Raw genomic sequence first — 144179 nt, 5'->3', positions numbered from 1 at the left:
TGAAACTCGTAGCCCTTGCACAGCACCAGGCTCTCCAGGTCCCTGTCCTCGGCCCTCTCCTTCAGCCTCTGCTCCTCCAGTATGGAGACCAGCATGTCTCTTTTCTCCACCGTCCTCATGATCTCCGACAGGATCTCCTGCTCCTCCTGCAACTCGGAGGCGCTCTTCTTTGTGTCTGGAGTGAGATGGAAGAGAGCAGAGGAAGGTAGGAAGAATTTCATGTCATGTGTGTTTGTGTGCATGTTCCACCTTTACCTTCTATTGCCATTTTGTGTCGTAGCTCTTGTTGCAGTCGGCTCTGAGTGTCCTCCAGTTCAAGCTCCTGAGCGCTAAGAGAGAGGAGAAAATTGGGTGATCTCCACTGGTTAGGAACTTCAACAATATTAACATAACCTAAGCTTTCCAGCAAGTCTTTAGTCCATGTGTGATCTGATGCAGTCACTTACAAGATCATGAGTTCAGACTCATAGCGCGCCAATCTGTTCTTCTCCAGAACGAGCTGAAACCAGGACTGGTAGAGCTGGGCCTCGTCACTGTCGTCTGTCAGGGACGATTCTGGCAGAAGAGGAGTGAGGAAGCAAAGAGGGAACAAAGGAAGGAAGGTAGGAGAGAGGGGAGGGAGGAGGCAGGACGGAGAAGAAAGAGAAACATATTTCAGAGTTTTATACTAATTGTGTAAAGACATTAAAAGATAAAAGAAAACACGCTGGAATCAAACCTCAAACAAAGACACACACAAACACACACAGCCCATGTGCTTTGCTTCAACCTTATGAGACCTCACTATTCACTGGAGCACAAACAAAGCCCTGTGCTGTAAAAAGATGAAGCAACAATGAAGTCTTGCTGTCTATTGTGAGTGCAGCCGTTAACTGTATGTAGAGGCTTTTAACCAGGCAGGGATTACAAGGCAATGCTTTCTTCTAAATGGTCTGAGAAGTATGTGCACAGAAGAAGAAGAAGAATGATGCTTTCACAGTGGAATTCCACTGAGCTGTATTGTTGTCTTACATTGAAGCGAGGTGTTATGGTTTAGAGTTCTGTCATTAAAAGTAGCTTTGCAATGTCTGCAGGCTGAAGGACTTTTGTGTGCGTGAACCTGTACCTGTTTCTCCTCTTATGATCTTTTCTATAGCCACTCCTCTCTCCTCTAGAGCTCTTTGTTTCTCTGCAACCTCCTCCAGTTGTCTCTGGATGGCCTGCGCGATGCAAAAAGCAGGACATCACATGACACACACGACCGAAGGACATGATTATTTGTCCAGCTTTTGAGAAATGTTTCTCTTGAGATTTCTGCCTCCACCTCTGCGCAATGCAGATGAAAGGAATTTAGTTTATGTTGCTCACGACAAAAAATCCCCCGCAATATCTTTCTCTCCAGAAAGTGTCCCTGTTATTCTACATAACGCAGAGAACACACTGTCACGCGTTTTGTCGGTTTTCTTTACGAGGAAGTAGTTACAATGAATGAATCATTCAGAGTATACAGGACATCAGTTCTGGTCAGAGATGCCATTTGTAAATGGCCTTTTTGGATGCTGCGAGCACTGCAAATCATACTCCATTCACCTTCATTGTATTGGGGTCATGGCAGACATCTTGGAGACATGTATGTCAAAACCTGGACAACACAAAAAACTACCTGCATTCTACTAGAGTTAAAGGAATAGTTTGACATTTTGAAAAACAGTTCTTCACTTTCTTGCCAAGAGTTAGTCTAAGAGGAAAGAAGAGTACCTGAGCTCTGTGAAGCCTCTTCAGCTCTTCTCTTTTAGCCTGCTGGGCCACCGTCCTCTCCTGCCTCCTCCTCTGTCTCTCTGGACAAAGCTGGGACAGGAAGTACGGAATGTTTCAGAGAATGCACACACGTGTAAGTGCAGTACATGTAACGCTGCCTTTTAGAACATAGCGACGGTCTGCACAAACCTTCTGACTGGACGTCAGGTTTTCGTCTTCATTGTCACTGGAGGAAGACTCTTCCAGATTCTGTTGATGAGAGGCTGGATGAAAAGAAAAAGAAACTTACAGAATGAGAATAGCAAAGATTGAATGTGTGAACATTTTAAGTTTGCATGAAAGAAAATGTAAAACTTGTAAAACTGGTAATATTTCATCCATGACATTTGGTTCATCACAAAGACAGAAGCCATTCTCCTCTTTACTTCTGGCTTTTATACAATGAATTTTAAATAAATACAAGAGAAGGACCTTGAGCAAACTAGAATTACAGCCTGCTGTTTCAAAGATGGATGCTACTGCAAAAAAGATACAATGTGGATGCTGCACACACATCTTCAACCCGGCAGCACAGAAGATCTATGCAATCACCACAGTTTTAAGGTGGACACCCAAGATTAGTGTCACCGATTCAGTATCTGAGCAAATGTGAAATATGGTCACAGTCTCCCCGTCTGTTGCTGAGTTATGGTGTTGAATAATGGCCAGAAAAGAACATCATGATCAAACAGTGAAGTTGACCTTTGACCTTTTGGATATAAAATGTCATCACTTCATCATTTTATCCTATGAGACATTTGTGTGAAATTTTGTCAGAATTAGTGGATGAATGTAGTGTGTATGTATGCATGTAATGTAGTCATGGTCAAAAACGTGCTGTATGAAGTCCAAGTGAATGTAAAACTGACTGTACACTCCCCATATGAACTTACTAAGACAGAAATGTTAATGTTGTATTCAGCTCGACGCACTGCCCCCAAGTGGCTAAAAAAATAATGCAGGTGTAAGGATATGATTTTGTTTCCTAGCACCACAGAGGCCAGTGCATTTAGGAGAGAGGGAGAAGCAAACAAAACAATAGCGATTCAGACAGAAGGTGGGTCTTTCAATGCTCTAATCAGCATCGTTTCCAGCAGGCATCTAAAAGGTCAGTGAACCTTTTGTATACAACAGTTAGCAACTAGCTAGCAGGTAAAGAGCCAGATGTTTTCTTCAGTTGTTAGATTTATGTTCGTCAGATCACCTGAAACATGACTCCAAATGATTGTTTATGTTGCTCTGCGTCTCCTGGATGTGTTAATAAGCAAGTGTTGACTGCTAACAGCTTCACCATAACAACTTTACAAGGTGTCAGTAAGTCAGTGTTGTGCTCATAGTGTGCTGCAAAGATCATTGCATGCAGGCTTAAAACATCATGCGCCCAAATGTTTGGGAATCACTGCTCTGACCTTTGTTTCTGAGGTTGGTGAGTATCGTCCTGATTTCCTTTTGCACCTCCAGGTCTTGCCCCTCGCTCTCTGACTCCTGCCTCTTCCTCAGCCTCAGGGATGAGAACAAGTTGACCCTTCTGCGGGGTAAGGAGGTCGTGTCATCAGAGAACACCCCTCCAGAGTCTCTTCGACCCTTTAGGGACACCTGCTGCAACAGAGAGGGCAGGTCCTGCCCGGCCCCCCATGGATCGGCCCCCACAGACGCCCACCGAGCCTCACGCTCGCCATCTCTGGACGACTCCGGACCCGCGCTGCTGAAGAGGGAACTAAAGCTGAACGTTCCTTCTGACATGGGCCTCTGTTTGCGGGGGCCGTCTCGTTTGGTCCTCCTGGTGCAGAAAAAAATAAATGTGGGTACATTTAATTTGAACTTTTTTCTGCCTACAGCAGCATTAATGTGGTGCTTACAATAAAGCATGAGCAAAGTCTTTTATACAAACATTGTTATGGCAGTGTTGGAGCTGCTGGAGGGATTGCTCAAACTAAATGTCCTCCTGAAGGCGTTGGCCAGAAGCTGGAAGGCTGAGGTTTGGCTCTGGGATGGTTCCCTGTCCTGGCCTGAGCCTGTCTGAGGCTTATCTGCCTCTGTCTCTGCTTGTACCTGATAAAACATCAGAGGTCAGGAAAAACGTGGTCAACATAATGTGGAATGAACTGCATTATACCGTAGAAGGCAGGAGTAATGAGAGGTAAAGTAGAACATGTGCAGGCTTATTCTTCTCCAGAAAAATAAGTAACTCCACCTGGTCTTTATGCTGATGTGAGTTTTGGTTGTTTATTACAGTTTCCTCTGGTGTGACCAGCATGTCCCAGTTCAGAAGCTTCTCTTTCTCAGAGAGAGATAACTTCAAGCATTTCTTTGGGGTGGATGAGTTGCAGACCGTCTTTATATTAGCCGAGCGCTCTTCACTTTTCTCACTTCCCCCCGAGGGACTCTGGGTATCTGCCGATGTCTTGGAACTGCCTTCAGAGTTCTGAGAGAACAGGAGTCTTGTCAGTGCGCAAAGCAGGTTATTAAATATATCTAAGCATTGGTATCAATGGTAAGACTGTTCTAATAGTACATGTTCACTAAATGTGGTGTTAATACGACAAAGAAGAAATCTCATGTGACACACAGTTTGCTTTTCTGCTGAAGTGATCTCCTCAAAGTCAGAGTCCGCCTCAGGGACAGCCTCCGGTTCGTCTTTGTCCAGCGGCCAGCTCCTCTGGAAGTGCTTCATGAAGATCAGAGGGAAGGCTGCACGAGGGAAGAAAGCACACTTAGACTTAGAACATCTGATGACTTCCAGCTCTCGGCCCCATGGGGTCAGATGTACTTACCACACATGCATCTGAGAGATGAGTGTAATAAATGCTGCACATTTTCATCTTAGAGATTTTCATTTCATTCAGGCTCTTATTAAATAATAATCAATTATTAAAACTTCCCGAAGCTCTGTTGTTTATTGTAGTTTTCCAAACACTTAAAATACATTAAAATCACAAATGTGAATAATAAAACTAATTATGGCTGAATTGCATTTAGCTGCCTCTGTTTCAGGATGCTGGTATTGTGCATGCTGGCTTACTGTCACACTGTCATGCCTCGTTGGGATGCATGAATAAAACCGAGCCATCTTTAATGTTATCAGTAACACCTGTGCTACTTCTGTTCCAAGTCAAAATGTGTGCAACAGGTTTACACAGTTGTGTAGGGTGCATGTGTAACAAAACAGTCTTCATGGAACACAAGAAAAGCATAGAATAAGTGATGTAGGCTAAATGTGGAGCAAAGAAGAGACACTGAGCTTCAGATTTGCATTAAGGCAAAGGTGTTGTGGTGCATCCACTCAAATACAACCACTGTGAAGCATTAACCTTATATCACAGTGGCAAACCTCCACTGTGCACATGTGCAGTGTTATTGGAGAAAACAATCAATCTGATACACCTGCAACATTTGAAAAAACAGTCAAAGCAAAGGTGATTTTAAATGTTTGGCAATGACTGCGGTGTTTTACCTGTGAATCACACCAACTCAACAACTTCTCCATGACTTCAACAAAGCTCACCCCTCGCTATGTGTTTACAAGAGAACAATACTGACCTCTAATGTTCCAACTAGAGCATTACAACAGCGCTCAAACCTGTACTGACCTCAGACACACATGCGTACTGTACACTGCCTTTTCTTGTCTTTCTGTAAGGACAAAAGGAAGGAAAGAAGGAAAAAAATCTGTGGTACTCACTCGCTCTGATCTTCCGTTTCCATCGATTATTCTGTTTGGTGTTAGAGGGATCTACAGAGAGCGAAACAAACAGACAGGAGGTCAAATAACCTGTTACATGATAACAGCACAGACCAAATCCTCTGCAGTGCGCTTTCAAGAAACAACGTTTGCTCTGCTTCTCCACACTTCAGCGTGCAGCATTTCACGTCACATGATTTGTGATGATTGATGTGAAGAGGTATGAGGCAAAGTCAGGGACAGTCACACTGTATCAACTTGCATCCAATAGTTGTTGAGGACGCACCCTGATCGGCCAGGGGGAGGAACCTCAACACGCACTTACTGCAGGGCATCTTCTGTGTACGTGTGCAACTAGACACTACAAGAGCGTATCACAAGCCTGTCTGGATGAACACATGGAAGATTTTTATGTGTGTTAACTGAGAAACAGGCCAATCTATCAAGTATATTAAAAACTATCAAGATTTTCTTCTTTATAAACTGTAGAAGCAAACAGAAGAATCTGCTGCGACCACGTAAACCAGTGAGAACATGCAGAAATGTTCAAGTTGAAGTGTGGGAGAAAGCAGACAGTGCGTCAGCCGCACCCTGATCGGCCAGACATCAGCAGGGGGGAGGAACTCCAACACAAACACACACTTATGCAGCAGAGTCACCGCTAAAGTTCAAACCAGTTTAAGATTCTCCCTCAGGGAAGATCAGGTTTTCATGTAACAACAGAGGCTGAAAACCCATTAGTGCAGCACAGTACGTTTGTTAATAAAGAGAGAGGGAATAACTTTAGCTATCTCAGCCAGGCAGGGTGTTTACCCGGTGCTGCACACTCACCTTTGGAAGCGTCCTGGCTTTGGCCCTTGACCCCTGCAGCATCTTGTGCTTTGGGTTTGACTAGACAGGAAGCATCCAGAGCATCAACAGCCATCTCTGTGTCTTCAGGACCTCTTTTCTGACCTTTCTCCAGCTGCTCTGAATGCAAGCTGGATGCCCCGCCTGCAAATAAAGACAGTATGTGGGCATTAAGCTTTAACTAGATTTCAATTAATGCACAGCTAAGTTGCAGTAAAAAAGACTAGCCTGTAGCTCATTTCATGCATAACGCCTCACTGGGAGTCTACCTCAGAGCAACAGGTTAGCAGCTCTGCTGGACTATATCATCTGAATCAGTGCAGCTTATCAAAGAAGGTAGCAAACATCCTAACGTACTTTTCATACAGTAAAAGCACTTGGTGAAAATAATACTTGTGCTCCTTAATGTGACACATGCTGTTTTAAAGTGCACTCCACTTTTTTAACTCCACAGTAAAACGTTCGGTTCTATTTGCAACACAAGCGCTGATAAAACACAGTACATGACATGTTAATGACAGTACTCACAGAGTAATGAAGTCAACATTGTACAGAATGTTCCCAAAGGTGATTCCACTTGGTCACAGCAAAGAAATGAAACAAATCCTGACACAACCTTTGTGTGCAGTGCGCCTGTCAGCCATCAGATAACCAGAGCTTTCATCAGCGTGACTGTTTCAGCTGATGAGCTCACTTCGGTTTGGCTGAAGAGGATAAAACAGATGACCGAACCCAGAGGAAAGGACAGAGCAGACCCACCAGCAGAACCCACGAGGAAGCCGACAGGAGGAGCCGACAGCTGATTCACTTCAATTCTGTTCAGCTTGACTGGACTCGACTTCAATTAGGGTGAATTTAACTCAGCTCGACAGGATTTGATTATAGCGAGCCTTGTGCGATCAGCCTAATGTTTTTGGCCCTTTTTCATGTTGCATTAAAGTGAGCGTCGTCTCTCGTTGCAGCAGAAGCTTTTTAAAGCCACCTGCCCGAGCGCGCGGTGTTTGAGCCCACCTTCGAATCCGCAGCAGACCTAAAGGCTGTTCAGCTTTTCATCAGAGGTTACAAAGCACGTGTTATTTGTTAACAAAAGCTGTGATTGTGAACATGATTTGTGTGGCTGGTGTTACATCTACTCAGCACAGAGGTGGGGAAAGGATTTGCTTTTTCAGAGGCCTTTTGATGAAGTTGTTAATTCTGTGGTTAACAGATATGGAAATGCTTTGAAATGGAACATTACATTATGGGATTACCCCGAATGCCAACTGTTCAATCATGTTAAAGATTTTGTTTGGAATTATTTCACTAACTGGCAACAAACCACGAAGCAAATTATTTCTGTAATCAAACTGATTTATTTTTTTAATATATTTACAGCTTATAAATATCATAAATTAAGCAATTTTACAGTAATTATCAATGTGGACAACAAATAAAGCTTGCAGGCTGCTTCAAGACTTGTTATAAACAAAACTATGAAACATACAGAATACAGGCTGTATCTGGCAGTGTGCAAAAAGCTGCTATGGGGCTGCTGATCTCCTGAGCAAAGTCTAGGAGGAACATGAGAGAGATCTGGAGAGGGGCTCTGAGGGGGGGAGGCCTCCTTCTGAAACAGAGGGAACCACAGACAGACCACAGACACGTGGACACATTCGTTACCGTCAGACGGGCCCGACAAAGAAAGGAGGCTGCTGCTGAGAGATTCACGGGCATTCAGATGGATGTTCGGTGTTAGGGGGGTTAGGGAGGAACACAGCACAGCATGAGTGTTAGCGGGGTTAGCTCCGATTATATGACGCCAACCTATCGACTAAGAGACAAACAAAACCAACTGGAAGGTGCTATGTGTGCATCAATTAACTATTCCCACTCACTTCCAACAACGTTTACAGTGTTGAAGAACAGACTAACAAATTGTTGGTTTTGGTATTTTTATGGAATTTGTTCACAATTGCTAAACAGAATAATCCTTTAAAGGTCATCTGATTTTTTTTATCAGAATAAAAAGTAGGAGTAGGATCAATAATAACAGACTGTAACAATGTCATATGAAGCAATCCAAGGTATCATATTTAATTTGGAATTCTATTTAATATCTCGATGCTACACATAACACCTTCATCGACTCCTGCAGTGCAAAACTCAGAGGGCTCGTGCTGGTCTGTGATTGGTTAATCTGGGTTAGGTGGAAGGGTCGGAAAGACAGAGGCAGCAGAGCTTATGACTGAAGCTGGCCAATCGTCACCTTCCTCGCTGGCGGGAATCAGCCAATCAGAGGATGCAGCATTGGAAACTTGAAACAGACTGAACGAAATGAAGTGAAAAAAAATGAAGCAAACAAAAGAGAAAAAAATGAATTTGGAAAAAAAAAATAAAAAAGATGTGATTGAAAATGAATGAGATGTGGGAAAAAAGGAGGATGGAAGATGGAAAGAACAAAGAGCGCTCAGAATTACAAGTAAATGTACTGTTGGCATTAAAGTGATTACAATAAGACATTACATCGAAATGAACTGCCCAAAAACAGGTCAGTGCCCCAACAGTGCATTTACAGAACTGACCCCTAATTCTGCACAATTAAAGCAAACGATCGGAACTAAATTTGCATGATTTACAACAAAGAATATGCAACAAAAACAAGTGTCAAAAATTACAAAAGAATTGCAAAACTTAAAAATAACAAGGTGAAACATGTTCACTGAGTCAGGAATATACAGTCTTCTGTGGATTCTGCTTTTTTAAAGGGACACTATGCAGGATTTGTCGGTCGAGTGGTATAAAGAGTGAACGAAGGGAGGGATCGCTGAGAACAAAGCAGTAAATTAGAGAAATTATTACGTTTTTTTCTGATTGCTTCATCGTGGTTACGCTCTAAAGCACAAACAAACACGGCCAAACCTCCACACGACCCTGTGGGAAGGTGCCGCATTCCCGGATTTTCTGTGAATGCGTCGTCCTGCTGTTTACCTCTCTGCTCTGTGTGTGTGTGTGTGTCCTCGGTCAGACAGACACAGCAGACACACACACCTGCAGCTCTTTGTACATCCTTGACAGAGAGCATTGGAGAGAGACAAAGATAGTGTTGTAACCTGGTCAATCTGTTTTCATGGAGTCTGCACGACGCCCAGAAACGACCTGAACGCAGCAAAGTCACAAGACAATCAATAAGAACATAGAGGCAGAGGGGAGGCTCTCTACGGATAAATACACCACACACACTTCCAGTGTGTCCTACGTGATGACCGAGAGGGATTATTTTTGTATAAATCTGTGTACGTGTTTTTTAGGAAAATCCTGCATGGTATACCTTTAAGCACATATTTCCACCATTGAGGGGAACAAAAGAAAAAACAGCCTGGAATGATTACAGATAAGGGTAATTGTTCTGGGCTTGTACTGATTTTCTTATATATATATATAAAAAACTCAGATTGAATAAGAAAAAAAGTACAGTTTAGTCTAAACTGAATTTCTGATAGATTTGACAATCAAATGCAACCAAAACTTCTGGATTGTTCTGTATTTTAAACGTAAATACAGGTCCTCTAAGCAAAACTCAAAATCTCTCCAGGCAGTACAAAGTGAAGAGTCCAACTTTTCATCGTTTGATTTCCATCAAGACTTTCATCTGATTTGCTTCATTTTTGCTATTTTTAAATATCCAAAACAAATTTCCACTTGTGTTTATTTTTTAAATACCGAGCCCTGAATATAGAAAGTGAAATCAGTCTATTATCAAACAAACAAAATACACATCAAAGTGAAATACTCACACCTAGCACATAAGTGGAATTCAAATGAAATTGCTTAGAATAATAATACTGTTAGAATGCTTAGAATAATAATACTGTTTTGGCATTTCCATTGCACATCTCTATGGTGCAGAGTTAAGGTGCAGCAGGCAGTGTGCAGAGTCAGTGTACCATCAGAAACCATGTGGGTCACTCGTACTTCACATTATTCTAGTTCACTGAAGAGAAACCACGTTGCCCAAATGGCTTTCGAGGTTAGAGTCAGAGGGCATGTTCCAGGTTACTCTACTGCGATTAAATGTCTTTGGTATGTTATCAAAATCGATTCTTTCAGGCGCTTCATAGCCTGACTGGGAAGTGTTCAACATTTAGTGCCAATCAAATCGGTTGTTCTGAGCCAGACAAGATCGCTGGATCAGAGAACAGACGTCATGTGGAGAAATAGGAACTTCACAAACTGACCACCGAGATCTCAACATTCAACTGTCTGTTAGATGACATGAGGTGACAGCTGTGTGACACCAACGTGGTTACTAATACCTTCAGGTGTTTCCCACCGGTTTAGCGGTCTGGAACAAGCCCGTGTGAGTCAGAGATGCATTCAGCAGGGTACAACACCAGGAGACCCTGACAGTCAACAAACACGTACCAGGGGACCTGCGCTAATTACCAACAGTGAGGAATTCACAAGGGCTGCAGCATTTCATTCATGCATCACCCCTGAAGTCAGCTCAACATGTACCATTTAATACTTAAATACACAAAACAGTCTGAGTACATGTACGACAATCTGCTTAAGATGGCTTTTTGTTGTGCTGGTCACTGTTACTGCAGGCAAAATTCACACCAGGCACGGAATACAAGCTTCAAAAAGCACAAAACTAAAATGACCGTAAACACTTGGAATGTTGGAAACACAGATATTAATTGTTTTCAAAATGATGACATTTAGAAACCCCTGATTCATCCATTTTGGCAGTACAAGAGCACAAATTCAGATCCACCTGGGCTCCTAACAGGTCAACCTGTTACTCCCCGTCTTATGTGAGCTGGTGGCCGATGAGCTGCTGCCGGGCCAGCTGGGGCTCCTGGTAGATCTGTCCCAGCACCTCGTGCATCATGCAGAGCAGAGGGCAGCCCAGGCTCAGCAGCTCATACAGGAACAGATAGTCGTGCGAGTAGCTCCTGACGTGAGACCCCACAGCTGTGAAAGACTCACACACACTTCCAAACAGCCGTCGAGGCAACACACACACAGCCCAGCTGGCACGCCTCGGCCAGCTCAGGCCTCGCCTAAGCAAGGAAACCAGGGTACCTGGGGGTTGGATCTGGACGCCGGCCATCGCCGAGAAGCTCCCGCCGTCCAACGACGAGGGCGTGACGCGCTCCTCCTACGCAAAGCAAGACACAGGAGGAAAATGATGAAATCCATCATAACGCTCTGTTACACATCAAACAAATAACACAATGAATTTACTCCCAAACTAAAAGATAAATACATCAGAACTGGACAATTAAGCGTTCTTTAGCAAAGCTGCAAAAGTCCAACTATTTTAATCCTGCGTACTTATTTTTCCTCTTATGACACTTTTTGATGTACAGTTTTGGAGCAACATACACAAAAAGACCTGCACCATGATTCATGGTAGTGATCTGACATTTGGTTTGCATACAAATAGCTAACTGGAATTAGGAATTTAATAAAGGGCATTAAGTGAGTTAAATAATGGCCAGGAAAGTGTTTTTGTAGAACATCATGATGTCACAGTGAAGCTGACCTTTGACCTTTTGGAAAAGTCATCACTTCATCATTTCATCCGATGAGACATTTGAGTGAAACTTTGTCATTATTAGCGTATGAATTGTTGAGCTACGGTCAAAAACGTTCTTTATGAGGTCACAGTGACCTTTGACCAGTCCATCCTTGAGTCCAAGTGGACGTTTGTCCCAAGTTTGGTTTGATTTAGTTCCTGAGACGTTGCGCTCACAGGAATGCTACACACAGCCGGCCCTTCGAAAACACAAGCACGGCTCTTGCCGGTGGGGAGGCACCAAAATAAATATATAAGAATAATAATAAAAAAAAGATAATTAAAGATAATTGAATGTGTGGACACTGTTCACGTCTCAAACATGCTACATGCTACATGCTAAAGACATAATATTACTTGGTACACAGGTTCCTTATAATGTTGCTCTCCACATACAAAGGAGCTGCCAACAGTGGCACCAAATTGTTATAAAGCATTTGGAGTTTTTGGCCAATAACTAAAATGAAAAATCTTTTACTGTTGGATTGAAGCGTCTCCTATTTTCAGCAAACTACATTTTTCACCATTTTATAATTTGAACAGCACTTTTTCATGTCTGATTTTCCATATTTCATCCAATCGTCTTGTTACATATCATATTTGCTCCTTTTTACATTTGCTTTTGGAGGTGTGGACTATTGACCTAACATGCATTTAGGCCACAGCACAGCACTGGATTGCAAACAGTTTTGGTAGACATGTGTAGATAAAGCCATTGAACAATTGTTACTGTATATCACCTATAGGTGGTGCTACAGCCAAAGCATAAGCACTTTTTGGACTGGTGCTCATAATCCATGAAAATAAGAAGACATTGATTCACTCTGATTCCATAAATCAAAACTAACCTGTAGGTATGCTGCCTGATTAGGCTCCTGCCATTCTGAATTCAACCAAAACACAAATTTAAATAAGTAACTAACTTAATTCTGAGGTCATTCCAGAAAACTTCCCCATCATGTAGTCAGCTATGCAGCATGAGTAGATATTAATGTTTGTGGATTCTGTTTCTAGGATGGCAGCATCTATCTGTGTAAGCCATTCCTGTTTGCACCAGCTGATCACACAGGAGCAGAGCAACAGCGAGCCGGTAAAAGAGTGACGGCTCATTTTCTTTTAGATGCAAAACGATCAGTTGGCTCCAAACACACCTAAAAATTTTTCTTAGAAATGTTCCTTTTGCAAGCTTGTTTTGTTTCTTGTATGTAGCTGCAGTCTTACCATTCTCCTCCTGAACATGCGAGTGCTGGACTGGTGCTGGGCGTAATGCATCTTACAGAAGAACTTTGCTGTGAAGGAAGCACACAATAAAAAACAGTCCAGTACAATAAAAAAAAACCTCACTAAAATAGCACACTGTCACAAAACAACATTTCAAAAATTGCAATGATTCATCTAAACCTCTGAAAATCTAAAAACTAAAGTGAGACGTCGTCAACATTTTTGTGTAACACAAGGGGCTAAAACAAGGCTCAAAAGGAGAGAAGTTCAGATTTACAGTGTTTCATCTGACGAACTGATCAAACTACATCAACGACGGCCAACCGATATGTCTGAACACACTCGAGCTACAGCGACACGTACCCTCCTGTGAGTCGAAGGCGTGCGCTCCCAGGCGGAGGGTGCAGTTGCAGACGTCGCAGCGGAAACACTCGCGGTGGAAGAAGTGGCCGTCGGCACTCAGCCTCTCCATCACGTACACCCGCTTGGTGCAGAAGTGGCAGATGTCGCTGCCACCGAGCCCGGGAGGGAAGTCCTTACGTACCACACACTGAGAGGGAGAAGACCAGGACAAGTTTACACAGGTGTTACATGCTGCCTTCAGGATATTCAGTGCTGATTATTCCACAGGGACGGCTGAAATAAAGTACACAAGACAAATCAGTGATGTGTTGCAGCGGGGAGATGGTAAACTGTCAGGAGCAGCTGCACCGCTGCCATAAAAACAGTGTTCTATGAGTAGGTGCAATGTGGAAAAGGTGGCATTACCAGGTAAATGATGTCAAAAACAGGCTTGCAGCTGTATTATAAAGCATTATTTACAAGTTTTTTGAGATCTCATTTTACTGAATGTAAGTATGACAGAGCATTAATGTTCCAGTTACTCCCATTTTTGTACAGAGCTGAACTAGCCGTTTCCCCTTATTTCCACTCTTTATGCTAAGATAATATGTTGCTGGCTGTAACTTCATGCAGTATTAACCACACAAGCACGAGGGTGGCATCAAGCCTCTCGTCTAAGTCTCAGCAAGACAGCAAAAAGGCATGTTTCCCAAATGTCCAACTACTCATTTAAGGCTCGTCTCAAGTCAACTCCCAAAGCCTGAATGTAAAATTAACAAGCAGCAAAGCTGAAGGAAGTGTTCCTGTGAAATCTTGAAAATCAACTCATGCATCAGGTCAGAAAATCTAGCAACAGTTTATTATGCGTAATAAAGCTCAGCATCTAAAACGTGGAATTTTAATATGGCTGAAGTTGCTGCCTGTTTGCTTTTACTTTAATGAAATTCACTTTTCAAGTGAGCAACATCCAATGTCAAGTCTCAAGTCAAGTGCCAGTTCCTTCCCTTCACAGATCAAGTCAAATACTTAGAGTCGTGACAGGAGTTAGACTCAAGTTCAATTGATGTGATTAAAATCCACAACACAATCATCGGAGGCGTTGTTTGAGGACGGGGCTGATCATCATCAGTTTAGTCTCATGTTGTAGCTAACAAGCTTTTTCAAACGAGCTTTTGCTTTGCTCTCAAGAAGACAGAGCCCCTTCAACCCTCTGTGGCCCGGGAACTAGAGCCAGAAAAGGCAGATTATATGTTGTATAAGCCGGGAGCAGCATGGAAGACAAGAGCAATCTTTTTCTTCCTTTCTCTGTTTTGTCTTTAAATCAAGCTTTTGTGACGATGCTGCTTCGTGTAAGCTGTGTTAGACTTCCATTAAAAAAAAAAAAAAAAAAACAAAACAGGAAAAACCACAAACTGAGTTAGACTCGTCTCTGCAACATCCACATGCATCTTACCGGCGTGGCCTTGGGCCTGTGGTCTGTCTCATAGAGGATGGCCAGTATCTGAGCTTTAGCATCTATGGCTGATGATACCTTTCCGACTGTTCGCTACGGTTACCGCCAGGGAAACACAGACGAAGAGGGTTGGAGGGAAAGGAAGGAAGGAAGGAAGGGGAAACCAGACAGGAGTTAGGAAGAAGACAGGTGAAAAGGCAGAAAAAGCACGACTGACTGTGAATTTCTGGAGCTGCATTTCGACGGAGGCCTCCACTTGTACCTCTTTAATGTAACTGGGAGCTCCAGTCGGACAACTCTCAGAGCGAACAACTGACTTTTGAGGGATTCTTCTAGGGGTCTCAAGGGCGCAGCTCCCATCGCACTAGATTAGAACACCAGAATGAAGTTCATATACTGCGTGTCTCTCATATGAAAGCAAGAATTCCTAACAGCCCTTGAATGAATACAACAAAATATGAAATATGTGATGCTGCTTAATGGATAACGAATGCTGTGCTGATATTAATGAGCCATTAAGGCATCAAATTGAGTTGCAAGAGCCAAATGGATCTTAAATGCTAGCAACACTACGTACAAGAATATCAGCCTGTAAGATCAGTGATATCAGAAGTTCAGTGGTTTCACCAGGCTGTAGCAGTTCCTGTGTCTTTTGGCAAAGGAATAATACATACGAATAAAATAAGTTCAAGGTTGGCTCAACAAAACTCTAAAATGTTCTGGACGCTTCGGTTCCGTCTGAATTCATCCAACATGAACAATTTAGGGGGTAAATTCAGTGAAGAGAGTAACAATACAACACCACCTCAGTGCAGCTGCGGACCTTTAACGCAGCTGACATGGCTATTTGGTTATTCTGATGCATTAAAGTTAAATGCAACTCTTTGCTAACTCTTTTAGATTTTCACATTTTGCCACAGACGAAAAGGTCAAAGTTATTTGAAATATAACTCGCAATTTTGAATTATCATTTGAACATGTGTATGCAAAGTTCTGGATCTGGTTTATACTGTATTAATCTGCAGTGTCATTTGCAGTAAACGGGCACAATAATCAATCTTAAAATTGGTAAAAATCCCAGTGAAGACCGCATTAATGTGGGAAACTGTCAGTGGATACCTGCAGATTATTAGCACTGTCTAGCAGGCTGTCTCCAGGCAGGCTGTTGCTATGCACAAGGAAACTGTTACCTTCACGTGATCATTTCCAGCTAATTTCTCATCATCACATGTCTCCTGAGCGGCCTTGTGGTGCGTCTCCTGCTCACTTTCACGCAGCCTCTCATAGCTCTCCTTGTGCAGCAGAGACACTGGATGAGAGGACGAGCTGCTGTGTCCATTTTCACAGTTAGTATCAGAGATCTGCTGGCTCTCATCAGAGCCGGTTGGAGAAAGGGCGGCAGATGTTCTGTTGCCGCGTGCGGAGGAAGCGACACGAAGAGAAGACGTTCGGCGTGTTTTTTCAGAATCACTGGAAGATGAGGGAGCACAGGAGTCTATCTGTATCTTGTCCTTGCGTGCAGCAGCGTGCAGGGGGGCAGAGGAGAAACCGGCCTGGGCGGTGGGGTCGGGGACAGGGTGGACTACAGGGTAGATGGTGGAGCTCTCAGACACAGAGACAGAAGGAGAAGGATGAGGAGGAGGAGGAGGAGGATAGGTAGATAGTTCCACCTACAGAGGAAGAGTCAAACGAAAAGACTGAGTGGAATAGAAGGATGAAAACTGAGAGAAAATAATCAAATTAAAAGCCGAGGGAATTTCTCACAGACAAGTCAGTCACTGGTATCAGTTTGCTTTTGTTTCCAGGGAACTTTTAGTGAAGCAAATTTAAAAAAAGAACGTGTGTTTGGAACGCCGACAGAAACACAGAGAACGGTCTGGAAAACTGGAAGTGAAATTAAATATTTAATGTTGAAATTTAAATATCACTGAATTTGTCAGACTGAAATAAAAGCCTTAAAATTATCGATTCAAATTTATGTGGTCTGAATTCCCTTCATTAAAATTTTTAATAGTATTTCAAGTTGTGCAATTTCAGAAACTTAATTTCAGGTATACATATTGTTTAGGGCTCACAAATGCATATAGAAAATTTGAATACCAAAATTAAAAATAACTATATTTGAATCCCTCAAATTAATTAAGATAATAAAAAGTCAAAATATCCGGTTGCTGAAATTGGCTTCGTCAAATTCAGGCGCAAATTCAGATCTGAACATCCAGGATACCAGCTCGTAAAAGTCGTAAAAAAGACATTTGAAGAAATAATCTCATTTTTGGAAGAAAACTACACTAAATCAAGCTGAAGGTGTTAGTAAAAGCACACGCTGCCTCACGAGCATAAGACTGACTGACTTCACACGTGGAACCATGATGCATGCTGTTATCATGAACATGCAGCAGTCTCAAATATGACATCAGCCAAGCATTACGGTTGGTGCAATAAACAACCTGAGGTTCAGGAAGAGGAGGAAGAGGAACAGCAGGACGTTTGTTGGACCCAGGAAACATGGTGGAGAGGAGGACGGCTCTCTCCTTTATACTCCTCCCAGAAAACTCCTTAGAGGACAGTCTCTGCGTGGACGGCAGGCGGTGGTGAAAATCGAGGCGGAACACGTCAAAACTGAGTTGCTGCTAGTTTTTTTTAAATAAAGTTGTGATGAAAAACATGGCATGAAATTCACCTGCTGCACTGAGCCCTCCGACCTCTCAGAGGAATGATCAATATTGGAAGCACACAGAGAAGAGGCAGAGAAGTGACTGGTTTTCAGGGCAGGAGAGGTGCATTCTGGGTAGTGCTGTTCAGTAACGCGGGGGCTCGGTGAGCGGGGGGGGCTCTTTGAGAGCGAGGGTGAAGGAGAGCGACTGCAGCTGCTCTCACAGGGAGGGGATTTGGGGGAGTAGAGGAAACTGGTTTGCTGAGCCACAGCAGTGGGATTCTCCAGTAAGCGAAGGTAGATGGAAGGCTGGAAACAGGAAGAGGAGACGAGGAGCAGGAGGAAACCGGAGAGTATGGATTTAAAGTAATCAGATTACTGCTACACATTCATGTGGTAATTAGCTGTAATGCTTTAATGGAATGCAGCCAATCACATTCAACAGAAAGAGCTGAGAAGTGTTCAGACGGAGGCATACCTGCCACTTGGGGCGAGAGGGAGGAAGAGGAGAAGGGGGGGGGGCGTCCTTGGGCTTTGCAAAACGGGGGTTTTCTCCCTCGCCGGCCCCATCCTCCTCTTCCTCGTCCTCCTGCTCTGAGAGAGGAAGCGGTGTGGTGGAAGGGGACAGAGGAGGAGAAAAGGATGGATCGGAGGGTTCCTCGTCAGACTGGAGCGAGGGGGAAAGGAAAGGAAAAAATGAAAAAGGACAGCGAAGAAGATTCAAGGAAAGAGCGATCGCAAATACACACAGAAATCTTTTAGCAATCAGATACAGGAAACAAAGAAGCTGGCAACAGAACGGGTGATGAAGGGTAGCACACTATGGTGGAGGTGTCTCACTAACCCTCAACATACCGAGACTACATTAAGAAATGAGGCACTTTCTTGGTGTGAACAGTTAAATAAAGTTGGAGATGTTACAGAAGGTTCCATCATCATCATCATCATCATCAGCTTTAGCTGCTTGAACATTTACTAAAGCAGTCTACATCTACTACATACTGAAATGTATGTATGGGAGCCATGATTATTCTCATAAGCAACTTAATATCTCAGTGATGTTTGATCACTACTGATGTCGACCTTTAATAGTTACTGAATTTAAAGCACTGAAACACTGAACTTTGAAAACCATCCATCTGAATTCATGGTAGTCAGAAATCCCCTTTATGAAATGCCCTTTATTGATAAAAAATATGAAAATTAAACCCATATAAATGTTTAAATAGTCACAAAATGACATAGCTCAAATTGGATCGATGACATTCAGACACAAAAGCTTCAAACTACTGAGGACGAGCCGTCAAGCCTGAATAGAATCGATCAGATTGTCCTATCAGATGGAGCTCTGTCAGTCATGTGATGCACCCCCATAATCTCCTGAAAGTTAAATCTGGTCCCTGCTGGTGTGGGACTGTCTTCAGTCTGTCCCTCTCTCACCTTGCTGCGTGTCTTCGCTGTCGAGGAGTTCTCCTCAAACTTGGCCAGCAGCTGAGTTGCCATGGAGCGGACCTTGTTCTCCCGCAGCTCTCCATCCTCAGCAGCAGGGGGCGCACTGTGGCAAGACAACTGATGCCACGCCGGGCACATAGAGGGGATAATGGAGGTGAGAGGGGGGGTTACAGGAAGTGGGCAACTAAATACAACTTCACATTACATATACCTGGGCTTTTTTTTACTGTTACTAATGTTCTACATTTCAGATCTGGCGTTACCTCTGTGAGGTAGTGGTTGCCCTTTCGACGTCTCTTGTTAACAGAATCGTCTTCCAGTTTCTTTTCATCCTGTGGCAGGAAAACGTTACAATAAAGATCCATTCAAAGAGCCACTGAGTTGTACAAGTTTCAGAGATTACAATCAGTGTAAAGGTTGCTGCTGTGAGCTAATCATGTGATACACTGTCCTCGTGAGCAGACATCAACAGTCCCTTCAATCACCACGCAGATTGACGGCTAGTGTTCAGGATGAGATAACACGTATGTTACAAACAATGCTTTCATCTATGTGTTTGCTTTAGGCTACCTAATCAAGATTTCAGTGAGTGAATAGCGTGCTGGTGATGAATTAATAAGGCCTCGACGGGGACGGGTAGAGATCGACTCTGCAATGAAAGCATGAAATGTTTCTCAGTAAACGGACTGTATTTATTATTATTCAGTAGACATCTGTACCCTGGGTATCCTCTTCCTGGGCTGAGGCAGGTTCACCACTTTGAGGCTGGTTTTAGCTGGATATTCTTCACTATTCTCATCTGGTTCTCTTGAACCTGCAACATAAAACACAGTTAATTAAGTTTACATTTCTTATTTCTTCACACTCACACTCTATCATTAAATGAAAACCCCTTTACTATAGACAAGTTTCCCATTTCCATACAATTAAGGACGTGTTTGTAGCATGAAAACACACTCCCAAAATATCATGATAGCTTTATTATAGACTTTTTCTGTAATTAGAAATTAAGCAACTTGCTGGAAACCAGTGAAATGTTTAAAAAGTGAATTTATGTAGCACTTGTCCTCACATTTTCCAGTGAGAAATGGCAGCAGTGTAGTAGCAGTGATAATGCTAATCAAGACAACAGTGAGGTAGCAGGTAGTGAGAAATGAAGTGTGTGTGTCCCAGACCATCAAGACAAAGCTAAGAGCCCAGAAGCTCTGCCAACATGATGTGACTAATGTAAGCAGATATGAAACTCTCTGAAATATTGCAAGTGTGACCTGCATTTTCCCTACACAGCCATCGTGGATCGTTGATCGTGGATCCTGACAAACACTTGCAGAATTCATTTAAGAAACGTAAATACACAGCACGAGTGTGTTAAATTAAGTTAAATTGCATTAAATATTTGACACACGGGGGCTTTAAACTTCCAAATAACTGATTTGTTTGCACATAAAAAGCCAAGTCAACCCCAGATAGCATTTAAATTTAGCTGAGCTGGAGTCTGCATGAGAGCAGGGGGCGCAGATACATCAAGAGTCATAAAATCAGTATAATGTAAGGTGGGTTCAGCCTTGGACTCTAAGTATCAGATAAATTGAAAAAAATCTATTGATGTAACTTTATATAACAACTTCCATTACCCAGGACCATCACAGTACAATGGCACACAGTGTGCTTATCGCTGCTGACTCAACATAACCAAACCCTACACTTAAGCCCTGAAAATGTCTGCAAGTAAATTCCCACCAAATGGACTGTGAAAACGGCTCAGTGAGGATGAATTATTTTCCCAGCCTTTCAGAGGTGTGGATTGCTCCGTGGTGACCGCAGTGTGGGCGGCACACACATCTGCTGGACTGTAACACTGAAGCGCCACAAGTGAAACGTGGCTGGAGCTCACAGTGGCGGCGGGGCCGGAGCCGAGGGCCTCCAGAGTTACGCGGAGTGATTGGATATGGCTTCCACAGACATAGCACGCATACCAGTCGTGTCTCTGGCAGGGACCGACCTGACCGCGGTTGTGTAACGTGTAACTCGAGCTCACACAGTGGATAAAATAGTCCCCGAGCCTCACTTATTTCAAGTACAACTGGTCCTATACTTTAACAAACTGTACTGTATGCTGACTTTTGAACTGACAGAATTGGAAAAGACAACAAAAACACGGCCCAAAGCAGCAGTAATCAGCACCCACAGACTGTATAAAACATGGACGTAGTCTCCGTGACGTCACTATGGGTGACGTTTTGAAGAGACGTTGTTCAGCTAAGGGACGGATGCTCTGGCCGTCGCCCTCTTGGCAGCGCAGAGTGAATCCAAAAATGTGCAAAGAGGTGTACCAGGTTGCAAACCTGTTCGTTTCTGCTGTAAAATTGGGGATTTTATTCTGGGGGTCTATGGGGATTGACTCACTTTTGGAACCAAACACAAGCGGCCATTCGAGGAACTGCAGGTTTTGGCATTTTGGCTTCATTTTTCAGCCACCGAGGTTGCTGATTGGTAGCACCACAGTTTTTGAAGACCAGACTGTCTTACAGTGATTTATATGGATATCTTGTAGTAATGTTCTCTGACACAGAGGGCAAAAGTACTATTCTGGCTTTCCTGTTAGGAGAGGAAAGACAGGAGATCCTGTTTTCACAGCTTTTCTTAGTTGGGTTTGGTACTACAGATTTTTCGGTGGTTCGGGTGAAACCCCGCGTTCGCCCATGCACCGCAGAGCTGGCCATGGCACGTCCCCATCTGTTTGTTCTGTACGGCCAGATCCCTGTTTTGGATGCTGGAGTGTTAAATTATGTTTCCAGACATGACATTTAAGATTTAAGATCATTGTTTCTCCCTCTGAGCATTCACTGTCACTTCAACCTGAAAACATTAGCTTCCATGTAGCTTTAGACGTAACACTGGAATTCAGACTAGAATTGAATTCCTTCTTTTAATCCCTTGCTAACACTCAACATAAGAGCTTCACAGCAGCAAACACGGTAAGCCGATGGACCCGGTTTTGACTCTCTGCGACAGAACTGGGAAGGAGCCTGACCGTGGTTTCCCAGGGAGTTCCTGAAGGCCTCGTAGAATTTGGAGAGGTAGAGAACCATCAGCAGCTTGTCTGGTTCGGCCTCCGCAGCCATCTCCTTTCCCGTGGTCACCGGCTGGATGCCAAACTCGCGCTCAGCCAAGTCAAACGCCAACTGGTTGTTCCCCGCCACGTCCTCCTCGTTCAGAGAGTCATAGTCACTGAGGAGGAACAAAAGTCAGGGGAGGTTAGTGCGAGAGGTTAGATTTTTTTCATTAAATATCCTCCATATTCCCACCAAAGGTATACTGAGATGAGGCACCAGGAGGAGAGGAAAAGGCAGAAAGGGGCTGCTGCTTTGCTTTGATCTGTTTTTTTGTGTTTTTTCATTCAGTAAGTGATAACCATGTCCTATCTCGCTGTCTGTACGCAACTAGAATTACGGTCGTCTTGCAGCTGTCTGCCTCCACCAACCAGTCAACTTACAGTTTACATCCATGTCTGTCTAGACTCATATTATATCTGTAGTGAAGAACTGGAAGGGATTTAATAAAAAATATTAAGTGTATCTTTTGGTTAAATGGAAGTTATCACTATATTAACACGTATGATTCCAGGTAGAAACATGGTTTCTTCACTTAGAGACTGTTTTTCCAGGAGGAGGAGCACAGAGGACTGATGGAGAGCTTCATCACATCAACAACAATCACCTGAAGCTCAATATCAGCAGAACCAATGAGCTTGTGTTGGACTACAATGCTTCAGATATGGATGCTGCTGCAGAGAAGCTACAAACTGTAAAACGTGGATGTTTCACACACATCTTCAGCCCGGCAGCACAGAAGATCTTTACAATCAGCACAGTTTCAACATTCATGTTACCAATTCAGTATCTGAGCAGATGTGAACCTGAGTTATGGTGCTGAATAATGGCCAGAAAAGAACATCATGATATCACAGTGAAGTTGACCTTTGACCTTCTGGATATAAAATGTCATCACTTCGTCATTTTATCCTACAAGACATCTGTGTGAAATTCTGTCATAATTAGCATATGAATTCTTGAGTTATGTTTTGTATGATCACGGTGACCTTTGACCACGAGTTCATTCTTTAGTTAGACATTTCCGTCATTTTTTAAAAATAAGTAGCATATGAATTCTGGAGTTATGAACAAGAACATGTTTTGTGAGGTCACAGTGACCTTCACAGTAAACATTTGTGCCAAATTTGAAGACAATCCCTGCGAGGCGCTCCAGAGACACCACGTTCACAAGAGCGGGATGTCCGTACGTGCACGCGGCCAACCCAAAAACATCATGCCTCCAGCCTCGGCTGCTGCTGGTGAAACACCAAACATTAAAAGCATCATCTCTGTATGAATACAGCACATAGAGTCTGTGTGGAATCACAGCTACCTGCTGTGACCATCAGGATGATTAGGGTGACTTGTGCTCGAGTCTCCCGCGAGTCTTCCTCAAAGAAATGACGTCATTCCAACCGATCACTCTGACAGCTTTATTTGCTTTCTCAGCCGAGTGTGATCCGACCGGCTCAAGCAGCTCAGTGCGGACTGTATGACTGCCTGTTTTTAAATTAGATTCATCAGGGTTTAAATTCACCACAACCATTCAGCAAAATCACATGCTAATTAGAAGTGGAGCATCAGACAAGGAAATCGATCAGAATCAAATCAAAGAGAGGTGTTCATGTTTCATCAGTCAAATATCGGGACAGATGAGAAGAGTCAAAGCAAAGGACTGCACTCCCTATTAACCCTTAGCTGATTCCACTTTACCAGCAAGGTTCAACTAATCCTCATTCACGTTTAAGAATCACATGTTCTCCTTTTACTCCACATGGCAAAAATCATCTACAGCTTTAATAAACTTCAATTTTATGAGCTGATCAGATGCTTTTACACACTTACACCATGCTGTACTCTTCAGAGATCTGTCCAAGGCTTTCCATGCTGCTCATCACAATATTTGTTGTTGCTTTTTGTGGATTTTGATGATTCTGCTTACAGCTGGTTCAAGTCATTCTCTCTGGTAGAGTTTAAACTGTTGATAGTTGAAATTGGTTTCAGCCAAGGGTCAATATTTGGCCCGCTGCTATTCACTCTATAAATAAAAATTATTTTCAAACTCAGTTCTATAATGCCCATTTTTATCCTGATGATATCATCTTGTATGCCATCATCATAAAGCTGCAAACTGTGCCCTCTCCAGATTATCTTTTCATTGACCTACAGACCTCCCTGTTTCAATGAAAGCTTGGTCTGAACTCTATAACAACAACATGCGAGTGTTTCGCTTATGTAAATTGCGCTCAGTGCTCTCTTGCAAAAGCATCTTGATCTCAATTAGATTTCCTGATTAAATAAAACCTTAACAAACTCAATAACCAGTATTTCCGAGCTGTGAGCTGACTGTTTGCACACAACTTCAATAAAAAGGTTATTTTTAATCCTGCTCAGTTCAAAGAGGGCCAGTCTGGACAGATGACTCTTCACAAGCCAAAAAACAAACAAACATCAAGACCAGGATAGCTGTCAGCATTTCCACATTTTGTGTGTGTCATTACATGAGCTCCGGCCTCTGGCGGTGTATGAGAGCGCAGAGGGCCAGGCCATTCCTCCAGGAAGATGTGAGGTTGGTGACGTCAACTGCTCTGTAGCCACGAGTCTGCTTCTGACACCAGGACAGCAGCTGGCCAGGACGCACCTCCGACTCTGCAGGAGAGGAACAAAGCATCATCGGCGTCAGCAAAGTCCGATCAAGGCCGTGTACAGCGAGTTTGCCATTTGACATACACTCACAATACACACGACACAATAAAGCTCTCCATTTGAAACCAGTGATTTGTGGGCTTCATATTTTTTGGTAAATTTTTACCTTTCTTGACTTTAAAGGACTTGCTTTATTTTCTCTTACAGTGTTAATTGTTATGCACCAAAATAGCAAGGCAAATTCCCTCTGTGTGAAACCTCCTTGGCAATAAAAGTTATTCTGATTCTGATTCACTTGAACCTTGTGACTTGAAAGACTTGAATCTCCTCCCAAGCCTAAAGCAGAGCAAATTTGGCAGCAAATACAGAGACGGAGAAGACATTCAGGCCACTGCACAAACTGGCCTACTTTAAAGATCTGCAGCACTCGCTCTGATGTGCTTTAAAATGGAAAAGGCAGGATTTCTTCTATACTTCAGGGCTGTGCAGTGAAAAGGAGTGGGAAAGAGATGGCTTACTGAAAGCTTACCTTGATATCTTTTCTATTGAAAGATAAATTGTTACATAGAGAATAAGCTGCTGTAGTCTGCAGTGGGATATTGGGGGGTGTTCATGATTAGTCTACCATGACAGGTTTCCAAAATCCTTTCAATGCATTGCAATAACAACAGCACCACACAATGCAGTCTTCAAAATGAACATGAGGTTGAATCAACATCTTTCTAAAGCAACAAAATCTGAATATTATACCCTTCAGGAAGGCAGACTTAAGCAGAGGACCGTGCATTAGGCTGCATAAGTGCCCCGAATAAACTGTATGTGGAAATTAACTGACCTTTTAGGCCTTGAAAACCAAACACAGGATTCAGTTTAGATCTGTCAAAAATGTAAAGTTACACTAAGAAATATTCAACAATGGGTGAATGTGAAATTCAAAAAGAGGTCACTCATACTGATGAAGCAACAGCTAACTATCATCAACTCTGCAGTTCCCCTCAGCTCTACAAGCAGCGCATAAAAATAATGTTTTATTTTTATGAGCTGCAACTTAAATGTTTTGGTTCTGTTTCACCACTCTCATTAAATTCCTTTCTAGCAACAGGAAGCAGCTCTATTCTACCTGGCACCAAACAGCAGACACACAAAAATGGAATACTCTACCTCAGAATGAGTCCTATCTACAGAGGGAGCGGGTCTTCTTCCATGGAGACCGCCGTGTTACACCGCTATGTTTCTACAGTAGCCCAGAACGGACAAACCAAACACGGGCTCCACAAAGGGCCTTTCGCATTTTTCACTGCCACCGTAGGGGAGGGTGAGGTAGGGGTATTCAGGTGGCTGCAGTCGTCAACCTCACCACTAGATGCCACAAAATCCTGCAGAATGGACCTTTAATGACTAGCTGGAGCACTTACAGTAGCAGCTGAAGAGAACTCTATTTAGAAAAGTATATTTGTCAAGCCGTGGTAGAAAGTCAAACAGCTAAAAACAGCGATCATTCATCAGGTGGACAGATAATAAGCTGCCGTTTGCCATAAAACTGTAAAGTGACACCGTGTCATGGCTGTGTTTCCAGCTTGTTCTGTGAAAAAAAATCTACTCGTACCGCTTTAACTTGTGACCAAACAGTGACTTGTTCCTGTCAGGGAGAAACCTCCATCATAGAGGAGGACAACTGCATCAGCCTCATACTGTTACTGCGGAGTAGAGCAGGTCAGCACACGTCTGCGACAGGCATCATGTTTGACCCTCATGTGGGTGTAATGCTATCCAGCTGTATTGTCTGTGACGAGGCGTGTCGGCCTGTGACTGAGATAAGGCTACAGTTTCCCTTCAGTAGGGGCTGAGGAAGCTTTCACTATGATGCTAACCTCTGGTCTCCAGGAAGCCATATTCAGGAGTTCACTCTGACTTGTGAAATTGCCTAAACAGGCTGAGCATTTTCATTTAAAGAGGCTACATTATGCTTTTTGGTTGTTCCCTTTCCTTTAGTGTGTTAAATAGCCTTTTGGTATAGGTTACATCTGACCAGTAACAAAGCCCAAAGTCCACACCAAAGAGAGCTGTTCTCTCCCACAGAAAACACTGATCCTGAACTGCCTGAAACGCCTTGTCAGTAGTCCAGCCTTATCTTCTGCTACTTGTCTACATGCCTATGTAACACAGCGCCACCTCCAGCTCAATGATCATCCTCCACATAGTTGACCATCCCACCCACCTCGCTGTCTGCCGTTGCTATACAAAGGTGTGTAAGGTGTTATATAATTTTATGAGAAGCAGCCAATAAAAAATGCAAGAACCAACACAAGGCTTCATTTATTCCCTTCATCTGAGGATAAAACTGTGGATTAACAGCATTTTAGATGGAAATGTGATGGATACGTCCCCACGACAACTGGGAAACTGTGTGTGCATTTTAACGTTACTCTTCTGGAAAGCTTCTACTTCTCAAAGTGTTTTTCAATGTGCTTCGTCACAGTAGCTCTCTATGGTATAATGTACTTGAAGTACCAAATTAGCTCTTTGCATCATGGGTCTCAATCATACTGTGCATCAACAGGGTGATGCTATCAGAGTGGAGCTCATCACGCTGTGTGTCTGAACAAATTAACCAATAGATTAACCTATAGACTGAAGTGTGTAACTGGTCAGAAATATTGCTTACTGCTACATGTAAAAAAGAAATGCTCAAACTACAGGAATTCATTTGGTTGGCAACTTTGTGTAATTTTGATTTGCACCCAGCAGCTGGCTCGCTCAGACCATACAAAGACGATTATGAAGCTGTAATGTCAGTGGTCCAAAAGCTAATATGCACTGTCCTCTGCTAAGATTCATACTCCAACATGTGCGGTGGTGAAGTTTCTGTTTTCAAAGCAGTTATTGTGGTAATATTCAGTATAGAAGTGCAGCAGTCAGATCTGACAGGAAACAAGGTGAGTGGAACCTGCTTAGGCCTGTGTGAACTGACCACTCAGAGCAGAGGCTATCAGGAGGGGGGCCTTCAGAAGGACTTAAGATAAAACAGAGGGTTTCAAACAGAGAGAGAAGCAGTGTTTAGCAATTGACAGCATGAGATAAATAAAGTGTTTCTGAACATTAAAACCCTTCTAGTCGACACCTAAAATTTAAGTATAAAGCTGAAAATGAGCATAATATGGCTCTTTAACCTTTAAAGGCATACAGGAAAGCTTTCATGCAGCGCTAATGTTGCTGTGGATGCAGGTAATCCTAGTGGTGACTCATAGGATGATCAGATTACATTACAACATGACAGGGAGCTTTGAAAGCAGAACACAGTCCCATCTGAGTAGTTGGCAGTAATCCTTACTGTCACTACTTTGTCGAAAGATATTTGATGCGTCAGTAGTCTGTTTTTTATCACAGCAGCATGAACACACTGCGATTATCAACCCAAATATACATCATACAACCCCTATAATGATTTTAAACATGGTTTAAAACTGTTCAACACTCCGCTCAATAGTTAGACAATTTTCAGAGGCTGATGTCAGTGTACACACAGTATGTCTGTGTGTGTGTGTGTGTGACAGTGTGTGTGTGTGTGTGTGTGTGTGTGTGTGTGTGTGAGTGTGTGTGAGTGACAGTGTGTGCATTTACATATTGATTTAAAAGGGTGATATTATAAACTTTCATTTTCAGGCCTTATAATAATAATAATAATAATAATAATAATAATAATAATAATAATAATAATAATAAATCACAACAGAATTCTTTAACTAATCAATAACATGAAGTGGATGAATATAATGTAAAAAGAAAATCAGACTATTGACTGTCCTTTCAGGTTGCATTTTGGTTGCAGTTGGCAAAACTACTCACTGACTAACTGTCTGAGGGCTTTGTTCTCATCAACCACTATTTTCTCTATGCTTTCATGCACAATGACACTGAATGTGTAGCCATCAGGCTGAAATCATCAGTTTGTGTTGGAGGAGGGCAACTAACCTCTTCTGGACAAGTTCACTGATCTACGTGTGGGTCCTCCTCTTTCCAGATGACTCGTGTCTTGTTGGCCATCAATGAACAGGTGACGCACCTGGCAGGAGAAGATATAAATATGTAATCAGAATCACATGGACACTAAGTCATTGCAAACCCAAACAGTAGGATTTAGGGGATTTGCAGTTCACACATATTTCCTGGGAGCCTTAGCAGAGAACTGAAGGTGGACAAATACTGGCCAATCTATGATTGATGAAGATAACTGGTGTAACATGAACTGTATCTGGCTGCTGGGGATGTAGATGGGTGGCATCACATTTGCACATTTGTAGCAGAAGACCCATGTTTAAACGGTCTTCCTCAGAAAGTATTTTGTAACCTCAATGCAAATAAAGTTTCTTCTCATTATATAAGGGCTGGACTGACCTGGTGTGGGCGTACACAGCTGCTGTTGAGGTTGGGGTAGCGGGTGGCAGGGTCAATGGTGTACTGTTCAAAGTTTTTACTGATGTTCTCTGTGGTGGTCTGAGGCAGCAGCCTGTAGAGACTCTCCCTGAGGAACAACAGAACAGATATAACTTACAGATTCAAGATAATGCAGCTTCAAAGATCTGAGAACTGCACTGCAGCCACTTGATCTGTCCAAAGACAGATTTAAAGATATAGAAATAAAGGCCTGTAACATTGAATCTACAGAACTTAAAGTGTTTAGGAAGACAGGAATTTGCTTAGAGATTTTACACCAATCTGCCCATTAGATTATAAAATAGTTCTCAGATTTGATGGTCTGACAAAACTCAGGTTTCCAAAAATAAAAAAGGTCCATCCTCAGTGAAACATGAATGTGATGGTCAATTTGCCTTTCACATTTTCACATTTCTATTGCACAAGTGCAAAGTTTGGTCTGACACTGGAGACAGAGAAAAGGTCACAATAAAAATTAGCATTCTTCTTCATCTAAAAGAAATGTCACAGGAAGCTGCTCATTATACAAATTGTGTACAAATTAGAAGTGATGGAGGAGCTAGATGAAATCATCATCATGTATACGGTTCATCCTCTGTGGAACATGACAACCATGGTCAATGGACAATTACATTTATTGTGCAAAAGTTGTTTGACCTCACAGTAGAATAAGAATGAATGGTTAGGGCATCACTAAAAACCTTTCATCCAGTGGGGAATGTATGCACATACCAATAAGTTATTGCCTCGTTATCTTGCTTCAGACCAAAGTGTTGTACAGACAAACTGACTGTCCTTGACTGTCTGCATTGATGCTTGTTTTCATCTGTATAAACTCCAGAGAAATTAAACTCCAGAGCACAGACAGGTTTGTCTGGCTTATCTAAAGTAACAGGAAGTGGAAGATAAACCCACACACCTCTCAGCCAGTATCTCCAGAGGGCTCCTGCCCCGTGCCCAGCCCCTCACCATCCAAGTAGTGTCGAAGGCTGCCAGAAAACCCCGAGCACAGCCTGTACCCATTGGCCAGAAGGGCTGCAAACAGAAAACAGAACATCAGCATGAACACAAACAAGCTGAACTTTTGTCAGGGTGGTGGTCAGGACCACACCAAACACCCACTTTCACTGCCACCTCGTACCTCAAGCAGACTATCTCCCACCAGTGCGACCACGAGCTGATGTCCATGCTTCTCCCTGATCAAGGCGGCGTTCTCTGAGGCGTACATGCTGGTGAAGTCAAACATGGCTACATCCGGCAGTCCGTAGTGGTTGATGGCGTAGTCCAGGGACGGCAGCTGGTAGTTTGTGCCGAAGTCAGCTGCCTCGCGGGCGTAGGACAGCAGTGCTTCCTGGTTGACATTGTCAGGGCTCAGCAGTCGCTCCGTTTCTATGTAGTCCTGTATTGCGATGACAGGAGGAAAGTTTATGTCAAAAATCACTGATGTTAAACAAATTTAAATCTAAAGCAGCATATATCAATGTTTTCATATAAATGATGGATCAAATGACTAAGTGTAACATGAAAGGGGTTGCTTGCATTGAATGACAACCCACAGATAATGATCACCTTTTGATTTCAAAATAGCATTTATTCACTCAGTTCTCAGACATTCTGGCATTCAGCCAAACAACAATATTTAGTGGGACAACTTTCAAAATCGAGTTTGCAGATGATCAGCGGATCATCGTGTCAACTTCAGGCTTTTCGTAGGCTTGAATGAGTAGTGAGTGATCAGTCTCAACATGAATGAAGCCATTTCCCTTTGAGTCACTCAAGAAATAACTGCCATGTTGTTTTGACTTGTTACCCAACTGAGATGCATCATTAGCCCAGGTTTTTATCCAAAAAACATTTCCTAAGAACCAGCATGGAGAGTCTGAGAAAGCAGCAAGACGGGCACGGAATCACAAACAAGATTCACATTACTCATGAAATGAAATGAAAAATACATTTAGACGTGTGTGTTTCACCGCAAGAGCAACAAAACCAAGTTAGTCATTTTGTTGAATCAGTGAGCTATTATGAGTGGTGAGGCTGTCACACAGCTGACGTACTGAGCTATCACTCTGCACTAATGAACGATGTAAGCTGAGATGGAGACCACTGAGGGCACAGCGAGGCAGGGTTTCAATGCCTGCATGTGTGTGTGTGTTTGTGTGTATTTTCAGATGATTGTCCTAGCAGGCCCTGGGTGGGAGGGTTAACGGCGGTCCTCCTAATATGATCCAGTCTGCGCCTCGATGTCATAATGCCAGTGTCAATAATATCCTCATTTATACTGTCTAATCTCTGCAGAGGACAGCGCCCCTCAGTAAGAAAAAAGCTCTGACTCATGTCTGTGTGTGTGTGTGTGTGTGTGTGTGTGTGTGAATGTGTGTGAGGGAAATAGAAGAAAGGTGAGAGAACTCTAGCAGCATCTAATTAGAGCCCTATTTCATTATCATCCCCTATGGAGGCTCATTATTCAGTGCCAAAGCTAGCTGCTCACTGCCTGGCAAACACACAGATTCTGTCTATCCAAAAAACACTTTGATTGCTATAGGAGCTGTTATTTTTCATATCCCTGTGTGTGTGTGTGTGTGTGTGTGTGTGTGTGTGTGTGTGTGTGTGTGTACAAACAAAAAGTACTACAATTTTCATAAAAAAAAAACATAATGTGAATGACAGCCAAAACGACACTATTTACTGTCTTATACATGCATCTGTGGTTTCATACCACACAGTGCAAAGCACTTAAAACGTGGATGAGTGGTCCCTGAATGCAACACATACTCAGTGGCTGATATCATGTCAACAAAACTGAGCTACATGTGGAGTGTTGAACTTTTCAAAGAGAAACTGACAAATGATTATTATTTTGTTGCAGTAAAAGGCAAACCAGTGTGTCTAAGTTAGTTTGTGGGGACAGGTCTGCAATGATGAATTAAAAAAACTAATCTCAAAAGTCATTACAGCTACAAATATGCTAGTTAACACTCTTCAGCAGAGTTTTGGTGCCCAACAAGCAACTTTCTCCAGACCACACTCTGACAGAGACAGTGTTATGAAGGCAAGCTAAGAGCTAAGAAGCTGAAACCTCATTTAGAAGGAGCCTTGTTGCTGCTGTGGAGCTGGTAGCAGCAGATGAAGTGTCAGTTTGTCTGGAATAATTCACAGAGATGAAGGAAAACCTGTCGTGGAAACTCAGCGATAGCAAGTGTCTGTGTGATCTGACCTTCATGGAGGACATTAACAAGAACCTCTAAGAGCTGAACCTCCAGCTCCAGCAGCTTCTCAGCTCTCTGCTTTCAAATGTGAAATCATTGGAAGTGAAATCAAAGCTGGAGAGAGGAAACACTGCATCTTCCTACTCTGCAAGAACAAAAGCCTGTTATGACATTTGAACCTGCTGCTGAGTGTGAAAACCCCTTCAGGTGTTTGTGAGAGGCTTCAGGACAAGAACAGTAAACAAAAGGAAGTGAACATATTCACTCTGCTGTTAAATGAGGAACCAGCTGATGTATCTGACAGCCTACAACATGAAATCACTGAACTGCAAAGCAACGACCTACTAACAGGTCTTTTCAAAAGTGACTGCAAAGACTCAGTTCCACTAAAGTCTGACTGACCCAAACCCGGAAAACCAGCTGTGAGCAGCATCGTCTTCATCATCATCATCAACGGATCACAGCAACAATGGTGTATTTACATGCATGTGTGCGCGTGAGGAAACTCACATTTATGATGACCCCTTTGTCCAGTAGACTCTGCTTCTTCGCAGTCATGACAAAGTAGTGTGTGTTGTCTTTGTAGTATACGATGTTCTCCAAGTCAATTCCTGAAAACACGAGCAATTTCACTTAACAAAAGGTGATTAAAGTGCTGCAAGAAGAGGCAGTTAAAGTGGGAGAAGCAAAAAGACAGCAGTGTATGGTACACAACTCAAACAGAGCTTAACAAAAGGAGGTGTTAGAGTAGGGGCTGCTGGCGCCACATTTTTCCTCACTCACCTGTCTCATCCTTCAGCTCCAGAAAGAACTTCTGGTTAAAGATGAAGGCCACGCCACTGATCTCCTCCACTTTGGCCTCGGCTGTGGTGTTCCTGTTGACAAAGTTAGCTGTGATGGCGATGGCCAACTTCCCGCGAAACTCTTTGCGACTGAAACCTGCCGAGATGGGATGAAAAAACCTTAGACATGAACCATGCAGAGGGACACTTCTGGTGAAAACTAGTTCATTGATGTAATATAAATACAGTTAGACAGTCAAGCTTGGATTCAAACATCAAGAACAATATTTAAGGAGTAGCTTCCCTCCCCGCTAGCTACAGTAGGGCTACACGCCAGGGAGTTTCCCAGCAGGCACGGAGACGCAAATATCCGGTATCTGGAGTCGACCATTTATGGAGGAGAACGTTTACGATTTCTTTAATCAGTTACTTTATGTGTTTGCAAACATGCACAATGCACATACCACACACACACACACACACACAGATGAACACAAAACACACATAACATCAATTACACCTTGACAGAAAGCTAAGAAAGCTCTCAAGCAGTTCATAAACCAGCACACACGCACAGGCACACACACACACACACACAAACACACACACACCGCTGACCCCATACACACTAATAAGCTTCCAGTTAAAACTATGTCAACAGGAAATGCTTTACCCAGTGACTGAAAGCAGCTTTGCAAAACCTCACCTCTTTTCCAGTAAAAATAACAAATACTGCTTTGACTGCAGCATACATTTATGCTACAAATGTGGGTCAGGAACAAACCCTTTCTCAGGACTCGTTTTAAACCACATCCACCTCCATAGTTTACCCTACAGCAGTCAGATTTCCCTTCTTTCTCACCGTCTAATGTGTTTTTGCGTCCGTCAGCTCCAATCACCACATCGAAATCAAAGTCGGACACAGGATGACCGGAGGGCCGGACCTCGGCTCGCCACCCAGGACCTGAGGAAGACCACAACAAACCAGCTTCAGTTCGACTGGATTGGGAGGCTTGGTTGTTTTTTCTGACCACATGAGATTTATGCGGCTAATTATCAACTGCCACACAGCAGCCACAGTATGCTGCTCAGTCCTCGGAGTTGACGAATGGTTGTGCTGTGTTCCCTGGAAGTGAGAAAGTCCCTGTATGCCATATTCAGGACACTTGGCATATTTTGGGACCCTAAGAGAAACAAACTCAAAGACTCTACCAATAGACTTGTGTTATCTTCGCTCGCAGACGGCTATAAATGCCACCTCTGCAAACGCTTCCTCTCTAGGAATCTTTCTGATTGCTTTCACATATGTATTTTGTGAGCAGAAAGCTTTCCATATATAGCTGAGATATGCAGCAGAGTCGCTGTGTGTCGCTGCCACCAATGCCCCTTAACATACAGATAACAGAACGCAAGCGCAGACTCACTGTCGTCAGTCTGATCCGCTGGCGGCTCCACGAGTTTGGCGAACTCCACGTTGACGTGGATCTCCACACCCAAAATCAGACTCACTTTCAGCAGCATCAGCTGGAGCTGGCGGATACCTTGAGTGGATACACACAAATATACACATGCACATGTTGTATATCCAAAAAGCACACAATGTAAGGCTCGAGCTTCCTGTACAGATACACAGCAGATATGCATTTTAAGATAAGGCTGACTGTACTAAGCAGTAATTTACTTTAAGAAGCTGTATTTAATGTAGTTCTGTCACGTCCTCAATCCAATGTATGAGATCAGTGCATCCCATCCCAGTGCATCTAGAGTGGGACACACCGTTTATAGCGTGTATGTACTGTAGCTCAGCAGCTGGTATTTACAGCCGCTTCCTCAGCAGCAGTTATGGGAGGAAGACACAGACAAGAACGAGCGAGGGCCACGAGATGTACACCCAGAAGGGCTCGACTTTGAGGGGAGATATTAATACATGGCGCACCACTGCTAAAGCTGGAGAGGAAGACGCGCCAACGGAAACATCCCACTAGGGAGATTGGGACTGAAGAAACAAACTGCAGCGAACTGGGCTGTTGGAAAATCTCCTCTCACAGGTTACAGAGTCGCACAGCCAGCAAATACCACCACCGTTAAATATAGAGGGCGGGAATGAAAGGCACTTTTGTGACATTTATCTGCATCGTAGTGATTTCACACACACACTAACACACGTGCACACATACACACACAATAGGCCTTATTTACTGCAAAATTCTTAGACAGGGTTTTTCTCAGTCTACTGGCTTGTAGGTCCACAACTGTTCTTAAAAATGTAAGCGAGTTATCAAACTGTAACGTGAATGAAATATAAAATAATCTGTTATCTCTGATCGTGATTATGGTTCCATGAGGATTGGATTATATAGAAACTATGTACAGTATATTCCCATGCTCTTCATTTCCTATTACAATAAATAAAAAACTGTCCAAGTAACAGAATTTATGACTCTGTCGGCATGTTCGATGACTTTTAAAAAGGGTCCTGACCCCAAAGTTGAGGAAGTTGTTTCTGACACTATTTTCCTTTCCTTCCCAGAGCACTATGAGGAAAAAGGAAGAGGTTTAAAAGCGTCAGTCAGCTTCCCCATTTTTCTCTCACTTCATAATAGACTTATTAACAAAGCACCAAAATGAGGGCGGCACAGGTCTACTCACTGATATGGTCGATGGAGCCGGCGCAGAACTTGCCGTAGAACTTCTTGGCTCCGAGTCCCCTCAGGTCATGTATGGTGAAGGGCCACAGGTGGAGCACGTTGTTCCTGGAGAAAGTGTCTCTTTTCTCGATCACCACCACCTTACAGCCCAGCAGGGCCAGCTCAATGGCTGTCCGCAGACCACAAGGACCGCCGCCAATAATCAAACACTGAATGGTGTTAAAGAGGAAGAAGGCACAATGAGGATGGGTGTGGGGGTGATGTTCAAATACGTTTTGAGTATTCTTATACTGTAATGCAGCCCTCTGAGTAGAGGAAGTGCACAGGTGAGTGTGTGTGCGTGTGTTTCTTTATTTGCTTGCATTACTTCAGAGAAAAGCTCAGACCTAATCTGTGCTCTTCTAATGTTCCAATTAAGGGAGTATCAAATTGGAAAAATTGAATACACACTGTTACATTCCTTGTAATGATCCTAAAGATTATTTCTAAAGCTGCACTAATCTGTATTTTTAACAATGCATCAAATGACTATGTGTAATGTGAAACGTGTTGCTCTTGGTGACAAACCCACAGATAATTGGCACCTGACTCGGCACTTCTCAGCTCGACAGCACGATTCAGTTTTTCTTTTAAAAGAAGTTCTGTTTCGTTAGTTGTGTTTTGGTGAACCTTGGCCATCCTGATCCAGAACACAGAGTGCACACCCAGCCACAGGGCCACCATCTCTCTCCAAATAGCAGTTTCTCCCCAAAAAATGTCTGGGATAATAATTCAGCTGTTATTTTTGGACAACCCTTAGCCCATCCCATCTCTGCTAATCTCCCCTCTGTGAGTCTCTGGCCTCTTCCCCCTCCGGATGTCTTATCTTTTCCTTCAGATATGAAGTCATTTCTACAAACGTGCTGCTACTGAGACATATATGGTGAGACAATAAGACAGATCAGCACATGACCTAAAACAACAATTCCGAGATACCTCTCACATGAAATACAAATTTGGAGCCCCATACTCTTAAGCCCTCAGTGTAACATAAAGTGCATACATTCATAGTGTTTTACCTATAAATAGCTTACATTACTTGATCCAGAAACTGAACCTGAATTTACTTAAATTATATGTTCTAATTCCAGTTAGTTCAACATCTCCAATTTAGGATTATTTTGGTCTAATTAAATATTTGCATATAATTACAGAATTATCCACTTGCATAATCTATTTTCCTAACAAATCCACACTGGCAAAGGTCCTAATTGGGTATTAGAACAAATAAACCATAATTCCTTGTAATTCCTTTAAAAAGGCACACATGTTCCACTCAACAGAGCACAGAAAAGAGGGGAGAAAAAACAAAGGACAATGTCAAAAGTCAGCCTATATGCTGTTGTAAATAAACAATGAACCGCGATGAATACCACAACTGATCATCTCCTTTCTGATTGACACACTCCATGATGGTACATTACATCACATTGCTTTTCCAACACTAAGACTGTTCGCTAAAAGCTCTTCTACAGCTGAAGTAGCTGTGTTAAGTTGCCAATCCTGCTGGTTCATATTAAAAGCTTCTTCTGCCAGTGGGAGGCTTTTATTTTGAAGCAGCCAAAGAAAAACAGTGGTCAGTGGATCATTTTTAAATGGAATAGAGCAAAATGAGTTATCTGGTTATGTGAAGAGCTGCACATGACAGTCAAACAGCCGCAATCAGTGGATTCATACATGGCGGGTGAAGTTCAAATTTGCACTGTTGACCAATAGCAAACCGTCTTGAGAGTGCTGACCTACGAGGGAACAGAGAACCAGAGAGTACAATATGGAGGAAGCTATCATAGCTGTGATGAACCATCCACATTCATTTAACCCTCCTCTGTCAAAGTATAAACAGCTCCACAAAGGAGGAGACAGGAGCCACTGGTGCAAACAAGTCTTTAGAATATAACAATAATTTAGAATATAAATTGGAATAACTTATTGTACTGGTAGTAAACAAAATAACTAGCTCACCAACTGACCAACTAACCATCGCCAGCTCAGAGAGCTTGCTTCCCCCTTCAATAACGCCAGTCTCTTTCTTTTTTCAATAACTACATATTTCATGAAGACACGCAGATGAATTTCACTGTGTGATCACATGCAAACCTCCAACACCATCAAAATGAACCGTGCTTTTTATCTTACCCAGTCATGCTGCCCCAGCACAGCTCAAATGACTGAGTTTGTTTGTGGCTAAGGCAGTATGATTACCCTCCCATCATAGAAAACCAGCACTAGAGTGCTAATATACTCACCCTGGTGCCCTGGCAGGCTTTATTCTGGCTGTAAACCTTGTGCTGTGCCCTTTTGTCCAGTTTGGTCCACAGGGCCTTGACCTTCCAGGTGCTGACTGCAGCCTTCAGTGAGCTGTAGAAGTTGCTGTAGTCTAGAGGATCCAGCTCCAGCTGCCTGCAGAGTATGCTGAAGGCCTGCAGAGTCCCTTTGCAGGTGGATGCCTGGACGAAGTTCTCAAAGAGAACGCTGGCCTGCGCCATACGTTCGTCCTCTGTCTCACCCATCTGCTCTGATGGTAAACAGTGTCCCCTCTCTCTCCTGCTTCGCCTTCCTGTTCTCTCTTTCCAGACTGTCAGCACTGGACTTCTATGATGTGGTGTGTGCCGCCATGCTTAGCTCGTTCTGAAAGAAACAAATCAAAAAAAAGATTTTCAGACAGACAGAGACCGGAAATAAAATCAATCAAGACAACAATCAACAGGTGGTCAGCCCTACATCCCCCATTCCAAAAAAGTTTGGCTGCTGTGTAAAACATATATAAAACAAGAATGGAATCTATATTCAATCAAATACAGTACAAAGACAAGATTTTCAACTATCAAGCTGAGGAGACGGGTCTGGACTGCAGGCAGGACACCTGCACTCTTTTACGATGAAGCCACATTGTTCTAGCACAGAATGCAGGATGTGTCTTGGCCCTGAAAAAGACATCGTCTGGATGGCATATGTTACTCCAAAACCTGCATGTCCCTTACAGCATTAATGGTGCCTTTGTATCAGTCCACCTCAGATGAGCCTGGGCTCAGAGAAGTGTGTGTCTGGATGATGCTGATACAAGGTTTTTGCTTTACATGACAGACTGTAGAGTGTTGCATATGTAAATCCAGAGACAAAGTGTGTTCCTAAGCCCATGTAATGTTCTTTATACATGTTGTTTTCAATAATCACGATACAATCACCTGTTACCAATCAACCTGTTTACCTGTGGAATGTTCCAAACAGGTGTTTTTGGTTTGCTGAGATCATTCTGTTCCATATTAACACCTACCATCAGATCAGATTGCATTACATTTTTCAGTTGTTTGTGTTATTGTGTCACTATGGTTACTCAAACCTGAGAATGGGAAAACATTTGGTCTTGCTGTTTGAGTAGGATTTATATTTCAAATAGAAAATCTACATTAAATGTTTTTGAAATACATATATAAACATTTTCATTATAATGCATAATCTGTTTAGAGCATCGTACAAGCTCTTGAACAGAGCACATGACAACAGGACAGTGTACTTGCTACAACAGAGCTGTATTCTTAGGTTTCTGGAAAATCATCATATTAGCCTCTGGCACCTCGTTCAAAAATGCTCTTTGGTAAAGTCTGCTTTTGGTTTGCAAAGCACTTTACTTTAGGTTGTGATAAAACATTATCAAACAAGCACGAGATTGAATTACACTTACTGGACCTGTAATAATGATGATGTTCATTGTCCTCACACTATGTGGTGGAAAACTCTGAAATCATATAAAGGAGAGGTCACATTCCAATGTAAGGAATGTCTGCAGCTCCACTGAAAATAAACTATGGAGGTCAATGTGCTTCCTCATATAGCCAGAGTGTCATGTCAGCATTCTGTAAGAGGTGCTGCTTTGACCATACGCCCTGTACAGGCCTTCACCTCCAGGCAACAACAACAAGCCTGCAGAGTTCAAACACTCATTAATTAAGCTGCACATATTTTTTTTTTCCTGCAACAAAGATATTTTCCTGCTCCAGCACCAGAATGCCTGACAGGATTATGACTGAGAGAGCGCTTAGGGGGGTTCAGCTGAGCAGTCATGGGAGAAGCTCAAACACCGCAGCTGCAGGAATACAGACAACACAGTCGCGCCACATGCAAGCAGCAACTCGGTGAGGCACAAGAAGCAGAAGAAACAACCCTGATATGCAGCAAATCCCCCCACAGGACAGACTGTTCCAGGCTCACAGCCGACCGCACGAGGAAGTTCACCCACTATCAGGAGAACATCACTTCCCCAATCCATCACCCACAGTTCTGGGCTATGAGAAATTTCCTGATTCCTGGTTCCTTTGGTGATCTTATCTAACTTGAAAGGTCAAAGAGATCTAATGGGGGTTTTGAAGTTTAGAACTGATATACCTACATTCTATGTGCTTTTTGGCTTTTTGTTCTCCCTCTCTCCCAAACCCACTGGCCTCTGGTGTTCAAGCCAAAGCAATTTGTGTCCTTAAAGGGACAAGGGACAGATTTTCAACCTTATCTCTATTGTTTCCAAAATAGGGTTATAGTGGGACTTTTTAAGAGGCTTTTTAGGAGGAGGAAGAGGCTGCAACAGGCCTAAGTCTGGCTCCACTAGCTGATGAGGACAGAGTCGCTGGTGGTGCTGCTGCTGTAAATGTTCACCGATGGAAGCAAGTGAACTTGCTCTACTGCAGCAAATTTGACAGAGGGCAGCTTCTCTGGGATGAAGTCGCTGAATCTGTGACAGAGGAAGGCACGTGCATGTGTAACGTTACCGTAAAGCTTTGGGCAACATATGGACAGGGGAGTGCTGGAGACATATTTCAGGACAACAATAGTAAACCAAGGCCAGACTGAGGACAGAGGAAGAGCAAGACTGACAGTGTTTGTTGTTACGCTACAGTTTGAAATCACACAATAAAAGTTTTTTTATGATGCCTGTTCGAGATTAGCTCAGCACATAAACCCCAGTTTGTTACCCGTGGTGCTTTCAGAGTTTAGCCTAACGTGAGCGGGCTCCTGCTTTTGTATTAGTGGCTGCTTGTATGAGTTGAAGAAATTTGTGTTATTTTGCAAAACACATAGTTTAGTCCTCGTCCTAAAAGGATAGTCAACAAATTCAGATTTATTTATGAAAAGTGGGTGTTATGATGCGCTCAGAAAAGTAGCATGATATCCCCAATTATTTTAATTTTTCTCATTCATCAGGGATCTTTTACATCCTCCACTGAGAGCATATGCCTCTTCAACAGGGACATGCTGCGATATTACATCTGCAAGAAACCCGTCATCGAATGCTCTTTTACATTAAGTAAAACACTCTGAGGTTCAATTAACACGCATATTCACTCTTATTAAGTTTTGATTTTGATCACTACCAACCCTGAGCAAAATATCAGGCTGTGTAGCTGCTGAAAGCTCCAGATGTTCAGCAGCTGGCTGCTAACTGTGTGTGTCCGCTGTTTGGTGCTGGGCAGCTAGTGTGCAGTGGAATTTTATAGCTTTTCCCCGAGAACAGCTGCCTGCTGTGGCACAGAAACAACGCTATGTGAGCAGTGACAGCGAGCCAAAACAGTAAAGCTGCGGGCTGGACAGCTAAACAATGAGCTGAAACTCACTATAAAACTCTGCAAGGCCGAGGGGGAGCTGATAATTCTCTGAAGGTTCATCGCTACCCGTGACACTGCTTTCAAAATGTCGACTTACTAGACGGTGAAATAGTTGTGAATATTGACAATATTGATCATTGCAGCTGAGATGTCCAGCCACTCTGTGAAAAGATAGTGACCAGCTTTGTTGGTTGAACTTATTTCTTTGTGCAGCTAAAAGAGTTAAATGCTAAAGGTAATTTCCTTCTTGATGATGCTGCAAAGAAAGTACTGGCTCTCTGTGCTTCTAATTTTAGGTGAGGGGGATTTAAATGTTCACACATGTAAACCAAGTCTTTCAAGACTTCAGGGACAGCGTCTCAGTCATGAGTGGATTGACTGACTCGCTGACCGGTGGCCTTATTTGCCCGGCTTTGCTGTCAAACCAGTGAAAACATTAAAGAGAACGCAGTACTTTTACTGGATTTTACTCAGGCTTTGTTGGTGTGCTCACTTTGAAGTACTCATAATGAAGTCTCATTATATTTTAAATTGAAATTTTAATGCTTCTATCAATTTCAAGTCAACTTCAGCTGACAGTTCAACTGCTTTCAGCCTCTACACATCAACCGACAACTGCTGTCAGTGCTTATACACCAACTGACACTTCAACTATTTACAGTACACACACTTCACTGTGTCTGGCACTTCAGCTGAAATGTCAGTTGCTGTCATTGTTCACAGTTCTGCTGACGCTTTTCAACTGCTTGCATCGCAAAGACTTCGACTGACAGTTAAAATGCTTTTAGTGCATATGCATCTACTGCGACTTCAACTGCTTTCATTGCTTAAACATCCACTGACAGTTCAGTTGATTCCAGTTCTTACTCTTCAACTGCTCAATGGTTTAGCTATTTTCAGTGATTACAAAGAAACTGATGATTCAACTGGTCTCGTGGCTTAAACACGAAAAACAAAATTTAAACCGCTTTCAGCTCTTACACTTTAAGAGGCACTTCCAACCCTTTCAGCGCTTCACTACAATTGATGTTTCATCTGCTATCAGTGGCTCAACTTAAAACACGACTGCATACAACAGGTCACACTCAAACAACCAACATTTTCATACAATTTTCAGTCTAAGCAGTCTTCAGAAAATGTAGCCTTCTGCGGCCTGAATATAATGCTTCACCTGATATAAACCAATGGATTCATTCTATATCCCAAACTCTACCAATAACAGGCACAGGTTATCTGATGCTGATGCCAGCCATGTCCTGGATAACATCTCTGTCAAAGTTAAGTATCAGAGCCCGATCGCTGGACGCCTCTCAGTATTATTCTCACTATTACAGCCATGGAATCTGCTGTCCTGGAGGAGCTGGGAGAAGGATACTGTTTCTCTCTCTCACACACAAACAGATAAGAGTCTGCACGTACGCACAGAAAAAACACACGAATCACACACTCGGTGTTCAACCCGGTGCCTGAAACTAAATCACCCGAAAACCCGAGGATGTGCTCTGTATGCAAACAGTGTGTGCGTCATGGCAAGGGAAGGGGAATGCGGTTAATGCTGGCTGGCACTTTGGTTTGTGCCGGTCACACATCTCACCGCACACACACCCCCTCCTCCGGAAGAAACACACTTTCCCTTCTAGTCCTTGAGTGGCCCACAGGGGGTCTCAGATCTCTGCTACCTAACAACTTCACAGCGGACAATAGTCTGTCGATTACTATTACACACACACCTTCCATGCTGTTTCATGTCCTGCTCAGACCAAGATCATCCTCTCAGATCTGATCCATATTCCTAATGCACAGGGAACCATGGGACACAATGAGCTGAAAACCAGGAAATTCTTGGAATTTGTTAACAAGTAACATCCTGGTGACAGCTCAAAGACTGTCTGCCCTACTTGTGTCTGGCTCTGACGACCAGACATGATCTACTGCTGTTCCCCCGATTCATCAGGTCAAGAGAAAAATACAGTAAAGTGTGCACTGACATACACAGAGCTAGAGTGCTATGGGAAAGATCACAGACTTTGGGAGCTGTACAGTAACATAACCACATCTGCTAGGGTGCATTCTGGACTTCTTGCAACAGGAAGTGGTTAATTTGTTATCTCTTTCCAAACTGGGGCAGTGGTGGCCTACAGGGTTAGAGAAGCAAGCTTGTGACCGGAAGGTTGCCCGTTGAATCCCCCAGAAGGATAAATCTGGGTGGGGAATGTGAAAAAAACAACTCTTGTCCCATCCTCATTACCACCACTGAGGTGCCCTTGAGCAAGGCCCATGACCCCAACCACTCCAGTGGAACTGCTCAGTGGCCAGCAGGTGAGACTGGTTGTACTGGGCAGCTTCCAGGTGTGAATGAAGAGAGGCTTCGTCTCAGTGAAGTTTAATTCTGTCCTCACTTTCAGATGCACTGATGTGTAGAGCACGACTTTAACTGAAACATAATTGCTTGAATCATTTTCAAATCATTTCAATTGCTTTCATGTCTCACTCTCTAAATGACATTTCAACTGCTTTCAGCCTCTCCATGTAAACTGACACTTAAATGAATTTTTACTCCCCAAATACAAACTGAAATATTTAAAATTACATTCCATTGCTTACAAGCCGAACTGACACTTCAGCCATCTTTAGCATTTCATCTTTAACTGAATCTGAAATCTGGTTTGTTCACGGATCAACTCTTAAGTGCATACTCAACAACTGACACTTGAACTGCTTTCATGGCTTACGCTGCACATAAACTGGCATTTCAGCTCCTTTCATCTCTTAATAATCTTAATCATTTTAATAATTCTTTCGATTGCAATTTGCAAATCTTCAGAAAACGCTTTTTACTCTTCTAATGTAATATATTAAAACATGGTGACAGACATTCCCATTTAAGGAAAACTTGTTTCCTGCCACTTCTCCCAGCCTGTCTGATCAACACCTCCATGATTGTAATGACCCTTAAAGTGATTACACAACATCTCATTTCCAAACTTACAGCTTCCTAGTCACAACTACACAGGACCTTTGGGTGCACTATATATGCTTACCCATTTCTGTCACTCATGCTCATGTATTAACACTGATCGTTCATGTGATGAACTGTATATCTATTTCTGAACACTGAATGGATGACTTCTTAATGAAGTCAGCTATTTCAATAGGTTCAAGTGACTGTAATGGAAGTGTCACCTGTAATATAATAACCTTTCAAAAGCAACAGGATGCTGACAGAATTTAAGGATATATTTATATGTATGTGAAGGATGTTGAGGTCAGGTGTCAGTGTTGAGCTCAGTGCACCTGCCCACCCACTGATACAGAAATGTGTGTGAAAAGCTTGTGAGCTACTGTGGCACTGGACAAACCAGGGACCCATCTCTCAACACTGAAATCTTGAATCGCACAAGAACATCCATTTCATGTCCATAATGTTCAATAAAGACAAAAAAAACTTCAACTTGCCACGCTGGCCTGCCAAAGGAACACCTGTAAATAATAATGGTCACAACTGCCATGAGAAAAGAGCAAAAACATTTATTTTTATTCTTCTTTGTCTATTATATAACAACTAAGAGAGCCTTGTAAAGCTTCTCCTGCATTCTTAGAGCGATAACAGAGGGGTCATAAGATCAGCAAGCCTCTGCAACTGAATTGTCAAAACTGTCATTAATCTATGCCTGATTACATGCATGTAATTATTGTACAGTCACCACCACTATCTTTCTAGTATAAGGAATATCAATAGTTAAATGTATCTTGAAAGCTAAGCTAAAGTTAGCAACAGAGACTTAAAATACAGTTCACTGCAGCTCAAAGTGGAAAGGTGACCATTCACACAATAGAAATTCATTGCTTCATTCATTTTATTCATAAAGGAAAACATTGTACAGCTTCAAAGTCAGTGGGATGGGACACCCTTGTCTGCTGCAGTCCTACTGAGTGATTTAAAGCTGTTTATTTGCTAACGTGTCGGCGTAAATGAAAGCAATGTCGTAGCTGGTGCGCCTTCCAAAACCTAACCACATGCTGGGGGGACTCGGATGTGGACACACTTTCTGCTCAACTGTCTGGTATAAAATATAAAATGTCAGAAAATAGTGGCAGAATTTTGAAGTTATATCTTCAAGCTGCTTGTTTTGTCCGAGCAGCAGTGCAAAAGCAAAGCTGATTCCATTTATAGTGACATAACAGAGAAAAGCAACAAATCCTTACGCTGGAAGAGACTGAGCAAAGAAATTTAGATTTTGTTGACTGATTCACTGATTGATCGACGTATTGTCTCAGCTCCAAATGCTACATGAATGAATCCCTCCTCATGTTACATTAGCGTCACTGTCATTATTCCCACTTCATCACAAACATGATGATTTCAGATACAGAATTAATCCCTGGTTCTACCTGAGCTCACAGTGAATGAGTTCTACACACATTTACAAGAACGCTGGATAAATCCCAGCGCAGTAGTTTACATTTATCAGTGTTGGGATTGCTCAAGAGACACAAAAGGATCATTCAGGCTTCAAGCTGATAATATGGCTGTGTCTTTACATGAGAATTGGGCCTAGTGGAACTTGTTAAACTGCATGAAGGCAGCATGGCTTTGAAGAAAGCCACTATTCATAAAGAGATGGCTCCTGGAGATCCAAGCCTCTAACTCATGTCCAGATAGCGCTGGTACAGCACCATTAAAGTCCACAGCAACAACAGCTGTGGTCAAAGTGAAAGATTTTAGTTAAGATTTCCAAAGCCAAAAGACCTCTACATTCAAGAATGAGCAAACTAAGAACTCTAAGTTCTATCATAAGCTCCAAGTCAGTCTGGAGGTCAGAGGTCATGTAGGGAAGTAGAGGGCAATGTTTACAACAATCACAGTATGGAATGTGGTCAAAGGAAAGGAGCGTTCAGGTGACAGGCAGAGCAGGAGAAATGTGTCACTGGGCTACAGACAAAGAGACACTTCATTCACAATGAAGACACAAAATGACATCACTTGACTAAAACTGCAGCCTGTCAGAGTTTTCTTTGAATAAAACTGGAAAAAGGTGTTGTCTGCACCTCCTTTAACTTCCAGGGGCCAGTGGCAACAAAACAATACAGAGTACAGATTCCATTCACCTTTGACTTAGATCCAGTGAGCTACAGTCATAACGATCTTTTGACATTAGGCAACTGGGTTATGTCATAACCTGTGAATCAACCGTTATCTGTTCTATCAACGCAATATGAAACCTGAACGCAGCGCTAAAAGAGTCTGGACTGTTCCCTGGCTCATAACAAGAAATATTGCTAACAATGAAATGAACTTTAGGCATTCATTTGTCTTTTTGTGAATCCTTGCCAAAGAGCTGCAACACAGCCAGGTCATCTCTGAAACTATTTCTTCATCACTTTCTTACACTTTGACTAATGTTTCTGTTCCAATACTGAGAGGCCGATTCCAAAATAAGCATGAACTGATGCAGAATGCCTGCATGAGCGCTTCCCCCGTTCAGGGATTACAACCCTGTACATGTGGCAGGTTACAATGCCACAATCCTTCAACCTTGTCCAGGAACCAGGTTCAAAAACTGGCCTTAAGTTTGAGTGGGTTCAAAATGTTCAATTTATGATCAAAACAATCAATCTGCTTGTTAGATGATCGGTTGGATTTCCGGCAGTCGGCTTTTCTTCCAGTTTGAGCAGTTCCGCACTCTGATTTCCAACACGGCTGCTGAAACTGTGGTGAGCCTGTTTTAATGCCGTTCTAGTAGTATCTTCATGCTGTGGCTAACTGTAGTCTTGACAGAGACTGTGCTGTGATTCGCCGAATTGTACATCAAACTGTAAACTGACAGACATTATTGTCTGTGGATCCACAGCCTTTGTTTTTGCTGCTTGGTCTCTGTCCAAAGAACTGGCCCAAGTTACTCCACCTTTTTAGAAACATAAAAAACATTAATGCAATTGTCGATGGACTTAAAGGATAACTTTCGTTTTTTACAACCTGGACCTTATTTGTAGCATTAAATACGACCATTTAGACACCCAGACAACTTTGGTGGCATTTGGATGTGTTTTGAAGAAATTAGCCCCAGAGGAGCGGCGCGTATATCCGTGTAATGCGAGTACTCGGGGCACCCGTGCGTAGCCTCTATAAACGCATAATCTGCGGCGAAACTCTTTCATATTCCAATATTTTGTGATGATATGCTGGTGCTATTCCCCTCTGAGCCGGCGGTCGGCTAGTTTAGCTGTAGTTTGGCACAGCTATGGTTCGTTATTGCGTATTCGTAGCCAACCGCCGCAGAGTCAGTCGTGTTGTGGCTGGCTGCTCGCAATGCGCAGCGTTCGGTAATGACGTCATCACGTCAGAGGTAGTTGTCTAGAGACACTGGATGTTGATAACATGCCACCACAGGCTCAGAGGGGAATAGCACCAGCATATCATAACAAAATATTGGAATATGAACGAGTTTCGCCGCAGATTATGCGTTATATAGAGGCTACGCACGGGTGCCCCAATTACTCGCATTATACAGATATACGCGCCGCTCCTCTGGGGCTAATTTCTTCAAAACACATCCAAATGCCACCAAAGTTGTCTGGGTGTCTAAATGGGCGTATTTAATGCTACAAATAAGGTCCAGGTTGTAAAAAACGAAAGGTATCCTTTCACTGGTCGGTGGGTCAGCACCTATGTCATGACCAGTCGATCAAAAAGTGGGTGCTTAAAATGTGCGCTGTGAGCCCAAACTGAGTCAGAGGTGACGCTGCAGGTTTTTGGGGAGCAGGACCCGAACAGAAACTGAAAGTCCAAGTTCCAAAATTGTTTCCCTAAAAGTAATTCTTGAATCTGCCCTCAAAATAAAAAGCAGGCGAGGACTAAAGGAATATGAAACAACAACAGAGATCAGTGACAGGTACAGCAGCTGCTGGGTTCTCCATTTTACTGTGTGTGGATTTTTACAACCTGAAGAGACGATAAGGTGTTCAAAGTATTTTTAATCACAGCCATAAAAAAAAAAACATTTCTATTGTTTTTTTAATTCTGACATAAAACTCAGAGTGCAGAGAGGTTAGAATTAAAGGCACTGTGCTGGTCACAAGATTGTGCTCGATGAGTTAATCACTTACAGCATAAATGAACTTCAGTTATGTAAAGTCAATGGCCTGTGAATGAGTGTGTGTGTGTGTGTGTGAGAGAGAGTGAACGTCTGAGAGAGGGATCAAAGCTGAGTCAACAAGTTCCTGCCCAGACAGACTAGATGCCAAGAGAGGGAAGGAAGAGACAAAAAGCAGTGAGACAGACAGACAGAGAGAGTGTGTGGCGGGGCTCTACAGACAGACAGGGAGTGTTGGCTGCAGAGATTCTCTACTTTCCAAATGTAAGGAATTTTATTTGACCACAAAGAGCACGGACTTGGCCAAAAGACATGGCGCTCCTGAATGTGAAGCTGATTAGCTCCAGCAGCAGTGATTTCCCCTGAAAACAGGAAATATGAACAGCTGGAATGTCAGAGAGCTCAAGCGTGGACCCACTGCCTCCAGAAACCACTACGCCAAAGTCGGCTGCATCAGTTTTGGAAATTACGATGAACAATATCTGCTAATGAATAAGCTACATAGTTTTCTATAAGTAAAGGTAAATGGACTGCATTTATATGTCGTGCTCTTCTAGTGGGCCGATCACTCGAAGCAACACTCACACACATCTGGGGTTCAGGGTCTTACCCAAGACACCTCAACATGCAGACTGGAGGAGCCGGGGATCAAACTATTGACCTTCTGATTAGCGGATAACTCGCTCTGCCTCCTGAGCTTATATTGATTTTATTCTAGTTACATTTAATCTGAAGAGCTCAGCTGTCAAAGTGACCATCTGTTTCCAAAATAACTCTTCTAGAGAGAAAAAGTCTAAAAGTGGCATGAACAAAGTCTGGGTACCCTCGGTCAAAGTTTCTGTCACTGTCATATCTCAGGAATATTACTTGCTTCTTCTACTATTTAAAAAGAAAAAAGGAAAGCAAAAGTTTGGTCGCCCTGCATGATTAGTACTGTCATTCAGTTTTTGTTTGGAGGATTTTGGTCCATTCCTGAACGAACTCACAACGGACACGCATGTCGCTTTGTGCGCCCCCCCTCGGCCGATGCTGCAGAGCTCCTACACACTGTGGTCTCACAGCTGCAGACATCGCACCCCCAGGCTCTGAGATCTCAACCACACTTCCCTGTCTTCAACTCTCCCCACCCTTACCCAGTATGTCAAATGCCACATCAGAGACAATAAAACACTGGACTGTATGCTAACACTAAGGATGCTTACAGCTCTTCACCCCTCCCCCCACTGGGCAGATCTGATCTGATCACAACCTGGTTCATCTGCTACCTACTTACATACCTTTGGTGAGTGAACAACAGCCAACCATCAGGTATGTGACGACATGGTCAGATGAGTGCAGTGTGGCACTGAGGGACTGCTCTGACACCAGACCTCACAGGGAGGACATTGACAGTTTGACAACATGCATCATGGACTGCACTAACTTCTGTGTGGACAACACTGTGCCTACCTGGAAGGTGCGGTGTTTCCCAAACATTTGGCACATGAAATTTGGTAAAAGTTACCTGAGAGCTCAAATCTCTTGGGGTGCACAAACTCTTTTTTTACTCACTAAGAGCAGAAAACAAAAATAATTCACTGATCTGGCTTAAAATGTTAAAAAGAATGCTTCATCTTTAACTTTTTGCCTTTCAGAGATCAGTTTATTTTCTCCTTACCTAACTATTCACAGGAAAATACATTTTGTCATATATACAAATACATAGAAAAGGACTACATGTGTGGATGTCTGGGTGGTCTGCACTGTAGCTTTGAGTTCAGAGGGGAGGGGAAAACAATTAGGTTCTTCAAATAATTCATATATTCATTGAAATTGACTCACTTGAATGTAATGAACGGGCATCTGAATGTAGAATAAAGTTTAGAAACAGTTCTCTCCTCATCAAACGACCCTGAGCTCAGCCCTCTCCAAACACACGGCTTTCAGGATAATTTCACCAGAGACGCAATTTTCCTACTTCCTCCCAAGACCCGCTTACTCGCATTCTTGCGATAACAACAACAGATCTAGTTCGTCTTTAGAACACGGAGCCATGACCCACATTGCTAACTGACCCAGAAATAACGGAAAGCTGCTATGAATAATAATTCATCTTTAAATCGCACACCTTAGCTGACTTTTTGCTCTGCTGTCGGTGTATACAGTACACAGCAACTTCAGTTTCAATTGCTTCCTCTTCCACTGCATCTACTTCCACTTCATATTAGTGCTTATGTGAAAAATGACAATTTAACTTCATTCTGCACTTCCATTTTTCCACTTCCAACTACAACTTCAACTGTTTCCGTATTTCTACTATTTCCAATGTTTTAATCTCACTGCTAAATGCCACTAAATCCTACACACTAGACGTGTAAGTGGAACAGTTCAGCATCCAGCACATGGACATTTCTTTCTAATTTAGCCTTTTTCTTGTCACAATAAATAAGTTTGAAATAATTCAATATTTTGTGGCCAGTGTTGTTGAAACTACACCTTCTGTCATGGTGTGAACAATTTACAAGATGTTTCCTATTTCTTTCTGAATGAAAACTTTCTAAGAAATGATCATTTAAAAAACATATAAACTAACAGCCTTTCCGGAGGGGAAACTTCCGCGAGAATATCTCAAAGTCACATCAGATTGGTCCACGGCTGAGACAGACACACCCTTGCTCAACCCACAGATAAGAGGCTCTAAGAGGGAGCAAACTGCTCATCGGCGACATATTTGTTATTCCCTGGGTGGGACACCACAGCACAGTGGAGTGGGTCATTAATGTACGGATGCAGAACGAGGCTAATGTGCCTTTGTGAATGTGCAGTCACAAGTAAGCCTGGAAGTTTGATTTGATACACAAATGCAAAAAAAGTTAATTGACAGTATGTCAGAAAGTGTATCAGCAAAACAGCATGACGTTAAAACAGCATGATGTTCACAGTGCTCTGCTCAGTGGAGTGCAGCTACGCCATTACAGCAGCTGTGATGATCCTCAAGATCGTCCCCACAAACCAACTCTGGCTCACCGGTCGCATCTCACCTCAACAAACTTCAACGTACTTCCATTTCTCTTGGAAAGTGCGACATCCCGCACCTACCTTTCTTTTCTCGATAGCTGCCATGATGCATGTCATTAATGACACGCAACCGCTACGTGCGTGTCGCATTCACCTTGACTGTGACCCGGACAGGCATACAGTCTGAAGGGACCACCTGGAAGGACGAGTTACTATACGAATAAATAATAGTAATACATAACATCACAAAGATTTTACTTAAAGCCTCAAAATGCACGTGGGGTCCCGCCCTCTCATCACGGACTGTTCAGAGGTGTAACATGGTGCTCACCGATACTGATTACATAAGAGACAGTGACAGAGTATTGACTCATATGGCTATAAACTGATGCTGGAGATGTTCATAAACAGCCCACGAAGCACGTAATCTCGACTGAACGCTCTCTGACGAGCTAACCAGCCGACTGCCACAGAACACAAATGTCGGCAGAGGTCATTTCCACCTTCTCACTTTATCAAGGGGATTGGCAAGTCATAAAAAAACAATTTAAGACATCAACATACTGCTAGCCTCATGAGTGTGACCTCCCCTCTTCTGGCTGTGGTGGACTGCAAGGCCACTATAAAACCAAACAAACCCCGGCAAGCCACCTCAAAATGCTCATGCTCTGTTCTTGTATTTGTACTTGGAAAGTCAGATTAAACGGAGCAGCATGAGAGCTGCACTTATAAAAGTTGAGGATGGAGAAGAGGATGGCATTAAAGCAGGATGATCAGTGAACCTACAGCCATGACTTTGTAAATAAAGGCCAACAAAGAGCCTCTCTGCTCTCTCTGTGTTCTGGCAAAGCTCAATAGGCAACTGCTGAAGACCAAAGTGAAACAGATGACTGACACACATCGCCTTTGTTCAGACACATGCCTAGATGGACATGGCACTCGCTGGCTGTGATTTTCCTGGGAAAAATGTTCAAATCTTTACAGGCGTTTGTGCAGGTGATGAGTCACAGTTTGCTGACTGGTGCAGTACGTTATCTGATTGGGCTAAATTTATTCTCGAATATGGATTCTCCAGTCCTAATTTTAGACTTCTCTTAGGTTCTCCGCATGTACTCTTGCTTTGTGAGGTTGTTTTACAGTGTGCATCAAGGCATGAAAGGCACAAAGCATCCTAAAAGCCTGACCGGTGCCTGTCTCCTGGTCTCTTTTTGAGGATCAGAGGGCTGTTCATAAGGAAGGAGGAAAAGGGAAGAAAGACTTGCATGAGGAGATTGACCTCATCCACTCTTGGCAAGAAAGCAAAGATGCATATTTTCCAAAATGTCAAACTATTCTTTTAAAAGTTCAATAATAAAATAATTACACTCTAAGGTCTTTACAGACTGAGCATGTAATATTCAGGACTTCTTTTCTGTTTGCCATGGCTAGAGGCAGTGGGAAAATGTTACAAAGAGACCTGCTCAACAAGAAATACAAATACACTCCTTGACAGCCACCAAAACACAGTGAACTAGCAGGGAAGTGATGTGCATGTCGACTCAGGGGAAACAACATTATCCTTTAGGAATGCTACAGTTTTATCAGACATCAAACAGTCAAAGATCGACCCCAAAGCTGATTACATTTGCTGTAGGGTCAAAACTCCACATATCGAAAAAGTCAAAGAAACAAAAAAGAGTATCTTTACTTTCATCACTGTGTATTTTTAAGTTGACGCAGTGTTAAAATTCATGACCAAATAGTCATTTGTCCTTTGGTCTTTGAAGTTTTGGATCAAAATAGAGAAACACCACCATCGAACTTAACAGATCTATAGAGAGCGAGATAATACTGTGTTCAGCAGTGAGTCAAACGTCTGAGCTGGGGTTAAAGACTCCTTTACCCTATCACAGCCTGTTTCTTTCAATATGGTTTTACTAACAAGGGCATCATTTGTATTCTTACTTTTGGTACAAAGGTTATAACAAGCATGGGGGTTGTCCAAACATCTCCTAAACACCAACAAAACCAATATGACTCAAAAAGGAAAGGTTTAGTATCATGGCCTTAATTGGTATTGCTGACATCAGTAGCGTTACTATGTGTTTTGTCATGATAATGATTATTTCAATTGACAGGGCACTACAGAAAAAGCTCCTAAGAGTAGCTGAAAACTGAACAGTTAGCTGAATTTGCTGGCCAAGTCAGCAAACGTTGAAGATTTTAGCCACTTTTCTACAGTATGTGGTCCAATCCAAAAATACCACTGCCATCAACACAGACACACTCTACACTGTAAAGTATGAATACCCTAAAAAAATGTACCAAAAAAGTTATTTTAACATGAACATATGAGTGACCAATGCCTTGAAGTCTTAGATGAACATAGATGAGCACTGAGAGTCTGTATAATGTGTTTGTTAGTATAAAGTTAAACACAGAGAGGAAACTGCAGTACAACAAAACTGAAAATGAAGTTAAACTGAACAGCTGCTGTAGGCCTGATTTCCAGCTATGCCACTTGTCCACAAGTAAAGCTGCCTGAAGTCTGATCGCTCATGGACAATGTTGCCTAATCATTACAGCCTTTGCTGAAATGTTTGTCACATCAGGATCTGATACTGGTTTTAATACGATGTGTCAAGATCAAACCCAGAAGCAGCGATGTATGGAAACATCAGACAGAAACTCAGCATTGGGCATTTTTTTTTGGTTTGATTTCGGCCTTTGTGTTATTGTATTGTATTTTTTATCATTGATAGACCAGAAAAACTTTTTTACTTGCATGTCACTTTCAAAGACCTGATACCAGACTTTGTTGAGCGACTGAAAAACAGCTCTGTGTGACTGTGTTTTTGCAGTAGGGCCGACAGTAGCTTGGCTTGAATAACACATGCCATATGTTTGTTTGTACTGAGATAGGCTTTAATTGGTTCTTGTGAGCCCTGAAATCAAACCCTTAATCCTCACAGTATTAACCCCACACACGCTGTAGAGGTTCGGGGCTGGATTAGGCCGACAACTTGCTCGCAGTTGTGACATTATATCCCATACGGTATGTCCACATTACAGCAGCTGAAAGACACAGTTACAGTAGGTTTGAGGCTGTCTTGAACTGACACTAATGTCAGCATGTGCAGATACAACAGCTCTGTATTCATTTTACAATGTTTAGATTGTGCTGATACCGTAGCGAATAATTCAAGTAAAACTTAACAGTGTGTAGGTCTTAATGGTCCAGCACTCGCAGATGGTTGTGCTGCGGTGTTGCAATGCCTGTCTAGACTTTATGTTGGTTTAGATTAAATTTAAACCCCATGGGGTGGGATTTTTAACCCATGTGTCCTCGAGAACTATATGAATTTGTGGTAATAAGCATTAGACCGTTGGATCACTGGTGTAAAGCATGTTAGCCCAGACAAACTGGCCACAAGGGTCTCAATGTGACTCAAACAAGACCATACACCCTTAAACTTAAATAGAAAAGAGGAGCATTTAAACATTTGGTAAATCTACTCCGCTGGCCAGCGGTGGTGTGTGATCCATGATGATACCACCCTCCTGTAATTCTAATTGTGAAACAAAATATTTTAATGAAGTCATTTTTGTTATTGTTGTGTTGTGTGTAAATTACAGGTGTTACTCACACAATAATCATCACTTGGATAGCAACAACATGCTCAAGATCTACGAAAAGCAGCATTAAAACTGACATTGATTCACTAAATTCAACGGCCAGATCACAGTGCTTTTCAAACTTGAAATCAACTCACAATCATTCCACGATTTACTGTTTATGTTCTGAAACTCAACACAATTCAGTTTCAGAACACAGGCTGAGCTAAAATTTGGGGATTTAGGTGCATTCTGGGGATACGAAACGAGTGTGTCTTTAAATTGGCACTGATCCATTTTTGGTCCCTAGAAAACCATCAAAACAAGCAGACAAGCACACAAAAACACACGATATCACCAGATAATGAAGTTGCTATGGTTACCACGTTCACAGTCAGCTGCTTGCTTAAGTTACACATCAAGCAGACACGGGCATCATTAGCATTCATTTAGTGCGGTGTTTCTGTCACCTGACGAACACCAGTCCTATAATCACTCACATTTTTAGTTCTGTTTTGGTCTCCACCAGCTCCTGAGAGAAATATCATCTTTAGCTGCTATTTGTCAGCTAGTCTGACTGTAAATGCTGTGTGCTCTATAGAGCTGCACAGTTGGGTGATAAGCTTTGTGATTTCATCACTACAAGTGATGCTTCCAGATTACACTAAATCACTTGATGCAATTTCAGTATCAAAACTATTGATTAATGCAGGTTCAAGCCTATAAACTGCAAACCACATTCTTTTACTTATCTTAAATATGATTTTATCACAGACAACATATTAAATAGCTTTATATAGTGGAAAATCTGTACAGTACATTCCCAAACCTGTTGAAGACTAGACCTAAAGTTTCCTTCCAGGACTCACTTCAACCATCCTACAACTCACATGGTTTTCAACCCAACCTTTGGAAAATCCTTGGACATACTCGAGCTCAACTTGGCCTTTCTCATCTGACAGGAGCCCATCTGCTCAGCCAGTGGCCCTCGACTCCCTGGTGTATTTTTGTCTTGCTGCTTCTCCCCCTCGGCTGATATGTGCCGTGACACCCCCTTATAAGTCAACTGCTCATTCCAGGAAGTGGCAACTTGTGCAATGCTTTTTTTCCGCCATGGACATCATGGTACAGATGAGTAGGAAACAGCAACATGACATGGTGTAAGATTAACATCTTGATGCATAGCAGCAGGAAGTGAACATCAAAGCATAAATGAAAAAAAACACAGAAGAAATTCCACATGCAGAAGTTATAATATGTAGTTCAGTTGTGATATGCAAACACAAAGGAAGTCTCAATTAACATAAAAATGTAGATGGAGAAAAACTGTGGTGCCACTCAAACACAAACTAGGGGGCAAAGTTGGTGACCATGGAGAATTAAAGATTATCTGCATGCGAACAAAAGCCAAACAAGCTCTCTAATTAACATACTGCAACCTCAGGACTCCACACACTACTCCATGGTTTAATCACACAGCACTGCAGACTTCAGAGGAAAATCTCAACAGTCAGCTATTTTTACCTGTGTTTCAGCAGCAGGCTGCATTTTCAAAGGTAACTAACCTCACATACGTCTGCCTTCTGCTGGGAATGATACTACGTGTGCCCCGAGATGAAACCAGTTTTACTCCATTTCACTGACCTGCAGTTGGTGGCGTAACCCTCAGCTCAATGATTTCATGTTGTAGGCAGTCAGATACATCAGCTGGTTCCACATTAAACAGCAGAGCAAATATGTTCACTTCCTTTTGTTTACTTTTCATGTCCTGAAACCTCTCACCAACGCCTGAAGGAGTTTTCCACAGTTTTACTTTGTCTGCTGCTAGCAGCTCCGCAGCCGCAACAAGGCAATCCTTCACAAATTCCCCTTAAAGTTCTTAGCACCACAAACCCTGCCTGCAGAACACTGTCTCTGTCAGAGTGTGGGCTTGTGAAAGCTGCTTGCTGTGCATCCAAACTCTGCTGAAGAGCGTTAATTTTATCCAGTTGCATTTATCCTTGTAGGTCATCCAGTTCAGCTCGTTTCAAGCTGTAGTGACTCTTAAGATCTGCCTTTTTCGTCACTGCGAGCTCGTTCCCACAAACTAACTTCAGCACACTGGTTTGCTTTTTATTTCAACGACAAAATAATCGTCTGTCCATTTCTCATGACACTTTCCATCTACTTAGGTTTTGACAGTCGGCATGACCCACATGTTATCAACCGCTACGTGCATGTTGCATTCAGAGACCGGAAGATTGTGTTAGTCTACTAACACTAGCTTTAAGTCAGCTGCTGAGGCCGGCACAGCCTGTGTGAACATTGCTTTTAAAAATCGGGGTAACATTTGATCTTTTTCCGGGCAGGCAGCAGACATCTGTGGGACGTAAGGTGGCTTTGGACACACCATGTGACTATGTGATCATGGAGGAACATGTGGAGCGCTGAGGTTACAAATGTCAAATATCAAATATTGATGACGCTGATCTCATTTTCATGTGGCTGACGACGCTGTTTAATTCCATCTTCCTTTACTTGTTCTGTCGTTCTTGGTAGTGGGAGAGCAGTGCATGTGCTTTTGTCAGCTGTAATGGTGTAAACACAGCAGCAACAAGGTAACACAAACCTTTTTTCAGCAATTAACCCCATTTAAAACCACCATTTAAAAAGGATTTGTCCAAGTCCTGGACATCTGACCCATTAGCCCTTTATGCTGACCAAGCTGCTTCTGACCAACACTCATATTCAGCAACTTTAAGCTACTCGTAACAACAACTGCTATCCATAATCCATTTATATGAACGGAACCATGAAAACACATTCACCAAGTGCCTCTCTCTCCTTCAGACAAACAGCAGTCACCAGCCTTCTGCACTGCTCGGCAGGGCCACGTCAAAGAAAGGGGGAACGCTCGTTAAGTTCAGCAGCAAGATGCACGTCTAATAAGGAGTAATCCATTACATCGCTCAAGTGGAAATTGAGTGAAAGTTTATCCTGCTACTGAAACACCAGCCCACAGCATCTGTGGGCTCTGAGACGAGATGCGGCCGTCTTGCCTGACTGGATTTCAGGTCCCTGAGGACGTGAAAGCCTCCTGCTGCACACAGGATTTAACTGGAAGATAAGAGGAGGGACACACTCGTATCACAATATGAAACTACAAGCTCACTCTCACCGCTCTGAAACTCCTGAGGAAAAATTCACTGATACAAGATTGTACTGAAAAAAAATTCAGCTTTTCTATACCTTCAGCTCCTCTATAGTGTCCGTCTTCCGCCTTTGCAGCCTGATAAAGAGGTTTACTGAAGCAACTGAAGTCCATTGTGGTATGAAATCACTACTTATTTTTACCCCTCCAGGGTAAGAAAGTGCAGGCAAAATCAAGTTAACCTTATTTTATGATTCCCTTTCATCTGTGGATTAGAGTATGAAAGTACTCATGGCCACAGCACACCTTGTAACTGTTCATTACACTGAAGTTGCAGCAAGTTCCTATGTGTTTACCTAATTTTAATCAGAGTAAAACTGCTTTTCTGAACTGGTTCACCACTAAACCTTTTGTCTGGGGCCTGCCCACGTCACCTGTTGCACCTTTACCATCTATAAGGCGCAGCCAAGGAAAAATAAGTCAGCAGCTGCAGCAGAGTCCCAAAACAGTTAGCTCCAAACAAGCATTACACACGGACAAAAACAACGTAATCACTAAATAAAAAAATAATAAAAAAAAAACCTCTATCCCTGGCAGTGGAGCTGAATGTCAGACATGAACCTTTTAAAATAACATTCCTGCACTCGCGCTCAGTGTCGGGTACTTACAGCGGAGCGTCCACGAGAGGTGAGCGGCAGTCCCGCTGGAGTCCTCCGCGTTGTACTCGCAGTCTGTCCCGAACTATCCTCACAGGTCGTCCTACACGTTCAGGTCGGAGCTGCGCTTCTCTCCGGCGACCTGCTCCTCACATTATAGCAGCCGTGTGGCCGCCGACCCCCGTGTTGTAGACCCGCGTCAAGCCCGACTTCGGGACAGACAGCAAACTTCCGGTTTATAGAATAAAACAGTCCCTAGCGACCAGCCACAGAAAACATGGTTATTTTTAATTCTACTCACAGTCTAAGTCCATTGTGTTTACTGTATTAGGGCTGCCAAAATTCACAAATAATTTTACAGAAAACTGTGAAAGTCGTCTCTCTGAGAGGTTGAAAGATAACACTGTATGGGTTTCCTGCATCAGTTCCTGCAGCTGTTTAATGCTAACAAATACATAATTTTTAGCTTCTCAGTAAGAGCATTGATAGATGCCGTAGTTTTGTTAATGTAAAAGACAAAGGCGTAAGACCATACTACCATTAAAATGAGAAATTTTCTGCTTCTAGCTAAGCTAGCTGACTAGCTAATTAGCTATCATCCATAGCTTGTGAAGAATACATACATTACAAAGCCGATTCGACATTTATGGACCTGGAGGACCCTGTTTAAATGAAATTCTTTGAAATAACTAACTACAATAATGTAATAAAATATTCTGCTTGATGACAGCAGTCACAAATGCACATCAGACCTGTTTCGTTTAGGCTTTAAGACTTTATTTTGAAAGTGCATTTGGTCCGTGACCGGTACTGCTTTGTCTGTCTGTGGTCAGCTTGACACCACTGGTGCAGAGTTTGAAAACGCTGCACTGACCAGCGTCCCTATGAAGACGTCCAGCAGGACCCTGAACGTTTCACTGGGGTTGATGTAAATTAAAACTGCCAAGAGTTTTTTTCTCTGCCGTCATTAAAGTCACAGAGGACACCAACAGCAAAACAAGCACAGAACGTGTCATCATATTTCTACCAGGACTTACTGTGTTCAACAATGATCCGGAGTAGTGTGGCAGGTTACATGTCTCTGTTAAAATCCACGATGACAAAGTACACCACAAGCACACATCTTAAAAATGGTGAAAGCTAAAATAAATTTAAAAGCTGCCTGTATGTAATCGGGACTTCACAAATAAATACATGCTTGGCTTTGTTGCTGGGTCAATTACGCGTGTGATCACAGTGGTGCACTTTTGTGTTTTATAGTAATTGAATAATTCAGCATTTCCAATCATTAACAACAGCATTCTCTTGAGATCAATAATACTCAGGTCTGTACTTTTGTTGTTGTAGATCGTACACTATTGTATCTCTCCAGATAGGCAGAATTTGGTGAAGTGTGTCCAGAGACCTGAAGGGCTCAAGGTCCCCATCTCAGTGTCAGATTTGACCAATGCACCGAGGGCCCGCCAGCTCAGAATTTGCTCTTCATCGGCTGGTCAGAGGCCAGGTGGGGAACTTGAGAAAAGACAGCTTTCCAGCACACACTAATATTGGGTGGTACATGGTTTGGTTCAGTTCTCTAAGGGTCCTGTGACCAGTTAGAGGCCGCATCATCAACACAAGACACTGCGAAGAAACAAGCAGAGAATGTTCAGACATGGGCTTGAACATGCAATATGAAAAGATTTAGAAACTCTTTAAAATGCCACCCTCCCTGCCACTCCCACCCCCAACACACACACACATACAAACACACAGACACACTTCTTACCACACCAGCTGCAGAGGGGCAGAACATTTTATTGCTCTGTGACAGCTGTACTCTGAAGGCAGAAGAAAACTGCGTTTATGCTGAACATGCCACCGCACTTATACTGGGAGAGAGGACAGAAAGAGACACTGCACACCTGACACTGCATTTACAGCGTGCATTTCTTTTGGCTCATTTCCAGAGAGTGAGTGATGCTGCAGAGCCACATCACTTCTGCAAAAGTTATTCGTCTTTTAATTCAAAATAGAATAGCCGCATGTGGCCATTGGGCTTTCAGAAAGATGAGGTGAATCATTTTATGAGCAGATATCAAATGGAGACAGAGATAGACAGAACCTTGCATAATGAAACCAGAACTAACTGCATGGGCAGCAAGCATCAAATAAGTGAGAAAATACGGGATTCACAATTTAATGGCACCGAGCCTTTAACATTTACAACTGCATGGGTCCCATGAGCTTTTATAAATGACTTCTGATTGTGTCCCTGACATGTTTTATCCTGCTCTGCCCTCAGATGGTGGAGGACTGCTATGACACCATACAGGAGTACAGTGCCTTTTTTTTTTGTTTGTTTTTAATCCAAACAGAGGTCTGGATCATCCAAAGTAACATCTGAGGATTATGTAGGCAGCCACAGGTAATCAGCATCTTCAGATGTCATACCTGTCAGGTGGATGGATGAACAAAGGGGAAACGCTCACTAACAGATTTGTGCTCAGAATTTGAGTGCCTTTTGTGCGCAGAAACATTTTTATGATCTGTACTTTAACTCATGTAAAATGGGAGCGAAAACAAAATTTCTGCATTTGTGTTTCTGTTGAGTGTGAAATTTTGTTTTCCTGACTGTGAAGACAAAAACACGGACAAAAGGTTGTAGCTGTGTATCAACATGTCTGAACGTGTGAAAACACTTAGCATGAATACACTCAAAAGTGTGAAAAGGTTTTGATCAAATGATTTCAAATGCTTGAATGTGTTAAAAGTATCTGTTCAAACAGATCTAATTTTTAAATCTGTTTGGAGGTCTGCAGATGTGCATGACATTTTGTGAACAAATTAATAAGATTTGCACAAATACTTTGGAGTGTGTGAGTGCAAAAGGATGATGTGCTCATCAAGGTCTGCAAGTTCACACAGAACTCACTTGTATGTGTGAAATACAGAGTTTACAGCTGCAAATCTAACCTGCGAATACACATCAAACCTAAGGGTACAAATACTCTTAGTACAAGTACAGCCAATGGGGATGCTTAGATTAACATATCATTTGACTATCCATAGCCCCACAGCTCTGGCTATCCACTCAGGATTATTGTTTCATTAGCCAATCACGGGGCCGAGCCCTCTTTGCTGCAACCAAACTTGACCGGTATCACAATCTCGCGGTAAATTGGGTTATTGACCCCTAAGTTAAAAGTAAACAGTACAGGATAGCATATTGCAACAGCTGACTTCAGTCAAACAATGCAGTCTTCAGTTTATATTTGCATTCATATTTGTGTTCACTCTGTAGATTCCAGGTTTATGGCAGAGCAGTCACAAGCAGCATAATGTTTTTTGTCGTCCACACACAGTAAAGAAAGTCTGTGTGTAAGACTAAAACAGAAAATAAAACGTGTGGTTTCCTCACTGAATTGCCCCTGTAGTCCTTGATTTGTTTGGGAAGCTAACACGGAGTTAAAGATCTGGGGCCGTTGCACCAGCTACATGCAAGTTCTTCCTTAAGTTTGGCGCAAACTCCACACCGAACCAAACATTTTTTAACTTTTAGTGTCACAATAAGGCTGTGTCAATGTTCGGTTGCACGACAGAGTAATTAGCGTTCATCTTAACATTGTCAGAGAAAGTGATGCTGTCACTTCCAGTGGCCAATCAATGAAAACCACTGTTACTATTAGACTTGTCTCTCTGCCCAATCGTCTTTGAGCACATTGATTTGCACTAGCAAAGAGGCTAACAGCTACAAATAGCTATTATTATTTTTATTATTAGGAGTCAGTAACAGTAACTATTGTGTTTGTGCCTGCTTATTGATATTATTACTATTGTTTATTTTTCTGACGAAACAGCTCTAATTGCTGTGAGCTACAAACATGAAACTTGGCTCCACAACTGGAAATCAATTTCCCAAGAAACATGAGGCCAGATGGTGGCGCTGTAATTAAGGCCCCCAGAAATGCAGTTTTGTCAAGGTCATGCCCCTCCTACCGCAAGTCATACTGACCTGAAATTCAGTCCAGCTCAATGTGCCTCTTGCACCATGAAGGCCCACCATTCCAGCCATTTGGAATTTTCTGACTTTTTGGATTTTTGCCAGTTTTTTTAATTTTAAATGAGCAGGATCTTTTTTTTTCGATTTCACTGGGCGGTGTCGGTCACTGTCGAGATGTCCAGAATCACCACACGAGCTTCACAACGCCCTTCAGAAACCGATGAGCGATGTCAAGGAGACTACGTCCATGTTTTATACAGTCTACGTATTTACCAGGGATGGAGGGTTATTTACAGAGGCTTTGTTTTGGGGGAAACTACATTGCCTTGTGTGTGTGTGTGTGTATGTGTGTGTGACTGTAAATTCTTAATATTTGCCTAGTTAGAAGTAACACAGGTTTTTAATGGTAGTTGCCTATCAAACTTATTTTGTGGTGTTCTTCCAAGGATGACTGCTGCTGAACCTGAAAATGACTCCAGTACTACACAGCATACTGCAGCTGGAGGACTCTGAAGTAAGATAGAACAATGTACAGCATGTTCTTGTATCTTTCATTCTTTATAATCGTTCTTTCATACAGTATGGCTTTTACCGTACATCACCAGAGTTACACAGTTTAACCTGCAATTTAAGACACTTTCAAATCAGTTATTGCTCTTCACGTCAGTTACAAATAGAACAAACCTGCGTTTCATGATGCTCTCCCTGGTGTTGCAACCATCATTTCAATTTTTCTCTCATAAAACTCTTCTGATACAAACATTCACATGAACCATTCATAATACGTAATTACTGTTACCACTCTACCCTAACCCTCTTTTTTTCTGTGGAAACTGTGCGTAAAACTGAACATTTCACAAAATAAAATAGCATATTCTTAATTGAGGCTAAAATCCAAACTAATGAGGTACTGACACCTGGCAACTTAATCTCATCAGCATTAGTGGTTACGCATTCACCCTACCTTAAGAACGAATCAAGCTGAAAAACGACAGTAAAAACCAACAGTGCGACTGGTCTAGTTAAGACCCGCTGCTATACATTATATTTTGGAAAGGCAAGATTACCCAGTTAGGTAGAGTGTGGTGCAAAGAATAAAACCCTTTATCTTTATCTGCACATTATGTTGTTGGTTGTGTCATAGATGAACCAGCAGATGTGTTTTCATAAAGCTCTTCCTGGATCAATCTGACCATTGACCATCTTAAAGTGTTATTAAATGTGAATTCTCATCCATGACCTTGCACATACTTTAGAAAAGTCTGAGTGTAGTAAAAAAAAAATGCACGTGACTCAACACCTAGTCCTGCACTCTTAAAAAAAGACAATGCAAAGGCAGGAGAAGACATTTGACCCCCTTTCTGAGCTTGAGTTCCTGACTATGTATAAACAGTAAGCAGGGCCATTAGCAACAGCAATGTGAGTGTGTTGTTCCTGCTTGAAAATGGTGTAACTTTGCGATGTTAAGTGTAAAACTTCCTTTTGCTTTTTGCAGTGGATCGTATGGCACTTAAATCTCGAACAACTAGCTACAGTAAAAGCTACATCAGGTACTTAAAAAAAAAAAAAAACACCCATATATCTTCTACTAGCAGTTAAGGGCTGTTAGAGTTGTTTGCTGGACGGCTGTGAGAACCTACTCCAGAGGCCAGCCTTCCTGCTGAAACACCAGCTCCACCGCCTCCTTTACATCCTGCACCACGAAGGACGGCTGCGTGAGGCTGGGGTCAAAGCGGAAGTCCCTGTGACCGTGGAAGATGCGCTGCTCAGTGACAGTGTGCGCTGGGTCTGAGGGCAGGTCCTGCTGGTCCCTGCTGTACACTCCTGTGCACACCAGGATGGAGCTGCACCCCGTGGGGAGGTCCTGCTCTGCCCCGTATCCAGTTGACGCTCCGCTTAGTTCTGTTGATGTCATCTTACAGGCATCATCAACAGTTTCTGCCAAGGGATCTGCACCTCCTCCGCCACTCTTGGCCTGCATCTGGGCCTTAGTATGCCGAGAAGCCTGGAGGTAGCGGTTGTAGAGGTTGGCGCCGTATATGTCGGCCATGGGGTTATCACTATACAAAGAGATGACATGACAACCCATTCAAAGGCTTTTATCTCTTTGGTGTTAGAGAAAATGCTAAAAATGATGATTCTGAAGTGTTAAATGTGGGTCTAAAGTCAAGAGATGACTGAGTCACTCACCCTATAGCATACAGCCTCTTCACAGGTGTGGTCCAGCCAAGTCTCTCAGCCTGCTGTCTAATCAGTAGCTCAGCGTAGTTGTAAGTCACCACACTGGGTTTACCAATCAGAGCCTCGTACTTCAGCTCATTCCCTGTGATCTTCTTGTAAAGGCTCTCTAAGCACACAAGGAACATACCGTGTCCAAACCTATGGGACAGGGACACTCAGTGGTGACATTCAAAGCGTTTATTCACATCTGCAGTGTACACTCTACTGTGTGTATTGTCTGACACGCACCTGGGATTCTTGGCCTCGGCCATCCACAGCAGGTCCATGTTACAGGCCATGACCGGGATGTGAGGGTACTGCATTGAACTCCAGGAATTGTCTGGGTTCCCGTTTGTCAGGAGCACGTCAACGATAAGCTGGAGGTTGGTCTCCCATCTGATCGGCTCACCAAATAAGATGACAGCTGTTGGAACAAACACGCAAAGAAGGAAATTAGATAAAGGACAGCCACACACGTGTTGATTAGAAATTGTTAACCAATTGTTAAACATCACATTTGGAACTACAAGGCTGACTGTGTGTGGAAACATACCATCTATTGGCTGTAAGCCTTTGGATGGCGGGATCTGTAAGACATTGTGCACAGTTGGTAAGATGTCTAACTCATCCTTAATTGGACATAGAGCAGCTTCAGGATTAATACTCACACTGTCTTTGGGCCTTCTGTTGTGATCGACCACATCTAGAAGAGGATATGCCTCTCTGAGCATATCTACTGTAACAACATCCTGAAAGCCCAAGCTGAAGTTTGGTAGGTTAAAGTTAAACACAAGTAAACCACAAAACACATATGAAGGATATACTTTGTACAAAAGATAACAGATATCGATTGCAATGTCATTGGTCATCTATAATGTGTTTCCTGAGGTATAAACTACTATATATATGGGAGGTATTAACCACTGAGTTATTCTGAGACTTGTTGACAAAAGAAAGTGGTATTAAAATCCACATATCCACTTGGATTAATGACAAACCCCACATGAAAAAAAGAAAAAAAACTCCCACCAATACTTCATGACATATAAACAAAAAAAGCAAGAAATCCATGAAAGGGCCTCACTGAGAAAGCCAGGCAGCAAAGGGAACAAAGGGTCCAAAGATTAAACACTGATAACAAAGTGGAACATGAACAAAAATACACTGAATAAACAGAACATGCAAGCTTTTAAGGTCAACCTCCAGAAGAGGAGTCCCTGACTTAATACAGGATACTTGTGAGCGACCTCCTCCACAGGACCCTGGCCCAACACCAGCACACGCATTTTGTGGAACTGGGTAAACATTCGCAGAGGACTGTGGGACAGCATTACCTGGTCTGGAGAGACCTGAGATAAAAGGGAGAAGAGAGAAAAACATTGAATGTCAGCCAAAAAAACAAACAAAACCCCCCCACATGACCAAGCAACCTGAGATGATTTAAAAGCTGTTCACTTTACCTCCACCTCAAGCAGATGCGACAGATGCTCAGCCTTGGTCTGCCTCATGCAGTTCCCAGCGTTGGTGACAAACACCACGGGCACCTTGTATTTCCCATGGCGGTCCACCAGGTTCCTGAAGCACTGCTTGGCCGCAGGGATGGGCGTCCTGCCCCGCACCAGCACCCCGTCAATGTCAAAGAGGAGCCCAAAGGAGCTGGGGCCCCGAGGAGGGAGCTGGGAAAGAGAGTGGTGGCATGTAGCGTATGAATGCATGAGCTTATTCATGAACTTGCCCTGACACCACAGGCTGAACACTCATCATAGTGTTGTCACTTCAAACACAGTGAAGAGCATGAAACTTTGCTCCCTGTATACAAACGACCCACCACAGTTTTACTGGAGAAGAAAATGGATAATTAGGATACTAATTTACTGGATATAAATGTGTGGTGTACTGTGCACCTTTTAAAAAACCATGTGTGTTAGCTTCAGTTGGTGTTCAGTGTGTTTCTTTCTTGGCCCTTCAGCGTTGAAATGTACTTAAGTATAACAGGCAGTGGTTAGAAGACGAAAAGTAGATCTTCATTTACCATCAATAAAGTATGAATAAAGCATCCACTTACATGACTATAATCCCGTGAGGTCGAAGAAGAGGTGTTTACTTGTTTTGCTGCTCCCTCACAACTTGGTTTCAGCAGCTGCCAAACAGTTTTCAGAGACCGTATTCTCTGCATTTCTCCAGGCACTTGTGTGTGTAAAAGCCGGCGGGTAAACAAGAGACAATAAAAGACAGAGCTGAGCTAGCTTTAGCTGAGCTATCACTAACTGCCTACTTAGCAGGTCCGGTGACTTAAGAAGTGGGTCATGGTGTCTCAAACAGTGAGAGTCGATTCTGTGCACTGTCTCGTCCCGCAGCTACTGTAGCTGCAATCGCTAAACACACGCAGCACCGCCGCACACGGTAGTAACAGCGAATGAGCATGCGCAGATACAATACTTCCGGGTACAAGGCAAGACCCGCCCTACTCTGCCTCTGATAGGTTGCCTTTTTTGGTTGGTTCAACGCCGATATTACGTCGACGTCGCCGCCATATTGGATGTGGCAAAAGCGAACGGTCGGTGCGTCGGCGTGTGCCGTGGTAGCTTGGTGACTGATGTGTTACCCACAGAATATGCAAAGCAATACCTCTTGCTTTAATACATTTAATACAAAACACACTCTCCCAATCAAGAATACAAGTGGTCATATCAGAGTTTAAAATTGACCAGTTGCGTATTAGTGATAGGAAATGTAACAACCAATTTATTAGAAAAGCTTTCAAGTGTAAATTTTTTCATTATACTAAAACTGCCAAAATTAAAACAAACAACGTTTTATGTAGCACAGATAAGTACTTCAAATATTTAAAATGGCCAATCCACCAAAAGTAAAAGAAGTACAATATAAAATTATTTATAGTTATTACCCTGCAGCAGAAACTCTTTCAGATTTAGATTTGAGGTCGATGCCTGCGTTTTCTGTCTGGAGGAGCCTGAAACTATTGAACATCTCTTCTATTCATGTAGAGTCACGCGGCAATTTTTGGCAGAACCTACTTGGTCAAGTTCTACAATAGAGAACATCACACCTTTTGATATGAATCAAATCCTAATATAGAAAGATGACACTGCTAAAGAAATATCTGATATGATCAATATTATCATGATTATGGGAAAATATCATTTACATACATGTAAATGGAGAAATCAAAGACCTTCACTAATATCTTTTCAAAATGAACTAAAAATCTTGTTATCCTCTCTAGTACCTATAGCTGAAAAATATGGACCAATACAAGAACTTTGCAAGAACCTGTCACAACTTTGAATGCCTTAAATGACTGTAATGGAAATGTCTCCATGTGTTAAAGTGTCCTTAAGCATCACTTTCATGTGTTTGAACTGTGAATGAAATGGGAAGAAGGACTGTCTCATGGCAAAAGATGGACTGCCTGCTTTATTAGTTATTTAGTTCATTTCTATATTATGTTATTTTCTTGGATAATATATAGAATTTTATTTGCCTTGCACTTGTTTATGTTTCTGTAAGAAGTCATAGTGGAGATTTTTACTGGAATTTATAAATATTGTCAAGTTCAATAAAGTTGGGGAAAAAAAAAGATGTGTTACACACATCATTTGATCAGAGCTACCACTTGGTCACACATTAAAAAACAAAGGTGTGTGTGTGTGTGTGGTTATCAACCACTGAATATCAAAGTGATTACTTAAATGAATTAAATGTAAACGTTCGTGCTCTTGATTCAGAAAACCCACCTGTCACATCTACGTTTCAGGATTTGGTTATTATAAACACAGATGTTTCATATAAATATATCAATATTTATCATCACAATAACAGTGTTAACTACAATGGTAGCAGTAAATCTCATAAAATCATTAGAAAAATACATACGTTGGTTTTACCTATATGTCCTAAACCAGGCATGTCCAAACTATTCCATAAAGGGCCGTGTGGCTGCAGGTTTTCATTCCAACCAAGCAGGAGCACACCAGGCCAACCAATCAACATCAAGGGATCCCTTAGTTATCAGCTGAAAAGGGAGATCAGCTGATTAAATGAGTCCAGCCTGGTGCGCTCCTCCTTGGTTGGAACGAAAACCTGCAGCCACACGGCCCTTTATGGAATAGTTTGGACATGGCTGTCCTAAACATATAAGGAGTAAACATTTATAATCATCACAATAAAAGTTACATACGTTGTTTTTGGCGCATATTTGTCTCCCAAATATACTAGTGCGTGTGAATGGGTAGATTAAACTTTTTTATTAACTTCAACCACTTTGTAAAAGGGCACTTTATAAAGTTCAGTCCATTTCCTTGCATTAGTTTACGGGCAGATCTGCCTTATCCAATATGGCGGACAAGCTGACGTATCGCAGCAACGGGCCAACCCGCTTGATGAGGCGTCATGTTTATATGTCTATGATTACGTTTTGGCATGAGGTATGAGATTTCTCAGGCTAGGAAAATCAAGTAAGCCAGTCAGAGGCACAGTAGGGCAATTCTACCCCGGAAACGCAGCAGACAGTATGAGTAGCACTTTTGTAGAAAAGAAACTGAAACACTCATTTGTTTCCTTCACAGTTTAAGTCTACAGCTAAATTATTGTCAAATTTAAGTTTAAATTGTAATGATTTCAATATTTTAAAAACAATCTCAGATTTTCTGTTGTGATGCCATAATACAGTAAAATTCAAATCTATTATAGTAGTAGTAATAATAATAATAGTAATAGACTTTATATACATAGCACTTTTTGAACAGGAATTGCAGTTCAAAGTGCTTTACAACAAAAGGTATCACATGTGCCAAGTGGCATAGAAAGGACAAAAAACAGGGATAAAAATGAATGTAAAATTAGATGGAGAATAAAACCCACTTGATAATGATAGTAAAAGTAAGCTAGAGACAGGATGAAAGTAAAAATAAAGAATGCAGAAAAATGTAGAAATAAAGTACATAGAATGCACAAAATCAAGCAAAATACCCCAATTTAAAAGAAGTGCTGTCAGGAAGGGGGGACTTAAGGGAACTATGGGTTGAACCCAGATGTAGACACTTGGGGCGCAGATATAATTTTAACACATTTATTTAACTCAAGGACAAAAACCAAGGAAAACCAAAAACTCTGACTAGATAAAACACACTAGGGTAAAGGGTTGCACAGAGAATGAAGACAACATAGGGAAACTTTGAATAAACAAAACTCAGAACAAACACTGACAAAGAACGTGAGGTGGCTAGACAAGACGATACTAGAACACACTAGGGTTGGAGCATGACTAAAGACAAACACACACTAACATGGACAATGACATGGCATGAAATACATTCTGTGGCATGGTTAACAGCAAGGAAACTCTAACATAGGCTGAGGTATGACAGAGACAAAGACAAGACTTGACAACACGTACTTGGACCAGACAATACCAGGATAAAGACTCACAGGGTAGGAAAGGTAACACAGACAACACTACAGACGGTGGAACACTAACATAAAACAGGGCATGGACATGAACAAAGACAAGAAACAAACTTACAGGAACTGTGGCAAACAAAAGACAAAGACAAACCAAGGAGACATACACATGAAACACGACACGGACATGAACTAAGAAAACGCAACAAAGAACACTCACTTACAGGACTAAGGCTATGGCTATGACCGTGACTGTGGCTGTGGCTGCGGCTGTGGCAAGGTAACATGGGACAAAGTATCACACACAACAAGGTAGCGCAGACAACAACCCGACAAAGACTCGGGGGAAGGCACGGACTTAAATACACAAGGCAGGAACATAATGACACACAGGTGAAACACATCAGACAATCACACTGGAGGGAAAACACAGGAAGTAAAGCAACACAAAGACACATAACATGAACCTTCAAAATAAAACAGGACGTAACAAAAACCAGGCAAAGACAACACACAATGGGAAACTTAACAAAAAACCGACGTGCATGGCACGGGTCATGACAAGTGCAGCACTTCATCAGCACAGGGCAAAGCCCAAAAGTTTCAGGCCTGTATTAGGACGTCAGAGCTAGTTAAAGGCTCAAGTGAAAAGATACGTTCTTAGATTTCTTTTGAAAATATTCAGTGAGCTGTTTCCCTGGGATGGTTGGTAGTGTGTTCCAGAGTTTTGGGGCGTAATGGACAAAGGCTGCATCCCCAGATTTCTTTCTGCTGTTGCTGGAAACCTCCAATAAACCAGAAGCAGAAGATTTTCGAAAAGAGGCTGTGGCAGCTTAGTTTCTTTGCTAAATACAATATGTATGATGTATGTATGTACTATTCTGTTGATTCAAAAACATATGCAGGTGGTATGAATGTAGATTCCACTGTGCAGCATCAATAATAACAATATAATAAATCACAAATTGTGCTTTGTAGCTTCTCCTCTGTCTGCAGCTTGTATGAATATTTGACATGCAGAGCCAAGAGCCTTGCATTTGCCTATGCCTGCCTTATTATTTCAGTTCCATAAACATGATCTTAGAAGAGTTATGTTTATGTCTTATTCACAGAATAATTTCAGTTAAAAACGAATAAAAAGAGAACCACCTTGACATCATGAAGAAAACTATGCCAGCAAAGTTATTTCTCTGACAAAAGTGTGGCCAGTTTTTACAGGTAACACGGGTAGTGAAATGTGGTTTGTATCATGATATAATTTAGTAAATTGGTGCGCAGTAATTACCACTGCTCGTTCATTGTTTTAGTGCAAAAGCTGTAGTTAAAATTAACATACTAAAGATGATTAAAAGGTTATATTGGTTTGACAATGCAAACATAAACATGAAAACATAATATGATAGTATTACAATTTTCCATTTTTAGTATCTGTTATTAGGGTCAAAAATCAAATAAAAAGGCAATAATCCAATTTGCCTTTGAATTTTCACATTCTCATATGGGTGCTGGATGACCATATTAAAATGAAAATGGAGAAGCAGTATGACATTAACCTTCAAAGACTGAAGTGGCTCTAAAGTGGACAATAGTCTTTTTGCTTTAAAAGTACTTTTATGGTTATTGATTTATTGTAAATATGTGGCGCCCTGACCAGCATGATATTAAATGTAAAATGTAAATGCTAAATGCTGTGATCTTTGTAACGGGTGATTAAGTGAGGTTGGGTTGTATTGTTATTTTCAGATCTCAGTTGCTAGTAGGGTACTTTTTGTGACTTACTAATATTGTCACATGTTGAATGACTAGAAAATGTAATTAGTAAAAGAGTCCAGATGCAAAGTATATGTGTATCATTTGTATTGATGTTTTTATTGATATTTGTAACATACATTTATTGTAAAAACAAAAAATCAAAACATGAAAAAGAGGAAATATCTTTGATTAAAAAGAGGAAGAACGCCTGAGATACAGCAACAATGTATCCTGCTTCATTTGTGTTTTATCCTGTTTTTTACAGGAATTATCTGCCCTCCCTCATTCGACCTGTTTACATTTATATATATATATGTTATGTATTATACTGATTTAAAATTCTAAATACAATGCAGTTGTGCTGTGGTGTCATCTGTTTGCAACAGCATATCAGTAAGTCTGAAATAAAGTTGAATTGAATTTCAATAATCTGGTATTGTCATGACGCCAAAAGAGTCAGTAACAGGTGAATCTTCATTCAATGAAAAATACGCTTTTCCTCAAAATTGAGTGACTAAGTGATCACACCTTTAATATTCTGTGGTTTTACTCTCACCAAACCAGCGAGGAGCTGGCCAGCTGCCGTTTGCCAACTTGTTTTTTGTTAGTCTGTTTTCTTTTCATTACCATACATCCTAATTTCCCTACATGTGTTCTGTTCAGATATTTGTCTTGATTGTAAAGAAAGTTAATAAATTTGTTGATGCATTTATTTTATTTTATTTGATATTTTGAGTTTGAGGGTTCTGCGCAGAGTCTTGGCTGTTCCTAGGACTGCGCTCTTCTGGAGTGAGGCTTCAGATGTTGTTCATGGGATCTGTTGGAGCCACTCTCCCAGTTTGGGGGTTACTGCCCAGAGTGCCCCCACTGCCACAGGGACCACGCTAGCCTTGACCTTCCACATCCGTTCCAGCTGCTCTTTCAACCCTTGGTACTTCTCAGTTTTCTCGTGTTCCTTCTTCCTGATGTTGGCGTCAGCTGGGATCTACATCTATTAGCACCACCCTCTTTTTCTCTTTGTCCACCACCGCTATGTCCGGTTGGTTAGCTAGGAGCTGAAGTCCCACAGAATCTTGGCCCTGTTGTTCTCAGCCACTTTCTGTGGTATGGCCCATAAGGATTTGGGTACTTCTATTCCATACTGTTTGCAGATGTTTCTGTATACTATCCCAGCCACTTGGCTGTGCCTCTCCATGTATGCTGATCCAGCTAGCATCTTACATCCTGCTACTATGTGCTGGACTGTCTCAGGGGCTTCTTTGCACAGTCTGCATCTTGGGTCTGATCTACTCTGGTAGATCCTGGCCTCTATGGCTTTTGTGCTCATGGCTTGCTCTTGTGCTGACATGATTAGTGCCTCTGTGCTGTCTGTCAGCCCTGCATTTTCCAGCCACTGGTAGGATTTCTTGATATTAGCCACTTCCTCTATCTGACGGTGGTACATGCCATGTAGGCTTGTCCCTCCAGGTTGTCTGCTCCTCCTCCTCTACACTCTTATCAGGGTTCTGCTGCCTGAGACATTCACTTGGCAGTTCATCCTTCGGGGCCATTTTTTCGATGTATTCTCGAATTTTCGATGTTTCATCCTGGACTGTGGCCTTGACGCTCACTAGCCCTCGGCCTCCCTCTTTTCTCTTAGTGTATAGCCTCAGGGTGCTGGACTTGGGGTGGAACCCTCTGTGCATGGTGAGGAGCTTTCTAGCTTTTCTTGATATCTGTGGCTTCTATCTCGTCCTTGGGCCAGCTTATGATACCAGCGGGGTCGCTGATGACTGGTATTGCGTACATGTTGATGGCTCAGACCTCGGCTTACCATTCAGCTGACTTTTCAGGACCTGCCTTACTCTCTGGAGGTATTTGGCTGTGGATGACTTCCTTGTGGCCTCTTCATGGTTTTCCATTAGCCTGTATATGTGTGTATATATATGTGTATATATGCATATGTATGTGTGTGTGTGTGTATATATATATATATATATATATATATATATATATATATAGGGGACTACTGAGAGTGCCCAACTGCTGTATGGCTCAGGACCGGGACCGGACCCTCACCTTCTGGTGATGTGGACTGCTGAGGTGGAACCTTTCACTGAACTCCTGCATGTCTCTTCAGGGCGCCTTATTTCCGAGTTGCATTCCGTACTTTAGTGCAACATTGCCTCCAGAACTTTCTCAGCCGATTTTGGCAGCCCATGGCTTCATTTTGATCCCTTTGGCCATTATTCCTGTTTTGCAAAGCTTGTTGCTCTCTGACCTTTTCCGTCATCTTTTCGATTTCTTTTTTCAGATCATTATTTTCAGTGATTGAAGCCTTTTTCACGTCGTGCATTGATTTATAAGCTTCCTTGCAAGTATTGTCGCCTTGGATATTCACTCTGAGCTTCTTCATGTCTTTACAGAGCTCTGCATTTTGCATTCTTAACATTTCAGTGTCATACAGCAGTTCATTGTACTTCTCATCAAAGCGTTTCCCTTCTATGAGTTTTGAGTGGAGGACTTTAAATTTTTTTAAAAGCTCTTCACATATTTCCAAGACTGCCTTTGTTTCTGACTTGAGGATTTTGGATTTATCTTCCAGGATTTTACAGTCGTCCAGCTGTGCAGTGATCCTATCAATCTCTTGTTGTATATTGGCGTTTTGTCTGCTTATCAGGTCCATTTCCTTCATCTCCTCCCTACACATGCCGTGCCAAACCTTTTGATCGTCGTACTTTTTGTAGAGCTCCTTGAGTTGTTGTTGCAGTGCGTTGCTTTGCTTGCTCATGACCTCTTTTGATGCTTCCAATTCTTTCTGCATTTGATACGTAAATTTTATTCTGAGTTGTGTTGTGCCGTGTTGTACATTGTTTGATGAAGAAGGCGACCGACACATTTTCAGCATAGGTTTTCAGTTATTAGCAAAAGCTAACTTGTCTGGGCATATTCTGACTGGTTGTTATTGTGTCAATTCATGTTCGATAATATGTTACAACCAGTAGCCATTAGGTATCAATGCCAATTCAAAATTGTGGTCACAACATTAGCTGACATTTCATGGCGGTGTTACGAACACTCATACCAACTTAGCTCATTGTTTATGGTGAGGGCCGCAGCGCAGGTGAGCAGCAGGGTGGTTTGACAGCAGGGAAAGAGCGAGCGGAGCAGGAGTGGACCCGGACATGGAGCCGGCCACTGGCTGCTGTGCATTTAGTTTGCTGTCTGCCTCTCTACTCAGTTCTCTTTACCGTCTGCTGGTCTCAGTTAATGGCTGTGTGGTTAGACAGTGCAGGAACGGAATGTGAAAGCTAGTTATTTTAGCTTGTAGCCGGTCACAACCAGAGGTTTATTTAAAAAAGCGTTTGGGTTACAGTCCCGCAGTGTGTGCGTGTGTGAAGTAGGCTACAATTATTTTAGCGTGTCCTCCGTATCTTAACTGGTCGCTAACGGAGGTTAATACATAAAAAGGTGGGTTACAGTTCCACAGTGCGCCCCTTCATTTATATAAACCTCAACAGCAAAGCTCTCTGTCCTGAGCTGTTTCTGAACATCACACAGAGACAACATGGAGCTGCTTGTGTGACTCATTATTGACTTTTATGATCGTTTACATCAGGCTGACTTCAACAAATCACTATACTGTATGCTTCTGTGATTTAAGTATTAGAATAATAAGATCATCATAATAGTGTAGTGGCAGGAAAGACTGATTCACCTGTATGTATCAAATATTGTGTTGGTTATGATATACCAAGTTAATTTGGAAATGCACAATGTGTTACTGATTTATTTGACTGCCATGTTTTATACTGACAGCTGACTTTTTTAACCTAGACTGTAGGTGTTTGTTTGTTGAGTAGTATACCATTCAATTCAATTCATCTTACTGTAGTATAATATATTGTCAGTCTTGTCAACCCCAGTCCAGTCTATTGTTTACATTGTCATTCAATTGAAAAAATGATTTAAATTGATAAAATGTTTAAAATGTCTACTTTACTAATACCCAGCAAATTGTTATCTTTGTTTTTCAGATTGAAATGAATGCAGTGCAAGTTCTGCAAGTTCACCCACGCCGTTGAAGCTGTTCTGCTGAAACACTATCGGCTGCATCACAGAGGTTCAACCTGGCCTTGCATCCACAGGGACTGCTGCTGCACTTTCAGAACCATTAGTGCTTTGAAATCACATCTTTCAAGATTACACAGGACTGTCCCCAGGCAAGAGAACTTAACATTTCAGTGCTGGTTGTGTGAATACAAGGACATTTGCTGTAAAAAGAAAATATTAATTCAGTTTTTGAAACTGGAAGTTATGGCACTCAGTAACCGTGTTAACAAATTTCTTAGTTTATACTGGTTCTGTACGGTCATGGATATATGACGAATGTTTGAACTTTTATTCATACTGGTTCTGTACGGTCATGGATATATGATTGATGTTTGATCTTTTATATCTCAGAGTTTACAAGTATGCAATGCACCGCAAGTTGACTGCTAGGACTGGGACAGATTAGTCTCATTAGTTTGCATTTACTTGGCCCTGTTGGAAGGGAGTTGATACTGGTACAGTTTTAATAAAACAAATGTTTTGAATGTACATGCTGCATCTGTATTTACATATTTGATTAGAAGTTATTTGTCCTAACTTAAGTTATAAAGATGAGTTACTATTGCAGTGTGCAATTTTAAATTCTTCTTAAATTATTCTGCTATACTAACTTAACCAAATTTAAGTGGATTATGTGTAAGAGTTATTACAGTATAAAATAAATACAATTTCTGGGAGAGTTAGCAGAAGTAAGGATTAAAAGTTATTACAATGTAAATTTATAAGTTAGTACGACTTACAGTTGAGTTGACAAAAATCAGAATTCAGAATTGCCTTGAAATTTTGAGTTCACCCAACTTTTCTTTTTTTGCAGGACATTTTATTGTGATAACTGGATTATATCTTAATTTGTAATTCAAACAAAGAAGTAAACAGTCAGTTGTGACATTATGGGGGAAAAGAAACAGTTTCTGAGGCCTATCAGTGTTCAGTTTGCATGAAATACTTTCGTGTGCTCTTCTGTTGGATAGAGATCTTTGTGATCTCACTGGGTTTGCAACCATCAACACACAGAGAAGATGCAGACGTCCACACGTAAGTGGTTGCACACCCTTAGGTAGGCTACCTCCCTTTAGCTGGCTTCTGTCCACTCTTTTTGTTATTTTGGAATTAGTGTTTTAAAAACAACCCATTTACTGTTTTATAAAATTGTATTAATTCGTTCATAAAGTTATATTTTCATAATTTGAGTCATTCTCTCTGTGTTAACCCCTGCTCTCCACAGAAAGTTCCAGAAACTAATTATTTTGACTGCGATGAATAAATTTAGCTTTACTTTGGAACACTTGTCTTGTCTCGGTGAAACGAACTTGTGTTGTCTGTCAAGTAATTGAGGTCTTAATCAGACTTTCATAAGCTATTTCCTGGGGTGAAACTCCCCAGATGGAGCAGTCAGGTTCTGGTGGCCTCCACCCACACACGCAGCTTTGCCACACAAGCAAACAAGTGATTGGTGGAACCTGCAGTTACCAGATCTGACTGAACTCTTCTGTCTGTGTGCCAGGAGCTGCCCTTTAATACATTTAACTGACAGAGGGACAAATGTTGTTTATGACCATTGAACTAACATAAAGGGAACCTGGACTTCACTCCACAGTTCACTCCCAAACTGAAACTCAGCATTTCTTTGTATCAGATTTAAACAAATCTTGTTCTGCTTGCTCTCTCTGCTGATCGGCCTTTAGTTCTGCAGCGGAGGCCGTTTCCTTCCTATTAATACATCCCTTAAGTCCTTTTGTGACAACGTGCTTATTATTTGGACAGTTTCTAAGGTATGATTCGATCCACACAGAGTTCGAGTCTGTGACCAGGTCAATCTGCAACCTGGGGATTAACAAGGTCTCATCTTCTCTCTATCTTATCTTATGTAGGGCTTCTGTTTCATCGATTATATATTTGAGCAGATGTTTGACATCTGTCCAATGGGCGATATTGTTGTGTGTACAGTCAGTGATAGTATATAACAACCTTTTGGAGGCTGCGTCATTGCATTTCCCTCTGTCATATCTTATGATCATATATTTTATCACATACTTTATCCTTCTGTCTTTGTTGAAATATACTTTTAATCTTATTTAGAAGTATTTATTAATAAAAGTCTCAGTTCTCTTTTCATTTGTAGACCCTAACAACTCCTGGACATTCATCCGGAGGATTTTCATTTTTCAGAATTTGTCCTGTCAAAAAAAAAAAAACCTTTTTCAAGTGCAGTGACAATATAATAATTCAGATCAAAAATCTCATTGTTAGATTTCGAATGAAATTTATACAAACAATCCAAACAAATGTCTTTGAAATGTGCCTTTGATTGAGGTTTGACTCAAATGAAAAAAATGTGATGAATAAAGATTTGAAAAAAATGTTGATGCTGCACCATTGAGTCAAATTAGAAAACAGCAGAAAAACTTTGGATGAATCCACTCGGGAGCCCAGTAACTGATCAGTGACGGCCATACACAGGCCACACGTACAGTAGGTTTTGACCTAGTCTTGTTAACATTTGAATCTATTGCATGATGTCTATGTAGATGAATGGACACGTGCGCCAACTTCAGAGGCAGAAAGTGCATGTCTGTCTACCTGATTGAGATAGAGAAGAAGACTCAAAGACAAAGTCACATACAAATCCAAGGACAGCTCTTTTATTTACTTGTGAACCCGATTGAACACTGGTTTAGATTGTGGAGAAACTGTAAAACCTGCTGTAGTACAGCACACGGCTATCATTCTTTTAAAACCGGGTTTCTTTCTTTCATTGAATTAGTCTCTCTCCATCCACTGCTCTGTTGTGCAAACAAACCAAGAGAGTTAGCTCACCAATGAGCCTGCATGGGTCCACAGGAGATGTTTTCATCACACCGAAGCTGCAAAAGCAACAATCTACACTGTCAACAAAGACAAATCCAGCAAATGTGTACACAGAGAACAACGGTCCCCTGATTCATCGTTGATGTAACAGAAATGCTTTTATCTGTCATTACAACACTTTGCTGCTGTGTGGTTTCAGTTTATCTATTTCATATCCATCTGGCAAAAGTATGTATTCAGTGCAGTGAGGAGAGCATTAACATTAAAGACCTTATGAGGATATAAAGACAGAGAGATGGGACTTTAATAATGCAGCGCCACACATTACATCCATCTCAGTTTGACTTTGCCCTACTCCTCTGTGATCAAAACGCTGTTTCAAAAAGAAACAATATCTTGATTGTGTCAAAGGAAACTGATAGTCGGGCTTGAACCGCGTCCCCATTGTTTTTGAGAAAGCCGGGGACTCCTGCTCTCTCACCTTTCTTGTCAGCCTGCTGGTTAATTCATGGTGACAGAAATGGTTGAAAGATGAAGTAAATCTTGGTCTTAATCAGATCAGATCAGATGCTGCTGTATTGCTATAATGCATATTGAATACTTGTGCTTGGACAGTACTGCATACAGTTTGGAGAAAGCATGTAGAAAAAGCTAAACATGGAGACAAGTGTAGCAGGATACTGAAAACATCAACTGACATTTCTGTCACTGTCACTGCGGGAGAAACGAAGGGTCATAACAACAGTTTTCTGGGGTCGTGAGAGAGGACAGAGAATACTTTATGGCGAGAGGACCATGTAGACATGAAAGAGACGGTAACTCTGGAAGAGGCACACCTTGGGGAATCCTCTGTTCTTAACTAAAGTTAAAAAGATGGAGGTCAGCTCACTCCATGGTCACTTAAACCTGTGCAATTCAAAAGGCAAAAACCCAGGCCAACAGCCCTAGTCCTGATCTCAAACACTCAGCCCCTCACCTATCCCAGCCTCGGAAGAGATCTGAGCTGCGTACCAGACACAACCAAGTCACTAGAGTCTGCTGTAAAAAGAAATAAAAACAATAAGAGGTATAAAATAGTCTTTATGCACATGATTTGCAAAAAAAAAAAAAAACAACCTGTTGTATAAAAAAACACAAGCATCCCAAGAAAGACTAGTGACGTTAGAAAGGTCATTGAAATCACCCATCACCACCACAAGAAATCGTTTTCTTGTAATAAAATGTTTACCTTCGTTAGTCTGTTTGCAATGTCAAACCCAGTGAACTTCTATGTAAAAAGGGCATACGTATTTTTGGATTATTATACATTTCAAACGCCGTATGGTATGTTTAGGCAAGTCTTGAACCTGTTTACTAGACCAGAAAGAACTGCTGCGATGACAGAGTGCTGCTTTGGGTTGTCTTCACCACAGCAGTAAAACACCTTTTGATTTCCATCTTGAGGACTGACCAACAAACACAGAAAAAACATTCCAGTAATAAATATCTTAAAATCAATAAATAATCAAGAGAGTAAATAAATTAGAAATAAATACTAATACGAACGAGGGAAAAGATTCCCGTGTCACTCTGGCATTTTGTGCCTCGGTTCAGTCATTTCCAGGACAGGATGTCGCTTCCAGAGAAGAAGACAGCGTCCCGCTCTTCTTCTGCGACCCAGCTAACCAGGAGGCCTCAGGGCGGGGTCCCAGACTTCAGTAAGCACCGGGTTGGACTGCTCGGCTGAGGGAACCCCCGTCTTAAGTGTCTCTGCGTGGCTCCTTCCGGACCGAGGCCGGGGCCTGGACTGAAGCGGCGGGGGTTAGGTGCCGGGGGGCTGGGGCTGCTGGGCCAGACAGTTACGGGGGTCGCAGTGGGAGAGAAGACTACTGCTGCTGGACAGGACAGCTTGGTGCTCCTGGAGGTCTGTCAAAAATTTAGGACTGTAAGAATACAGAAAGACAGGAGAACAGAATGAATGAGACTGAGTGGAAAAATCAGAAGAGGGGAGCAGTTTTTAGAAGAACACAGTCCCACCAAAGAAAAATACCACATGTGACGAGGGGAAAACAATGGCATGGACTTCTTAAAGGAAAAGTTCAACGCCTATGTTGTGATTTTTAACTGTTGAAATGAGGCGAGCGACACTACTCTCATATAAAGCCATTGCGAGCAGCCAGTTAGGATATCTTAGCACAAAGACTGGAAAAGTGGCTTAGTCATGTCATGGTCAAGAAACAGTTCAGCATACAACCCCACATAGAAACCGTGTCATAGTATACACACTTCTCATCTAATTTTTGGCCAGAAAGTGTATAAACATATTTCCCAAAAAGGCGATTATTCCTTTAAATCTACTCCAGAGGCAAGGAACGGGCTGTTCATATCGTACTTCAAGACAAAGTGTTTGGTGAGAACATCTAGACAACAAATTAGATTTGCAGGGAAAGGCTAACAAGCACAACACTAAAAGAAAACGCGGCCTCAGATCTGTCAGCAGTTTCCTAGTTGCCTTGTATGAATGTTTCAGTTCACTGACTAAGATCAGTCTGATGGTGAACTCACACATTACTGGCAACATGTTAGTGACTGAATGTAGTGCTAAGGTAATAGAAATCCCTCACAGTGGATGTCCTGACTTGCCAAAACCAGATGTAACTAATGATAGTAAGAATTATAGCTACTAGCTAACTGGCATAGCTTCATGTGACAGTGTGTTATTAATCACACTCATCTGGCATGAAAAAGGTCTATAAGAGAGAAAACTTCGGTGCACATCCAAGATCAACGCTGAACTTTGAAACAAGATTTTTTCATATACAGTAAAAGCATGTATAAAAACTGCCATGCAAATCTGTACGTGCAAAGTGAAAAATGCATTCTCCGGGCGAGAGGTCTTTATTAATTATTTATGTAATACAGGGGTCTCAGTCATAATAACCAGTTCATTACCACTTCATGTGAAGTGAGAGCATGCAGAACTAACTTACACAGATGCAGGTGTGCAACGAGAAAAAGATGTCAAATGTCTATGTGCATTAAACAGAATGTGATTAGCTGCAACAGAAACTTTGTGATGTAATAGATAGATAGATAGATAGATAGATAGATAGATAGATAGAATTGAATAAGCCTACTACTAGCAGGTTCTACAGCTTGTTACCTGCGGGCTAAGGAGGCTCTCCCTTGCCTTAGTTGTGGGGAGAGTGACGGTACTGAGGCAGCAGGCTGCTGACAATCTACAAGAAACTGATAAATTAGACAGATATACAGAGTGGTGACACTCAGGGTTAGACAACAGGACGGAGAAAACATGGAGGACAAGACAGGGGAAGGCCTTATCAGAGACAAAGAGGCCGCTCTGAAAGAGACCGGTTTGCTGCTGGGATAGTGCTGATTTTTATACTTAAGCATCAGTTTGATCCTGCTCTGCATCCAGTCATACTTGTCTCTTGTTCCTGTTCACTGTTCTCTAACATAATGTAGTTCTAGGAAATGTGATTTCCTGCTGTGGAAATCAGTGTTTCATAATGTCACCGAATGGGAGAGATGTCCGAGAGAGAAAAAGAGGAGAAACAAGAGCAACGCTGCAGAAGAAGCTGAAGATAAGTTGAATATAATGTAGGTGTCTGCCTCAACTGCACGCTGATTACAGTGCACGTTTGCATGGTGTGAATGGAACTAATATTGTGAATCATTCTCTGTACAGCTAGACAATCAGCACTAGAGGTGGAAAACACAAAGCATCCTAAGGCATGGACACGTTTTTCACACACACACACACACACACACACACACACACACACACACACACACACACCTCCAGAACTCAATACTGTATTGAATTGTACAGCACAAAAAGACAAGGACTCACACAGTGGTGCAAATGCTGAACAATCCTGCTAACTTCAGAACACCTGGTGTTCATGGCTCAATCATATTCATGAACACCCCCAAAGTCCACATCAGCCATGCTTGTCAGTTCCACTTTAAGGCTGTTTGCTTGTAGGATTATGATACATATAATTATCTGAGGTAAGGCAGGGAGACAGAGGCAGGTCAAGGAGCATTTGACAGGAAAGAGTATGGAAATGTGCTCAGACACTGCCATCTGGTGGACGAAACTGTGAATACTATGAGAGAGGTTTGTCAATGCATTGGACTTCAGTGGAGGAATAAATGGATTTAATTTACTACTTGTGAAGTGAGCGAAGAAGTGAACTGGAGGCAATCAAATGTGAGGTTGAGGCACAGAGAGGAGGTCTGACTGGTTTCCATACTATTCTGCACAACACATTAACCATGTAACACACTTTAAGCCTGTCAAATGCTTTTTGACAGAACTTCAGATGTGACAAAACAGGCATGCAAGGATGAACTTGAGGAAAATAAGATTTTACACATAGTTTAAAATATAGTCTTAATGGAATAGAACAGATAATTTACATTAAAAAACAAAACATTATAACATGTAATTCTTGGAGTCTGCCACAGGGAGGGGCTGTGAGTCACTGTATGCTAAAGCCACACTGCAACCATTTTTGCTTAGTTTTCACTTTGAAACACTTCTCAGTACTCAACTGGAGTGATACAAGGCGCCACATTTGATGTTATCAGCTGTTGAGATGCTAAGAAAGGTGTCTAAGTATCAAATTTGTGAGGGTATTAGAAAAAATCTATGCAGTCCAATGTTCTCTCAACCTAAACAGTAACAGAAAGACTGTTGAGGATGAAGCAAGCTGTCAGGGACTCTTCTTCCTGAGTATTTCTGCATGTTCAAACCATAAACATGTGAAACCAGTCTCTCCTCCTCTCTGTATCCCACCTTAATCCAGATACTTCAGGGAACAGATATTGGTGCTGGGTGCGGAGATGATGATGAATCATCGCCTTCGCCGAAGGTGAGGAGACACCGAGACAGGGCTACTGGTGCTGGGAGACGGGGACAGTTGTACTGCGTCTTGTCTTGAATAAATGAGTCGTCCGAACTCTAAGGTTGGCCACTCAGGGTCTGTCACAATGGGCTGGGTGCTCACAGACAAATTTAAGTAACTGGTGTGGGGTGTAGCTGCGGTCTGGATTGTTTCAGAAAGTGTATCTGGGGTCCACGCAGACATGGACGGAATGGTGGCTAGCTCTACAGAGGGAGGATTACGGAGGGTCAGGGAGGTGTTCAGGGTTTGGGTGGTGATAATGGAGGGGCTGTGGAGTCTGGTGGGGCTGGAGGGAGCTGTGAAGGCGCCTCTGCGACTTACTTTGGGCGGGCTGCTTTTTATCTTGGGCACTTTAGCGCCGCGGCCACGGTGGGTCTGCTCATGGTCAAACTCCAGGTCCTCCAGCCGTTGTGTCAAGGCCAGTTTCTGCTGGATGGCCATACGGAGGAGGGAGTTCAATGTCTTTTTCTCATCCTCTGCTGCCGCCAACTGCCTCTGCATCTCGTCCAGCTGGGTAACATACTCATCACATCTACAGAGGGAGAGATTCAAGGCAACAGATACTTAGCGGGAAATCTCAACACATGCAAAACCCCTATTTATCTGAAAGTTGTAATTGTCACGTTCCCGGCTCAGCGGCCTCATATTTCCACTCTCACCTCGTGGCAAACATGGCCCTGAGAGATGAGAAGGTGGCGGCGTCCTCTTTCAGAGCCTTCAGCTCGTTCCTCAGTTTCATCATGGTCTCCGTCACCATCGTCTTTTCGTTCTCGTACTTGCTCTTCAGATTTGCCAGAGCAACCTCTGCTGTCTGTAATGTGGATAATTAAACATTTTGTCACCACTTGAAGGCCTAATTCAGAGTCTGGATTGTGTGTCTGACATAAAAAAACGTCTGGTTTACTCGACATACAGCATCATTTCCTTCAGCTAGTCTGGCTAAAAAAAGGTTCATAGTGTATGAAGTCCCTCTCACCTGCTTATTGGCCTTCAGCACCAGCCTGAGTGTGGCTATCTGCTCTCTCTTGGTACTGAGCAGGGACTTCAGTTTGAGTATCTCCTCCATGCACAGCTCCTTGTCCTTGTCGAGCATGGGTGCCAGCTCCCTGGCCGCAGCCCTCTGCCTGGACAGCTGCAGTGAACGGTCAACAGCCCTCTGGAGGTGCTTGATCTGGTCTCTGATGATGGCGTTCAGGTTGTAGATATTCATGGGCTCCTTCCGCAGGTCCCCACCTGCCTCTGAGGGCACAGGAGACGGGCAAAGAGAGACGCTGATGACTGGGGAGCCCGTGGGGTTGCGGGTGGGGCTGCCGTGGCAGGATGGAGAATCCCCCGTGTTAGTTGCTGTCTCATTGTGATGGGCATCTTTGGATGGGGAGTCCATGGGACTGCGCGGGGACTCGGAGGAGCAGGCCGCAGATGCTGCGGCGAGGCGTCGCGCCAGGCGAGGCGAGAGCAACGCCCGAGGGTCGTCTGAGCCTTTCAGGCTTCCGCTGCGCGTGACGCGGCTCTGGCGGTAGTAGTCCAGCATGACGCGGTTGGGCGTCTCATTGTTGCATAGACAGACGTGGTGGTAGAGCTGAGCCAGTTCTTCGCTGAAGGTCACCAGCTCGTCCTGCGCTGCGTTCAGCATGCACTGGCTCTCCGTGGCCGTGCTCGCGGCCGCTCGGAGCTCTCCCTCCAGGCTCGCCACCCTCTCCCGGCTCTCGCGATAGCTGCGCTCCAAATGAGTTACCTGCTTAGATCAGTTGGAGATTTGCAGCATTAGAGGATGCAAGGCTGAGCTGAGTGCAAAAAAAAAAAAAAAAAAGACAGCATGGAACAATGACAGACCTGTTCACTCAGTGCCTGGACCCTGTCGTCACTGTGGCCATCTCCTTGCCCCTCCACAGCCTGGTTGTACTTCTCCTTCAGAGCCTTGAGCTCTGCTTTCAGGTCGATCACCTCTGTTACCGCCACCTTGTACTTACACTCCAGGATCTCGAACCCATGGATATCTGGATCACGGCGACCATTGGCCGGTGGCGACGAGGAGTCTCCGTCGGGCTTCTCGCTCTCCTGCGGGTCATCGAGCTCTTTGTCTCCATTGAGACATTTCAGGGCACTGACGCGCTCCGTGAGGCGGTGGACCCGCTCACTCTGCTCGGTCAGGGCGCCCTGTGTGTGCTGCAGCTGGGTCTGCGACTCCTGCAGGTTCATGAGCAGCGCCGTCTTCTCCCGCTCCACCTGCAGGATGGGAGGATACGCTGAACTCAGGACAGTATTTTACTTCCATATATAATATAAAACTCCATGCAAATCATCCTCATGTGGCAGGAAGTGAACAAACACAAGCAAATATTGCAAACAAACAATGGGAAATAAAATTAATTGCCATTCTGTTGCTGGAGGCAGCTAAAGGAAGCTGCTGAAGGAAATAGACACGTTTTAAACATTTCAACAATAACTGATGCTTAGAGTGATCCCAAAACTGAAATTGTGAATGTTTTTTTAACAGTGTTCTTACTGAAGCAATCTAGCACATAGAATGCTGCTGGCGTTAACATCTTTCCCAGAATAATCAACCGGACAGAGAAATTGATTAGTGAGTAATTGTGTTTACAGAGAAAGGCACACTGCTAATATAGCAGCCACTAATGGACTTTTCTCTTTCCCTGCGGGGATCAGCTAAGCCAAAAATGTGAAGTAATTACTTAATTAGATTTTAGCATGAATCTAATCTCCCTGTGATTTCTATGTTAACATGCTGCATATTTTCCTCTGCTATGGGCTGCCTGTTCATGAGTGTGTGTGCTGCGCTCAGGTGACTCAGTGACTGTAAAAAAAAGACTTATATGCTCTCTGTTTATACACATGTAGCTTATCACAGTGCACAGGCTGGAACTAATTGTGGCATACATGTAAGTGCACTGTGCTTTTCCCTTCCATCTTTGGACTCTATTTCTGCTATTTCTGTCCACTTGTCTCGAAGCTGAAAGCACACATAGTCAGATTCTGTCTCCGCCTCGCCTCTGCATCTGCTCCTTGTGCCCATTGGACACTAATCTCCCTGACAGGGCTCCCTATAGCACACGCAAATGTACCGCTGGACTCTTTTTGCCTAGCTATGATTCGGCTTCATCACTCCCACTGAGACATTAGCACATATGGGAGCAAACGCTATATATATATATATATTGCATGATATGCTGTTCATATGGGCTTAAATGTACATGTGGAAAAAGTGGCACAGGTTCTTCGCTGCCAAAGTAATGTAATTATATACATTTCAGTAGATGATCTTTGTGCCATTATTGGTATTCTTGTTTGAAAAAGTCACATTCAGTAAAGCCTGTAGCATGATGTGGTGTTTTTCCTGTCTTTCTCTCGGTCTCAAACTGTCATCACCTTCTCATTTCCTTGCTGTTACCAGTGGCTACTGTGGCCACAGCTGCTTTCATCAATGCAGCCATGTACAGTGAACACAGAAAAACTCGTACGTCGAACAAACACAGACAACGCCCGCACAGACGCGTCAGGGCGGCTGATGAGAGCCCTCAGTCTCCACGCTAAAAACTGTGTGGACTGTGGGAAAGTGGATCGACAGGCTGTCGTCTAATAGGCTGTGTGCTGCTGGTTTCATTCCACACTCAAGCAATGCTGACCTTTAAAAGGAATATTCAATGAAGCAAAAGCATAAAAGAATAAGAGCTTTCAATAGTCCACACTGATGATTTTACTCTGTTTTTTCTGGGTAATTTGATCTACTGTGGGAGGAAGGCCTTTTCTTATAACCCACCTGCAGCAGCTGCTGTTTGAGCTTCTGCATCTCCGACAGGTTGAGCTCACTGAACAGATCCGGCACAGGGTGCAGGCCTTCTCCTTTCCGGCCGGGTCGGAAGTCCCCATTCATCTTAGCCAGTCCGGCGCCTGCGTGAAGGTGGCCGTTGCGGCGGTTGCTGTCCTCGTTGTTGCCATTAGCTGCAGGGACGGCGCTGCCGTTGGTGCCGTTGCTTCCGTTGGCCTCCTCGGGGAACTTGAGGCCCTCGACGCCAGTGACGGTGAGCGCCAGATGGGCCCCTGCTCCGTAGACGCTGTCACTCAGGCTGAGGTGGTGGGCCAGTTCCTTCCTCAGGTTGTTCTTCTGCTCGCGCTCACTCTTCAGGGCATCCAGGGCCTCCTCCAGCTGACCCTCAGAAATGTCCTTCAAGCGTAATGCATCTTCCAGCTGACTGTTGAGAAGAACAGTCTCCTCCTCCAGTACCTTAATTTCATGTTTCAGTCCCTCATACTCCACCTGAGGCGCAGCAGAGAGGAACAGCAAAAGAGAAGAACACATTTCATTTAGTTTTTTAAGAATCCCAAGTCAGAACCAAGGGGTATAAGGAAGGTGTGGACAAAACAAAATAAAATAGCAGCAGACAAGTTCAGAAAGAGCCAACTTTGGATGTTTTAGTAAACAGCGTGTTGCTCTTTATGATCTTTGTTTTCAGTTTAAAAAATAGATTTGTGAGCGAGGCAATATCAAACACAAAACAATTACTTTTGACTCAGTACCTTTGAATTTATTACAGAGTATTTTGGTTACAATTGGTGCTTTCATGCAATATTTAACCTACAAATACGCCCGGGTGTGGTAAAAAAAACAAATCAGAAGGAATTTGCCGGTAAAAGCATTTCAGTTCACTGCACTCCTGTCACTTACTGAGATGTAACCTTTGCAGCTGGACCAGCATCATATAAGTCTTCAATCACAAGAGTTATTTTTTTGTTCATATATAACCTTAATTCACTCCAGTCCAGCACAGCTATTACTGTAATATGTGATTGAAGTCAATGCAGACACTATGACTCTGGAACTGGATGGAGGATGCTGTAGCTCCTAGGGGGAAATAAAGGATGACGAGCAGCTGCATTGTCCTGAAAACATACCGGGGATCACATTCCAAGGGGGTTTACAGTTTTATACTGGGAATCAAGTGTGAGTCATTCATTTTAGCCAAGATGGGAGCTGGTGTCTCATCATGACGATGGCAAATTTTTTGCCGGTGTGTTTTCTAACTGAGCGCATGTGTGAGTGAAATGTTACGCTGTAACCACATTAAATGTACTACCAAAAAGGTGAAGGTCTTCAGACTGACCTGGCTCTGCTTGAGTGTAGACACCAGCTTCTGCAGGGTGATGTTCTCCTCCTCCAGCTCTGTGTAATCCTGGAGCAGCCTGGTCTCCCTGAACTTGTACTCCTTGATTTCTTCCCTCATCCTGCTCCTCTGTAGCTCTAGCATCTCGTTACTCTGAGCAGAGAAAACAGATATGAGAGAGAAAGATGGCTACAAAGAGGGGAGGGAAGGAGAGTACTGGAATTCATGACCTAAATCCACGGCAATAATTAAAAGTCGCCCATCAGCTGAGGACAGGTTGATATGCACAGTATTATAATGATAATCAATGTAACTTTAATATACATACTCATACATAGTCTGCACTCTCTCAACCATACTGTGCATACTTTTCACAAAACAATTTCGTTATGTTAAAGGCAAAGAGTCAGCCCCCTCAGACTCCCAGACAGATCATTATTTTGGGTCACCTGCTGTGCACAGGTAGAAACATGAGCATATGCTGGACCAGATAAACTGTCGATGAGAGAAATGCACCAGCAGTGGGAATATATCGAGACCTCTGCAAAATCATCTGTTCTCACATAACATTACTATTTTCCTTTTCCTTTCCTGCTCTGTTTGCTTTTTGAAGGAAATGGTAGGGTTTGCTGCTTCTTGAAGGAAATGTTAGAAGAGGCTGTTAAATCTAGTCTGTGGTTTAGGCCTCCACCTTCAGCACCTTCTAAATTTTCCATTGTCTTCTTCTGTTCTTCCTAGCGGTTAGCAGTAGCATTAGCAATAGTTAAATGGTAGCATCGGTACTGGCCACTACCTGGAGCATCTCTGGGTCAGTTGAACGTGGCGGTGCTGTTTGGATTGTGTAGGAGCAGTGTGAACTGGCACTAGGGGGGGTGACTCTGGGACGCCGGAGTTCACTGCCTAACCTCCTGGAGGTGTAGTGGGACTAAGTAGGCGAAACACTGTTGAAGGGAGGTTTCCACCTGATGACCCCCAGAGACGTGTTAGGAATCACTGCTCTTTGGCAGGTATAGAGGCAGATTAGAGCTCCAAGGTTCTTCACTGAGAATGAATCCTCTTTTTGAGCACAAGTATCTTGTGTTTAAATTAACTAACTACAATCATGATAGGTAGATGTGTTTTAAAGTCAGCAAAGACAAGCAGAATACTGATGTTCTTATCTTTAAACACAGGCATGACTACATGTGTACGGTGCAATGCAACTGCTACTGGACCCAAGCATTTTATTAAGTGTGGAAAAGAAAATAAAGAAATGATGAAATAATGAAAGAATACAGAGCATATGTGCACATATGTGTCATTCACTCACTGCAGAGCTGCCTGCAGCTCCCCTGCAGCTCTCTGTGCATATGGCACAAGTGCTGACCCAGACACAGAGTCAGGAGTGGGTGGGTGCTCACACAGGAGGAAGAAAGGCAGAGAGCCGAGGCACATATGGCCTCTTCAGTCCTTTGAACATGCACAGCCTCAGTATATGTGTGTGTTTGTGAGCGGCGAGGAGCGGAGGACAATGGCGGTTTTAGAACTGGCAACTGGACTGAAACTAAAGGCCATTATGATACACTGAGCCTTTTGATTTGTACAGTGGCTGACAGCAGCTCCTGTACTCTTCAAGCTAATGGAGGCTCAACTGCAAAGTACAGAGAAGTACAGTAAGACTGCTTCATCAGATGCACTGAAAATACTACTCCAGGAAAAGATAACAAGAACCAAATGGCTTTTTAAGAACTGACCGTATTATCATAAATAAGACATCATATGAAACCACATGTTCAGATGCCGTACTGTCGATCATAATGACCCTCCGTCGCTACATGTTGTCCACTTAAATATTCATGACAATGCGGGGAATTACACTGAGCTGGCTATGAAGTGCACAGGATTAGAAGCCAATTATCAGTCTGTGAGGCTCTATCGAGGCGGAGCTGATCAGCAGCCGCAGCGGCCGGGGTCAGGGACAGTGCGGCACACAACGAGCCGGCCACAGGGCAGAGCCGGGCAGCTCACCCCTGATCCGAGGTCACGGCACAGGCTGCAAAAGCTTTAATGGATCCCTGATACAATGGTGAATATGGCAGGGGTCCAGCCATCTTGTAGTCATTCATCATGACCACCACTATTGCTGTGGTAACGGGGGATAAACATAAACACAGGATAAATGGATAAATGTCCAGTTTTTATGTTTAGACACTTTTGTAAGTTTAGGCAGATTGTCTTCTACATGGTGAGCATTGTTGGCAATTTATAAAAACTAAAACAATATTTTTGTGTAATTTCCAATGTTTGTAGGAACTATTTCTTAATTACTTCATGTTCTGATTTCTAACTGTAACTAAAACAGCAAAACTTCCTCCGTCTAAAGAAAACTTTTCAAATCCCCATAAGCTTTTTCTTGATGAGTCTGCATATATTAATGGTGTTTATGAAAAGCTGCTTGGAACCTGCAAAAACCTTTTGATTAGACAAATGAAGCTCCCAGTGAGGCTGCAACACCTGCTCCTCATGATGAAAAAAGGCGACTCCTCCTCATTACTGGTCATCGCACATGCAAATGAGGCTTTCAAAGAGAGCCAAAAGCTGTTTGATGAGCGCTTCATCAAAGAGCCATGAACGAGATGCAAACAGGAGACAGGTGAAGAATAACAAGCCGTCATGAATATGTCAGGCTTCTCCGTTCAAAGTATTGATTTTGTTCAATAAGGCTCCATAATGTGGAATATCGCTGATAGATGACTGTCTGACATCACTCAGCTTACATTCACAGCCACATTCGTGTCATTGTCTGAATCATGTTCAGAAAACAACAGGTAGAGACTCGGCCTCACCTCACTCCCTGATGAGTATTGTGAATGAGAGTGTGTGTCCTGTGGGTGCCGCGCTGGTGCGATGGGAGTAGCGTGGCTCACACATGTGCCGAGCTCAGGGCATTTCACTTATTCCCCAGCTTAGCACCGGATTTGCCCCCCACAATGGGGTCGTGGCCGCGGCGTCTGACCTCCGCTCGAACTCCCGCGCTGCCCGACACAGTGGCTGCAGACATGTGCGAGTGCGTTAACGCACGCTCTGCACGTTTGCGCATGCATGCTGTTTTCTCTGTGAGGTCTGACCCCTTTCTGCCTGTCACTGCGACCCTTTGGCCTTCATGCACGGTAATGTACTTTAAATAAGGCCAGGCAGAATGGAAAATAGTTTCAATTCAAGAAATTACAATAATGAATGTCATTTCTTGAATTCAGTTTTTAGTTTTAGCACAACCATGGACTAAGCTGCAGATTATTTCCTTCATTTCTGGGACACAAATGCATTCAGTTGCCACATCATTCAAAGTAAATGACTTTTTTATTCAAGCACAACAACCAAACCTCTATGCAACTACAGCTCAGATCACATAAATCACACACCACTTGCGAAATTTCTATAATACACGACTGAAACAAATTCAAAATGAATATCCTATTGAAAAAATAGAAATAATGATACATTTTCTCATTTAAGTTGAAGTCATCCTGAGGGTTTAACAATTCTACTGTATTATGATCTTTACAAAAAACATCTTAGTTCAGTAAAAATCATATACTACCAAAATGGGTGTATGTCCTAATGCCTGAGTGACGTTTTCTCACATATATCATTTGACTGACGTCCCGTGTTTTCCGGGTCTAGCATGAAGCTGCAGAGGGTGCAGACTCTCTAACCGTTGACTCGCTTACCTCTCGTAGCTCCTGCACGAGTGCGTTGAGCCTCTCGTTTTCCGCCTGGGTGTTGGATGCCACAGAGCGGCTTAGCGTCACCTCCGTCTGCAGCTCCAACAGACGGCCCATGTAGTAGGCCTCCTTACAGGCCGACTCCTGCAGTAACGTCTCCTCATTGGTCTCCCCGTCCTCCGCCACCTTACGCTGGTTGGTGTAAGCCTGACCGAACGCCTGGGGAGGAACAAGACGAGGGACAGTCAGAGGAAGAGCACGAATAATAATCATAAAAAAATAACTCAATGACCAACAATCATCTTTTGCAAAGTTGAAATTGAAGTGACACTGATTGAAATCCTGTCACATAACATCAACATCCTAATCCATGTGAGGGATTTGCCCCCACTGGCATGTAGCACATCTTCGACAGTTATGGCCACTAGGCGACCCCTGCTGCACTTCTGACCACCGACTTGCAGGGCCTGCCCTTTAAGGGTACCCGCTTTCTGTCTATGTGGGATGATGTTTCACCGTGATCAATAGACACACTGTTCCCATTCTCCTGACACAGGTTTTCACAGCACTGAGGGCTGACTTGTCATGATAAATGAGCCAAGGCTTGATTGAGAAAATCAAGGCATGTATCAACAGCAAAATAGGCCTACCATGCCGCACGAGCTGTGCCAAGCAGCGCTGCATCACATGTACAAAAGCTCAGCTGTTTTAGTGAAATTTAGAGACAAACACACTTAACGTTGAGAGAATAACATGCAGTATCTTTTACACTGAGCACACAACCCTGACAAGGTTGCCTGGGTGTAGACAGACTTGCCATGTAACTGCACACTGTTTCACACATACGCTGCAGCTGCTTCAGTGGTTCGATAACTACTATGAACCATACTTCTCTTTCTTTGCAGATCAGCACGAAAAATGGGTACATTGCCCCCGGTGGCCTCTGTGAGAGACAACGAATCAATATTGCTTCTTCTGAAATAATATTTTATGATTTCTAATTGCCACATGAAACATTAAAAACAACGCAACATGCATAGTTATGACAGTCTTCAGGACGCAGTTCCTGGACAGAGTTAGCTGACCGAACTGCCAGATCATAAGGGAGCCATATATTTTGGATGGGAGCATTAATAATTCACAAACAATTCCACATCAACATAATAACAACATTTTCTCTGCTCGAGGTGAATCATTTATAAGGCGCAAGCATCCATTACTTGGAAAAGACAAGCTCCAGTGCGTAGCTGTCTTTTCTTCCTAGTTATTTTTCTATTTACTTCTGACTCATGAGCTAAAAGGTTAAGTGAGCGGTGTGCAGTATCTGTTATATCAGAAATCTGCTTTAGCACACATCCTGGAGTATATAGAGCAGCGGCACAGAGAGGAGGGGACGTTTAGCCACCAGGACCCCGTGTAAATGCACACTTTGGTTTTTGTACAGATTAAAGAAACGTGATTAAGTATTAATCAGTGAGGCAGGCTAGCTGTTTCCCCTGTTTCCTGTTTATTCTAAGATAAGATAACTGGCTGCTGGTTGTAGCCTCACATTTAAAAGACCTATATGAGAATAATTCTCAGCAAGATAGCAATAAGTGTACTTCCCAATATGTTGTATTATAGCAGCAGTACAAAAACTTCCTACATTAGAAATTACTAAAAAACCTGAATGTATGAATGAATGACAAGTTTACTCCGCTATGTTGGTGTGTAGTTGCATGTGAGTGAATGAGAACATCCAATTTACCAGCAGAGAGATTTGAACGTCACCTAATTAGCTATATTGACCCTCTCCCTCTGTGACATGTGACCTGCTGTTTGAATAATTATCATCAGCCAGCAGAGCAACACTAAATGCTGATTAAATAAGCATAAAAGATCCAGTCACTGGTCAAACAGCTCCAATGCATTAAAATGATGCACTTTTTCTTTCTGTCAATAGAAACTCACAATTCATCTACATGCTGTAAATGAGGTAAATAAAGCACAATTCATTCAGAAAGGCCTGATTTCCTCTGTAGACAGATTATTCTAATACAACAAACCCTTTTGTTTTTCCTGTGAATTACAAACGTAACAGTTAGCATGTGGATAAGAGCCAATAATAATCAGTCCAGTAAAATGGCTGTAAATGCACGGAACATTTAGCAATTCAACCACAAACACTGTCCTCACTCGCTTTGTAACGACTGGAAAACACACGGGCAAAAAATCCTGTCTTATAGCTCTGGCTCATTTTCCCTCTCTCACCGCATCTCTTTTATGTTCACTCGCCCTCGTGCTTGCTCCCGTTCTCGGGGGAGGCACAGTGTGATTGCAGTGAATGATTCGGAGGGAGGGCCTCAGGAACAAAACAGCTGATTAATTCTAAGCACAGTGTGACTGAATGAGCTCGCACTCTCCCTTCAGACAAGAGGCCGAGAGCGCCTGAGCAGGCCTCACAGCAACAGCTGGGCCCTGCAGGAGGATGGGCACAAAGTCTGGACCCGCAGAGTCCCGCGGCTCGGCTTCCAGTGGCATGAAGGTGAAGGAGCGAGAGAAGATTCACTAAAAATGCAAAGAAAACAAACTAAACAAAACCGTTTCCATGTTGCTTTTACCCCTACTGTGCGATCACTACAGGCAAATTCAACACTGAAAGTGCTGGGTATTGTCTGAAATGTTTTAGCTCTTCTGTTTTTCAGTTACTGACTTTGAGGAATATAAACATTTAACCAAGTGGCAGAGGGTTAGATGAGAAAATTGACTCACGTCTGCAGGCTAAATATGAAGCTTCAGTAGCTGGTTAGCTTAGCTTAGCATAAAATCTGGAAGCAGGCAAAAACAGCTCGCCTGGCTCTGTTTGAAATAAAATCCACGTACTAGCACCTCCAAAGCTCAGTAACTAAGACCTGACATCTTGTCTCTCTATCCATACAAGTGCATCTGAAGGTCTTTATCTTGGCTGGGGGGAAAGGCCTGAAGTGAGCTCGCCATGAAACATTCTGACAAAAAAACTGGAACCACAACTTCTAGTTTTAACACTCTGGTTTTTGTACAGAATAAACAAATGTGACAAAGTGTTAATTAGTGAGGCACGCTAGCTGCTTCCCCTGTTTCCTGTTTATGCTAAGCTAAGCTAGCTGGCTTAGATTCAATGGACAGATAAAAAAGTGGTATTGTTCCTCTCATGTAATTCATGACAAGATAGTGAATAAATGTATTTGTATAGTGTCATACTGAGGGTCAACAGAAAAAGCTGTGCAAATCTTTGTCTAAATCCAAAATAAGATAAAAACTGAATGTATGACTCAGATCAGAAAATATTCGTTCAAAGAATAACTAAAGAAGAATCTGGCCAAGCAGTCTGCCAACTTTTGATACTCTACGGACACATTTCACTCAGTATTCAGGCCTGATAGTGTGTGGCAGACCCACAGAGAGGAGGACCGTCCCGGTTGCAGGCAGTGATTCAGCGGCAGCTCATCCATCAGAATCGGTGGGTCTCGGCTGCGTAACGAGAGGCAGATGGTTTCATAACCCTCCTTCACGGGCTGAGCCGTGCTCCTCGAAGTCCGCCTGCTCCATCTGCCCCTTGCTCCTCTTAAAAGGAAATCACAGCTAGTGACACTGATGGCTGAGGCTGGACGTGTACACAAAGGAGCACAGTAAGCCCTGGCCCTCCTGATGCTGCCGTGCCATGGCCTCTGTGGGCTAAAAATAACACTGTGACAGCTCTGTATTTGTCAGGTTAATTACATGAACGCCAACGACAATACTGCATGCTGCATCATTATAGTGATGGGTTTGCATTGGCTCTGCATCTGTGTCCTAATTGGCAAGCACAAAAAGCCAGATAACGTGTGAAGAACAGTGTGGAGAATTAAAGTTTAATACCGTTTCCTCAGGATGATATTAATATGGAGCCACTGACTGGCAGCATGCTCGGTTTTGTGTACTGAAAACCCCATTATGCATTCAACCTTGAGGCTCCTCTGCCTTCTGTGCCTCAGCGGATAAAGTCCAGACAATAGAGTCCCCTTCTATAGATATTCATCCCCGGGGCCATGGGAAGAGGAGCAGACAGAAGAAAGAAACCCATCGCTGCACCAGTGCGAGAGGAGGAGCGTGTGCGACCCTGAAATGCTTCCCTGTCTGCTGCAGCTCCTAACGAGGAGTCAGGGGAGGACCTGTGGGCGTGTGATCCTGTATGTGTGTGTATGCACGGCAGGAGTCTATTTTTACACCCAGGAGGGAGAAGAGGAGTGGACTATATTTACAACAAACTAGTCCAAACCAGCAGCACACAGTGTAAAAACAAGAGATCTAGACTGCAGATCGCAGAGCTAAGATTAGAGCTAAATGCTACAGGCTGCAGTTTCATTTCAAACAGGGCAGAAATATGGACACAGGCAAGAATAGCACTTCTATACATGTCATCCCTGTGTATTTCAAATGTGGATTTTGATTAGATGATCTGGATTACCTTGTATATTAATAATGACGATCACACTCTCAGCCTTAATTAGCTGTTAATCACCGTACAGTCAGAAATTAATTTGTGCATAATGTGACAAGGAGAAAATTAAATAAAACTGAGGATTCATCATATGATCTCATTGTACCACGACAGATGTGGATTAAAGACAGATTAAAGTCAATTAGTTGTACTAACCCATGTACATTTTATGAAAGTAGAAGATGAGTGCTGTAGCATTTTTACAGCTCTGCGAGAGGACAGCCTTCAGTTAGAATCATGAAAATGATTTAAGCATCAACCAGACAGCTTACTGAGGCCTAATCTCTATCTGCTACTCCAATATTTTGATAAGTTATGCGGGATGGTATTAGTCAACTCATAAGAAGGAAAATTCTTATGAATGACGCACACATACACACACACACACACACACACACACAAACTGTTGTGTCCTGTCCAGATGGTCGGCCCAGCCAACCACATCAGGGATTTCAGTACCATGGAGAGAGACATGCAGGGCTGCTGCTGAGAAGCCGCACAGCTGTCAGCCGTCATGAAGAGAAATGTGTGTGTGTGAGTGAGGTCAGATGGAGAGACAGAGTGAGATCTCGATAAAGAGAGAGACGTTTCATGCCGCAACATGTGTACCTGTGCGCCAGGAAATGTTCATTTGTTCATATTTGGGTCACTGACTTTGTCTCATTGTAAGGCGTCACGCTACTGTCGCAAGTCTTTGAGGCCGAGCCGAATAATCCATTAAAAGCAAAGAGCGGCGGGAACAAAGCAGCTCAGAATCTCACAAGCGATCACAGTATGCAGAGCAGGAGAGACGTAGTTCAGAGGCAGCACCCGACGTGCACGAGTTAATCCTGACTCACTCACTCCTTCTGACAAACACACGTCTGGGGAGGCAAACAGCGCAGCAGAACAGGAAGAAGAACGTCCACTTTCCACCTCACAAACTGCTGATTGTCTCTATCGTCCGTCAGTTCACATTTACAAATGAAAGGGATGATGCAGTTCCCAGTTTGGTTACTCACTAACATTCACATAATGTTGCAAACTCTAGTTACTCCAATAGATTATTCTCCAATAGAAATCTTCGCTCCTGTGCAGTTTAGAAGTTCAGTTTTGCTGCTGCAGTTTTTGCTGCTCCGAATAAGAACAGCTAAATATCTTAAAGGTATATTTAAAGCTGAATTTTAGTCTCTAGTAGGGGTCAACCTCAAAAAACATTTCCCATAATGCAACTCAGTAGTGTCTGTCATTAGAGAGATCAGCCTGCTTCTTTCAAAGTTCACACCCCATGCTTGTAATGCAGACTTCCTGTAAAAATCTTGCAGTCTCAAGCCCCAGCTAAGATAACCCTGATGACAACACAATGACATCACTAGGGTTATTTTTTTTCAGCTTTAACACGCTCACTTCAGTATTGCAGAAGACATCACACTGCTGTTTATGCAGGTTGGGTAGTGCTTTTTATGAGTAAACTGAGCACCTGAGCTCCTTTGAATGGAAGTTAGTAAGCATCACGCCAAAGCCAGTCAGAGTGATGTTAAAGGAGTTTAAAACATATAATTCCTTCTCAGTTTAACAGCATCCATCAGAAACTCAGATGTACTTCAAAGCCATATCCACGATGAGACACTGAAGCAGGTTTACGGGCAACGTTGCCCTGGCATGCTTTGCCCTTTAACAAGGACACAGAAACGTCCCCATGTGCTTCTCAGCCACAGGGAAAAGTGCCAAGTCAAGAGATCTGTCATCTATAAAAACACACAGGCACATTTTCATGAGCGAGGGGAAGCTGGGTAATCACAACCCAGCAAGAATGGAGGTCAGTCACACCAACACAGCTGACACATAAAGCGGGGGATTAGAAACGATCAAAAATGCACCTGAAACAATTCAGAAACACGTTTAAAATCTGAGCTGCACACAAAACATAGTGTGTTGTCGTTGTCCTGTTGAAATTACATACTGGCCATAAAATGATGTGTACGACGACTAAAACTCAAGTTTAAAATTGGTTTGTGTGTGCTCATGTGCTGTAAGCCACCAGGAGTCCTCTAGTGAATCAACAGGGAGGATTATAGTTTATATTATAATGCTGAGTGTCCAGGCTTCCAAATTCCCCCCAAATTCCCCAAAAGTTGGGACGCTGTGTAAAACGTAAATAACTAAAGAATTCCTTCATTGACATCCCTTCATTTCAGTTTTGTGACGTGTTCCTGAGCCCAAGGAGTAACATCCTTTCTACAATCATGTGTCCACAAAGTGGTGAACCTCGCTCCATCCTGGCTTGTGAATGACTGAGCCTTTCCAGGATGCCCCGTTCATACCCAATCATGATGCTATCACCTGTTACCAATGAACCCGTTTACCTGTGGAATGATCCAAACAGGTGTTTTTGGAGCAGTCCACATCTTTCCCAGTCTTTGGTTGCTCCTGTCCCGACTCAGATCGCAGATGTTTACAAAAATCAATGAAGCCGATGATGTAAACCATTAAATCTATTGTCTTTGTACTGTTTTAAATTGAGTATATGTCAAAAGGATTAGCATTAACATTGTGTTTTATTTGTGTTTTACACGGCGCCCCAACTTTTTGAGAATCGTGGCTGTATTCAATGAATTGCTTCCCATGTAAACATTGAGCTAGCATGATATTGATATTCTGTTGATGATAAAGAGGGTAAATTCGGATTGCCCTGCTTTTCATCCCTCCTCACTGAAACGCCTTTTTTTTATTCCCCTGATAACAATATGCTATTATACTGACACTCGAGGAAAAAACTATCAATTAGCTGAAAAACGCCTTAATGTGCTTTATAGTGGGAAATCCCAGCCAGTTACAACAAATCCACAACAGTACCACATCTGTCACCTCCTCACCAACACAATGTGTCCAGTACATGCTGCTTGTAGCTGAAAGGTCTGCCAGGGGACGGGTGTGTGTTTAGTTAAAGAGATGTCGCTTGTTAAAGTGATTCAATTTGGCTCAGGTCTGCTCATGATAAGAAAGATTCTTGGATTATTTCCCAGAATGCCTATCACTTAAGTGTGCTCAGTCTGTGTCTGGCTGAACGGATGGCTGCTGGGCACAAGATTTGTTTGTTGGATCCCAAATTGCTCTTCATGTCCTATTCTTTCCCCTCAAATTCATCCTTACATTTTCCTCTCGTCTCCTCCTGACTCTATCCACAGCGTCATGAATTCAGCACACTGCGACCATTAACCGGCCAACGATGAGCCATTATATCTTTTTCTGAATCTGAGACATTTTGTAAGATAAGAGTTAGAATACAAAGAGGCGCACAGGTTTTTTTTTTTGCTTTGTCAACATGAGCAGACAGGAAAGAAAAGAAAAAACATGAGAGCACTAACAAACTGCACACACTGCACCAGCTGTAACTGTGTCGTATGTGGCTTTCTCTCTGCTTTTAAAGTGCGCCTGAAGGAGATCACGAGCCGGTCTACCACAAAAACACATGTCCTACCCTTTAGGTCACCCCAGCACACAAACACATGTTAAAAAAATCCACTGGCTGCAGGGACACTCATGCATGCACTTCACTGGTGTTCACCCCTGACTCGTGCCATTCATCTGTGGTGGGAACAAGAGCCATCAGGCTGGAAGGGAAAAGTGTCCTGACACAGACGGACAGACGGAAGGAAGGACAAAGAAAGACACAAAGAACGACACAAACTTTCATTTCCAAATGAAATATAACTGGGAAGACAAGTCATCACATTTCACAACACCTGGAAATGAATAACATCAGCTTTCTGTCAAAAGACTAATGAAGGAGTTGACTTAATAGTTTCAACACCACAAACAACAAACAAACAATCCATGTGCCCTATGTCACACCGCGGTGAGGTTTGTCTCGTCTTGGGTTTTTGTCTTGTCATTTCCTGTTTTATTTTGTGAATCTAACTCTCCTCTCGTTTCAGAGCACTTGCCCTCCCTCATGTGTCACCGGTGCGTCAGCCTGATTACCCATTGTTTCCACCTGTTGCCTATTACCCTCCATGTGTTTAAATAGTCTGCGTCTCCCTTGTCTCGTGCCAGTGTGTTATGTGTCTTGAGGTCGTTTCACCCGTGCCAGTCAAAGTTCCACAGCCACAGTCCAAGTTGTCTTGTAAGCCTTTGATCCTCTTCGTGAGCGTTTTGTGTTTGTTAAAATTTCATAGTTTAGTTCTGCGTTTTGAGCTCCTTTGTTATTTCTTTGTAGATCCAAAGTCCTCCTTACGAGTGTTTTTTGTTCACGCTAAGTAGTCTTTGTTTTCTTTCTGGACAATTCTAAGTCCTCCTTGTGAGCGCCTTTTGTTCTATTTATTTTCAGAGATAACTGTTAGTCTTCCGTCATTAAAGAGCAGAGTTTTCTTTGGTTTTTGTAATAGTGAAATTCTTATGTTAAGTAATTTTGATAGCTTTGTTATTTTTTCCCCCTTCTGGAGCGATTTCTGTTAGGAATCCTCCTATCAGAGCGTTTTGTGTTTTTCTTAATTTATTTTGTTCCCCTTGTGTTCTGACCGCTATCGGGTCCAGAACGTTTTTTGATCTAGAGTACATTTCATAGCCAATGCTTTCACGTTCTTCGAAGAGATCATTGGTTGTTTTTGTGAACAAATAAAAGTCGGTTGCTGCTTAACTCTGCACCTGAGTCCTCATTCCAGTCCCGGCCTGACACCCAAATTCTTACTTTACATTTTAAGGCAAATAATAATCATTAATCTACAGATTAAAAAATCTTGATTAATTGATTAGTTGCTAAGTCCATAAAATGTCTTGTTTTCATCTGACCGACACTCCAAAACCCAACCCAACCCAGATATTCAGCTGAAAGACATAAAAACAATAGAGCAACAATTAACAGATTATCAGAGTTAGCCAGTTCATTTTTGGCAGATTGATTAGTTATTTTATCAGCCAATTGTTTAGTTCTATATGGAGTCATCTACCTACAGTTTTTACATGACCCGAAAAGAGAAGAAATACATCATTTGATGTGTATGTGTTTGTTTACTCTCATGTCAGGTGTGCTGCAGCCAAAGAGCTATTTAAAGACACTGCAGCCCAGACACATGTGCAAATGCATATTTTTGAGCCTGGAAGTGTGTAACCTTGTGGGTGAGTAATTGTGCTGTTGCAATAAAGTAACGGCACCCACAAATAAAAGAAGAAGAAAAAGAAGGTGGATGAACATGAGAGGGATGGAGCACCTGACAAAAGGCCAAGTTTGTGCAAGTATCTCACGTGATGGGAGGAGGCTTACCTGTACTTATAAAAGAGCAACGTTGTCATGCTTTCTGTAAAATATGCCACACAGGTTTTAGTGATTTTTTGTGTTTGGTGAAGTTACTGGGAGAGAATGTAATCACCCTCTCAAACCCCGGTCTCCTGGGTGAAGACTGTGTCTATGACCCACCACTTACTCCGATCTCCACCCCTCTAAGGACTTTTTTGATCTTTATACGTCACCTTGCTCTGAGCGTGGAGTTAGTTGAAAGCCTGGTGCGTTACATACAGACGCTGAAGGGTGCCTTATACATCAGTGTGTGACGCTGGGGGGGCGTGAGCATCGTGCTTAGAGGAGACGCTACAAACCTGTCCTCCTTAAATCATTATGAGTTAGCAGCACTGACTCGACACCAGAGGGAACCAAAAGTAGGTGAATGATCTGAACCTTTACTTCAACAGATCTAATCAGTCATCTGCCCCTCCCCCTGTCCAGACCTCTCTGCTGCAACACCCATCATCCGCTGGCCCTGTGAACTGCCTCACACCCAGCTACACGCCCCCTTCCCACAACACCCAGCTCACAGACCCCCTTCCTCGATCTCTCGCTCACAGCAAACCAAGTGAGGAATGAACTCAGGAGGATTAAGGCGAGGAAGGTTGTGGATCCATGAGACATCAGCTCAAGGCCCCTGACATGTTCAGCCTGAGCCTGACGCTGGGGAGGGTTTCACAGCTGTGGAAAACATCCTGCATGGTACCAGTGTCAAAGACTTTGCACCCCAAGGGTCTCAACAGGCCGGCGGTACTGACATCACACCTGATGAAGATGATTCTCTGGAGTGGTCTGCTGACAGGAGGAGACTGAACACACTGGTTATGATGGCCAGCTGATCCTGGTCCTGTCCCCCCTGATCTGGTGGAGTTATTGGGAGAAAGGAGTATAGTGTCTCAGCTATCATCCCTGACGGAGAACACGCCCCCCCTCATGCAGGACCCTCTGACAGCACTGGGCAGCTCCTTCAGTGACAGGCTGCTTCACCCGCAGTGTGTGAAGGAGATACACTGCAGGTCCTTCCTTCCTGCTGCTGTCACACTTTACAACACTGCTGCCAGTAGAGCGCACACACCCACACTGACAATTCACTCATGTGAAGTATTGATATCCATGTGCACAATAAGCCATTGCCTTCTCTTACTTATTTTTACTTATTACATTGTTTAGTTGTAGCTTATTTTCTCACTGATGATTCTTGCTGTTACAGAATCCCCTTTGCTTCTGTAACACAAATTTCCCTGCTGTGGGATTAATGAAGGATTATCGTATTTTATCTGTAAAACGCAGTGATTCACTGAGGCTGACAGATTCATGAACACAGAACGAAGAGAACAAACGAGTCTGAATGAAACATTTCAGTGATCATGACCCCCTAGGTCTAGCATAACAGTACAAATCTTCCCACGTTCCTCTTTTCTTGAATCCTGTCCTATCTCTTTCTCTATGCTCCTAATCTCTTAAAGGTCAAACACTGTCACTCAAATATTTTTATCCATCCTTGTCCAGAATCCTTTAAGTGCTTTTTTCCCCTCCTTTCTAATCCTCCTAAATCACAACAGACCACTTCCATTATGATCCTTAACTAAGCACTAAGTCTCCTCAGTCATTCGAGTGTTCAGGGACTTGCCTGGGGTGAAGAAGAATTAGAGCACTAATGTGGGGTATATGGAGATCGACCCACTCTGCATCCTCTTCGCTACACACCACCCTTCCTCCTTCCTGCAGTCCCTCTTCCCTTTGTTTGACTAAGTGGTACTCCATGGGACAAGGGGCATGACAGGGGAAAGTGAGCTTTGTCTGTGCTGAGCGCAATGAGAATGGCATTGAGAAATAAAAAGATGGAGGTGTTTGAAAGCTCGCCGGCTGATTGGCATTCTGCGTCCGTGTCAGCAGACACACCCAGAGAGGCGGCCAGAGGCACATGAGAGAGAGACACAGAGGCAGGAGACAGATTCAACTGATAACATTGTCTCCTCTCTCTGCAGTGGTCCCTGCTGATAAAGAGGACTCGACCAAGCCAGACAAACCCAGTCCACAATAGAAAGGCCGCTCTGCACACAGTGACCCTCTTGGTATTGACACATGGGGCCTCTGGGTGACTCAGTGCTTTTTTGCAGCGACAGGAGAACCTCGATGCCAAGCATCCCACAGACTTGTGGGAATCCTTTCACTGTACAGGCTAGTAATGAGATGATGTCAGTGGTAGCATTTCATCCAGCAGACGGGAATCTTTACTACACTTTCTCTAGTTAGAATGAAGCCTCTTTATTGTCAGAATAAGTGTCAGACCTATAGACAAGTACATAAACAAGAAACTCCTCACGCACCATGACATGAATTGAGCACTGACTTCAAAGAGTTCTGGGGTAATTTTACTAGTTCTGCTTGACAACTGATCAATTTTCATTTCTCAAGGAACAACACTTGGAGTGCCCCGCCATGCAAGCATCTCTGTGATGCTGTGCATAGGTACAGTGGCGCTTTGCGCTAAATGCTAGTGTTAGCATGCTAACATGCACACAGTGACCATGCTAACATGCTGGCAGCTCTCTTCTTTTAGATCATTTTCAGCATCACTTAAGTGACCAAACAACATTACTCATAACAGATGATAGAACATATGCAGATCATTTCCCAGAAACAGCATCTTAGAGACAATGTAATCGATCTGGTCAGACCAAAGCAGTAAATTATCTAATTTAACACCCAGTAATTTGCTTTTAGTGACCTGCTCAACTGATATTCCATCTATAGACAAGCTGAGCAAGACATGGTCATGTTTAGCACTGACCATTCATTTCCACACATTTATATAATAAAGTATGTCTTATCAGTTAGTAATGATATGCAAGTCGATAAGTGGAATCTCTCTCAGCTCCGCTAAAGTTGGTGACACAAGCTGAGTCATCAGCATACAGAACTATATCAGCTTTGTTAATGACGAATGGTAAATCATTTACAAAAGTTAAATATTCTATCCAAATAGTTCACAGTTGAACTGGGTAGCCTGTAACAACAGGTTTACTTCACTGTACAGAAGGTGAATCTGTAGCTATATTACCTCAGTGTCAGTACTCATAATATCTTTCTGTAGCACCACATTTGTTCCCTGTCTCTTCTATGTAGTTTCTATCCATCGACAGCCAGCTCAGAGTCATCAAAAGAATTTTCCAAGTGCATATCTGAAGCAGAGACATGAAAAATGTGACGAGCAGATTCTGGTGATCTTATGAACCTCATTCATGAGGCTACATATATTTGTGTGAGCAAGAACTAAACATTTCCTTGGCAATCTGACAGCAAACAAAAACTTCTTGTACAAAAATAGACGTAAGACACAAACAAGAGCTTTGTCACAGTCTGCCTCAGTGTTCCTCCTCTTGAGCCTCACATCTGTTTTGCCAGGCTCTTCAGTGCTTCAGTGCTCCTGTTATCCACCAGATGCCCTCCGACTTTCTCTCTCTTTCCCATGACCTGACTGCCCCACACAACCACACACCTGTTCTGAGGTACATCTCACCTGCAACTCGTTCCATCAACAGCCACTCACTATATGCACTGGTTTAAGTCAGTTCCATGTACTTCTGTCACCTTCTTACTGGTTTTGCCTGTCAGACTTCAGTGTAGCCTGACTCTGGATTCCTGTCTGGTCCTTATTGGATTTGTTTGCTTGTGTCGGACTGCCTCCTGGTTTTGACTCTTGCCTGCAACTCAACTTCACCAGATTTTCCTCTGTCATCTGTATTTAGGTCCATCCCCTGTTACCCTACATCCAGCACCTGTGACAAACCTCATCAACAAAGATGGAGGACAAAGTCCCATGTTAAAGAAACCATGAATGTATAAATCAATCTAAATGAATCTGGGAAGAAAGATTATTCAAGTCAGTATCTAGTACCTTATGCCACAGATGTTTACCTGTGCTATTAAGTCTTTGTTTGGGAGCTTCCAACTCGATAAACAGTTGATGATTGAGTTGCCGCAGGAAGTAACTGACTTCTGTCAATCATCATAACGTCACTGATGTTAGTCATACACTAAGCTCTAAATCAGGCATCTCAAACCGGTTCCATAAAGGGCCGCGTGGCTGCAGGTTTTCATTCCAACCCAGGAGGAGCACATCAGGCCAACCAATCAACATCAAGGGATCACTTAGTTGTCAGGTGAAGACTGAGATCAGCTGATTAATTGATTCCAGCCTGGTGTGCTCCTCCTGGGTTGGAATGAAAACTTGCAGCCACACGGCCCTTTATGGAACCGGTTTGAGATGCCTGCTCTAAATAAACAGTCCTGAGATCAAGGTGGTTTTCACTTGTCTTCTTTTTCCCCAGACGTACACACAGCTCTCAGTTTCATGGCCTCTCATGATGGAAGATAAGGTTAATTAAATGGGCTAACTCTGGGATGATTTAATACCTGCCTAATCATGTACATCCTTGAACGGGGTAAAAGTGACAAAGTCAGATCCTCCGGCCCTGACTCTGTGTCACACACCCACTATAAGTGCATGTTTGGGTGTGCACGTGCTCATGCATACCAGTGTGTATGTGCACTATAGTTGTGACGAGGCAGGGACCTCAGCAGATCATGCTCGTTCTTGCTCTGCATCGTTGCTGGATGCTATAATGGCCTCTGGTCATCTAGATAGGAGGCTTCTCTTTAGCCGGCATGCAGAGATGATAAGCATGAAAGAAGACTTTAGCTGAAACTAAATTGCCTTGTCTAGACACAACAAGGCAGAATAGCAGAAGTCAAGCATGTGAAAAAAATGCAATTAATGCGAACAATAACAATAAATCCAGGGAGTGGATGCCACAACCATACTTTGAATTCACACAAGACCTTTGAGCTGCAAAAACAAAGTTTTCCTTGTGAGAGGACATGCTGCTTTTTTTTTTTTTTTTTTGCTATGCTTTCAGAGTTTGCAGCACACACAGCTGAAGTAGACGACTAATCAATACAGCAGCCTGCAGGCAGGGGAGTCCTGTTCCCTCTCACCAACTACTGTGTTTCACTGCAGCAAAAAGGAGCTTTCTGAAAAACATAATCTACGCAGGGCTGGGCAGGCCTGAAGGGTCTCTGCAGATAGAGCAGCTTCATGAACTCCTGTTCATCTTCATGTGAGGATCATGAGGTTTGAGAGGCGGGGACAACAGAAAAGAATAAGAAATTAAACAAGTGGGCAAAATCATGTATTCTATATAAGATCTGTTGATACATTCTACATCATTCTGTATACAGTGACCACCTTCTCTTCCACCCCTCCTCTCCAAGTAAACACAGCCATAAAAACCTGAAACAACAAAGAGACACTCACCACCACCGCTCCATCCTGCCGCCCCTCCCTCTCTGGTCTCAATCACAACATCCGCAACCCCCTCTCAATCTCTCCTGTCATACATACAGACAGAAGAGAGAAAAACAGAAGGAAAAGCTGCACACACACATGCACATCCTGATGTGAGACCCAACCGCACAGACCAATGACCTTCCCTTCAGGTCCTGCATATCAACCACCCCGATATAGAACACCAGACAGGGCAGACAGGTCCTTTTCTATATGCTCAGCTGCATTCCTGAGCCTGTTGCTGGGGTCGCAGGTCAACACACCAAACCTGCAGCAGAGCACGCCTTCATTCCCCCAAACACCAGTGTTACTTCAACTGAAGGAACAATAGAAATGGCTACACTCCAGATACCCACAATGACTTCCAAAGACAGCACTCTTCAGTTTCCTTTCCTCTAAAAACTTTGTGACTGATCCTGTACAGCTGCTCTGTGTGATCCACTCTGAAGAGATCAAATGGACTCCGTCAGATGTGTTCCACCAGCATTCGTTGATTTCCACAACACACGCTACAGTACACACAATGGTGCGCAGTTGAGCTCATACATGATACCTTTTTTCACCATACTGGGCAGAAATCGATGCATGGCTCCCACTTCACTCCAGAGAGGGATCATAGGGGAGGATGGGTGTGGGGGGCGGGGAGGAGCGCCACAGGAAACAAGGAGGGGGATGGTGGGCTGATGGTGTAGCGCTGAAAGAAGGGAACACCAGCTCATGAGATATTGATTCAGCCCCTTCATCCATATTAACTGGCCTCCTTCGAACCCAAACTAATGTAAAAGAGGAGCAGGGAGGAGGAGGAGGAGGAGGAGACAGGAGAGAAACCTGTAAAGCATCTTTTCTCCCCGCTCAGGAGACACTGATTTACAACCACAGCTGCTCTCTTTTGTGACACCAGGCTGTGCTGAGCATTATTTCAAAAGTTAATAAACGTTAATAATTATTCAAGTTTTGCTAATCCTTGTTTTCAGTGTTGATTCACCACCTCAAGGAAAAAAAAATGATTCTGGATGCCCTGTTCCTTTGCTGTCTGACACGCAGAAGGTTTGAGAAGCAGTATGACATTGTGCAGGTCGTTCACTGGGCTTCATAATTCATTCTAAAGGAGGTTTAAGTCAAGCAACAGCTACACACCCTCATCACTGCTCCCTGATGGCCATGAAGTCACATGCTATTAACCTGACTTGCGGATGCAGATGCAGGCGTTAGCTTAGCTAAGCATAAAGATAATAGCCCACCACTGTCAGTCATAAATGTTGAATGTGTGCAAACACAACTGAGAAGAGTGTAAAGGAGAGGGATGACTGCACAGCTGCAAGACACATAAAAACACAACGTGGAAGCTGAGCATTTCTGATGAGGATGAATCACGACTGAAACTTTCTTTTTAGGTATTTCAAGTTACCAAGTGAAGAATTTGACGTAGATTTATTTGGCATGTTTCTCAGCCTAAAGCCTCGAGGACAGAACTGACCTGAGATTTGCCTGTTCTCTACTTATTGTAAATGTCAATTCTTCTGCAGACTTTAAAAGATCTGAAAAGATGAGCTGTGGCAGCGGCCCAAATGACTAACTTATTTTTCACACTCCTCCTCAGACCTATGAGCTGCAGACATATTCAAAGTGAAGAGGTTTCTTTGTATGGAAGACTCAAGAGACCAACCTCCAAAGGAAACAAGAGATTTAACTGAACAGAAATAATTACTGCATAAAATGACTTTGTGACTACAAGGCTGCTTTTCCAACGCTCTCAATCCACAGACAGTTTAAAGCCTTGTTGACAGTGTAATGAAAACATCACTCTAAGCCACATGAACACTCTGCAGTGGTGGCATCCTCCTCCTTCCGCCTCTTACTGTGTCCTATCAGAGGTTGATCTGCCCAGAGACAGCACTAACAAGCCAGAACCACAGGGGTAACGTGTCTCCGTCACCGCTTGGGCAGCTATCCAGAGACATACAGTACATGCACACACAGGGATACGAGGAATAAGAGAGAGTGATCGGGCCGGCAGGCACAGAGAAAGACGGGGGGGGGGGGGGGGGGGGGCAAGGAAAATAGTAGAGGACACTACAGAGCAACAAAACACTTCCTGCTTTCAGAACCAAAACACGCTTTTTCTGTTTGGGCCCTGCAGACTGCAATGAGATGCATGCAGCTTTTCCCACAGAGTGGACTGTGCAAATAATAAGATAAACATTGCACAGTGCCGGCTTTGACTCGACCTGTAAAAGATTTAAGATCGACAGGACTAGGACCAAGCTACATTGGCAAACTCCCTTGCTCACTATTTGCCTTCAAGAACACTGCGATCATCTGCTGCCAGTTTACCGGAGGTGTCCAGCAACAGCTAAAAGAAAATCAAGGATGCAGCCTTTGTCAGTTCTGCCCAAAAGCTATGGAACACACTACCTATGGCATCAGGGAAATAAAACTAAATCTCTTCACTTCAGCCTTTAACTAGCTATGACTGTCCTGGTGTTGGCCTTGCACTTATGCACTGCTGCATTTCTTTCAATATGTTGCATTTTACATGATTTTATGTATTCTATGTAATCTTTACCCTTTTTAACTTTAGTAGTACTAATTAGTGGGTTTTTTTCTATCTCATATTATACACTCTCTTTCTAAAAGCCTTGATACTTTCATCCTTTTTTATATTAATATGAATTGAGTATTATTCTCTCTTCTATCTTGTTTAATAGAAATTCTCTTTCCCTGTTTGTACGTTCATTCTGTCTTTTCATTATGTGAAGCACTGGGTGCACGTGATATGTCTGTTTATGTTGTTATTTCTTTCTTTCTAATATTAAATGCAGCCAGATACAAAATACAGCAACAAACAAATGTGCAAAAATTGGTACACTAGTGTCCTGCACAGATTTTATGTGTGGTCTATGACTGTGTGTGTGTGTGTGTGTGTGTGTGTGCATGCGTGTGTTCGAGTGGAGCCCTAGAAGTACTCCAGTCAGTTGTTCGCCACCAGCTGGGACTTGGTCTGAGGGCAGACAACTGATGCATGCAGACATATGTGTCACCACAGAACATATGCAAATGTGCAGCTCATATACTCAATGGATTTTCTAGGTGAATGACAAATCAATAAAAACACGTGCTTCAGATGATACACCAGTCTGTTGGTTTTTTAGAATCTGATTTTCTGATAAATGAACCCTGACCGAATGAAACTGAAGATACTGAACAATCTATTCTCAAACAAAAGAAAAAACAGGATGGTCAGACTTTGCAATAGATTTAATGTGAATAAACAACCATCATGAGATAGTTACGCCACTCAGTCCCAGAAGCAACTCCACTTTCCGTTTGCAGTTTCCTGCCCTTATATAAAGCTCTCTTCTCCTGAGTACAGGAAGAGTAGAGGTGATGTTATTGTAGTGGCAGGTTTGCACTCTGCCATACGGTCTCATATTCATAAATGTGTGTGTGACAGGCACATAGGTAAGAGGATGTGTGTTTTTTTTTGTGAAAACATAATAACCTCCAGAAAGAAAGACAGAGAGACAGAAAGACAGACAGATAACTGGGGATGCGAAGAACAGAATGGATGCAGATGGGAAGGGAAGATCACAGCACAGCACACTGCTGCTGTGATAGCAGAGTTACAGCTCCCTCCATGATACTGAGAAAGATCCAGCACCTGGTGTAGACTTTTCCCTCTTTTCTTTTCTCCATTCTCTCCATCTCATCTCATACGTTCCAGCCTGATTCAGTCTCCCACACAGCCGAAGTTTTCTCGTTTCTCTTCTCCGTCTCATCATATTCTCGCCCATCATCCGCCACATCATCAAATAATCCATAAGTGCGAGATATCAGCCGGACAGAGCTCCGCTGCCGGCTGGATCAGGCTGTCTCTTCATTTTAACTTTCTGCTGTAATCTGCACAAAGATCACTGGGATTCTGCGTGCAAGTCAAAACAAAATGTTCATCTAGCGAAGCAGTGGAATAAAAGGGCACTGGGAAGACAGTGGATGATGGAAATAGATTACATAAGCGTGCATGCATAATGTAACATGGCGAGTGTCATACAGGCAGAGCATGGCAACATATATGGTGATCTGGCTGTACAAGAAAAGCAAAATAATGGAGTCCAACCTTCCATCTCTGACATGACTATGTATTCAATGTTCCTAGTTCTGTTGTATTGCATCTTTTTGTATGAAATGTGCTGTATAAATAAATTTTCGTTATTATTACAGCTTTCAGATAGGAATTTGTTGCTTTCCCTGGATAAAATTGCATGTTTTTTGCACTTGCGCTTTCAAGAAGATGTTATGTAGTTTATTTATGCGGCATGAGGTAAATGTTACTCAGATTGGTCGTGTTTCTGTGGAGCAGATCAGCTATGAGTCAAGTACACAGCTTTTCACTGCTTAAGAGCAGGGCTGAACTAGTTTAGTGCATGAAAATTATAAATGAAGAGTATTACATGGCCATGATTATCCAAAATGACTACACTCCCTTTCTAATTGATAGAGGTAAAACAGTCAGACATTTGGATTTCACACATTTTTTGAGCAATTGAAAATAACACCTGACACTGCATATAGTGATACAACTAATGGTTATTTTCTCAATTAGTTGCTAATGATGTTACATTTAACTTCATCAGAACATCATTATAAATGTCTTTTTTGTTGGACCAACAGCACAAAACCCATAATGCTGAATTTACTGTGACGTAACTCCCAAGAAAATCAGCAGATTTTTACGTCTGTGAACCTGGAACTGTCAAATATTTTCCATTGTTGATGGTTTAAATGGCTTAAAAAATAAACCGATTATTACGATAGTTGCAGATGGACTTTCTGTCAAACGACTAATTGATTAGTCAAATCGTCGCTTTATACTTTCTTAAATGTTTTCCTGCGACCGGGTGACTTTCACCTCAGACCTAACTGCCTGGTGCACCCCTGATTAGAGATGACATGTGATGATGAGGCCTTTTAATCTGGCAGCAACGAGCTAATATTCCTAGCCTTCAGCTCCTCCGGCTCCTGGTCCTTTGGCTCTCCAGCATCTCCATGAGCGACCTTGAGCTTTAAAACACTGTCAGCATCTGCTTCTTGTTGCTATATGCATGCACGCATTAAATGCATGAACACAGCCAGCACTCATTATTCAGGCTGGATCAGCTCTTTTCTACACTTCACATCTTTGCCATGTGGACCTTCAAGACCTGCATGTAGATGATGCATCAACGCAGCATTTTGGCACACAGTAATAAACATGTGTGTAATGTAAGACCCTCCATCCTCACAGTAAGACTTGATGAACCTTCGCACATTCTGTATTTGATGTTTAGAGTCACCACACAAACTGTAGTGGACAACTGTGAAGATCAAATTACTGAGGGATTTCTGAGGAAGAACACATATGTAGGCGAAGTACCAAAAGGCTCCGAGCCCACAGCAGAGTTGCCTGAAAGTAATGACTGTTGCTGTGCACACAGGGGGGGCTTGAAACAATGAAGCACAGTGCTGTGGGATGCAGAGCTTGCAGTATAAATACTGCATGTTATATTCAGCATACATGACTCACTTTTTTAGAAATGATTCATACAGGATGAAACCTACAGCATACCCCACCCAATTAGAGGAGTTCCAACTATTCCTCGTTTGTTGGGGACCCTGGAAGCCACATAACGAGCCCTGCTGGGTCCCACTCCGCACTCTGACTCCCCACTGCACGGCCACACATTAACACAACAAACATCAGTCGTGGTGGCGCTGGGTGGACCCCCTTCTGGGGCGATGCAGCTGCTCCCAGCCTACACCTGACTGCACTGCGTTTGCCTCGTCAGCAGCAGAACCACGTCCCCCCTTACCTCCTGCAATTGTTCCAGCTCCTTCCTGAGAGTCTCCTGCTCGGTCTCCAGGTCCACATACTTCTGCTTCAGCGCCTGGTTCTCCTCCAGGACGACCAGACCGCACTCCGCAGCCCTGATCTTCTCGCGGTTCGCCTCGGCCAGCTCCTGGGTGAGCCGCTCCAGCTCGGCCCGGTACTGATCCACCGATTCTGCGCATCCTCCATCGGCGGCCATCGCCCCTCTGTGTCTGTCCCCGTGTCGGTGCGCGGTTCCCACTTTGTCTCCACCGCTTTGGACAGAGCCTCAGAGGCAGGCGGAGGCTGAGAGATGCTGAATATCCGCCCCCCCGCTCCTGAGAGAGCCAGCTCAGGCAGTATGTGGAAATCTAAAATAAGAAATATAGAAAGAATGAACGCATTTACCTCTGCTGTGCTGCCATCAGCAGGTAAATGACGCTGGGAGGACCATAATGTCTGATAGATTTAAAATCAGGTCAGTGTTGCCTCCAGTATGACACTCGGCAAAACATCATTTCTGCTTATTCATGGGTGCGAGGGCGCCACCTGTCGGCTGCTTTGTGGCATAGCATAGAATATTCTATCTATCTATCTATCTATCTATCTATCTATCTATCTATCTATCTATCTATCTATCTATCCTAATTTATATACACACTGGTATTTTCTACTTATTAACGAGTAATTGCTGAAACTCTGGTAAAGCACTTCTTATTGGGTGAGGGAGTGAGCCAATCGCACCCTGCACTTTGACTGTACAGGTTTCACACTATGAGTCTGTCAAGCCAGTCCAGCATGACAAATCACAGTTTTGTCTAAAAGGAGTGCCACATGTGGCACCATCTATTCATAGACATTAGGTACAGATCAAGAATTTGACCTGCGATTAACAGGAGAAGCGCTGTGTGCAGCTGTTACTGATGGAATCATTATTAATAATTCACGTTGTTATTACATCTTTGTTTGGCATGATGTCAGCCTTTAGAAAGCCACTATCCCTCCCTCTCCACTGCTCTCTGATATGCGCTGTGCTGGAGCTGTCAGTGGTGGCCACTGGGTGGCGCTGTGGGTGCCTCCTTAAACGTAAGACTAGTTGATGCGCACTGTGGCTTGTGGTTTTTGACCGCGCGGCAGGGCAAACACGATGTGTTTGTTTCGAGAGGCGTACTTTTGTTCGAAATCAACTGATTTTTGAGAATTTTTGGTGACAACAGAAGATCCAAAGAGCCTGGAGAGATCCACAGCGGAGCGCAAACGAACAAACGCTGCTGGTTCTACTGAACACATGTGGTCTCAACCTCTAATGTATGATATGTTTTATTTTGAAACATGTAAATGTAAATTGTTATTTCAGATTTGACCTATTGGGTGACAAAAAGAGAGTGCTTTGACATTCATTCAGTCCCACTAGTTTTCAGAAATTGAGATTTTAATTGAATGGAATCATTTGGAGTTTGAGTTATTCCTTCATTTGATGTTCACAGTGGGGTGATGGGGGCGCTGGAGCTGCTCACCTGTTGCTGAATAGACTATCAAAGGTAAACATATAATTACATAAACATATAATTTGGAATATATGTTTTAACTGATATGCTAGAATAACAAAATGCTACAAAAAAGTGACTGTAAGTGATATATGTTTTTACAATGACAATGTATCAAATGGACATGTGAAAACAGTGTGAAAGCAATGCCCCTGCACCTGCAGAGAAGTATCAGCTGATCCTGCAGCTCCTTCAGCCTCATGGAGTTTCACAGCGAGTTTCAGCTCATTGTTTCGCTGTCCAGCCTCCAAATTTACTGTAGTTCACTCCCACTGCTCACATAGCAACGCTTCCAGCTGCAGCAGGCAGCAGGTTTCAGAGAAAAAGACCACTGCACACTACTTGCTCAGCACCAAAGGGCAGGCAGACAAAGCCAGCTGGTGAGCATAACAGCTAATCAGCCAGAGGTGTCCCTCAGAAGTTAGTGGAGACCAAAAGCAGAGCTAAAAGAGAATGAATACTGGACTTGCATCCGTCAGGTGACCAAAAACACGACTCCACATGATTAATAATGTTGATCCGTAACTGTTGGATGTGTTAAAAGCAACAGTTTCCCAACAAGAGCACCACGTCAGAGGAACGGCAGATGAAAACCGGCTCGCATGCCCAAATCTACATGATGGAACCAAGTGCTAATGTTAATGTGCATTGTCCTGTCAATATAACAAACATAAACAAAACACAAAGGTGGTGATATGTCAATGCTGTGATCACAACTTGTTTCAGTTTTTGATTGAAGATAACAGTATTCAAAGCAAACCAAGCTGATGAGGCTGTATGAATACAATGCATATACTTATGTTTTATTGTATTATCATTATTCTAATTAGTAAAATCTGTAAATGCATTACTGACCACTACAAATAGACATCATACCAATCATACAGCAACATCTTGAAACTCACTTATTTATTCTGCAGACCAGATCGCAGATTCCTCTGAATCTTCAACCTGAGTTCATATTACTGCAGCTCAGTGAGATGCTCATTGTTTCACTGTCCTGTCATCAGCACGCTTCTCATACAACGAGCCCAGCCCCTGCAGCCGGGAGCAAGACAAAGTACCGTACTGCAAATAGAAGCAATAAAAGAAGATATGGCTGGGGTGAAAAGTTGAACCGCACTCTCAGGCTTGTTAAATTTAATCAGCTATGGATGTTGATAGCGAAGGCAATGCGTTATCTTTCTTATAATTGACAATTACTTGAAAAACGGCCTCTGTAACACTTCTTAGAAGGAGGGGATGTGAGCGCTTCACGTCACTGTTGGATCATATCGAATATTTCAGTCATGAGAGGCAGGTTTGAAGGTGAATGGAGGCAGCAGAGACAGCTACAGTACGAGTGTTTCTTTTGTTACAGTACATTTACAGTAGCTATTGTAATGTCGTTAACCAAAACACACGAATAAAGTCATTAACATACACTTTTTTCACACCTTTTATTAAATTTAAGTCACAATTATTCACATGTGTCTCCAGCACTGCTGTACAGAATTTGTCTCCACCTTCATCTAGTATTTCCCCTTTCAGCATATTCAACAAGTTCTCCAAATTCCCCCGCTGACCTGCCAATAACCCCGACTTACGAGGCCAAATTAAGATAAGGGCAGGCTGTCAGAAAGTCAAACAGTTTATGGCGGCGCTGTATCTTATCTGAGACAAGGAAGTGTGGTGTCATGAAAAAATCTAAATGCAGTCCTGCGCGATAGCAGCACAAACACAGCTCTCTACCTGGAAATATGCAGCAGTACTGAGTGTCCTCAAACCTTGATCTGTACAAATACACCAGTGCAGACTCATCACAAAGACAGCCGGCTGAATGCTTCCATTAGTCAGCCAAGATGATTATTCTAATTATCATCTGAAGATTGCTTATTTGGCCTTTTAGCTACTAGGGAACCCCAGGATATCAGCTTTGAATGAGAGCTTCACTGATAAATGAAAAAATGTCCAGTTGTTAACATGCAAACTTTATTTCAGGTAAAATAAACGCAGTATATACAACATATTGTGACAATTAAAGTGCACACATCAATTAAACAGTTATTATATCTTACAGATTAAAGTCTGAAGCGGTTTTGTGGATCACCAGAAACTCATTATGATCTTTGTACCATGTTCACAATCGTATCATCGTTTCTAAGAATACTGAAGGTGCTATCTGTGTGTCCCCAGCGGGTCAAAATACGGTGATCGGTCCTGTGATCTAGGGAATGTGTGCTGGTCAGCACGGCGGGTGTTGATGTCCCTCTGAGGAACAGCCTTGATTGAAGGGGTTTAGGTAAGCAGCATGGCAGCCAGCACACTGGCTGCAGCGGGGGCTTCTGTAAGAGCTGGGAGAGTGAACGCTGATGAGAAGTTATCTCAGAGGAACAACAAAGCAACCACACGTTTAACCTGTGATGGCCGTGCAGTATGATCACCTGTGATTAGATACCCGCCTCAGTCAATTCCCCACTATCAAATCATATTGTTGTAGTTGTGAAAAGACTGATTTTGTGTCTTGTTGCATCACAGCATGTCAATGTTATTTATTGATTTGAATTAAGTGAGCATATGATTATGGACACTACTGGTCTGGATCTTAGAGGATTAGAATGATTAAGATGACAATGATGATTAGTGCTGTTGTTGCTGTTTTATATACTGTGCACACACACACACACACACACACACACACACACACACACACACACACACACAGCATATTATGTATATATCCATTACCACTGTTTTTACTTTTTGAAACAGTTTTTATTATTTTGCTTCCTTCTTCTTTTAAAATGTATTCTGTTGTTATAACTGTGTATATCATAATAACTGCTGCTTCAACTGACAGCTCTGAATAGTCCTCTGTTACCTCATAATAAAGCTGGGGTTGACCGGCCGACTGTTTAGTCATCAGTTCTATATCCTTCAGCGTTTCAGCCTTCCTCCATTTGGCCCTGCGGTTCTGGAACCAAATCTGAAGTACAAGCAACACGAGAAATACATTTTTGTAAAATAACATAAACTCAGAATTTAGCCACATGCAAAGTAAAGAAAGGCTTCTATCGTTGTCACTTTCCTCTGTGGACAAATCGTCCTGTCCACTAAAAATCAGTGGGTTAAATATTCCCCCAGTTTGAGTCGAAGAGCACAGACGTGGCAGTGGGTTAGGTTGACGAGCCAGTGGGTTTGTTTTGAACCAGTGTTCGTGTCACTCCTCATCAACAACAACAACAACAACAAAAAATGCTGCTTATATTGACACATTATTAAACGCAGCAAGCCCAAGTTTCACCTGTCAAACATTTACTGTTGTGTAATGTTAACAATGAGCAGGTAACACGAGCAAAATTGCAAAGCACGTTATTAATGATCAGTAACACAGCAGCATATTTTAGCTTGTGAAAATAATTAAATATAACACTGGAGTCTTTGCCTTGAGAAGCATTCTACCCATGACTGCTGGGTGAAGTGCCCCCATTACTGCACTGGTGCTGTATCGACCAGACTGGGTCCGTTATGACCCAGTGGTTTTTAGTGTGTAACACTCAACAAATGATGCAGCTGTCCAAAGACAATAGTGTTCCACTGATGATTAAACAGTCTTTTGGTAAGACTGTAAAGATTCATGGAATTGTTAGTAACCATAGTTTGACTTTTACAAAGAGAGATCCAGATTAATGTCACTATTATAAAATGTTTTCTCATTTTAATACAGGTATGCTCAATATTGTAGCATGGATATTGGATATTGCAATAATGGTTCTTGGTAAAACCAAACAAACAAAAAATGTCCCTCATGGGCACCAGCGCACGCACTCGCTCATTTCAACAGTCGCAGACAGTGAATGTCAAACAGATGCTCTCAGACCAGCGGTTAATTGTGCGTGTGTCCTACCTGTATTCGGCCCTCAGTGAGGTGCAGGCGGTAGGCTAGCTGGTCTCTGGCGTTGACGTCCGGGTAGTGACTCTGCTGGAAGACTTTCTCCAGCTCCTGCACCTGGAACGGTGTGAAGGTCACCCTCGTTTGCCTCTTCTTCCTCTGACCTATCAACAAATGATTGTGACTGACCTCTTCCTCATCAGCATCGTTTAAACGTCCGCATAAACACGGGGCTGTCACAGTGAGTTATTCTTCTGTTTTAGAAATACCGGTACTCACTCATGCAGTCTGTGGAGGCTTTTGGAGACTTTTCAGCCTGTCTGATTTGTGCAGTTTCTATTAGCAGAGACAAACATCCAACATTAACAGGTACATTTTTTTTTGTAATAGTTTAATGATAACTATGAGCAAAGCAAAAACATACCTGCACATGAGAGCTGGTGAGATATTCTGGTGTTCTCCTTGATAACAGACCAGTTACGATGAACTCCTTTCTCTCTTCTCACACATGTGGGCCTCCTCAGTATTTCTTCAATCGAATGGGATAATTTTTTGCCTGGTTTGGAGTCTCTTTCTTCATCCATGCAGGACTCTTGCTCTGTATTTCCTGTGTTCTGCATGTCCAGCAGTTTATCCCCCGCCATCAGCACCTTTGCCATCAGATGTCTTTTTATAACAAAGACACAAAATATCCCAAACTCCTCTTACGCACACATTTCAGGCTGAGAAAACTCCCGTGGGGTGACGTTTCTTCTGCTCTGGTGTACTTGTTGCACTCTACTCTCACAGGTAATGAAGGTGAGGTTGTCCTCCCTCTCCTGCCAACCTGCGTGTGACCTGTATCACATGATCATTATTAGGGAGGAGCAACTGGCAGACATACAAACTGTTCAGTTAGCATCGGCTGATGTCAAAGTTTTTTCTTTGAGTGTCCCTAAAGAACTTTTAATTTATGGCACACTCACTGTAAACGAGTCAGTGTATACTCACTTTATTCTCTGCCCTTATTGCTCCTTCACACACACCATTTAAGAGAATTGAGTTGTTACATTTACAGTGAGGTTTTATCGCCTTCAATGCAACCAGCATTAAAACCAGTTCTTGTATTGTGGGGGCCAAGCTCAGACAAATCTCATTAGTTCCCTAGTTTAACGCATAGATAATTTCACAATAAAACACATTTGAATTTTCTTCTCTTTCTTATCACAAGATTTACTGGAAGGCTGACCTTTATCACCATGGCCTCAGAATGCTCCCTCACACTTCAGTTCACCTTTCAGACACACTGGGAACACAAGATAATAGATGATGGCTTATGTGTTTAGTATGGCTCCATCTAGTGGTGTTGACCCTTCATTGCACTCATTTTTGAGTCTCTGACCATAAGAATGTGACAAATGCAGGATTAATCTTTTGAGTACATCTCTTAAAATTGAATCCCTATTCACCAGCAATCGTACATTTTCAAACATGGAAATAAAAATTAAAGGTTTCTTTTATTTTCCACACGCTGCACAGATAGCTGTCGGTGTAATGTAGTCATTCCTTGAAAAAAACAGCTGATTTTCACTCTCTGATCCAGTGTGGTTTGCGGCATGAACGTGAAACCCTGTAGGTGGTGCAGTTCTCTACCCTTCCAGTCACTTGCGTGTCTCTCATGCTCTGTAGGTAATCCATCATGTGGAGTGTGGAATTGTACCTGATGAAGAAGAGCAAACAATAGACTCCATTCAAAGGGAAGCTTACAGCGAATTCATGACCAGAAACATACACGTTGCTCGATACCGTGTGCTGAAAAAGACACATTTTATTCAGAAAAGCTTTAGTGATTATTCAAATGCACTCAAAGCTGCACTCGTATCCTAATTAGAAGAGTCACGGGATGCAGTGGGACTCTGAGTGAGATGAAACCACATTCTGAGAGGCAAAGCAGTTTTTATGAATCATGCTACAGTCCTCCAGGTTGGCTCTCCTCGGGACTTTGGAGCATGGAGGATAACGACTTCATTGTTTTGTTCGACTATTTTTGCTGCTGTTTCAGTGAAACCATAATATTTGTACCACTGCATAGTGCCTATAGTTAAACTTGATCTGTTGGGTGTTGAATACTCACGGACAGGAATAGCATTTCACATTCCTCCAGTTGATCACTGAGAGAATACTGCACCTGTAAGCTCACACTGGTTCTTTAGGCAGTCCATATTGAGGGTCTGACGTTTTTGCTTATCATAAATTAAAAAATGATCTATCTTATGACAAAATACACTTCTCAGAACATAATAAGTTGGTATGTTTTATGTTGTATGTTGTTTTAATAATACAATATCCATTCTCTCCTTTTAATTCCAACATGTGCAAAACATTATTCTGTGAAAGACTCCCTTTCCGATGGGGATTAATTGCACACTACCCCTCGCCCAATTTGATTATGGAACGGCCTCTCACACACACGTTTAAAGAGTACACTGTCTCAGCGGCTTAATGTGATCATGTGCCTCTGATGCGGAAACTCTGGTCTGAATGACCCGATCGACAATATGTTGTGTTCCGAGCAGCGAGAAAGAAATTAAGAGCTTTGGCTATGCTTTAAAGATGATGCAGAGCGTTCATTAGCATGCTTTAATCAGCACATGACCACTGGTCGTCAGGCTGAAGTGTATTTAATACCATGGCTGATATTTAACACCCACATCATTTATAATATGATTCTCGCTTTAACTCAGCCCTCACAAAGTCATTCAAAAGAATACTGGTGCCAATATCCTTCCTCGCTGCCTGACATGTGAAGGATCCTTACAGTGTATGTTGCAGGCAGTCACATGCACACAGAGCAGAAGACCTCATGACGTCCCAGCTGCTTATCACTGTGCTGTGCAAGTTTCATGTGAGCTCAATTTCCTTCGACTCGTCTACTTGGTGCATTTTTTTCAAGCTCTAATTCTGAGCATTAAATAAGCTCATGTTCCAGGATAACTATACTAGTTTCAGTTTCCTACAGAATGAAGGACCTATATGCTGTTGTGCAGCTATGCTAGCATGGCTGTGTGGATAGCGAGGTTGGTTGGCTGGTTGGTCCATCACTGTAGTCCAGACTGAAATATCTTGACTTTTAGATGGGTTGCCACGAAGCTTTGTGTGGACATTCATCGTCCCCAGTCGACTTTTCTTCTAGCGCCACCATGAGGTTGGCATATGTGGTTTTGAGTGAAACACCCATTAATTGGATTGCACTGACATATTGCACACACACGTCATGACCCCCAAAGGATGAACTTGTAATAACTTTGGTGATCTTGTGTACTTTGGTTTTAAACTATTTGCTTAGTTGCAGTACACATTGGTCAACACACAGTTAAAAAGATGGATAAAATACTTAAAAAGGTAAAAAAAAACAAAAAACAAAACAAAACAAAAGTTAAGAAGTTACAAACTACTATAAAGGTAACATAGTGCACACAAAAAACAAACAATATATATATAATAATAATAGTAAAATGTGCAAATTCAAATGTGAATGTGCCAAGGGTAATGCAAATATGAAAAAGGTAAATAAAGTGTTAATTAATTTTAAGAGCAGTGTTGAAAAATGCACAATAAAAAATAATGCTGAGAATAGTAATGGAAGGTGAGAGTTGTACTTCAGCAGAAAGGGGAGGAGTTATTTAGATGAATGGCTGCTGGAAGGAGGAACCTCCTGTGGCGTTCTGTGGAGCACTTGGTCACTGGCTGAATGTGCTCCTCTGGCTGACCAGGACGCCGCGTAGAGGGTGGGAGACATCGTCCATGATGGAGAGGAGTTTTGACAGCATCCCCTTTCTGCTCCACCCCAGGACAGAGCCGGCCTTCCGCATCAGTTTATTGAGCCTGTTGGTGTCGGCCACCCTCGGGCTCCTGCCCCAGCAGCACAGAAAATACAGCTGGCCACCACAGAATCATAAAACACCTGTGACACGTTGAAGGACGGGAGCCTCCACAGGAAAAAGAGCCTGATAGTTGTGTAATGTATGCACTTTAAATGCAAGAAAGTATTAAAACACTGAGAATATCCTGCAGTGGCGTCCCTTTGATGAGCTTTGTTCCTAAATAACTTACTGCTTGCTTTTTCTTCCTCCTGCTGTCATACAGCTGCCAGTTTGTAACCTGGATCCTGACTACGAAATGAATAGAGATAAATAATCCCATGACAGAGAAAGTGAAAAAACACCCACACATGGCTGCCAACTCTGCGAGACTCCGAGCTTCCTCCGCTGCCATATTACGGACGCTATCTTCTTAATTAAGTAGATGTGGGCTGCTATCAAACGCTTAAACTAATAATCTAATTCAATGTAAGATGTACGGTAAATTAGTAAATAAAGTTAACAGCTAAACATCGAGCTAAGCCATCATCAATAACAGCTCTGTACCATGTGATAGTTCGGCAGCATGTGATAGTTACGCCGGTTTGCCCCAAAACCTAAAACAAGTATTTGGGGTTAAAATTAGAAGGAAAGCAGGCAAGACATAACTGAGCTCTGGCCTGAAGACTGGATTTCAACCACTCAGTGCCTCTGACTGCAGAACTTTGACTTGACTGTGTCTTAAACAGGACAGAGCAAACAGTGCTGCCTTAACTGATCTCCTCCCCTGACTAAAGGAACCTACACACGACTCTGAAGGAATTATGCCTTTTTATGCTCTTCTTAAAGTTCTCTTGCTGTGAGATCAAGAGATAGCAAAGAGACAGTGTCTGAGAGAGACAGAGACAGGCAGAAAAAATGGCGCAGCCTGTCTGAACGGGTATCTCCTGCCTGCAAGTCTCTGGACGGTCAGCTGCTGTTACTGTTTGTAATTGGGTTCACATGAGCTGCTGGTGGGACTCATTCAATCAACAAGCACCGCAGTCTCATGTCTGAACCAGCCCACCAACCCTCCCATCCCACCCCACCCCACCCAGAACCCCCCTCCCAGCTCTCTCCCTTCTCTGTTCCACTCTCCAGTCCTCTCTTGATGTGCTCCCTCCCCTCTCATTCATGCCGTTTCACCTCTCTGTTTTGTCTGCGGCCTCAGAAGAACACCACCTGAGCCTGTAGGCTGAAGCTGACATGGCTCCAGAAAAGGAAAGTAATGGTCTTGACAACTATGCATTTGCAGTAAGTTTAACTTTGATTTGCTTTTCTGGAAGGAAATATTTTGAGAACGTTGCATACTGTGATTGTTTCTGACTAACCTAGTTTGACCAGTTAGTTGGCTACTTCATTCCAGAATTTCTACCAATGAACACAGAAAAAACCCAGTGTTTTAAACTATGTGAATGTGAACACAATCTGATTGAATGTATACGTACATTAGTGATTTATCTCTCCTGTGGTCATCACTGTGACTGTCTTTTAGTACCTTGCTAGAAACCTTGTAGACATTAAGGTCAGTTAATAATTGACACCAATAGAAGAGCTTGCAAAGTAGCGTCATGGATACATACAAATCTACTTGTTTACATTCTTGTTGCTCCATGCTTAAAATTGCATTATTGAACAGATAAGTGGCACGCTGCTCAGCCAGAGAAACAGAAGCAGAAGCTATTTTATTGTGTTTTCAGTCCAACTCTTGAATGATATGTAAATGTAGAAGAAGATATAGAAGTAAACTTGACAAAGCAGTATTTGTCATGTAGAACTGATGAGTGTCACAGGGAACACTGTTGTTGTCGTCGTCCTAACATCCTCTGATTTCTTGAATGTGATGAAAGGAAATTAGTTTTTAAAGCAAATCATTTATTTTTTATGGCTGACAGAGAGTCATGATCTGATAAGCATTGAACCGCATTCCCTCACTAGGAATTGTCAGGTTTACGGCTGGCTGAACGAGCGTTTAAACATGTTTAAGCACACTGGTGTTGTGCCATCGTGTCATACGAATCTTTAACTGACCTCTGTCTGCTCTGTCCGACTAATTGAAGCTTGAAGGCCGCTTTTGTGATCTACCGGACGCAAAACATGGAGAAGTACTGGACACGTCCGTGGAGGGAGATAGCGGCAAGCTAGCGTATTGTGTGACAGATGTACCTCCCTGGTACCTGTGCATCCTCCTCGGCATCCAGGTACGTCAGCAAAGGGGTTTTAAGGTCATGTTTGACAATGAGTCTCCATTCATTTCCTGATTAAGAGCATGTAGTTTCTGTTGTTATATAACAATGCAAACACGACCACGGTGCCACATGAAAGCTTCTGTTTGACACGGCTGACATCACATGTCATGGCTGGTCGGACTTGGTGATATTAATGCAGGCCTGATTGTGAAATGTGCTGCGGACATGTAAAGATCAGCTGACGTTTGGATGATGGATTAGCCTCTTAATGTCCCGGTGATTATAACCTAAATGTGCCTCTTGATATTTCCCTTTGCTCTCTCAGCACTGTTTGACCGCATTTGGAGGCATCATCGCCATCCCGTTAATCTTGTCTCAGGGGCTGTGCCTGCAGCACGACGGCCTCACACAAAGCCAGCTCATCAGCACCATCTTCTTTGTCTCTGGCATTTGCACACTGCTGCAAGTTACCTTTGGCATCAGGTAAGGAAGTAAAGGAGAAGTGGTTCATGAGCAGGAATATGTTTGTAGGATGCTGGAATGATGCATGTTGTAGACAATGCAGCCGGCAGATGACTTTTTCTAACCTCAGGATGGTTCACATTCATTTACTGGATAAGATAAGAAGATAAGATGAGAAGTGCAGCAGCACAGCAGGGTTCATTAGAGTGGAATTAACTACGTTGCTCCTTCTGATTGAACAGGCAGAACAAAACATCCTCTCAGCTTTCCTTCTTAACCTCTTTTGAACTGTGAGGCCTGCCAAAGCCAGTGTGCAGCCGCAACCACGAACAATAGAATATTCTACCGCGTTAGTGGGCACAGCTTTCATCGAAGGGATTATCAGAGGGAAAGTAGAGCTTTTATGTTAAGATGCTTTCAAATGCTCAGGTATGTCGAGGGAAAAAAGGGTAAGAGAATGAACTCCATACTGAGACCTCACTGTATTTGTTAGTCTTTTCTATTTTGTTACCAAATACCTGATGTGATGCAGTAAAATGCAACAAGATACATTCATATCCGGCACAATGCAATATCCTTCAATGTGACAGAACATGATGTGATGAGAAACAACATAACGTGCAACAATATGATGCGAGTTGATGCAGTAGAGTTAAAACTTGCTGCAGATGCCAGAACAGACAAGCGGCACTCCTCACTGTTAATGCTACTCAATGTGCAGTACCCCCTGTGTGCGGCGACACACACACACACACACACACACATACACAGAAATGATGTCATGGCTGATTTTGTTTAGCAGACCCGCAAACTTGAACCATGTTTTGTTGCTCTGAACTTTTCTCCGTTTGCGCAGACTCAGTCGGGCTGAATATTGGTGTCACAGTGGGATTAGGGAAGGAATTTCCATCTTATTATGTTTGGAATCTGGCTCTTGCTAAATCCTCATTCCCCTGACTTAGCACCACTGATGCTTTCTTGTCTCTTTCCACATACCTGGAGGTCAGCTGCGAGCGCAACGGCACACTGTTCCAGAGAGGCCAAACGAAAACAAGGCTAATTATTTGTGTTTTCCACAAAGAATTCACTTTCCATGTTTTTCTTCGGACTTTTCTGACTTACTACGAGAGTGTGCCTGTGCCTGTTACAATCTGACGTGAACTGTTGACAGTGACGTGAGCAGCCTAATGACGATCATTACATGGCAGATGACTTTTACTCAGCTCACCTCTAGTACATCTGTTGGTCTGATTAGTGACTCACTCTCCTCACATGACGTGAAGAGAGTGAGTCACTAATTCGGGGTTCCAAGTGACGGAAACAGGGAGTGTAAATACAGATAGAGACTCTTGAGGTGGACTTTGTCAGGCAAATGCAACCTTTTTATTGATTTTCTTCAGTACTATGGTGGTAAGTGCTCAGCCAAAGCTATCTTGCAGAACATCTGACATGCGGGTATCTGATGATGTTTGACGTGTCTTGAGATGCTCCTCTCCTGACCTCACATCTGTCGGGCTCCTTGCTCTCTTTTTTACCCACCACTTGACATCTTTATTTCCAGGCTGCCCATTCTCCAGGGTGGTACATTCACATTGTTGGCACCTTCCATGGCAATGCTGTCCATGCCAGAGTGGACGTGCCCTGCTTGGACCCAAAATGCCAGCCTGGTCAACACCTCCTCCCCAGAGTTCATAGAAGTGTGGCAGAGTCGAATGAGAGCAGTAAGTAAGCCGACAGGTATTTCACAGCTCGCTTTGGTTGACAGCTGAAGCAAGACTGGCCGTTCTCCAGTTTGACGCCTGAATGTGTTGTTCATGTGTAGAAGTCACATGAAAATCTGATATAAAAAGTCACATTCACTCCTCTCAGGGGTTATCCAGCGTACCTGAACGGCAACAGCAGCAACTAGCTGGTGAACATAGTGGAGCATCTAGCCATTACAGAGCTATATACTGAATATTTTCAAGAAGTCGTAGGAAACATTCGTCAGGTCTGTGTCTGCATGATGGAAAGGTTATTTATTGCTCTCATGTTGCTCCAAGGTAGTTCAACTGTTTGAAAAAGGGGGCTCGATGCTCACAGTAGTCAGGGATAGGGTGGAGTAAGCATGGCGTAGGTATCTATGCTAAAAGTGCAAGTAGCAATACCGTGTTAGTTTCTGTTATTGTGTATTTGACTGTATTAACGAGTATAACATTTGCAGCTCATGGGATGATCCTCATTCAAGGAGATGTGATGATACTCCTACAGTGTGCATGCAGACTGACTTTTACCCGTGCTGGGAGTATGTCAAGCATTCTGTGTGACAGTGCTGTGTTAGGACTTTAAACAGTTTCCCCATGCAAAATGATGAAATTAGCAGTCATGTCAGTCCTGGACTGGGCCAAATGCTCATTGCTCAATCAGAACAAAAGCAGCCATTGTTCGATCGCTGTGTAACGGTAATATTATGTGTGCATGTTTCATGCTAGCTTGAACCCATGTTCTCGTGCTGTAAAACATTTGCAATGCAGCCACGTCTGTCGTGGTTGTGCAGCTATGTGATTTTATGGTGGAGGAGTTGGAACGATGGATCTTAAATCAAGCATTTGTGACGCACAGATTGATTTTTCTCTGTCAGAGGTGGATGGCTCACATGTAGTCAGAACATTCACAATAATAAGAGTGAAACGCCTCATTGAGTCATTGAGCACTACCTCTGCACAGATGATGACGATGAAGATACAGGTGGCGTACTGCTGAAGGTGGATAATGAGGAAATTTGACAGCACCACTTAAATCAGAATTTTGGTAGCAAAGGAGTGAACACTGTTCCTCCAGAAAGATGAAAGAAGACTGGCCCTCCTCAGCAGACCACCAGTCACCAGTAGCAATAACACATTTTATAGGAAATGTGGTCTTCATATTCAGAAACCCAGACTCCAGCAGCCTTAATATGTACATTTGTCTAAGCCAAGGTGTAATTTACATATGGTAAAAAAATGTGACAATGATATTTCCTTTTTTAAAGATAATAACTGATGTGTAAGAGTGCTGCCACATTTTGACTGTCATCGTCCTTCTGTCTTCAGCTGCAGGGGTCCATCATGGTGGGCTCACTCTTCCAGATGTTTGTCGGTTTCTCCGGCCTCATCGGCCTCTTCATGCGCTTCATCGGACCTCTCACCATCGCCCCAACCATTTCTCTCATTGGACTGTCCCTGTTTGACTCAGCTGGTACCAGCGCTGGCTACCACTGGGGCATCGCTGCCATGTGGGTAAAACTCCTAAAAAGTGTCTTTTCGGGGGTTTGGAATTATGCAGAAATTAGCAGTCTATTTAGAGTCTATTGGCAAAAATTATCTTACGTTTTTTAGACTTTGACTAAGTGTCTGATGTAATCAGTTTTAGTCACTTTTGGACATCGATAAAAATGAGTTAGAAAGCCTACTGAAGGTTAATTGCCAAAACACCTGCTTAGTTTCGCTGCTTTGATTTACACTGGTTAGAGCTAGACAGTCCTAACTCTGTTTCATACTGTGAATTATTGTCTTTGTCCCCGTCTCACACAGGACCACAGCACTGATCACCCTGTTCTCACAGTACCTTCGTCACATACCCGTGCCCTTGCCTATGTACAGCAAGGATAAACAGCTGCACATTTCCCGAGTCTACATCTTTCAGATTCTCCCTGTATGCATCACACAGCTTCCTTGTTTGCCAGTAATTGTCTCTGGTATCGAGCTTTATGGAATAACGGTGCGTTTTGGCTCGACCACTTAGGTTCTGCTTGGAATCACTTTGTCCTGGCTCATCTGCTACATTCTGACAATCTACAACGTGCTTCCCGCTGATCCGGAGCAGTATGGTTACATGGCTCGCACTGATCTGAAGGGAGACATTATGAACCAAGCTCCCTGGTTCACTTTCCCATATCCAGGTAAGAGGCTGCCAAGCTATGATCTGAAGGGAGTTTTTACCAATGACAAAGTGAATGGAAAAAGCTATTGCAGGTCATTCTCTGTTCCCTTTTGTTTGAATCCAAACTTAGGTCAGTGGGGGATGCCGACTGTGAGCCTGGCGGGGGTGGTTGGCATCTTGGCTGGCGTGATTTCCTCCATGATAGAGTCTGTAGGGGACTACCATGCTTGTGCCAGGCTGTCTGGGGCTCCACCTCCCCCTAAACATGCTATCAACAGGGGTATTGGCATTGAGGGACTGGGCTGTCTGCTAGCTGGAGCTTGGGGTACAGGAAATGGTACCACTTCATACAGCGAGAATGTCGGAGCTCTCGGTATCACAAAGGTAAGATGAGCCTTTGTGTATAGGCTGAGAAGAAGTTAATCTGCAAGTTATTTCTCAGACTGACACATTTGTAGACACTAAGCATGTGCTTTTTTTTGTTTTTCGTTTATAGATATATTGATGTTTCAGTTCTACTTTTTTCCTTTTTGCAGGTTGGCAGTCGCATGGTGATAGTATCCAGTGGAGTCTTGATGGTTGTCATGGGTGTGTTTGGTAAGGTGGGCGCTGTATTCACCACAATCCCATCACCCGTGATAGGAGGGATGTTCATGGTTATGTTTGGCGTCATCTCTGCAGCAGGCGTTTCTAATCTGCAGGTACACGTTTTGGCAGAATTGTTCACATTGACCTTAATGTTGCATGAAAACATTAGTAATATTTCTCCTGTGTTTCGTCCCCTCACATCGTCAGTATGCAGATATGAATTCATCTCGAAACATCTTCGTTTTTGGCTTCTCCATGTTCTCCGGTCTGGTCATTCCTAACTGGATATTAAAGCACCAAGAAGCTATTGCCACAGGTGCATGAATTAAATGTCACTATATGATCCTTTTCATAAAAAGCATCAGATTTTACTGAATTATTTTAACAGAGGTTAAGCTAATTTCATTACATTGCGTTCAGGTGTGGTTGAACTGGACCAGGTGCTGCTGGTGCTTCTGACAACCAGCATGTTTGTAGGAGGTTTCCTTGGCTTCATCTTGGACAACACGATTCCAGGTATCTTTCCATTCAATTATATTATTAATTTATTTATATCATTAGTATTACTGTGTTTAAATTAATCTCATCTATATCAACTCATCATATTGTCATCCTGCTAACAGCAAAATCACTTTGGAAAAATATGCCATATGTAACCATGGCAATTTAGGCCAGAGACCCAGCGGAAATGTCAAGTGAGGAGCCAGCATAGGGCAAAATACTGAAGGGAATAAACCTCATTTATTCCAAAGCTCAACCTCCATCAAGTGACTGTAATTGACTGGCTGCTGAGGGTCAGGTGATGGTCACAACAACGTAAGGGACAGTCCATAGATAGTCAGTGCCAGGGACATGATTAATCACTTGGTGGGTAAGATTAAGAAATAAGGTCACAACAGGGAGATATTGGCTATCAAAATAGGGTTAGGGTTAGAGATTCAGCAGATAGGCGAGAGTCATCACTTGATAGTTAAACACCAACAGTAGACGACAGAACAAGAATGTTTGCTCTTTTTACGTACTTGTGGCCTGACAGCAACAGGATTTGTTTTTCATTTTGTTTTGTTTTTTGGTGGGCTTTTGAAAGTCCTTATTCTCAGACTATCTAAGAATAAAAATGCTCATGGAACATTTTACAGCCTTGCCAAGCTTTGTGAAAAACAAACGGGCAAGCCAAGTCAGAAAAGAACACGAAGGCAGAGTCAGTGAGCTCATTCCTTCAGTCGGCCTCAATAGCATGATTTCACACATTTAACACGTGTCCAACAGGATCAAAGCATGAACGAGGCATCCTGGCCTGGAACAAGGCTCACGAGGATGACTCCAGCGACACACTGGAGAGCGGAGAAGTCTATAACCTGCCTTTTGGCATCACCTCTTACTGGTCCTCTTCCTCCTGGCTGCGGTACATACCTTTCTGCCCTCCCGGTGAGCCCAGATCGCCGAACGGATGCGGGGCAGATGCTAATGGCTCGGAGCCTAAGCAGCCACCGGGACATCCAGAGCCTTCGCAGATCATTATCGGAGTCGCTCTGTGAGTGGTGCACTCAGGCCAGCATGCCGTTCTAAAGACTTTCCACAAACCATCGCAGGCAGCTCAGTTTGGACCACCTCTCTTTTGTCGAACACACTGTACTGTAACAGCATGGTGCAAAGTATTTCACACGAGTGACATCTGCAGCTCTAGGTTTTAGAACTTTGTGAATTAGTATTTAGTATTTTGTAAATTAAAAATGATATATATATATATAATCTCTTGGTGCATACAGTTAGCCCTTTTTGTACAGTAATCTGACGTTTTGACAGATAATACACTGTTCAATATAAACAACATTTCTTTGGTTTAAAGCTTGAAATTGTATTGTTTGATCTTATCACTCTTGAATCTTGTGATCACAACCAGGTGCTAGAGAACAAACATTGAAAAGACATGTGAATGTAAGTACATCCATGATGTTTATTGCCACATTCATCCAATGTAGTAGTTCCTCATGTTTGAATTAACTCTGCTGTATATTGCTCAACATTTTAGTAATTGTGTCATTATCAGTCCATGCACTTTACCTATTTGTGGCAGTTTCTGACAGGAATTTTCTCTCAGGCTCCTTATAGCCTGCCAGCATGTAAGATGCAATGTTTCCTCAATGCACAGTAAAGTCCAACATTGTGTGGCAGCACCAGTATCTCTTTAATTTGTTCTTGTCAGATCCTGCTTGATGGCTCTGTACAAACTAACAAAAGACTCTTCCCACACATCTTGTTGGTGTTCAGTGGTGGAATTAACCATCCGCTGGGCGGTGTATACCAGGGTCAACAGGGTGCGCTCAAAGTCGTCCTGATGCATGTGACCAATTTGATTTGAAAGGGCAGAGGTGAGCCTAAATATGTCCGTTGGCTTCCTGGGAATGATCTCCTCACAGATAACTTGCAGGTTTCTTGTCTTGCGGAGGGAAGCCAGCTCAGCATCTTGCACTAAAAACCCTCCACTGGCCTCAAAATGTATACCAGCCAGCAGGATCTAGTAGGTCAAAAGATGGAGAAGACATTATCAGTGTTTTTAATTTAGGCGTATTTGCCTGTTTCACACTTAAAACACTTATTTATGGATTTGTTTGTCTCACCTCAAATAATAGATGAACATCATCAAAGGAGTTGTGGAAGGTGGGGTTCACCCCAGTTGCTGTCCCCCTTTTTGTTCTGCTTGCAGCTGGGAACAGGGCTGGGGGGCGTAAAGAGAGACAGACAGTGGGAGTGAGGGGTGGTAGAAAAGCAGCTTCCTTTGCAAACCTTTCATATTTCATCACATTCTTGTCTTGAGATTTACTGCTGTGGAACCAAAAGGCTCCTTAAATCTGTTAAGGTGGAAATCCCTGTGACAATCAATAACAAACCATAAACTGTCGGGTACCACGAAATGCACATTTTACTAACATGCTGACACGCTGGCACATGTGATAGCCTGGCTCATATAGCCTGGACATACACTGCAGTTCATCTATGACATGCACACAAAAGTCTGTCCGCAGGCACTGAGACGTGACCTCAACCTTCAAAGGCAGCAGAAGAATCAAAGGCGGAGTAACACGCAGATTGTACAACAGGCTCCAGATGACTTCGACATGCAGTGGACTGGCTTGGAATTCGGGCCTCATTTCCTTAGACTCATGATTTAGAGCAGGTTGTTAACCACAACAAATCTTGTGCGGTCAAAGAAAAACTCACAGGCGAAAACCCTTCCCCCTACTTGTTTAAGATTTGAGCAGGAAAGAGTATAACCATGATGCATTTGGGTAGACAATCCATGAATACTTTGCAGGGACATTACTTAAAAAGTCTAATAATTGTACAAAAGCAGATGTGTTCCTCTCCCTCTGCTCATGTTTCCTCCAACCAAATCTGCCAAAAACTCTTGACGAGATGATTAATAACAAGAATCTGCAGCCTTGACAGTGGCACTGTGCGGCTGCACCGCGGTGCTTGCAGCTCAAAGCTCAAAATGACAGCGCTAACCTTTTTTTGGGGCCTTTTAGTTGGACAGTGCAGCTGAAGACAGACAGGAAAGGGGGAAGAGAGGGGACAACATGCAGCAAAGGAATCAAACAACGCTGACGTTTTGATGATTAGCACTGGAAAAGTGAAAAAATTTGACCTACTCATGTCACAAGAGACAAAGTCAAGGGATGCACCATTGAACTTGATGGATTATGGCTTAAAAGTAAAGAAAGATGGGACCACTGTTTCCACTTACTGTCTGGTACCGCCAACATTACCTGCTGGCTGGTTCAGACAGTTTAAAATTCATATGTAAAGGATAAGCTGCAGGTAGCAGTGATGGGTAGATGAAACCGAGAACAGATGGAAGGAAAAAAAGAAAAACGAGGGCATCGTGCAGACATGAATGCACACAGATAGCCATCCTGTCAGGCAGAGCTGGAGATGGTGACTGATGCTGTTAGTTACTGAACTCGACTGTGTTGTTTGATGTCATCTATTTAATCACAACCTTCAACCTGAACCGGTTTGTCTCGGTCTTGTCTGGAGCAAAGATGCTGCGACCAGCTCATACAGTGTAGCATAAACCAAGAGAGAAGTTTGGAAACACAGTTAAGAAGTCCATTTAATGCTTAAGCCAATTAGCTAAATGCCAACTCTGTCTCTCCTGGCCATTCACTTATTTATGTCAGGCTCAACAAGTGCAACAAGATGATGGCATTTAATAGACTTCTGCAGATAAAATATTCCACACAAGTCTCTCCTCTCCCAAAATGCCACAATTTAATAAATCTATATTTCCATAAAACACACTGATGAAATACTCATTTTACCAACCATTTCACCGTTTTTGTTTACCCATCAAGGAATCAGATTCACTGAAAGGCACTGCAGTGTGTTTATATTTGAGAGCCGTCACACACATAGCTCATATGTTTACCAGCTGAACTCTGTATGAGAGGACAGAGGCCAAATATGTGCTCCTGATGACTCCAGCTTCTTTTGATGAAGTGCTTTTCACTGCTGCTTGTATTTCCTGTCAGTGGAGAAGTGTCCATAGCAAAAAAACAAAAAAAAAACAAACAAAAAATTTAACTGTACTGCAGCCCTCAGTGCATTTAAAGTTCAGTTCAAGTCTTTGGTGTTAAATCAGTGACAGATAGGACAATGAGTGTCTGTGACTTTACAAAACATTCCACCTGATCAGACAAAAGTAATTCCCTGACCAGGGCAGAGCTGAATAGCTCAGCAGTATGCTTTTCATTGACTTGAGGAATATGAGTTTCCTCTCTCGGATCATTTTCGGACCCTCCCATTGTTTCTCATATTAGAAACAGGTGCAGATCTGAACCTACTGTCACAGCCAGATGAGCATAAAAGTGAAGAGAATTAAAATGTGCAGCATTTCACCTGCAAATGTGTGTGTGAGACCGCACTTATTTTCTACTGTATTGTTCATACTGTGCTGTATTGTATTCTGCTCTACTAAATTTAGGCACTGCTCTTAGCAAGACGGGCTCCTGAAGACAGAGCAGCTTTCATGCATGGAAGAGGACCGCAGTTAAATGTGTGAGCTCAGTCTCATCCTCTCCTCTCCAAGACACATAATGAGGTCATTCCTCTTACAGAGCTGCGCTTGCTCATTATTTTATTCATTTGTTTTCAGTAAAAACCCCAGAGTTGGGAAAGAAAATGAATAGATGAGGCTAACTGTTTTTTCTGGTTTATTATTACAGAACAGCTAAACCAAGGGAGACTCGATACGGCCAAGACTAATCTAATAACACAGAACACGTAATTGCCTGAATGTTATGTTGTCATAAATCCTCCTGTAGCCCAGGCTCACATGCAAAAAGTAAAAATAAAACGTAGAAAATAGAGCACAAAAAGCAGTTGACCCTTTATTGGCATAATCCACCATCAAACTGTTACAGCTACATTAAGATCAACATTAACAATGAACAACATTAGCAGTACTGTTTGCCCTGTGAATAAACATGTTAATACCAAATGAAAACTTCCTTCTCCCACGGGTACTTACACAAACTGCATTAAAATATCGAGCTTCAGTTCAAGTCTTACCTTTAGGCCGATGTCGCGTGACACCTGTCCTGATGCAGCAGTAGATGAGGCCAACAATGATCATTCTCCAGAGCCGCATGGTGGCCTGATCACTCTCACAGCGTTAGTTGCATGTAACTCCTACAACCGTATCTCTGCCTGTTAGCACCCAGGGTGCCCCGCTGTCACATTTCTTCCCTTTCTTTGTTGTGCATCTGCAACTTAACCCAACATTGGACTGTGCACCTTCTTCATCACTTATGTCCTCTTCCTCCATCTGCCCTCAGGACACCGTTTTCTTTCCCCCTCCCATCCACATCCGATCTCTCTCTCTCTCTCTCTCTCTCTCTCTCTCTGCACCTCATAAGCCCACTCTCCTTCAGTGCTTTCAGCTGGTTATCATCAGCTACACACACTTTTTTTTTTGCAAATCCTTCTGCCCTCACTACTTTCAGGTCTGTATTAATGACACCTCTTGTCCTTGTCCTATCATCAGCATCCTCTTCATCTCTAGCACCAGCATTTCTCTCTGCAATTTATATATCCTCCCTATCCTCCTCATTGTTTATCCTCTGCGCACTTCATACAGGGCTAACTGTGTGTGCCATTATCCTTTAAAATAAAAATAAAAACTGTAACTCGACAGTTCATACAGTCATACTCCTTTTAAATCTAAATGATTGTGTTCTTCAATTGCAACCACCAAACCACGGAACCATGTCAGGTAAACAGAGTCATTATCTGTCTCTGACACTTCAGTTTTCCGTCTGTTGAACACATAGTTTGTCGCTTTCTTTTAAACAGTCTTGTTTATCTTGGCTTCTTTTTGTGGCTCGCAGAACTGACCATGTTTATTGTCCTCTTGGAGCTGTGTTTGTGTACTTGTAAAGTCAAAGTTGGTCCTGTTTTTTGCCAACAACATGGTCCCTCAGTGGGTTGGAGTATGTATTGGGTTGGGTATGTGAGGGTGCCAGGATGACCACCGGCAACCAGCTCGGTTTGTGGTCCTCAGGAGGACAAATGTGGAAAGTTCACACTCCATGAGCATGAAGCTCAGCTAAGTGATTATTTCTAACTATACAATGCCCACACCCCGACTTCTGGGCAGGAAAACATACGAAGAAACCACAAAGAAAGACTTTGTTCACTGCTTGGCACAGTCCACCTTCTCCACAAGCTTTAAGAACACTTACCAGAAGTGCAACCATATAAAATAACTTTTATTTGTTTGAACACTATTTTAACATTAATGTACTTCATCTGGGCACACACACTGATGCCAGTGTGTGAGCACAGCACGCAGCTCCATTTTCTAAAGGTCGCTTCCATACATCTGGCCCTCAGGTGTTCAGATGCGTTTCTGTGGAGGTCAGAATCGGACAAAGCTGCGTCTCGAGCTAAGATGTGGCAGTCGTGCTGCTGCAGAGGAATGCAGACCCAGGCTGTGCTGAAACTGGCAAGAGAGCTGTGGCCTCTGCAAAACGTCCAAGAACTACAGCTCAAGAAGTTGAACAAGCATATTATTCTTTCAATGGGCAAATTAAATGAAAATGTTATTCTAGGCTGCACCCCAAATAATTTCCGTCTTAAATTGGTGTACTGACTCAGAGGTGGATAGAGCCCTGTGTTGGCATTTGCTTTGGATTTGTGATTATGTTAAGTACGTAAGTGGATGATCACCTGGACGGTGATAATGGGTCAGTAATTATCATCACTTAGACTTGATGTGTATAATGTCACATTTGGCAGCGTTGAAGAGAGGACAGGACATGCCTGTGGACTGACTGCAGTTGTTACACCAAAGAAAAGAAAAGTGTCCTCATCTGTCTCTCAAATCCTGCAAAACGTTTTGCACAATCTCACTTTTTAACTCCCTACACATGTTTAGTGTTATCTATGCAGGGAGTAGCGAGCAGCAGTTGAATGTAGCTATTTACTCAAGTACTGTACTTAAGTCAAATTCGGAGATATTTGTACTTTGAGAACTTCCGCTTTCACACTTTTACACCCCCCCATGCACATTAGCAGCAGCCACTTATAATTCAGTTTATAAAACATGAAACCACCCGATGACATGACAAGTAGTTAAAAGTGGCCCCTGCGACATTTAAATGCTGCTTACGCATCAATGCATCAGTGATTCAAATTCAGTCTTATAATACATAATGAAACACTGACACTGATGAGGACTTTTTTTCCGCCTAACCAGCACATTTACTACTAATTTTATGACTACGTTTTACTTCTTCTGAACTTATTTACAGTGTACTTTACTGAAAAGAATTTCCTTCTGTACTTCTTTACTTTTACATTGTGGTATTGCTGCTTTTATTTAAGTAAAGGTCAGTAAATACATCTTCCACCACAGCCAGGGGATGAATGAACGAGTGATATCTGACATGGCGCAGGCCTTTCTCAGGGCAGGCACTTAAACACATCACCCACAGGTGTAACTAATAATGTTAATCATGGCTGCATTCCATCCGGTGTGTCAGCGTCAGGACCAAAATGGCTCACTTACATAGCCTAGTGCACTTGAATGGAAGAGAGCCATCGCTGATGTTATTAGTACCATGTGCTTTTCATGCTATGACAAGTAAAAATGGCTGCTGTGAGAGCGAGGAGACCAATTCAGAACATCTGACAAAAAGCTCTGTGGTATGAAAATCACAGTTTGAGTCATGACACATGTGATTTCTGGAAATCACTACAAATGTGACTTATTGTAAAAACTACAGAGAGTGAGAGTGAGATGCACAACATAGTTGCACATCACAAAATAAGAGCTGGTTTGCGCCTCGTTAATAGATAACCTCATTTTACCGAATGCATCTGGTGTCATGTTGCTTCCCCTTGCAGGTTGGGGCATAGCAAGGGATGCCACCATGAGAGATTTAAAAATACAGCAATCATAGAAAATATATATTCTCATTGTAGATCTTGATTAAGCAGAACATATGATATAATATGTTTTATGTGATATTATATGTCATTAGTTTTAAACATTAGTTTGTTCAGATTCTCCATTAAAGCATGACTGTGGTGTGAGGTTTCCTCTAGTTTCTAGACTCCCACCAATTTTAAACACACGCATCCTATAGAGCAGGCATGTCCAAACTATTCCATAAAGGGCCGTGTGGCTGCAGGTTTTTGTTCCAACCAAGGAGGAGCACACCAGGCCAACCAATCAACATCAAGGGATCATTAGTTATCAGCTGAAGACTGAGATCAGCTGATTAATTGATTCCAGCCTGGTGTGCTCCTCCTTGGTTGGAACGAAAACCTGCAGCCACACGGCCCTTTATGGAATAGTTTGGACATGGCTGCTATAGAGCATGTGACAACTGTTGTATAATGTCCTCTGTAGCTCTGGAGAAGGTTTGTCAAGTCTGTCAATAACCGTGATGATGTTATCAGAGAGCTTGAGACTTTTCATGTTTAACAGGGAGCCTGTGCTACAAACAGTGTATGGTGTTTACAAGACTGATCAGGCAGGAAGGGTCGAATGACAGACAATGTCTTTTTGTCGTAGCATGACAGGAAATGTGGGATCCAGAGTTTTGACCCATGCTAGAGACTAAAAGTCAGGTCATCTCTGCCTCTGCTGCTGCAAATCTGTCTCGTCACAAGCTTTTCAACTTGGTCGTCCGGTAGCACGACACTAAATAGCTGCACAGCTACTAGAGAACGTGATTAGACTCTGCATGTAGATGCAAGTTCATCAGACTTCGTGACACACAACATTTATGAATATTCTTATGTCAATACTGGACTAAGAACACATGCAGCATGCAGAATAATAGGTTATGCTTTGACCACTTCAATAAAGCTCCTAAAATGTGTAATAGCTATGTGTTTCCCCTAGATGGCAGTATTTACCTTCATTAACTCTCATACACTGTGGCCTTCGTCACAGGAAAACCCAAGTCAAAGTTTCAATTTGAGTTCCTTCTACTTCATAAATACTAATATGACAAACTGGTGTTGTTGGTTTGAAGATGCACCATAATTTTAATTTTGATTTTCTGTCTAAAATTCCACTCAACTCTGAAAAACAGTGTACTTTGAATGCTCTAAACACACAATCTTGACAAATTATTATCATATTGTATAACTTTAATATCAACACGTCAGCATTTTCCTGTGTTTTTCACTGTCTCCAGTGTTTGGAGATACTGTATAGTTAGCATTCACACACCCTGGGCAGCTGCCAGTTCACAGCCTGGTACTGCAGACATCCCAGCTTCATAGACCATCTGTCAGCACTATGCAGTTGTATTGTACGCTGCTGTCTTCAGGCCAAACCCAGTTTATGATCCGTTCAGCCACCCTCCTGTTTTTAAAATGATACTAACTTCTCATAATTTCTGAATTCTGGGACACACAGCCTGACCAGATCCTTTGCTGGCGCAGTAACGTCACAGAGTCAGACTGTCAAACCCGATGTCCATCTGTTCCTCATAGACGCGGAGCATAAGAGCATAGCCATGACTGTAATTAGCTGCATGGAGAAGTTCAAAATCCCCACAGACTGCAGTCAGAACGTGACTTTCTGGGACAGTCTGCATCCAAATCGCGACCAAAAATAGCATTGTGGGAACAGAACAGACTTTGGATTTTGGACACAGTTACCGTACTTTGACAAATGACCTGTGTTTTTATATTTTGGGTTTAAGTTGCAGCAAAAATCCATCCCTATCAGAACATCAAAAACAGCAACTGCACTGTTTCAGATGGTATTCTTTCTCTCTTGGGTTGTAAGGAGGCACAAAGGCAGACTGAGCGAGAAAGAAAAAACAGGTTAAACAGCTCTTTGTGTGGGAATAAATTACAGATGGTGGAAATCTGACTATTTATATACAAAGTATCCTCTTCCACAAAGGAAGACATGATTTTTTGTATGCTATGCACATCTAGGACTGACAATACTATATGAAAATAATTCAATGCATTTGAAATTGAATTTGCCATATGTATGTGCAGGATATGTGATACAAATAGTGAGTGCCAAAATTAAATCAAAAACATATTTTATTTTTTAACATCAACACATATTTTAAATTCAATGAAATTAAATGCATTTGCATTGTGTTCAATTAGGCCAAACAATGTACAAAATCTGAAAATGAAAATGGTCCTCTGTATGCAAATTTTAATTAGCTCATTTAAATTGAACATGCACATTTTTATTTAAATAGTAATTGCATGTCAACTAGAAAATAAAATCGAAGGCCCTTTGCATTTGATTTCATTATAACAGAAGGATTAGGCATGTGAGGATTATAACAGAGCTTCTATGTTGACTTTTCTATTTTGGCAACACACATGCAATTTAAAGCATGACAACGCTAGAAACTACATTCTTGTATCTAATTCAGTCATATACTGAACCATGCACACACGAGAAAAGACATTTCAATCTAACTAAATAACTGTCATAGAAAATGAGCAGTGTCAGTCCTGAACTTCCACATATCTATGAACCTGCGGGGAAAATGACTGCAAGCAAATCCTTGAATATACAGTTTTGCATTGCGGCTTGTCATTTCATTCAAAGCAGTTACTCACAGATTTCAATCTTGAATTCTCGGCCTTCAGACAAAAGCAGTCTGCCTCACACCCTGGACCCGTCCTGCCTGAATCCCCCTCTTATCTCTGCGAACGACAGATGAGCTGTCTGGGGTGGCAAGGCCTTGAACGTACCCCTCATCATTCACATTCAGTTCTGTATGTGCACTTTTATTAGAATTACTGTGTGTCTGCAAATCCTCAGATCCACAATGGCCATTTATGTAAACCCAAGGTCTTTTGCTCCTTCCTCCACATATGCGGCCTCTTCCTCCACATCCTCTTCAGCTCTTTGAGCTTTTGTTGCCTTGTGTCGTCTGCCTTGACCTTGACATGGGCTACCTTCTGTCCACTGTCCTCCTTAGAGATCAGAGGCAAACTGTAGGGATACAGAACACAGCCTACCATGCACACGAAAACATTTTTCAGTACTATACAGAGAATGCTTCAGTTTACAACCAGCTCACATCCATCCCTTTGAAGTGAGTTTGGTTCCCCTTCCTTCTCCTAGTTAAGCTGTAGTAATGGCTCAGTAATCTGGGCAAGTGACCATAGGGCTCAGTTTCAGGCTGCAGAGGCTCTTGCAGTTCAAGGCCATTCACTCAGTCATGACTGCGGGTCATACTGAAATATCTCAACGACTGCAAGCAATGAGTTAACGAAATTTTATACAGAAGTCCCCAGAGGATCAGGGCGACTGACTTTGGTGATCACCTGATTTTTGACTTTTTGGTTCAGACATGCCCCCCCTCAAGCTGTAACAACACTTGTGATCTCTCAACTTTCCTTCTAGCACCATCATCAGGTCCTAATCTCAGTTTGTCAAATCCTTTAGTTAAAGACCAAACATCTGCAAAACCAATGAAATTCCCACCAGCCTCACCTGTACTCACCTGTGCTAATTAGCTCATTTTAGCATGCTAAACTAAGATGGTGAACTTCTAAGCAGCAGGTGACCTCGGGCTGCCAGAAGAGAATCCTAAGCCGGCAGTCTGATTTCTTTCTTTGTCAGTGTACCCTGCCACACGTGAGAGGGCAGCTCACTCAAGCCTTCTCATGTGAATACACGGTATAGCAGGCCTACAAGCAAAGCCCGAGGACAATATGATTTTAAGCCCGTAGAAAAGGGAAATAAATGTGAAATGATTGTTTTCACAGCTGTGCATTTGGACGGTAATGCTTCAGGCTGGAGTGAGCGTTACGTACAGTCTCAGGCGAGCCCAGCACAAACGGGGGTAAAGGCACTCGGGGTGTGCTGTTACAGAGAACAGGACAGGTTGAGCTGCAGCACACTGAGGAGATGAAGGTTAGTTGTAGGTGATTGATGGTGTTGCTTGCAGTGCTGTCATTGAGTAATTGACCTGAAGTCATCCGACTTCTTAGTATTGAATCAAGCATCTGTAATGAAATCATAGACCCAGGCAGTGCTAAACGCAGGGGTCCGGCTCTAATGCAGCATGAGTTATGAGGCGACTGCCGCACTCGAGTTTCATGTCCCTGTGTGTGGGTACTCTGATTGGACTGCAGCGGGAAACACAGAGGTAGTAATGTTTTTTTTTTTTTATTATTACAAAGCACTTTAATGATTTAATGCTGTAATCCCTCTATTAAGAGGCATGTCGACAGTTTTATGGCACAAAATGATGCAGTGTTTGGATCTGGCTCTTTCTTGTCTGGATCTGGATCTTCATCCTCCAGGAGATCCAGCCCCTCCTCTTCCCTCTGTCTGTCCATTGTGTGCATGCTGTCCTTGTCTCCCTCAGTGCTAGTTTCCATTCGCTATCTGTGTGAATACTGCACTCAAGCTTTTCTCCTTGGAGTGTGTGTCATCTGTCATCTTTCCAGGTGTGGAGAGGAAGATGTGTGGCTCAGGTGTGTTTGGCGACACCTGAAGTTGCTCATCCTCCTCCCAGATCCGTGTTCTTCATATGTGTTTACAATCCATGTGTAATTTTGTCATCCTGACTGTTCATCCTGACGTTACTATGTTGATTTATTCTGTACACACAACATACAGTGCATGTCTGTCCGTGCTGGGAGAGAGATCCTCCTCTGCTGCTTTTCCCGGTTTCTTCCCTTTCTTCCATTTCTTCCTATTGTAGGCCTTTTTTGGAGGAGTTTTGTTTTCTCTGAATGAAGGGTGAAAGGATAGTATAGGTCACGACTTCTCAAAGTCTGGACATTGATCTGGTCCAGATGGCACGTCAATCTGGACCCAGTTCACAACTCAGTGACCATCAACAGGTGGCCTGTGGGCCACAGCTGCCCCGCATACATTAACAAATTCAGAGAACGTTCACATGTAACATTACTCACTGGTGGAAGAGGCCAAGTCAACCCTGACAGCGATGGTTGATTAGCTTGCCAACCTCAAAAAAGTCTGTAATTCATAGTTCACCCCTTATACAGAAATTATTGCCCAACTCCATCCTCTCTACTCCATGAAACTGCTCAGCTCCAAGCAGGAGGTAACTGCAGAGTCCACCGAGGTGTCGAGTCGACGCAAGAGGCATCACTTTGTAGTTGTATTGAGTCTCAAACTGTGTATTTTTAAATTATTTCCATTATATTATTTATATTGAAAAACATTTTCTACTGATGGTTCGTGAAGTTTAATATATAGAGTGTAGAGGGGGATCATTCACAGCAATCCTGTCCCCAGACAATGAGTTTTCATTGTGGTTCATTTAATCTGACTTGACTTGACTCCTGGTAATTTACTGGGAGAGAGAGCTTGAGAAAT

The 144179-nt window shown here is 42.8% G+C and overlaps 5 protein-coding genes and 1 non-coding gene across 7 annotated transcripts in view; 2 read left to right on the top strand and 4 right to left on the bottom strand.

Moving 5' to 3' along the window:
• Positions 1-59105, bottom strand: part of mical2b (microtubule associated monooxygenase, calponin and LIM domain containing 2b) — a 59894-nt gene extending 789 nt beyond the window's left edge. Inside the window, exons 1-37 of one of the 2 annotated variants that reach the window (XM_041938225.1) lie at positions 58925-59105; positions 38094-38475; positions 35810-36017; positions 34585-34701; positions 34023-34124; positions 33162-33317; positions 32889-32989; positions 30311-30568; positions 30089-30204; positions 29131-29257; positions 28708-28798; positions 24591-24738; positions 22029-22225; positions 19714-19808; positions 19258-19326; positions 18983-19111; positions 18021-18209; positions 17556-17851; positions 17337-17463; positions 16077-16556; positions 15149-15250; positions 14887-14979; positions 13455-13641; positions 13092-13159; positions 11375-11450; positions 6290-6451; positions 5459-5509; positions 4346-4467; positions 3971-4201; positions 3668-3828; positions 3186-3556; positions 1927-2000; positions 1738-1827; positions 1106-1199; positions 447-555; positions 256-329; positions 1-175 (exon numbers count right to left, since the gene is read on the bottom strand). The exon at positions 1-175 is cut by the window's left edge and continues 789 nt beyond it. In XM_041938225.1, the coding sequence (XP_041794159.1) occupies positions 1-175; positions 256-329; positions 447-555; positions 1106-1199; positions 1738-1827; positions 1927-2000; positions 3186-3556; positions 3668-3828; positions 3971-4201; positions 4346-4467; positions 5459-5509; positions 6290-6451; positions 11375-11450; positions 13092-13159; positions 13455-13641; positions 14887-14979; positions 15149-15250; positions 16077-16556; positions 17337-17463; positions 17556-17851; positions 18021-18209; positions 18983-19111; positions 19258-19326; positions 19714-19808; positions 22029-22225; positions 24591-24738; positions 28708-28798; positions 29131-29257; positions 30089-30204; positions 30311-30568; positions 32889-32989; positions 33162-33317; positions 34023-34124; positions 34585-34701; positions 35810-36017; positions 38094-38357 (5510 nt within the window). In that variant the 5' untranslated portion in view covers positions 38358-38475; positions 58925-59105. The remainder of the gene's footprint in view (positions 176-255; positions 330-446; positions 556-1105; positions 1200-1737; positions 1828-1926; positions 2001-3185; positions 3557-3667; positions 3829-3970; positions 4202-4345; positions 4468-5458; positions 5510-6289; positions 6452-11374; positions 11451-13091; positions 13160-13454; positions 13642-14886; positions 14980-15148; positions 15251-16076; positions 16557-17336; positions 17464-17555; positions 17852-18020; positions 18210-18982; positions 19112-19257; positions 19327-19713; positions 19809-22028; positions 22226-24590; positions 24739-28707; positions 28799-29130; positions 29258-30088; positions 30205-30310; positions 30569-32888; positions 32990-33161; positions 33318-34022; positions 34125-34584; positions 34702-35809; positions 36018-38093; positions 38476-58924) is intronic. The other variant, XM_041938224.1, reaches the window with a different exon arrangement.
• On the top strand, positions 37352-37482 carry LOC121608638. Its single transcript, XR_006006969.1, has one exon. It is a non-coding gene; the product is annotated as a small nucleolar RNA SNORA5 (small nucleolar RNA).
• A 4343-nt stretch (positions 59106-63448) lies between the features above and the next one.
• On the bottom strand, positions 63449-67502 carry hdhd5 (haloacid dehalogenase like hydrolase domain containing 5). The gene is made up of 8 exons (XM_041939276.1): positions 67180-67502; positions 66575-66790; positions 66351-66463; positions 65783-65876; positions 65668-65701; positions 65364-65538; positions 65085-65273; positions 63449-64954 (listed from the first exon to the last, which is right to left on the bottom strand). Exons 1-8 carry the CDS (start codon positions 67288-67290, stop codon positions 64531-64533), a joined length of 1356 nt encoding a protein of 451 aa, XP_041795210.1. The 5' UTR covers positions 67291-67502; the 3' UTR covers positions 63449-64530.
• A 14858-nt stretch (positions 67503-82360) lies between these two features.
• On the bottom strand, positions 82361-123552 carry bicd1a (bicaudal D homolog 1a). The gene is made up of 10 exons (XM_041939365.1): positions 123531-123552; positions 113885-114075; positions 92934-93146; positions 89224-89376; positions 87882-88379; positions 85937-86329; positions 85080-85838; positions 84763-84914; positions 84425-84635; positions 82361-82408 (listed from the first exon to the last, which is right to left on the bottom strand). The coding sequence occupies exons 1-10, from the start codon at positions 123550-123552 to the stop codon at positions 82361-82363; spliced, it is 2640 nt and encodes an 879-aa protein (XP_041795299.1).
• An 830-nt stretch (positions 123553-124382) lies between these two features.
• Positions 124383-131853, top strand: zgc:110789 (Xan_ur_permease domain-containing protein). Its single transcript, XM_041939516.1, has 12 exons — positions 124383-124430; positions 125237-125377; positions 125691-125848; positions 127389-127548; positions 128899-129080; positions 129379-129499; positions 129590-129746; positions 129858-130111; positions 130264-130428; positions 130523-130631; positions 130736-130831; positions 131585-131853. The coding sequence occupies exons 1-12, from the start codon at positions 124383-124385 to the stop codon at positions 131851-131853; spliced, it is 1860 nt and encodes a 619-aa protein (XP_041795450.1).
• Positions 131854-132314: 461 nt separating this feature from the next.
• Positions 132315-136105, bottom strand: LOC121608500 (protein FAM180A-like). Its single transcript, XM_041939802.1, has 3 exons — positions 135890-136105; positions 132937-133034; positions 132315-132833 (listed from the first exon to the last, which is right to left on the bottom strand). The coding sequence occupies exons 1-3, from the start codon at positions 135966-135968 to the stop codon at positions 132504-132506; spliced, it is 507 nt and encodes a 168-aa protein (XP_041795736.1). The 5' UTR covers positions 135969-136105; the 3' UTR covers positions 132315-132503.
• Positions 136106-144179: the final 8074 nt, after the last annotated feature.

Source organism: Chelmon rostratus, chromosome 6 (assembly GCF_017976325.1).
Source record: "Chelmon rostratus isolate fCheRos1 chromosome 6, fCheRos1.pri, whole genome shotgun sequence".
Lineage (NCBI taxonomy): Eukaryota > Metazoa > Chordata > Actinopteri > Chaetodontiformes > Chaetodontidae > Chelmon > Chelmon rostratus.
Note: the sequence above shows the minus strand (reverse complement) of the source record. Positions and strands in the feature narration are given on the sequence as shown.

Coding starts and splice junctions, on each gene's coding strand:
- hdhd5 (XM_041939276.1), bottom strand. CDS start 67,290: ATGCAGAGAATACGGTCTCTGAAAACTGTTTGGCAGCTGCTGAAACCA. Junction 66,791..67,179: donor CCTCACGGGATTATAGTCAT/GTAAGTGGATGC, acceptor TCTCTTTCCCAG/CTCCCTCCTCGGGGCCCCAG. Junction 65,702..65,782: donor ACAGAAGGCCCAAAGACAGT/GTGAGTATTAAT, acceptor AATGTCTTACAG/ATCCCGCCATCCAAAGGCTT.
- bicd1a (XM_041939365.1), bottom strand. CDS start 123,552: ATGGCAGCGGAGGAAGCTCGGA. Junction 88,380..89,223: donor CTACACTCAAGCAGAGCCAG/GTCAGTCTGAAG, acceptor GCTGCGCCTCAG/GTGGAGTATGAGGGACTGAA. Junction 84,636..84,762: donor AGGGCCATGTTTGCCACGAG/GTGAGAGTGGAA, acceptor CTCCCTCTGTAG/ATGTGATGAGTATGTTACCC.
- zgc:110789 (XM_041939516.1), top strand. CDS start 124,383: ATGGCTCCAGAAAAGGAAAGTAATGGTCTTGACAACTATGCATTTGCA. Junction 129,081..129,378: donor CACTGGGGCATCGCTGCCAT/GTGGGTAAAACT, acceptor CGTCTCACACAG/GACCACAGCACTGATCACCC. Junction 129,500..129,589: donor ACATCTTTCAGATTCTCCCT/GTATGCATCACA, acceptor TCGACCACTTAG/GTTCTGCTTGGAATCACTTT.
- LOC121608500 (XM_041939802.1), bottom strand. CDS start 135,968: ATGCGGCTCTGGAGAATGATCATTGTTGGCCTCATCTACTGCTGCATC. Junction 133,035..135,889: donor CACGCGACATCGGCCTAAAG/GTAAGACTTGAA, acceptor TACGCCCCCCAG/CCCTGTTCCCAGCTGCAAGC. Junction 132,834..132,936: donor ATGTTCATCTATTATTTGAG/GTGAGACAAACA, acceptor TTGACCTACTAG/ATCCTGCTGGCTGGTATACA.